This window comes from Tursiops truncatus, chromosome 9 (genome assembly GCF_011762595.2).
Source record: "Tursiops truncatus isolate mTurTru1 chromosome 9, mTurTru1.mat.Y, whole genome shotgun sequence".
NCBI lineage: Eukaryota > Metazoa > Chordata > Mammalia > Artiodactyla > Delphinidae > Tursiops > Tursiops truncatus.
This window is the reverse complement of record NC_047042.1, coordinates 15579979-15724157: the sequence shown is the minus strand read 5'-3', so window position 1 is coordinate 15724157 and position 144179 is coordinate 15579979. Positions and strand designations below refer to the sequence as shown.

Genomic DNA, 144179 nt, shown 5'->3' with positions numbered 1-144179 from the left:
CACTCTTGGTTTGAATTGACCAATCTGACCTTAGCTCAAGAACATCAAAGCCCTCCACCCTAATAACGACAAGAGCCCCAGGACACATCCTGCCTTGATCTCCCTGAGAGGCCCCTCAAGGTGTGCTGTGTTCCTCCCATAGGACCTGTGAGTAATAAACTTTTCTGTTTCACTTTCCCTTGCAGTATTTTGCATTGGGGCTCACCATCTGACATCCCAGGGTGCTACTTAACAAATGTCAATTAAGCAAAGTCACAGCATCTTCCTTCAACTCATCTCTCTCCTTTTGCATTTCACTGTAAGTGATCAGGAGAAACCAAGCTGCTCCTTGAACACTTTGTTTAGAAATCTCTTCAGCTGGGACTTCCCTGGTGATCCAGGAGTTAAGACTCCACAATTCCAGTGCAGGGGGTAAGGGTTTAATCCCTGGTTGAGGAACTAAGATCCTGCATGCTGTGCTGCCAAAAAGAAAAAAAAAAATCTCCTCAGGTAAATATCCCATTTCATCACTCACAAACTTCACTTTCTACAAAACAGTAGAACACATTTTAGCTAAGTTCTTTGCCACTTTATAAAAAGTATCACCTTTACTCCAGTTTCCAATAACATGTTCCTCATTTCCAGCTGAGATCTCACCAAAATTGCCTTTAACGTCTATATTTCTAGCACACACCTCAAAACTCTTCCAGCCTCTACCCATTGCCCAGTTCCAAAGCTGCTTCTGTATATTTAAATATTTATTACAGTAGCACCCCACTCTTGGTACCAAAATCTGTCTTAGTAGACCCTGCCAATAATAAAATACCATGGACTGGGTGGCTTAAACAATGGAAATTTGTTTTCTCATAGTTCGACAGACTAAAATCCAAGATCAAGTTTCCAGCATGGTTGGGTTCTGGTGAGAACTCTCTTCCTGCCTTGTGGATGGCCACCTTCTCTCTGTGTTCTCAAACAGTGGGGAGAGAGAGAAAGCTCTCTGGTATCTCTCCTTATAAGGGCACTAATCCTATGGGTGGGGGACCCCACCATCACAATTTCATCCAAAGCACCTCTTTAGAGTAGTGATCAAGGAAGTCTTCTCTAAAAGATAACACTTAGACTGAGCTCCATAGCATGAGAAAGAACCAGGATTTTCTTCTGATTTGTTTACTGTTGTAACCCTAGTCCCTAGAACAGTGCCTTGTACAAAGTTTGAATGTTTTATGAATGAATACAGGAATGAATGAATGAATAATGCAAGCAACCTGGGTAGAGCTGGGGAAGAGGAGTATTCCAGGCAGAAGGACCAAAAATGCAGAGATTGCACAGTAGAAAAGATCTTAGCCTGTTTGTGGATCAGAAAGGAGACCAGTGTGGCTGGGGAACACGGAACTGGAGAGTGATGAAATGACATAGGTATGGAGAGGTAGGCAGTATTATTAGATGTTGCTTGGTGATCTGTGCTTACATATAATGTGATATTAAGAGATGAACTCTGGAACCAGACTCTCTGGATTCAAATCCCTGCTCCATCGCTTACTATCTATGTGACCTCTGGCAAGTTAGCCAGCCTCTCTATATCTTTACTTCCTTGTCTATAAAATGGGAAAAATAACAGTTAAGACAAATAATTATAATAAGCATAAATAGTAAAAATAATAACATAAAGCAATTAGCTTATTTTGAGGATTAAGGGAGTTAATTTTAAAATGAGCTAAAAAGGTCCCAATCAATAACTTTGAATGGGTGGTGTGTTTCATAGGGTTTATAGTTTAGTAGTAGGTTCATGTGTTTTCTGACCATTTGTATCCTGAACTTTGTGAATTGCCTTTTTTGTTATTGTTATTATTCACCAATTTTTCTATTGGGATGTTCTGTTTTTAAAAATTGTTTTGTAAGTGTCCTTTGAATATTATAAATATTAAAAGTTTGTCATATGCATTGAGATATGTTTCCTAGCTTTCCATTTGCCTTTCAAGGATGCCTATGGCATTTACCCCATATAGAAATTTCAAAGGTTTATGTTTTCAATCTATTTTTGTGTGATTTGAGTTTTCTAGGCATGCAATACATAAGAATACCTTCATACATTACACCTATATATCTTCTAATACTTTTTACACTATTATATCTAAACCTTTGTTCCGCTGGAATTTTTTTTAAAAGAGTGATCTCGGAGTATTATCACTGTTAGCATTTTGGTAAATAACCTTCTAGATATCTTTCAGTGCATAAATATATATTTATAGTATAGGTATATAATTTTATATAAATGTGATCAGAGGCAGCCTAAGCAGTCCTATTGCCACGGATCACCACCCCTACACTACTCACCCTTTGAATAAGGAAAGGTCAGGGAAGGGGAGATGATTTGTAGGAGGGGAGGGTCAGAAGTTCTTAGCCTTGGGACTTCCCTGGAGGTCCAGTGGTTAAGATTCTGTGCTTCACTGCAAGGGGTGTGGGTACTATTTCTGGTCAGGGAAGTAAGATCCCACGTGCCACACAGCACGGCCAAAGAAAAAAAAGAGTTCTTAGCCTTGTTTGGAGAGTTTATCATTCTACCTGTTGGGAAGGTTCTTCCCCACCTCACCCGCAAGCAGAGTGCTGTGGGTCTCCAAGAGAATCACTCACAGAGACTGGAGGTCCCACAAGGTGGGGAGACCCGCTTCTTGATCCCTGGCTGGACACTAGCTGGGTCGCCAAGCATGCAGTCTGCTCTTGTGCTGCTATGGGTAGAGAATTAGCTGAGCCTTCTTAGGAGCATTTAATGAGTCCTCTGAGGGTGAAGGTTTTCCTGGCTCATGGAGACTGGAGTCTAATTCTTGTCTCAAGATATCCAGAGGCAGAGAGCATTTTAGTAGCCCTTTGGGCAGGGCAAGAAGGGACTAGTGTAGTGCAACTGGGAGGGAAAGGTTCAGGGGCATCCTCACCCCAACTTCCTGTCTTTCTTGGGGAGCACAGAAAAGGACTAACTATGATGTCTAAAACCACCCCCCTCCATCATATCTGCTCCCTCTCCCGTGCTTCCTTGTAGGTGAAAGGCGTTACCACAAACCATCAAGTGTTCCAAATCAGGAAACGGTGTCATGGTCATCTTTCTCTTTTTTATCAACCACTAGCTCTGTAGTTCTATATTCTTACTATTTTCTCAGTATCCTTTCTTCTCTCCACCTCAAGCGTTCATCACCTACTGCTTAGGTGACTTCAGGAGATCCTTCTTGTGGGGTGAGGAGAGCCCAGATGTTAAGGCTGCACTCCTGAGAGTGATGGGAGGAACCTCCCAGTTCCTGTTCACCCCAAAGCCAGAGAAAACAGACAGTGAGAATATTCCTGTTCTCTCCAAGTCGAAACACCCAAACGGACAGAAAACTCATTCTTCCTTTGAGTAGAACCTGACCTTTCTTTTTACCACAAAATGTCATGTTTACATTTTCTACCGCCATTGAGTTACCATCCAGTTTTCAATCCTTGAATTACGATTTCTACCTCTTTTCAACTGAAATTTGCTTTCAAAGATCACCAGTGCCAAATAAAAAGGTGTAGCAATTAGGAACCTTTCTGCTGCAAGTGATAGAAATTCCAACCCAAACTGGCTTAAGGCAAAAACAGCATGTACGAGCTCCTATAACTGAGGAGTCCAAAGGTAGAATTAAGTACAGGTGTGGTTTCATCCAGGACTCAAAAAATATCACTGAGATGTCATTTCTCTCCTTTTCTTGGCCCTAAGTCCTTGTTGTTTGCTCCATCCTAGGGCCAGGCATGGGAGCAAGACAGTTGCAACGGTTCCAGTTCCTGTATCCACTTAGATGGACATCTAGAGGGAACTAGAGTGTGTTCCACTTTTTGGTGACATCCTAAGTCTCTGAACCAATCAGTGTGGCCATGGGAATATGTTGCTCTGATTGGCCAGGCTTGAGTCACATGCTCAATTTCTAGCCTTTGGAACAGAGATGTCCCATAGAAATACAGTGGGAGCCATAAACGCGAGACACAGATGTAGGCCACATATGTAATTTTGAATGTTCTAGTAGCCACATTTAAAACCAGGAGAAATTAAATTTAATGATATATTTCATTTAACCCAGTATATCCAAACTATTATCATTTCAACATTAATATTAAAAACTACTAATGAAATACTTTAAACTCTTATACTGTCTTCAAAATCAACATTTTAACAAGGCTTCGAAGTGGTGATAACGTATGGCGAGGGATGTCTACGAAACATAATTTGAGAAAATGTCCTACAGGTTCCTTTCTGTTCCTCAGATCGTACTTGTAATGGTGGAAATACTGAGAGACCTGCTGAAATAATATATTTGAGCAATTGAGAATTGAAGGCAGGGTTGTTACCGGTTAGCTCAAGGATACTGAGTGACTCTTAATATTGCTTTCACGTTGCTGCCACCTGTTGGTTGTAACAGGTATTTCAGCCACATAAACACCAAACAGGTTTCGGTCGTTTGTGAGCTGAAACAAGTCTGGCAACATTCCTCAGCTACATCTTGAAATGACTTTCCTTTGGAATTCCCATTCATACCAGAACATGGAAAGTCTTAATAGTTTGTGTTATGGATTCTCAGACTTGTGTTTACCAGGCTGTTTTTTTTTCCTGTCTGCTGCAGCACACATAGATTTCTCCCTCCTTTAAACCCTTACCCGTCTAAGTCAGTAATGTAATGAGTCCTGCTTTCTCTTTCTGCAGGTTGTTTCTCTTGCTATTTTTTCTTGCACACCTTCTGAAGGCAGTGACCAGAGCACACTTCTTGCCATCTCTAAGCCTTAGTTCGTTCAGCTGTGAAATGTAGGATAATATTAGCTCCTCCACAGTGTCAGTATGAAGATAAAATTGCATACTGTTTGTAAAATGTTTGGGACAGTCACTGACATATAGGAAGTACTTTGGATACATTATGGTTCAAGATGACAACTCTTCATTGGAAATTTGAGCAGTGACTGGATAGTTGATGGTATGTTCTATTTTTTAAATTCTTATGTTAAAAAATCCTTACCTCTTAAATAGTTATGGATGACACAATGTGACTGCTGGAGTTTGCTTCAAAATGTAGGAGGGGGAGGGAAGTGGGCAGTGATATATGTGAAACAGTATTGGCCATGAATTGATCATTGATGAAGCTGGGATATGGATAGATGGTATTCATTACACCATTTTGTCTATTTTGTGTTTGAAATTTTGCATATAATTAAAAAAGAATAACAAGTTCTTATATTCCTGACAGCACTGTAAACAATGCTGGACATAATATGGGTACTACTTCTTACATAGTACTTTTGTATTTTTAAAGTTTATTTTATTGAAGTATAGTTGATTTACACTGTTGTGTGTTGATTTCTGCCGTGCAGCAAAGTGATTCAGTTATACACATATATATGGACACATATATATACACTTTTTCATACTATTTTCCATGATGGTTTCTCACAGGATATTGAATATAGTTCCCTGTGCTATACAACAGAGCCTTGTTGTTGATCAATTCTATATATAACAGTTTGCATCTGCTAATCCAAAACTCCCAATCCAACCCACCCCTACCACCCTCCTCCTTGGCAACCACAAGTCTGTTCTCTATGTCTATGAGTCTGTTTCTGTTTGGAAGATAACTTCATTTGTGTCATATTTTAGATTCTGCATATAAGTGATATCATATAGTATTTGTCTTTCTCTTTCTGACTCTAAATCCATCCATGTTGCTACTAGCGGTATTATTTCATTCCTTTTCATAGCTGAGGAATATTCCCTTGTATATCTGTACCACGTCTTCTTTATACATCCATCTGTCGCTGGACGTTTTGGTTGCTTCTATGACCTGGCTTTTGTAAATAGTGCTGCAATGAAGGTTGGGCTGCATTATGGCTTTCTCCCAATCTACACCCAGCAGTGGGATTGCCAGATCATACGGTAGCTCTATTTTTAGTTTCTTAATGAACCTCCATACTGTTCTCCATGGTGGCTGTATCCATTTACATTCTCACCAACAGGGTAGGAGGGTTCGCTTTCTCCACGCCCTCTCCAGCACTTATTGTTTGTACCCTTTTTTTTTTTTTTTTTTTTTTTTTTGCGGTACGCGGGCCTCTCACTGTTGTGGCCTCTCCCGTTGCGGAGCGCAGCCTCAGCGGCCATGGCTCACGGGCCCAGCCGCTCCGCGGCATGTAGGATCTTCCCGGACCGGGGCATGAACCCGCGTCCCCTGCATCGGCAGGCAGACTCTCAACCACTGCGCCACCAGGGAAGCCCCGTTTGTACACTTTTTGATTATGGCCATGCTGAGGGTTGTGAGGTGATACTTCCTTGTACTTTTGATTGACATTTCTCTACTACTACTAAGTGACCTTGAGCATCTTTTCAGGTGCTATTTTTTTTTAAGTGTGATTAAAACCTCTCTCTTGAAATGGGTTTCTTGAAAGTCTGCCCTTTTATGAATTCTGTTTGTATTACTTACCCCAGGACATTTGCGGAGGGCAGATATCATCTACAGCCCTGAAGGCCTTCGTGAAAGTTCTGTTCCTGGGTTGTAAATGAGAGTGGAATGTGCCAGGACAAACACTCAAGGGCTTGTGTCTCTTTACTTCTTCTCCTTTACCTTCAGCAGGAAAGATCTGCTGAGGGTGCTGTGGTATGTACGTGGGCGACTCTAAGAAAGGAGAATGCAGGTGCAGGCCAGCCCCAGGAGACGTGGAGACCAGGTGACTTTTCAAAACTCTTCCGGCCGAGAGGGTCCACCATTCTTAGGGTGTACTAAGCTTGGTTTAGCCATCTGAGATTTCCCCCCTGGGTCTGGTGATTATGGTCCCATCCAGAGGGGACCAGGCACTATACGTCCAAGAGAAACTCATTTTCCAGCACATCCTTCCAAGCTTCTTCAGCCCTATGACAGTCAACCCTTGGGACCCAAGGTTGCTCAGTCTCCAAAAATGTGAACCACACTAGCTCCCAAGACCAGAGTGGAACACAGTAGGCATTTCCTTTTCTTTTTTAATTTAATTTTTGGATTATATTGGAGTGTAGTTGATTGACATGTTGTGTTTGTAGGTGTACAGCACTTTGATTTAGATAGACATAGATGGAGAGCTACTCTTTTTCAGATTTTTTCCCCATATAGGTTATTAGAATGTTCAGTCGAGTTCCCTGTGCTATACACTAGGTCCCTGTTGCTTATATATTTTATAGGTATTAGGGTATATAAGTTAATCCCAACCTCCTACTTTATCCCTTGCTGCCCCCCCCAACTTTTCCCCTTTGGTGATTGTAAGTTTGTTTCCTAAGTCTGTGAGTCTGTTTCTGTTTTGTAAAGTAGTTCATTTGTGTCAATTTTTAATTTCCACCTCTAAGTGATGTCATATGGTATTTGTCTTTGTCTGACTTACTACACTTAGTATGAAAATCTGCAGGTCCATCCATGTTGCTGCAAATGGCATTATTTCATTCTTTTTTTATGGCTGAGTAATATTTCCTTGTATATATGTACGACATATTCTTAATCCATGCATCTGTCGATGGACATTTTGGGTGCTTCCATGTCATGGTTATTGCAAAGAGTGCTGCAGTGAGGGTTGGGGTGCATGTGTCTTTTCAAGTTATGGTTTTCTCCAGCTATACGTCTAGGTGTGGGATTGCTGGATCATATGGAAGCTCTGTTTTCAGTTTCTTAAGCCACCTCCCTACTCTTCTCCATAGTGGCTGTCACCAATTTACTTTCTTACCAACAGCGTGGGAGGGTTCCCTTTTCTCCACACCCTCTCCAGCATTTATTGTTATTACACTTTTTGATTAGTCCGGGACACGAAGGTTAAGGGCGGGGAGGACTGAGACACAAGCCCTAGGGTGTTTGCACAGGCACAAGCCATCTAATTTCCAAGCAGGGACAGGACTTTCCGAAAGGCCTTGGTCATTCCGATGGGTGCGAGGTGATACGTCGTTGTACTTTTGATTTGCATTTCTCTACTAATGAGCGACGTTGATCATCTTTTCATGTGTTATTAAAAAAAACACAACAGTGTGAGTAAAATTTATCTCTTGAATTTGGCTTTTTGAAAGTCTGCCCTTTTATGAATTCTCTTTGGATAACCTACCCCAAGACACTTGCTGAGGGCAGGTAGCATTTACAGCCCCGCAGACCTTGGCCTCGTAAGCCCGTTTTTTTAAGGTTGTAGTTATGGGAAATGGCCACAAGGTGGCAGGATTTCTTCATGCCCAGCTCTGGTTACTGGGGCAACCAGAACATTCATGAAAGTCCCATTCCCGGGTTGTAAATGAGAGTGGAATGTGCCAGAACAAATACCCAAGGTCTTCTGTCTCTCCACTTCTTCTCCCTTAACCTTCAACCCGGGGCAACTCCCAACCCCGGCAGAAGCTCTGCTGAGGGCGCTGTCATCCGTAGGTGGGGCGACCCTAAGGAAGGAGGCTGGAAGTGGGAGCCCAGCACCAGGAGACGTGGAGAGCAGATGACTTTTCAAAGCTCTTTCGACCCACAGGGTCCACCTGCCTTTGGGTGCCCTAGACTTCATTTAGATGTCGTAGGCCTCACATGGATCTGGAAATTGTGGTTTAATGCAGAGGGGACCAGGCATTACACATCCAAGAGAGCTCATTGGCTGTCACATTCCTCCCAGCTCCTTCAGCCCCAGGACAGTCCAGCCTTGGGATCCAGGGATGTGAACCAGGCCGGGTCCCCGAGGCTGGATTGGAATAGAGTAAGTAGTACCTTTCTTTTTTTTAAATTTAATTTTAGTTCATATTGGAGTATAGTTGATTTACAATGTTGTGTTTGTTTTAGGTGTACAATGGCTTGATTCGGTTATACATAGACAGAGATCTACTCATTTTCAGATTCTTTTCTCATGTAGGTTATTAGAATGTTGAGTTCCCTGTGCTATACAGTAGGTCCATGTTGCTGATCTGTTTTATAGGTATTAGTGTCAAGAAGTTAATCCCAAGCTCCTAATTTATCCCTCGCTGCCACCTTTCCCCTTAGGTCACCATAAGTTTGTTTTTTAAGTCTGTGAGTCTGTTTCTGTTTTGTAAAGTAGTTCATTTGTAAGGTATTACAGAAAAACCAGAACGCCCTATTTTGCACAACCCGATCATTGGCGATGTTGAGCAGCTTTTCATGTGCTTTAATGTGCCAGTAAAAGCTACCTCTTGATATGCATTTCCTGCAATTCTGCCTTGTTTTCACGTCCTTTTGGATCACCTACCCCAAGACATTGAGCGAGGGCAGGTGTCATTTACAGTCCTGCAGGCCCTGTGAATTGCGGTGCCCCTGAGCCCCGGTTTTCAGGTTGTTGTTACGGGAAGCGGCCACAAGGCGGCAGGATTTCTTTAAGCCCCACTTGGGGCCCTGCGGCAACCTGAGCCTTTCGGAAAGTCCTGTCCCTGCTTGGAAATTAGATGGCCTGTGCCTGTGCAAACACCCTAGGGCTTGTGTCTCAGTCCTCCCCCCCTTAACCTTCATCATGCCCCGGACTAATTCCCAGCCGTGCAAACCGGCTGTTGAGGTTGCTGTTTCCCGCAGGTGGCGCGACTCTTAAAAAAAAAAAAAAAAAAAAAAAAAAAGAAAAAAAATAAAAAGGCTATGGATGTGGGAATGCCAACACCGGGAGATGTGGAGACCAGGGAACTTTTCAAGTCTCCTCCAGCCCAGAGGGTCCACCTGCCTTTGGGTGTCCTAGGCATGATTTAGTTGTAGTGGGGCTCGCCTGGACCTGGAGATTTGGGATCCATGTAGTGCGGACCAGGCAGTTAAAGATCAAGGGGGCCACCTCTGCATCTCCAGCTCGCTGAGCCCCGTGACACTGCCGCCTGGGGACCCAAGCTAGCTCTGGCTCCTGGGTTGTGAGGCCAGGTTGGTCACTGTGCCTCAAGAGATTTAGTAACCTTTTCTCTTTTTGGAGTTTAATTTTATTCGTATAGAAGACTATAACTGATTTACAATGTTGTTTCTTTTGGGCAGGGAACAGCAACTTGAATCACTTACACAGAGACCTCTATTCTTTTTCAGATTCTTTTTCCTCTGAGGTCATTACAGTGCGTTGAGTCGAGTTCCGTCTCCTACACAGTAATTCCTTATTGATTATCCATTTTCTCTATATAAGGATATGTATGCCAATTAAACCTACTAAGTTATGCCTCCCCCCCTCCCACCTTTCCTGTTGGTAACCATAAATTTGTTTTCTAAGTCCGTGACTCTGTGTCTTTTATGGAAGTTTGTTCATTTGTAAAAATTTTTAGATTCCATCTATAAGTGATAGCACATATTTCTCTTTTTCTGACTTATGTCACTTAGTATGATCATATCTAGGTCCATTTGTGTTGCTGCAAATGGCCTTATTTCATTCATTTCATGGTTGAGTAACATTCCATTCTTTATATATACCACATCTTTATCCACTCACCCTTCAATGGACACTTTCGTTGCTTCCAAGTCGAGGTACTTGTAAAGAGTGCTACAGTGAAAGTTGGGGTGCATGTGTCCTGTCGATGCAACGTTTTTCCCGGATTGACACCCAGGAGTGGAACTGCCGCATCCTCTGGTAGCTCTAATTTTAGATTTTCAAGGAACCACATTACTGTTCTCCAGAGAGGCTATTAGCAATTTACATTCCAAGCAGCAGCGTAGCAGGGTTCCCCTTTTTCCACTCCCTCTCCAGCATTTCTTCCTTTTAAACTTTCTGATGACAGCCATTCTGACTCGTGAAAGGTGATGCCTCCTTGTAGTGTTGATTTGCACTTACCTCCTACTCTCCACTAATAAGCAGGTTTTCATGTGCTTTATGTTTTTCCAAACAGTGGGAGTAAAATTTACCACTTGAAATCCAGTTGCTGAAATTGTGCCTTGTTTAGAAGTCGTTTTATATGACTAGCCTCAAGACAAAGGTATCATTTACATAGTCCAGGGCCTTGGACTATGCAGTGCCCTTAAGCACCAGTTTTGAAATTGTTGTTTCGGAAACGGCCGCAAGGTGGCAGGATTTCTACATGAACCCCGGGCTAAATCGGGAAACCTGAGCCTTAGGGAGAATGCTGTTCCTGGTTGCAAATTGAAGGGCAATGTGCCAGTCCAAACACCAAATATTGTGTCTCATACCTTCTCCCCCAGTACCCATCATGCCCCGGACTAATTCTAAGCACTGCCAAACGGCCTGTGGAGGGTGGTGACTTCCACAGGTGGGGAGACTCAAAGAAAAAAAGGCGAGATGGGAGACCCCCAACCCCGGGAGATATGGAGACCTGGTGACTTTTTACATCTCTTCCAGCCCCGAGGGTCCACCATGCTATGGGTGTCCCATAGCATGTTTAGCTGGGGATTGGCTCTTCTGAACCTGGAGATTTAAGACCCATGGAGTGGGGATCAGGCAGCACATCTCCAAAGGGGTGCATTAGCTGGCACGTCCTCACCAGGTCCCTCAGCCCCACGAGAGTCCATCCATGGGACCCAAGCCACCTATGCCTTAAGACGATGGGACACCAGGTAGGTCACTGTCCCTTAAAGAAATTAGTTAACAATTTCTGTCTTGTTGGTTGTTGTTGTTGCTGTAATTGTAATTTAACATTATTTATATAATGGAGGATAGCCGATTTACACTGTCATGTTCATTCCTCATCAACAGCTACCTGATTCCCTTAGGCAGAGATATTTATATATTCTTCTTCGGATTCTCACCAGTCTTATATATTCTTTGGGGGCTATGACACTGTTGAGTCAACTTCTATATGCCATAAACTAGGTCGTTATTGATTGCCTATTTCTGTATGTAAGGGTATATTGCTAATTTAAACTTCCTTGTTAATGCCTCTCCCTCGACCTTTCCACTCTGGTAGCCATAAGCTTGCTTTCTAAATCTGTGACTGTGTATCTGTTATGGAAGATGGTTCATTTGTATCAATTCTTAGATTGTGCCTATAAGGGAAAGCGTATGATATTTCCGTTTCTTTGACGTTTGTCGCCCACTATGACTCTACCTAGGTCCATCCTAGTGCTGCAAATGGGCTCACTTCCTTCATTCCCTGGCTGAGTAATATTCCGTTGTTCACATGTAGCGCAACTTCTTTATCCATTCCTCTTTCCCAGGACAATCAGTTTGCTTGCAAGTCTACGCTCTTGAAAAGAGGGCTGCACTAAATATTGGGGTGCATGTGTCCTTCGATTACCGGCTTTCCCAGGGTATAAACCCCAGAGTGGCATTTCCGGATCCTCTGTAGCCCTAGATTTTAGATGTTTAGGGAGCTCCAAACTGTTCTCCAGAGTGGCTGTTAGCAGTTTACCTTCCCACCATCAGCTGGGCAGGGTTAGCTTTTTTCCACGCCTCCTCCAGCATTTCTTTCTGTTAGACTTGGTGATGAAGGTCATTCTGAATGCTGAGAGATGACTCCTCTCTGTCGAGTTGATTTGCATTGCCGGAATATTCGATTGCCAAAAAGGGCCTTCGGTGTTTTCCGTAATACACCGCGGAAAAATCCGAACGCCCCCTTGGTCCAACCGGGTCACTGGTGCGATTTAGCCGCTTTTTACGTGCTTTAATGTGCCAGGAAAACCTACCGGTTGTAATGCATTTGCTGCAGTTCCGCCTTGTTTTCACGTGTTTTTCGATCACCTGCCCCAAGACATTGAGCGAGGTCAGGTGTCATTTACAGCACGGCAGGCCATGTAATTTGCAGTGTCCCTGAAGGCCTGTTTTCAGGTTGTTGTTACGGGAAGCGGCCACAAGGCGGCAGGATTTCTTTAAGCCCCACTCGTGTACCTGGGGCAACCAGGCCCTCTGGGGAAGTCCTCTTCCTGCTTGGAAATTAGATGGCCTGTGCCTGTGCAAACACCCTAGGGCTTGTGTCTGGGTCCTACCCCGCTTAAGCTTCACGCAGCGGACAAATTCTAAGCCCTGCCAAACGGGATATGTGGGTGTTGTCTTCCCCCGGTGGGGAGACCTTAAGGAAAGAGGCTGCAGGTGGGAATCACAGCATCAGGAAATGTGGAGATTAGGTGACGTTTCAAACATCTTCCCGCCCAGAGGTTCCAGCATCCTTTGGGCGTCCCAGGCATGTTTAGTCGTAGGTTGGGTCCCCTGCCCCTGAAGATTTCGGCACCCGGAGTGGGGATCAGGCAGCACACCTCCAATGGGGCTGCATTAGGTGCTCATGCTCACCAGGCCCCTCAGCACCGTGAATGTCCAGCCTTGACACCCAAGCCTGCTCTGGCTGCAGGGATGTGACACCTGGTTGGGTCTCCGCCGCTGAACGAGTTCAGTAATAATTCCCACCCCCCCTTTCATTTTTGATTCTCATAATGGGATATAGCAGATCTGCACTATTGTTTTCCTTTCTGGTGAACTCGTACCTGCTTCCGTCATGCAGAGAAGTTTCTGTGTTTTCGGGTGGATTACTCCCAAGCTTACATATTCTTTTGCATCTATTACAGCGTGCTGAGTCAAGTTCTATGTGCTAAGAGCAGGTACTTGTTCATTAATGATTTTCTGTATGTAAGGATAGGCATGCCAATTTCCAACTCCACGTTGATGCCTCTCCCGCTGACTTTCCACTGTGGTAGCCATAAGTTTGCTTTCTAAATCCGTGACTGAGTTGCTGTTATGGAAGTTGGTTCCTATGGATTCATTTTTACGTTTTTCCTGTAAGTGAAAACGTATGGTATTTCCCTTTCTTTGACGTTTGTCGTCCACTACGACTCTACCTAGGTCCATCCTAGTGCTGCAAAAGGGCTCACTTCCTTCATTTCATGGCTGAGTAATATTCCGTTGTTCACATGTAGCGCAACTTCTTTATCCATTCTTCTTTCCCAAGACGATCGGTTTGCTTGCAAGTCTACGCTCTTGAAAAGAGGCCTGCACGAAAGTCGGGGTCGTGAGTCCGTCGATTACTGGCTTTCTCTGGATGCACGCCCCAGAATGGAGCTCTAGCTTTTAGATGTTTAGGGAGCTCCAAACTGTTCTCCAGAGTGGCTGTTAGCAAGTTACCTTCCCACCGTCAGCTGGGCAGGGTTGGCGTTTTTTCCCCACACCCCCTCCAGCATTTCTTGCTGTTACAGTTGGTGATGATGGTCATTCTGAATGGTGAGAGATGCTACCTCTCTATCGAGTTGATTTGTATTACTAGAATATTTGATTGGCCGAAAACGGCCTTCGGTGTTTTCCATAATGCATCAGGTGAAAACCCGAGCCCCCTTTTCTCCAACCCAGGCACTGGTGCTATTAGCAGCTTTTGATGTGCTTTAACGTGCCGGTAACTCATACCTGATGATATGCGTCTCCTGCAAGTCTGCCTTGTTTTCACATCCTTTTCCAAAACTTACCCCAAGATATTTAGCGAGGGCAGGTGTCCTTTACAGCCTCGCAGGCCCTGTGAATTGCAGTGCCCCCGGGCACCGCTTTTCAGGTTGTTGTTACGGGAAGCGGCCACAAGGCGGCAGCATTTCTTTAAGCCCCACTCGGGTCCCTGGGGCAACCTCGGCCTTTGCCAATGTCCTGTCCCTGCTTGGAAATTAGATGGCCTGTGCCTGTGCAAACACCCTAGGGCTTGTGTCTGAGTTCTCCCCCAGTCAACCTTCATCCAGGGAACAAATTCCAAGCTGTGCTAAACTGGGTTTTGAGGGTATTGTCTTCCCCAGGTGGGGAGAGCTTAAGGAAAGAGCCTCGAGGTGGGAACCACACCTCCGGTAAATGTGGAGATTAGGGGACTTTTCAAACATCTTCCCGCCCAGAGGGTCTACCATCCTTTGGGTGTCCCAGGCATGTTTACTTGTACGTTGGTTCCCCAGCCCCTGGAGACTTCGGCACCTGGAGTGGGGATCAGGCAGCACATCTCCAGTGGGGCTGCATTAGGTGAACATCCTCACCAGGTCCCTCAGGCCCCCGAAAGCCCAGCCTTGAGATCCAAGCCGGCTCGCGCTGCAGGGATGTGACACCTGGTTGGGTCTCCGCCGCTGAACAAAGTTAGTAACAATTCCCACCCCCCACCCACCCACCCCCTTTTGTTTTTTATTTTCATAATGGGATACAGCAGGTTTGCAAAGTTGTGTTCCTTTCTGGTGAACTCGTATTTGCTTCCCTTATGCAGAGACTTTTCTATACTTTTGTGCTGATTACTGCCAACCTTACATATTCTTTTTCATCTGTTACAGTGTGTTGGGTCAAGTTCCACGTGCTAAAAGTAGGTCTTTATTCATTAATCATTTTCTGTACGTAAGGGTATGTGCCAATCTCAAAGTGCAGATTGATGCCTCTCCCGCTGACTCTCCGCACTGGTAGCCATACGTTTGCTTTCCAAATCTTTGACTTTGTTTCTGTTATGGAAGTTGGTTCATATGTATTAATTTTTAGATTGTTCCTATAAGTGAAAGCGCATGGTATTTCCCTTTCTGTGACGTGTGTCGTCCACTATGACTCTACCTAGGTCCATCCTAGTGCTGCAGATGGGCTCACTTCCTTCGTTTCATGGTTGAGTAATATTCCGTTGTTCATATGTACCGCAACTTCTTTATCCATTCCTCTTTCCCAGGACAGTTTGCTTGCAAGTCTACGCTCTTGAAAAGAGGGCTGCACTAAATATCGGGGTGCATGTGTCCTTCGATTACTGGCTTTCCCAGGGTGTATGCCCCAGAGTGGCATTTCCGGATCCTCCGTAGCCCTAGATTTTCGATGTTTAGGAAGCTCCAAACTGTTCTCCAGAGTGGCTGTTAGCAGTTTACCTTCCCACCATCAGCTGGGCAGGGTTAGCTTTTTTCCACGCCTCCTCCAGCATTTCTTTCTGTTAGACTTGGTGATGAAGGTCATTCTGAATGCTGAGAGATGACTCCTCTCTGTCGAGTTGATTTGCATTGCCGGAATATTCGATTGCCAAAAAGGGCCTTCGGTGTTTTCCGCAATACACCGCGGAAAAATCCGAACGCCCCCTTGGTCCAACCGGGTCACTGGTGCGATTTAGCCGCTTTTTACGTGCTTTAATGTGCCAGGAAAACCTACCGGTTGTAATGCATTTGCTGCAGTTCCGCCTTGTTTTCACGTGTTTTTCGGTCACCTGCCCCAAGACATTGAGCGAGGTCAGGTGTCATTTACAGCACGGCAGGCCATGTAATTTGCAGTGTCCCTGAAGGCCTGTTTTCAGGTTGTTGTTACGGGAAGCGGCCACAAGGCGGCAGGATTTCTTTAAGCCCCACTCGTGTACCTGGGGCAACCAGGCCCTCTGGGGAAGTCCTCTTCCTGCTTGGAAATTAGATGGCCTGTGCCTGTGCAAACACCCTAGGGCTTGTGTCTGGGTCCTACCCCGCTTAAGCTTCACGCAGCGGACAAATTCTAAGCCCTGCCAAACGGGATATGTGGGTGTTGTCTTCCCCCGGTGGGGAGACCTTAAGGAAAGAGGCTGCAGGTGGGAATCACAGCATCAGGAAATGTGGAATTAGGTGACGTTTCAAACATCTTCCCGCCCAGAGGTTCCAGCATCCTTTGGGCGTCCCAGGCATGTTTAGTCGTAGGTTGGGTCCCCTGCCCCTGAAGATTTCGGCACCTGGAGTGGGGATCAGGCAGCACACCTCCAATGGGGCTGCATTAGGTGCACATGCTCACCAGGCCCCTCAGCACCGTGAATGTCCAGCCTTGACACCCAAGCCTGCTCTGGCTGCAGGGATGTGACACCTGGTTGGGTCTCCGCCGCTGAACGAATTCAGTAATAATTCCCACCCCCGCCCCCTTTCATTTTTGATCCTCATAATGGGATATAGCAGACCTGCACTATTGTTTTCCTTTCTGGTGAACTCGAATTTGCTTCCCTCATGCAGAGAAGTTTCTGTGTTTTCGGGTGGATTACTCCCAAGCTTCCATATTCTTTTGCATCTATTACAGCGTGCTGAGTCAAGTTCTATGTGCTAAAAGCAGGTACTTGTTCATTAATGATTTTCTGTATGTAAGGATAGGTATGCCAATTTCAAACTGCACGTTGATGCCTCTCCCGCTGACTTTCCACTGTGGTAGCCATAAGTTTGCTTTCTAAATCCGTGACTGAGTTGCTGTTATGGAAGTTGGTTCCTATGGATTCATTTTTACGTTTTTCCTGTAAGTGAAAACGTATGGTATTTCCCTTTCTTTGACGTTTGTCGTCCACTACGACTCTACCTAGGTCCATCCTAGTGCTGCAAAAGGGCTCACTTCCTTCATTTCATGGCTGAGTAATATTCCGTTGTTCACATGTAGCGCAACTTCTTTATCCATTCTTCTTTCCCAAGACAATCGGTTTGCTTGCAAGTCTACGCTCTTGAAAAGAGGCCTGCACGAAAGTCGGGGTCGTGAGTCCGTCGATTACTGGCTTTCTCTGGATGCACGCCCCAGAATGGAGCTTTAGATTTTAGATGTTTAGGGAGCTCCGAACTGTTCTCCAGAGTGGCTGTTAGCAATTTACCTTCCCACCGTCAGCTGGGCAGGGTTGGCGTTTTTTCCCACACCCCCTCCAGCATTTCTTGCTGTTACAGTCGGTGATGATGGTCATTCTGAATGGTGAGAGATGCTACCTCTCTATCGAGTTGATTTGTATTACTAGAATATTTGATTGGCCGAAAACGGCCTTCGGTGTTTTCCATAATACATCAGGTGAAAACCCGAGCCCCCTTTTCTCCAACCCAGGCACTGGTGCTATTAGCAGCTTTTGATGTGCTTTAACGTGCCGGTAACTCATACCTGATGATATGCGTTTCCTGCAAGTCTGCCTTGTTTTCACATCCTTTTCCAAAACTTACCCCAAGATATTTAGCGAGGGCAGGTGTCCTTTACAGCCTCGCAGGCCCTGTGAATTGCAGTGCCCCGGGCACCGCTTTTCAGGTTGTTGTTACGGGAAGCGGCCACAAGGCGGCAGCATTTCTTTAAGCCCCACTCGGGTCCCTGGGGCAACCTCGGCCTTTGCCAATGTCCTGTCCCTGCTTGGAAATTAGATGGCCTGTGCCTGTGCAAACACCCTAGGGCTTGTGTCTGAGTTCTCCCCCAGTCAACCTTCATCCAGGGAACAAATTCCAAGCTGTGGAAAACTGGGTTTTGAGGGTATTGTCTTCCCCAGGTGGGGAGAGCTTAAGGAAAGAGCCTCGAGGTGGGAACCACACCTCCGGTAAATGTGGAGATTAGGGGACTTTTCAAACATCTTCCCGCCCAGAGGGTCTACCATCCTTTGGGTGTCCCAGGCATGTTTACTTGTACGTTGGTTCCCCAGCCCCTGGAGACTTCGGCACCTGGAGTGGGGATCAGGCAGCACATCTCCAGTGGGGCTGCATTAGGTGAACATCCTCACCAGGTCCCTCAGGCCCCCGAAAGCCCAGCCTTGAGATCCAAGCCGGCTCGCGCTGCAGGGATGTGACACCTGGTTGGGTCTCCGCCGCTGAACAAAGTTAGTAACAATTCCCACCCCCCACCCACCCACCCCCTTTTGTTTTTTATTTTCATAATGGGATACAGCAGGTTTGCAAAGTTGTGTTCCTTTCTGGTGAACTCGTATTTGCTTCCCTTATGCAGAGACTTTTCTATACTTTTGTGCTGATTACTGCCAACCTTACATATTCTTTTTCATCTGTTACAGTGTGTTGGGTCAAGTTCTACGTGCTAAAAGTAGGTCTTTATTCATTAATCATTCTCTGTCGTAAGGGTATGTGCCAATCTCAAAGTGCAGATTGATGCCTCTCCCGCTGACTCTCCGCACTGGTAGCCATACGTTTGCTTTCCAAATCTTTGACTTTGTTTCTGTTATGGAAGTTGGTTCATATGTATTAATTTTTAGATTGTTCCTATAAGTGAAAGCGCATGGTATTTCCCTTTCTGTGACGTGTGTCGTCCACTATGACTCTACCTAGGTCCATCCTAGTGCTGCAAATGGGCTCACTTCCTTCGTTTCATGGTTGAGTAATATTCCGTTGTTCATATGTACCGCAACTTCTTTATCCATTCCTCTTTCCCAGGACAATCAGTTTGCTTGCAAGTCTACGCTCTTGAAAAGAGGGCTGCACTAAATATCGGGGTGCATGTGTCCTTCGATTACTGGCTATCCCGGGGTGTATGCCCCAGAGTGGCATTTCCGGATCCTCCGTAGCCCTAGATTTTCGATGTTTAGGAAGCTCCAAACTGTTCTCCAGAGTGGCTGTTAGCAGTTTACCTTCCCACCATCAGCTGGGCAGGGTTAGCTTTTTTCCACGCCTCCTCCAGCATTTCTTTCTGTTAGACTTGGTGATGAAGGTCATTCTGAATGCTGAGAGATGACTCCTCTCTGTCGAGTTGATTTGCATTGCCGGAATATTCGATTGCCAAAAAGGGCCTTCGGTGTTTTCCGTAATACACCGCGGAAAAATCCGAACGCCCCCTTGGTCCAACCGGGTCACTGGTGCGATTTAGCCGCTTTTTACGTGCTTTCATGTGCCAGGAAAACCTACCGGTTGTAATGCATTTGCTGCAGTTCCGCCTTGTTTTCACGTGTTTTTCGGTCACCTGCCCCAAGACATTGAGCGAGGTCAGGTGTCATTTACAGCACGGCAGGCCATGTAATTTGCAGTGTCCCTGAAGGCCGGTTTTCAGGTTGTTGTTACGGGAAGCGGCCACAAGGCGGCAGCATTTCTTTAAGCCCCACTCGTGTACCTGGGGCAACCAGGCCCTCTGGGGAAGTCCTCTTCCTGCTTGGAAATTAGATGGCCTGTGCCTGTGCAAACACCCTAGGGCTTGTGTCTGGGTCCTACCCCGCTTAAGCTTCACGCAGCGGACAAATTCTAGGCCGTGCCAAACGGGATATGTGGGTGTTGTCTTCCCCCGGTGGGGAGACCTTAAGGAAAGAGGCTGCAGGTGGGAATCACAGCATCAGGAAATGTGGAGATTAGGTGACGTTTCAAACATCTTCCCGCCCAGAGGTTCCACCATCCTTTGGGCGTCCCAGGCATGTTTAGTCGTAGGTTGGGTCCCCTGCCCCTGAAGATTTCGGCACCTGGAGTGGGGATCAGGCAGCACATCTCCAATGGGGCTGCATTAGGTGCTCATGCTCACCAGGCCCCTCAGCACCGTGAATGTCCAGCCTTGACACCCAAGCCTGCTCTGGCTGCAGGGATGTGACACCTGGTTGGGTCTCCGCCGCTGAACGAGTTCAGTAATAATTCCCACCCCCCCTTTCATTTTTGATTCTCATAATGGGATATAGCAGATCTGCGCTATTGTTTTCCTTTCTGGTGAACTCGAATTGGCTTCCCTCATGCAGAGAAGTTTCTGTGTTTTCGGGTGGATTACTCCCAAGCTTACATATTCTTTTGCATCTATTACAGCGTGCTGAGTCAAGTTCTATGTGCTAAGAGCAGGTACTTGTTCATTAATGATTTTCTGTATGTAAGGATAGGCATGCCAATTTCCAACTCCACGTTGATGCCTCTCCCGCTGACTTTCCACTGTGGTAGCCATAAGTTTGCTTTCTAAATCCGTGACTGAGTTGCTGTTATGGAAGTTGGTTCCTATGGATTCATTTTTACGTTTTTCCTGTAAGTGAAAACGTATGGTATTTCCCTTTCTTTGACGTTTGTCGTCCACTACGACTCTACCTAGGTCCATCCTAGTGCTGCAAAAGGGCTCACTTCCTTCATTTCATGGCTGAGTAATATTCCGTTGTTCACATGTAGCGCAACTTCTTTATCCATTCTTCTTTCCCAAGACAATCGGTTTGCTTGCAAGTCTACGCTCTTGAAAAGAGGCCTGCACGAAAGTCGGGGTCGTGAGTCCGTCGATTACTGGCTTTCTCTGGATGCACGCCCCAGAATGGAGCTCTAGATTTTAGATGTTTAGGGAGCTCCAAACTGTTCTCCAGAGTGGCTGTTAGCAATTTACCTTCCCACCGTCAGCTGGGCAGGGTTGGCGTTTTTTCCCACACCCCCTCCAGCATTTCTTGCTGTTACAGTCGGTGATGATGGTCATTCTGAATGGTGAGAGATGCTACCTCTCTATCGAGTTGATTTGTATTACTAGAATATTTGATTGGCCGAAAACGGCCTTCGGTGTTTTCCATAATACATCAGGTGAAAACCCGAGCCCCCTTTTCTCCAACCCAGGCACTGGTGCTATTAGCAGCTTTTGATGTGCTTTAACGTGCCGGTAACTCATACCTGATGATATGCGTTTCCTGCAATTCTGCCTTGTTTTCACATCCTTTTCCAAAACTTACCCCAAGATATTTAGCGAGGGCAGGTGTCCTTTACAGCCTCGCAGGCCCTGTGAATTGCAGTGCCCCTGGGCACCGCTTTTCAGGTTGTTGTTACGGGAAGCGGCCACAAGGCGGCAGCATTTCTTTAAGCCCCACTCGGGTCCCTGGGGCAACCTCGGCCTTTGCCAATGTCCTGTCCCTGCTTGGAAATTAGATGGCCTGTGCCTGTGCAAACACCCTAGGGCTTGTGTCTGAGTTCTCCCCCAGTCAACCTTCATCCAGGGAACAAATTCCAAGCTGTGCTAAACTGGGTTTTGAGGGTATTGTCTTCCCCAGGTGGGGAGAGCTTAAGGAAAGAGCCTCGAGGTGGGAACCACACCTCCGGTAAATGTGGAGATTAGGGGACTTCTCAAACATCTTCCCGCCCAGAGGGTCTACCATCCTTTGGGTGTCCCAGGCATGTTTACTTGTACGTTGGTTCCCCAGCCCCTGGAGACTTCGGCACCTGGAGTGGGGATCAGGCAGCACATCTCCAGTGGGGCTGCATTAGGTGAACATCCTCACCAGGTCCCTCAGGCCCCCGAAAGCCCAGCCTTGAGATCCAAGCCGGCTCGCGCTGCAGGGATGTGACACCTGGTTGGGTCTCCGCCGCTGAACAAAGTTAGTAACAATTCCCACCCCCCACCCACCCACCCCCTTTTGTTTTTTATTTTCATAATGGGATACAGCAGGTTTGCAAAGTTGTGTTCCTTTCTGGTGAACTCGTATTTGCTTCCCTTATGCAGAGACTTTTCTATACTTTTGTGCTGATTACTGCCAACCTTACATATTCTTTTTCATCTGTTACAGTGTGTTGGGTCAAGTTCTACGTGCTAAAAGTAGGTCTTTATTCATTAATCATTCTCTGTCGTAAGGGTATGTGCCAATCTCAAAGTGCAGATTGATGCCTCTCCCGCTGACTCTCCGCACTGGTAGCCATACGTTTGCTTTCCAAATCTTTGACTTTGTTTCTGTTATGGAAGTTGGTTCATATGTATTAATTTTTAGATTGTTCCTATAAGTGAAAGCGCATGGTATTTCCCTTTCTGTGACGTTTGTCGTCCACTATGACTCTACCTAGGTCCATCCTAGTGCTGCAAATGGGCTCACTTCCTTCATTCCCTGGCTGAGTAATATTCCGTTGTTCACATGTAGCGCAACTTCTTTATCCATTCCTCTTTCCCAGGACAATCAGTTTGCTTGCAAGTCTACGCTCTTGAAAAGAGGGCTGCACTAAATATCGGGGTGCATGTGTCCTTCGATTACTGGCTTTCCCGGGGTGTATGCCCCAGAGTGGCATTTCCGGATCCTCCGTAGCCCTAGATTTTCGATGTTTAGGAAGCTCCAAACTGTTCTCCAGAGTGGCTGTTAGCAGTTTACCTTCCCACCATCAGCTGGGCAGGGTTAGCTTTTTTCCACGCCTCCTCCAGCATTTCTTTCTGTTAGACTTGGTGATGAAGGTCATTCTGAATGCTGAGAGATGACTCCTCTCTGTCGAGTTGATTTGCATTGCCGGAATATTCGATTGCCAAAAAGGGCCTTCGGTGTTTTCCGTAATACACCGCGGAAAAATCCGAACGCCCCCTTGGTCCAACCGGGTCACTGGTGCGATTTAGCCGCTTTTTACGTGCTTTCATGTGCCAGGAAAACCTACCGGTTGTAATGCATTTGCTGCAGTTCCGCCTTGTTTTCACGTGTTTTTCGGTCACCTGCCCCAAGACATTGAGCGAGGTCAGGTGTCATTTACAGCACGGCAGGCCATGTAATTTGCAGTGTCCCTGAAGGCCGGTTTTCAGGTTGTTGTTACGGGAAGCGGCCACAAGGCGGCAGGATTTCTTTAAGCCCCACTCGTGTACCTGGGGCAACCAGGCCCTCTGGGGAAGTCCTCTTCCTGCTTGGAAATTAGATGGCCTGTGCCTGTGCAAACACCCTAGGGCTTGTGTCTGGGTCCTACCCCGCTTAAGCTTCACGCAGCGGACAAATTCTAGGCCGTGCCAAACGGGATATGTGGGTGTTGTCTTCCCCCGGTGGGGAGACCTTAAGGAAAGAGGCTGCAGGTGGGAATCACAGCATCAGGAAATGTGGAGATTAGGTGACGTTTCAAACATCTTCCCGCCCAGAGGTTCCACCATCCTTTGGGCGTCCCAGGCATGTTTAGTCGTAGGTTGGGTCCCCTGCCCCTGAAGATTTCGGCACCCGGAGTGGGGATCAGGCAGCACATCTCCAGTGGGGCTGCATTAGGTGCACATGCTCAACAGGTCCCTGAGTCCCATGAAAGTGCAGGTTTGAGACTGAAGCCCGCTCTGGCTGCAGGGATATGAGAGTATCTTGGGTCTCCGACACTGAACAAATTTCGTAACAATTCGCCGCACCTTTTTTTTTTTTTTAGTTCATTTTTGTAATGGAATAAAGCAGCTTTTCAATGTTGTGTTTCTTTCTGGTGAACTGCCACCTGATTCCTTTATGCAGAGACATTTATATATTCTTGTTGTGATTACTACCAATCTTACATATTCTTTTTCGTGTATTGCAGGGTATTGAGTTCTGTGTGCTATACAGTAGGTCCTTACTGAATACCTATTTTCTGTATGTAAGGGTGTTTATCATAATTTAAACTTCCTAATTTGTGTTTCCCACCCAACCTTTCACCTTGATAGCCATAAGTTTTTTCCCTAAATCTGTGACTCTGTTTCATGTTAATTTGCATCAATTTTTGATTCCACTTAGAAGTGACTTTATATTATATTTTCTGTGTGACTTATTTCACTTTTCATGATCGTTCTATGTTCATCCATGCTTTTGCAAATAGTGTCATTATAGTACACTTTTGAGTGTTTTTCTCAGTTTACTTAAATACTATAATGACACTGTAAGTAATTATTATCAACTCAATCAACCAAAGATGCTCAAATTAGCATTTTGGTATAGTTTTGTTGTTGTTTAAGCATCATCTAGGAAAATGAAAATTTTCAGGAACAAAGGAGACGATTAGGACATAAAGTACACTTATTCCCTCCGTAATGAGCAGGATTCTGTGAGGCTCCTAGGCACAAAAGTATTTCTGTGTCCCCTGTTTCTTGCTTGTAGGAAGTAGTTTTCATTCAGCCTCCATGACCTTCCCTGAGTTCCAAAGGCAGGTTCAAACAGTTGCTAATCAGACATGGAGACAAGGGAGGAGCAGTCAAGAAGCACTAGTGAAGGGCTTCCCTGGTGGCGCAGCGGTTGCGAGTCCGCCTGCGGATGCAGGGGACGCGGGTTCATGCCCCGGTCCGGGGAGATCCCACATGCCACGGAGCGGCTGGGCCCGTGAGCCATGGCCGCTGAGCCTGCGCGTCTGGAGCCTGTGCTCCGCAACGGGAGAGGCCACAGTAGTGAGAAGCCCGCCTACTGCAAAAAAATAAAAAGAAAAGAAAAGAACCTGCCTGCCAGTGCAGGGGACAGGGGTTCGAGCCCTGGTCCAGGAAGATCCCACATGTCGGGGAGCAACTAAGCTGGGGTGCCACAACTACTGAACCCTCGTACTGCAACTACTGAATCCCAGGCGCTTAGAGCCCGTGCGCCGCAGTAAGAGAAGCCACCGCAATGAGAAGCCCGCGCACCGTGATGATAGAGCAGCCCCTGCTCGCTGCAATTAGAGAAAGCTTGCGCTGCAGCAATGAAGACCCAACGCAGCCAAAAATAAATAAAATAAATAGCTTTTTTTTAAAGAAAGATACAATAGTGAAGCCTGTGGGCAGGGTCCTGGTTCCCCTCAAGGGATACGTATAATATCTTTGAGCTGTTTTGCAGATGCTAAAATCCGCACCAGGTGAAAGAAGTTGATTGCACGCTGCCCATAAGCACATTGACCCTAGACCGGTAGGAACCAGAAGGTTGATGATGTTGACTCCCAATTACCTCACCACCAACCAATCAGAAGAACGTCCACGTGTTGACCACGCCCTCCTCTTTGAAGCATTACTGTACAACTCCTCTCTATCCCCTCTGGGTAGGGACACACTGTGGTTTGGTTTGGTTTGGTTTTTTGCGGTACGTGGGCCTCTGACTGTTGCGGCCTCTCCCGTTGCGGAGCACAGGCTCCGGACGCGCAGGCTCAGCGGCCATGGCTCACGGGCCCAGCCGCTCCGCGGCATGTGGGATCTTCCCGGCCCGGGGCACGAACCCGTGTCTCATGCATCAGTAGGCGGACTCTCAACCGCTGCGCCACCAGAGAAGCCCCCGGCACACGCGCTTTTGAGGGCCTTAGCCTTCTGTGGCCCCCTTTACCTGGCAAGACAATAACTCTTTTCTTTTCTACTTCACACAAAACTCTGTCCCCGAGATTCAATTCGGTACTGATGTACAGAGGCGGAATTTTGGCTACAGTAAAACCACGAACTACCCAGGTGAGAGGGCTTTATGGGCAGTACACCTGAGACCATGTGGGCTGTTTGTTTCCTAATAGATGGAGAAATTCAACCCCACCAAACCTGAGTTAATCAATCAAGGCCGACCAGTGCCAGAGATGAGGACTTGCCCCACAAGAGAACAAGGTAGTAGAAAGAAAGCCAAGGAATTCTCTTCCTCACTGGTTAGTGCTGTGTCCAGCAGGAATAGGTGGGGCACAGAATTGTGCAAGAGGCAGGGGCACACTGTGGTTTGCTGCTGATTGAGTGCATGAGCTTAGGTGTGTTATTTAAACTCTCTGAGCCTGTTTACTTAAAAACCGGATTAATGATACCTATCTTGCAATCTTATGAGATTTCTTTAAAGTTCATTTAAGGTGTCTGGTACACAGCAGCTTTTTAATAAATGGTAGTGTACTAGTCGTGTTTCTGGATTGCAAGTAATCTCTGAGAAATCATCTCTGGTTCAGCTTGGCAAAAAGGAATTTATTGGCAAGCTGTCTGATAGCGAAAGAACCGATGTGAAGTTTCGAGAAGCAGGCAAGAAGATAGGCGGCCCCAGCTGAGATTTTCCACAGGTAGGGTTTGAATGGAACACTGCCATTGTCACCACTGGCCACCGAGCAGCTGCTAGTGGCATGAATTCTAAGCTGTCAGTTTCTTTGTGCCACTCCTGACTTTGGTCCTGGGAAGAGCATCTGATTGGCTTAGGTTCTGTGCCTGTTCTACCTCTTGGGAGTCAGGAGAGCCAGGGAGGGCCACCTGGGCTTCCTAGTGGAGTGTGATCTCACACTGTGACAGATCCGTCAAACATGGAGTGAGGTTTCCACTAGATGACAGCGCCAAAGTAACGAACCTCTACTACAGATGTGACTTATGTGGTTCTCTGGAAGCCAACTCTATACAACTCAGTGGAATAGCTTTATAGCTGAAAGGGAGCTTGTAGCCCCTCATTTGAAAATTTGGGCAACCAAGGTCCCAAGATACGACTTATACTAGATTACACAGAAAGTGAAGAGCATTCAGGCCTAGAACTTTGGTCTCCTAATTGTCATTCCAGTTCTCCTCACTGCATTCTTTCCCATCTGTAAAATGGGTATGATGATAATGCTTACTGCCTGGAGCCCTCCTACAAATTGCTTGGATTTTAGCTTGAGCATCGCTTTCTTAGGGGAGCCTTCTGTGTCCATCTTATCTTCTCCCCAAAGCTGTTCTTTCTCCTATTTCTGTATTGACTGCCTATTTCTGTATTGCTTTCACTACCCACCCGGCGTCTAAGGTAGAAAGTTTGGAGCCATCCTCATTGTTTCCTTCACTCTTATTCTCACTTTCAGAATTGGCAGAACTTGGTGATTGTTGCCAAACTTACTGGTGTCTCACCTGTATCCTTTTAGCACTCACTTTTTCTTTTCATGTTCACCCAAACCCTTCTTATTGGAAGCACCAGGGTCTCTTTGCCTGAAAGATTTCTCCTGCTGTTGGTGCTCACTCAGCCCACTTACAGGGCAGGCCAGATGTGCCAGGGAGTTAAAATCCCTACGAGCAGTCCTCAACCAAAGCCTGATGGAAGTTGATGGATATATTTTGGGTAGGACAACTCTGAAGCATGCTGTATGCTGTCTTCCAGAGATGTCCAATGAGTCTGAGACACAATTGCCCACAGTGATAATCTAGTCATTAATGTAACTGAAATCGTTTCCATCTCTTTTCCATCCCCTACTGATGCTTTCTTGGTTCATCTCTCCAACAGACTTGTTGCACTCAAATGCTTGTCTCCAGGTCTGCTTCTAGATATAGTCAAGTAAAACAGTGACTAATTAGATATTGGGATAAAGGGAAGAATTGAGAATGGCTACGATATTTTTTCCTATGGTTGACTGGCTATATGGAGGTATCATTAATTATAAATATAAAGGAGACAATATGTATTTAACATTTTAGATATTAGATAATTGCCATTGAGGTGCTGGCAGAACTGCCCAGTTGGATGTGTTCAGTAGACAGCTGAAAATATGGAATTGGAGTCCAGGAGAGAAGTAGAAACAGGAGCTAAGGATCTAGGAGTTATCATTATCAGTGTATGCAGGTGGGTGCTAAAGCCAGGAAAATGGTTAAGATGGCCAAAATGCTTACCTACAGAGGAAAGAAGAGGGAGAATGGATATTGAGTACAAAGTGGTAGCCTCTATAACAAACAGTAAATATCATTCATATCTTCTCTTCTGAAACAGCTTACCTCAGCAAGGAGTAATTTCTTTTTTTCTTTTCTTTTCTTTTTTCTTTTTTTGGCCATGCTGTGCGGCTTAGGCTTATGGGATCTCAGTTTCCCAACCAGGGATGAACCTGGGCCCTTGGCAGTGAGAATGTGGAGTCTTAACCACTGGACGGCCAGGGAACTCCCGTTAATTTCTAATTAGTATCTAAATCCACAGTGCGTGGGCAGTAAACTTTCAAGAAATGTAGAATTAAGTTTTATCCACGCTATACAGAGTTATTGCAAAGCAAGGATCAGACCTTAGATCTCCGTGCTCAGTTCTGAAGACAATGGTTTTCAGTGTCTCTTAAAAAAGTATGATATCAACCCCCACCCCCCACCCATTCTAATTTGCTTCAACAGGGAGGTGTGTTTCCCACCTGAGGAGATAGAAGATAGTGTGTTTTCTAAACATTGCCAGTTAGCTTAGTTACTTAGAGCAGGATGCCGGTGATACCACAGTCTTTGACCCCATCTCTTACACGGCATTTGAACTGAGGGAGAGATTATAAAGCAGTAATTAAGACTAAAGGCTTTGACTTCAGGGCTGCAGCTATCTGTCCTTGGTGAGACCTTGGGGGTGTTGTTTAATCTCTCAGGGCCTCATCCAAGAAGTAGAAATACTCAGAATCCTTCCTATAGTTAGGGATAAAGTGAGATAGTGCCCGGAAAGTGCTGAGATTCCTCAGCCTAGCAGCATCAAGAACTGGTGAAACTTTATTTTTTGTAGTGTGCTTTAAGCAAACGATAGCTTTACGATAGCAAACGCCTTTCAAGTATTCTATAAGATCACATTGCAACTCCCGACACTTTCATTCCCCTAGAACGGTCCCTCATTCCCCGCTGCCCCAAAGCACTCCGCTTCTTACGACAGTGTACGACGCCGAGCCTGTCTGGTCCGCACGGCGCGGGCCAATCGCGCGGCGCCCGACCGATGACGTAGGCCGCGCTCGTGCATGCGCAGCGCGGGGAGACCTTGGCGAGGCGGCGGAGACGCTTAGTGGAGGTGAAAGCTTTTGGCGGAAAGGAAAGTCCAGCGGCAAGATGCAGAGCTGGAGTCGTGTGTACTGTTCTTTGGCTAAGGTGAGGGCCGACTGGGTGGGGTCGTGCTGAGCCCGAGGCACAGAGAGGTCCGGTGACGGGGTCCGGGACGCGGCCTAAGTGGTGGGGGTGGGAGACGCCGGCAGCTAGGCCGGGACCAGCTGCGGCTCCACCCCTGAACCGGCTCAGACCCGGCAGCGGTTCGGAGGCAGAGGCCTGGGCGGTGCAGAGGCCCCGCCGGTTGTATGACGGCCAGCAGTCACACACAGTTCCCTCCCAAGCTAGGGCCGTGGGGCCTGGCCGTCGCACGTAGGCCTTGCCCCCTTGGCGGAGGAAGTATGAGTCTACCTTGCCCCATATGGTCGACTCTTTTTCATAACTTTTGCTCATCGGCGGCCCGGCCCTGAGTGGCTTTTCTGTAGTGGGCAGGTAACCTTGGGCCACCGCTTGAAAGACCCAGACCGAGTCAGCCCTAACACGTAGCCCTAGGAATTCCTCGAAGGTCCCTTCAGTGTTTGCAGTTTTAAGCTAGTGTGCATTGACTTCCCTCTTAGAAGCTCGTATTTTTAATTGTAACAGGTTATTCTCAGGAAAGCTTTCCTTTTTCATTTATGTACCGAATACAGCCAAAGTGTATATATGTGGGATGGTGCCTGGTTACAATATTGATGCAGACCTTAAAAATAATACAGTAGTCAGACTCCTTTGTTTCAAAGATGAGTAGCTTATGTTTTCCGAAGTTAATGTAACATGCTAGGAGTTGTACTTTTAGTGAAAGGCAGAGCTGGGACTAAAACTCAGGACTGATATTTATTCTGCTGTTCTTTGGACCGCTGTCCTGACCTCAGGTGCAAGAATTGCCTTGAAATAGACAACGTTACTAGCTCAGTGTAGGTTTTGTCACTGCTTCCCATTTGCCTTCTGTGATAGGAGCTATTTGCTTTATTCCTTTGTGTCTCACTGTTCTTAGGAAATAGTAGCCATCCACATTTAGAGGTTGTTGTGGAGATTATGATGCAGTTTGTAAAACCGTAGTAGCTCTTGAATATGAGTACATGGTGCATTTTTCTAAGGTATTTTGTCTCATTTTCTATTCCTGTTGGACGGTTCAGGTACATCTTCATAGGTTGTACATGGATCACGTGTAAAAGGATTGCATAATGAAATTATCCAAGTACTTAAGCTAGAACTTTGAACGCTTTAGTTATGACATTAAAATGATCCCTGGCACCAAAAGTTAGCCATGTTTCCTGAAAATTTAATAAAACTTAACACCATTGAGTAACATGTTTTAGTTAGGTTAAATGTGAAATGGGATGTTGACTGTTCATAATGAAAAGTGTGGTAAGCTGACTGTTTTTACAGAAGAGGAGAAATTGATGTGTAACCTCTGTGGCAATGGAAGATACATTAATAATCATTGCTTGATACATTTGCCTTAACTCATTGTTTTCAAGGACGTTCAGGAGTTCTATATTTTGAAATCATACTTTACATAATAGGAACATTTCTTTTCTTTGTTTCAGAGAGGCCATTTCAATCGAATATCTCATGGTCTGCAAGGAGTTTCTGCAGTGCCACTGAGAACTTATGCAGATCAACCAAGTAAGTACTTAGTAAAACAGGTTTTCCTTATATTAAGTCATATTTCCTTTGTGTTTAAATGTAAAAGCAAATGAATGGTAGAGTAACTAATAATAAAGTAATCGGTCATAGAATTCATTTGTTCATATGTTTATTCACTTAAATGTTTATTGAGCATCTAGTGTGTTCTGGGTGGTGAATGAGGCAAAGCCCTACTGTTATGGAACTTATAGTCTGGGGGTAAAAGACAAACAGTACACAAGTAACAGGGAAATATTTGGGGAGGTCTTTGAAAACGAAAGCTGGTAATTGGGAGGTAAGGAGGCTATTTTAGATAGGGCGTCAGGGCTGTTCTGTGTAAGGGTCTGAGTAAAGTGAGGGAGTGAGAAGTTTATTTCAGGCAGAGGGAAACAGCAGTGAGAAGGGTCTGAGGTGAGAATTCAGTTGTGAGGTTTAAGGAATTGCAAGAAGGCTGGTGTGGGTAGAGCAGAGACCCGTAGAGTATAAAATCAGAGAGTTAGGCAGGGATCAGATATGGAGGGTTTTATAAGGCTCGCCAGGATTTTACTCCCAAGTGTGAGGGGAAACCACTGAAGGGTGTTGGGCAGAGGAGCGATTTTATATGTTTACACTTAAAAAGTTAGGCACTTCCACTGCAGGGAGCATGGGTGTTGATCCCTGGTAGGGGAACTAAGATCCTGCCTGCTGTGCTGTGTGGTCAAAAAAAACCCCAAAAAACTTAATTCTGTCCACTGGGTAAGATTGAGTGTGTTAGTCGCTTAACACTGTTTAGAATTGTGAGAAATCTTTTTCCATGCTGAATGAAAATCTTGGTGGGCTTATCAAAAGCACGTTTTAAAGATTAGAAGAATGTACCCTGAAAGGAAGCTATGGACTATGAATACTTTTTTCTTTATACTTTTCTATATTTTTGAAGTTTCTGTAAAGGATATGTACTTTATCTTTTAAAGTATTTAAAACAGGGAGTTAATGGGTTTATAGTAAGATACTTTGGCCTCCCATTACCAAGACTGTGGAGTATTTGAAATTGTCTGTTTTTTTTTTTTTTTTTGCGGTACGCGGGCCTCTCACTGTTGTGACCTCTCCCGTTGCGGAGCACAGGCTCCGGACGCGCAGGCTCAGTGGCCATGGCTCACGGGCGCAGCCACTCCGCGGCATGTGGGATCTTCCCGGACCGGGGCACGAACCCGTGTCCCCTGCATCGGCAGGCAGACTCTCAACCACTGCGCCACCAGGGAAGCCCCTCTTTGTCTCTTTTGTTAAATGGGGTTATTACTTATTCTTCTCAGCTCAGCAGGAGAAATATTAGATTTTCTCTTCCAGAGCATGCAAGTAAGGACTTTTCATGGTTCATTCTGCACCTTTGGTATTACATATTCAAGGAGGATTTATTCAGTACCTTCTATTTGCCAGGCAGTCCCTGGGCAGGAACTTAGATTGTAATGTTACGGGGATAACTGAGCACTCATGAATCCAATAATTTAGTGATCCCTTGACATCGAGTAAATTATAAATCCCTTAGTACCCATGTAGATTCCGTGCATAAAGTCTTTGGTTGCATGAAGTAAGAAGTGTTTTATGTACGTACTTATATTTGTCTGAGGTGTTTATTTAATGTCTGTACTTTCCTCAAGAGTGCACACTTCATTAGGGCAAGGACTGATTTGTGACTGTTCGGCACCAAAAATGGTACAGTAGGTACTCAGTGCATATTTACTGAATAAACTCTGGGGCCATGTCTGTTTTAGTTATGCTCCATCACAAGCATCCAGTGTGATGCCTGGTACACAGTGAGTACCCAGCAGCAACAGTGATATTAACTGATGCATTGAGGGCTTACTCTGTCTCAGGCACAGTCTTTAATCCTTGTGGCTCTCCTACCAGGTGTGTGCTGCTATTTTCCCCATTTAGTGAATGCAGGAGCTGAGTCGAGAGAGCTTAGCTAGGAAATGACAGAGCTGGGAAAATTCTTCTGACTCTAGAGCTTACGCTCTTTATCCTTGTTTTGTTTGGCTTGCCTCGTTACATGAGTATTGCTTGACCAACTTGAGGAGTTCAAGCGTATTATGATATAGTCCCTGTTACAGCATCTGGGAGGTGTTTGAATATGAACCAAATTCATCAAGATTTGAAAAGTATTGTGTGTTGTTGTTGATATGACCTGTTTCGTGACAGGAATAGACTTACAGCCCTTCATCAGTCACATTTGCTATGTTAATTTATTCATTCGTTATTTCAACAGATATGGAGTATCTGCTGTGTGCTAGTTATTGGACTAGTTGCTGGGATACAACAGTGAACAGGACAGACAAGATGCAGCTGTATAGTTTACAGTCCACTGGGGCATATAAACATCCAACAAATAATTGTGATAAGGACTCCACTGAGTCCCAGTGCTCCCAACTGAGCATTGGGAGTTATGATATCTGTATATGGATCAGGAATGGCCACAGTTATTTTCTAAGGAAATGATGATATCTGAAAAGGGTTGGGGTGGGAGTGGGTATGGGAGGAGGTGTTCCAGGCAGAAAGACGTGTATGTGGGAATATTTCGATGCGAGAAGGAGCATAGTGCATTTGAGGAGCCCGAAAAGGACCAGTGTGGCTGAAATGTGTTGACGGTTGACTTCTCCAGGTTACAGAAGACCCTAACTCTTTATTTTAAGGGCAGTTGGAGGTCGTTGAAGTGTTTTAAGCAGGGACATGATATAATCAGAGTTGTTTTTAAAGCTCGTTTTGGTTGCAGATCAGAGTTTTTATTGTAATAACTTTTTCTCTCGTTAGACTGTAAGAACCAGGGCTCTGTCGTTCATTGGTAGTCCAAGAGCTTAGAATTGTGTCTGTAATGTGAAATACTTGCTGTCAGTATTTATTTCTAGGTAGATGGGCCAGAATGTATGTGGGTGGACCAGCCCAATTCTGTGCGTGTAAGGTACCAGTAATTCATTATTGCTGAAGCTTAAACTGCATGATATTGGTTGATAAGCAGAATGTGGTGGAAGATGAGGCTGGAGAAATAGCTATCTAAGAGATTTAGATGTGTATATAGGAACTTGGATTTTATCTACCAAGAGGCAGGGAAACCAACGAGGAGCAAGAGAATAAAGTCCTAGTTGGGTTTTGGCAGGAGGTAACATCGTGGTAGCTGAGGAGGGTGGGGATGGGGACTGGAGGCTGCAGGACCAAAATTGGGAGGAGGATCTGAGAAGAGAAGAAACATGTTGAGAAGAAACATGCCCAGTGTGCACCTGGCATTCTCCCAGGATCTTGACATACCTTATCTCTCACCTCTCTACCCGGGATGTAGATATTACTGTCACTGTTATGCCTATGTTGCATCGAAGCGCAGAGAGATTAAATAATTTTCCGAAGAATTTAAGAGATGGTAGAGCTCATATTTGAACTCAGGTTTTCTTCTTTTACTGTGTTTCTCTTTCGTTATGGACTAGAGGGTTGTAGGTTTATCATCAGAAAGTAAAAGTATTAGAATTCAAGATTTTCTTTGAAGCTGAACTGTTTAGGGTGATCACAGGTAGAGGATGTGACTATGGAAATAGACTGAAGATTAAGGCTATTGATTATTTTATTGTAGTTTTTGTTTTGTTTTTTGGGTGTGGTTTTTTTTTTTTTTTTTTTTGCTGCACCACGCAACATGTGGGATCTTAGTTCTCCCACCAGGGATTGAACCAGTGCCCCCTGCAGTGGAAATGCAGAGTCTTAACCACTGGACCGCCAGGGAAGTCCCAGGCTATTGATGATTTTAAAACAGGCCCCCCCACCCCCCATCAACAAAACAACAAATATACATTACATCAAGTAGCTCTTATACTCATTTAGTGAAATTGGTAATTAATAATTACTGCCTTATATTTCTTTTCCTATTCCTTTTTTTGTTTGTTTTAAAAATAATCTTGATTTATCTACATTTTGATATGTGCCTATTTCCCCTAACTATAACATAAAGTTTTTGAAGGTAGTGATGATTTCCTCATAGGGTAGGCATTCATGAAATTTGATTTCATTCTGATAATGAGGAGCTTCGTGTCATTTTAGTTGGAGTTCCTGATTGACCTGGAGATTATGGGATCATCTGAGTGTTTGAGAGGCATAATGGTGTAGGAGCATAGGCTTCAGAATCTAAAGAATATGGCTTGAATCCTGGCTGGATCAGTTACTAATTGTGCAACCTTATATAGGTTGTTTTGTTACCCTCAAGCCTTATTTTCTCCCTCTTAAATGGCAATAATAACTGTGTAACAGATATGTGCCGAGGCTTAAATAAGACAACAGGAAGCATTTAGCTCACTGCCTGGCCTGTAAATTATCCAAGTGGCAGATAATATTGCCGACTGACTTCCTAAAACATGTGTTGTAATTTGTTGATGATTACAGTTGGTTTGTAACTGGACACCTTTATTTCAGTGGTAGCCTTGATAATGTGGTATCCTTAGTTTCCTCATAATGATATAATAAGTAACATTTGTAGAGTAACTTGTAGAGCAGTTCTTCCTGCTTTTTCTTTCGGTTCATTTCATGGCTTTGACTAATTAAGTCAGTCACCTCTTATTGTACCCCAGTATTTCTTAAAGTATCAACCCGATAGCTTTCTCCTGGCATTTTACTGCCACCTGAAATGAAGATTGCTATCCAGCTGTCTTTTGCCATTTTGGCTTAGTCATCGTTCTCTTATGCTATCAATTTGTATATCCTTTTCAGTTTTTCTTTTTCACTTTTAAAGGCTGATGCTAGTTTTGTAAAATTATATATTAAGTGTTCCCTAAATTAATGTATTTGGTTTAACTACTTTTCTATACCCTGATTTTTAAAACTACTTTAAAATTGAGAAATGCTTCTTGACAAGGAGATGGTGAGTCAGAATCAGGTATTGTAAACTGTTACTTACAAGCAGCCTTTGGTAAAGGTGAAAGCTAGCTGGTTTGTTTTTCCAGTATTTTATTATGAAAAATTTCAAACATTTAGAAAAGTTGCAAGGATTTTACAGTGAATACCTATGGATTCTTCACATTTTACTATACTTACATTATCACATATCTGTTCATCCATATACGTATCCATTCATTCTTCTTACTTTTCTGATGCGTTTCAAGGTAAATTGCAGAGATTGGTGTACTTCCCCTAAATAATAGCTTATTTTTGAACCTTTGCATTGGATCATACCCTTCTATACTTCCAGTTGACAAATCTTCAGATGAAGACTTCCTTTTCTCTTCATCTTTGTGCTTCCTAGCACTTTAGTGGGATTCTGATGGAATGGTGCACTTAGTATCTTCAGTGCAAGGCGAACTATTTCTTGGTATTTTCTACGGTTTTTAAAAAGACCTAAGATGACACAGTAAATTGGGAAATAAAATGCAAGTATTTTGGCTTTTTTGTGTTTAATCAACAAACATGTATATTATAACCAAAAAAATGTTTAAAAAATCAGCAAAGAAACATGTTTTGGAGCTTGTATTTAGATTACTGTGAAATTAAAAATTAGGACCCAAACTAAGGGATATTGTTTAGGTCCTGATTTGGTTCAAGATTTGAAAATAGAAATACATTTTATTACATACTTAATTCTGAACGTGAATGAGTGAACCAAGCATTGTGGCCAAAAAGCATAAATGGATCAGTAGAAATTGAAGCAATACTTTTATCATGTATTGGACCAGCTATATTTTTTTCATGTATTGAGTAATCCTAATTATCATCTGACATAACCAAGGAGAATCAGTACTATGATTTATTCAGTAGGACGATCCTTAGATTTTGTGGATAACTGGGTTGGCTAACTTGTTAGTTGTCGTCCATCATAGAGGTTATTTGATTCTGTTCAGGCCAGCAAAGGTCTTTTGAATGATACTACACTCCCATCCCCTAGGAGGTGTGGGTTTTGTGGGGGAGGGATGATGATAAATTAAAATTGCTGTCTTTGTAGGTCAGAATATAGTTACTATACAGTGAATACTTACTATGTACGTTCCAGGTACTATGCTAAGCTATTTGCATACATTATTTATTCTGTATTACAGCCCTATGAGGTAGATTTTCTTGTACTGTTTATTTTGCAGATGAGTAAACTGAGGCTGAAGCAGGTTAAATTACTCATCTAAGGTCAGATAGCTAGTTATTATAAAGCTTGATTATTGCCCTTGGGGATGGGTGAAACGGAGGAATGGAGTAGTTTGAATAATGGAAATACCACTGGAAGGAGAGACAGAAAACTTAATTTTGTCTCTGCCACACGATTGCTAGATGACCTTGGGCAAGTTAATTGACCTCTCTGAACCTAGTGTTTTTTATCTGTGATATATCGGATATATGCCATCCTCACCTTCCTCCTAGGAAGTTCTGGGAAAAACATGATAATATATGTGAAAGTGTGTTAAAAACTGCTAAATGCTAGGTTGCAATGACAGTTGGGGGGGTGGAGAAGGGAGACTGTCTCTAACTCTTAACAGTTATTGTTGATTTATTTGATGTTGGATTGAGGCAAATGGGAATAATTGGACTTAATTTTATATTTGTATCATAATTATTATATTCCTCAGGCTGCTGATCAAAGTTAATTTTTAGTTTCTTATCTTTATATGATAAATGTCCAGAATAGTTCATTGAGTTCTGTTTAGCCTATTATCTTAAACTATACAAAATGTATCGTTATTCAAATAAAGTTCAAAACGTATTTGCCATGCATTATAGGGAAGCAGAGTTTTCCCCGATATCTTAGAAGTTAAGTACCTGAAAAGGATATAATCAGTCTTAAATTTATTGAGAGAACTAAAGTATTATACAAAATTATCTTATTTAATCCAAACATCAATCATTTAAGACAGTGTTATTGTTCCTATATGACAGAAAAATGAGGTCACTTAGTCACACAACTAATAAGTGACAGGAGCTGAGATTTGAAGCCAGCTATGTCAGAATCCAAAGCTCAGGCTCTTTCCTTCATACAGATGTGTTAGTAAATGCCTGTCTGTTATGAAACTATGGAATTTAGCAAGGTCAGTGGGTACAAAACTCAGTTATATTTTTGTATGCTGTAATGAATAAATAGAAAACAAAATTTAAAAATCTGTGCCATTTTCAGTTATGTCGAAGAACATCAGGTACCTAGGAATGAATAGTACTGTGTAGAAAATGCTGATTATTTGTACTTTCTTGGAGGTATAAAATGTAAGATTTTTTTTTAATGTACTGTTTTTGGTCAATATTAAGCAATTTATTGTTTTGTATCAATTTGCTTTTATTGTAGTTGATGCTGATGTAACAGTGATAGGTTCTGGTCCTGGAGGATATGTTGCTGCTATTAAAGCTGCCCAGTTAGGCTTCAAGGTAAGGTTTAGGCTCAGACTACGTGTTGATTCCTTTTCATTTGGCAAGAGTTGATCACATTCACAAAGTACTTTGCAGGTAATTAATAATGGTAAATACTTTCTTAATTCTATAAATTATATTTAGGCCTGAGACTAATGAAGAGAGAGAGTTTATTTGATTGTAGTATTTTCATGAAATGCAAAGTGAAGTCATTATTTTTCCCCTCCCCCCAATACTTTTTTGTTTTGGCTTCTAATCACACTTTGGAAGATACAGTAATAGAGCCAAAAACATGTATTTGGTTGTTAAACAAAAATATCTTTTAGAATAATTTGCTTCTGGGTTAGTATTATTCAAATAATAAATTATAAAGGAGTCTATTTCATTCTCACAAACACAGCTTCAGTAGCATGTTTTGTAGAAGAATTAAGACAGATACATTTGGAATTTTAGTGAACCGAAACATTGCAGGTTATGTGCAGTAAATAATGTTTTCTTTGGTTGTAGGCCGTCTGCGTTGAGAAAAATGAGACACTCGGTGGAACATGCTTGAACGTTGGTTGTATTCCTTCTAAGGTGAGCATATGTTTTGTGCAGTGCAGAAATTTTTTCATTAGCCACCAGCTAGAAGGATATATTGAGATTAGAATATTAAACTAATACAGTTATTAAAAAATAAACCAGGGATGATAAAAACACGTTTTTCCCTTGTTAAAACTTAAGAGTACTGTCGTCAGTCTGCCATACGTTCCTGAAATACCTTCCTTGTCTCAGAATGCCTAGCCTTTGAGCTAGGCTTTGATGACAGATTCTGATGTTCCACCTTTTTTCTTTTTAGCTTTCCTTTACAGTGAAACAGATAATAGGTAGTAAATTCTTCTTTTAGGCCCTTTATATATGAAAATATGACTGCTTTTTTAACCTGCCTTTCTGAAGTGTGTATTTAATTCATTGCTTTTAAAGAAAGTAGTTTTTTTCATTCTTGTTTGTTGAACGTTTAAGTCGTTATTGTTTGTCTTAGATTAATTATGTAAGAACAGAAACTGAATTGGTGTAGTCCTGTATGCTATTTCACGTAGAGAATGTCATTTTGTAAGTGGTTTTTGATTATATATAGTTTGTGAAATTTGATAATTGAGTCTATTTCCTTTAGGCTTTATTGAATAACTCTCATTATTACCATATGGCCCACGGAAAAGATTTTGCATCTAGAGGAATTGAAAGTATGTATACCTTTCATATTTAGCAATATTATCACTTAACTTGACTCTTCTGGCTTAACTTGACTTGTGTCTCATGAGTGTGTAATATATGTTCAGTGAGGGAAGAGTAAGAAAAAGATCTTAATGTGAGAAGATTTATTTAAGAAAGAAGGCTTAAATTCATATTCCTACTATGACATCTTGTGTTCCTTTGCTAACGTGTGTGTGTGTGTGTGTGTGTGTGTGTGTGTGTGTGAGAGAGAGAGAGAGAGAGAGAGAGAGAGAGAGAGAGAGAGAGAGAGAGAGAGAGAGAGGGAGGGAGGGAGGGAGGGAGGGAGAGAGGAGTCAGTTTTTATTTCCCTGAAACCTAGAGATCATTGGGAGGTGCTGGATTCCTGAGTGCCATGGGCAAATAATGGTGAAGGAAGCAAAGTCTCCTTAAGTTGTTGGTAGTGGAAAGAGATGCAGGGAGAGGGGGAAGGATGCAGCATAGTGGAAAAGAAGGACATTTCATAACGTTTTCATTTGTTATGTCATATCTCCTGCCATTCTTTTTGGACTGTTTTCATTTCATCCTTCTTCTCCAGTTATTGTTGTTTACAGATATATATAATATATAGATATAGATATAGAAATATATAGAGATATAGATATATCTTCCTTCTAGGAGGGGCCAAAACACACCTTGGTTGAAGGGGGAGTGTGTTAATTGATTTTCCTTCATTTATTTCTTTGTAGCGGTAGGTTTCTGAAAGATTGGGCTGTAGTGTAGGCAGGCAGGAAGGTATAGGAGTGATGTATATACATTAAAGCAAATATATTAAGCTAGATGAAAAGTAAAATCAAAACTCACTTTCTGTACCCACAAAGGAAAGAAGAGACAGGGTTAGTCAAAGACGTGCATTGTAGGTAAAGCTTCAGGTTCTAGCTCTGTGACTTTAGGTAAATCAAATCTCTCAGGGCCTCTCTTTCCTCATCTTTAAGATAATGTGTTGGTTGCATGAGCTGATTTCTGAGGTATTACATGTAATGTTCTGTTGAGTTTGAGTTTCTTTATCTTCTGAGTTGCTTCAGAGTTTTCTTCTGAATTAAATGAGTGAGTAAAATCTAGTTTATTAAATTCTTTTATATTAAGCTTCTGTATTTGAAGTTTTCAAATGTGTATTTTTAGTAGTTTCATGAAATTTACCCTTTTGTTTGCAATTTCCAGTGATGTTTTACTTTGTCATTTTTATCAATACTTAAATTTAAATCTCTTCCAGATTTATAGTTATCATAAGGTCTTTGGAGAATATATTGTCATAATGGGTATAATGTTTTATTTTGGACTTGGTTTTTCCTGAAGATGGACTCTTTACAGTGTGTAGTAGGTTCTGTTATTGTGATAGGATGCTGTTTGCCTTTTGCCAGCTACGATTATTGTATCAGTTATTAGATTAAATATTTTTAATACTGCCTTTTATACAGTTCTGTAAGTATTAGGCTGCAGTTTTTTAGACCTTGATTAGTGAAAAATATCACACATTGCTCCAGGAATTTAGCTATGGACTAAAGATTTATTTAACAAATTACAGTGTCTGAAGTTCGCTTGAATTTAGAGAAGATGATGGAGCAGAAGAGTAATGCAGTAAAAGCTTTAACGGGTGGAATTGCCCACTTATTCAAACAGAATAAGGTCAGTGTGTTTAATGTTCAAATTTTTGCTTTATTTTATATACACCTTAACATTGCTTTATGCTCACAGTGATGTTATTAGAACTTGGCTGCTGGAGAATATTTAATTTAAAACAGTATGTTAACCTGAAATAGATTTCCCTGATACATATAACAAAACGTTTGCTGTTCCATACGTAGCATTACTAAGTAGGGAAGTATTTTGTATTGGATAAATTATTTAATAGTTTTTTCTTATTAATCATATTTGTTACTCCAAAAAATTATTTTAAACTTTGTGAATTTATAAACATTATTTTATAAAGGTTGCTCATGTAAATGGATATGGAAAGATAACTGGGAAAAATCAGGTCACCGCTACGAAAGCCGATGGCAGCACTCAAGTTATTGATACAAAGAACATTCTTATAGCCACAGGTTCAGAAGTCACTCCTTTTCCTGGAATTACGGTATTTACATGTTTTACAACTGTCACAACCTTCCTACAGAAATATGTTTTATAAACGACTTTGTGCTCTTTATGAACTTTGAATGACAGGTCTCTGACTGAAGTACTATATGTTGACAGTCATTCAGCTTTGGAAAATTGCCTGTCTTTATTCTCCAGTGATCGTGACCAGAAATAGAACACTGTATATTAAGATATATTTCAATTCAATATGAAGTTGAAATTGACCATTTTGTTTTGAAATGCTGAATGATAAATTTTTAAGTGAGCATTTTTTTTAAGTGAGCATTTTTTTTTTTTTTTTTTTTTTTTTTTTTTTTTTTGCGTTACACGGGCCTCTCACTGTCGTGGCCTCTCCCACTGCAGAGCACAGGCTCCGGACGCACAGGCTCAGCGGCCATGGCTCACGGGCCCAGCCGCTCCGTGGCATGTGGGATCTTCCCGGATCGGGGCACGAACCCGTGTCCCCTGCATCGGCAGGCGGACTCTCAACCACTGCGCCACCAGGGAAGCCCTTAAGTGAGCATTTTTAATGGGTTTTGTTAAAATTGAGTCTATGGATAAAAGTTGTAAGTAGCTCAAAGCAAATAAATGACTTAGTATTTTTAGTGATTATACTGAGTGAGATCACAGTTTATAATCAGTAGGTTTTTCCAAATAATTTTGATTGTATCTTTTTTTAAAATTACAGATTGATGAAGATACAGTAGTGTCATCTACAGGTGCTTTGTCTTTAAAAAAAGTTCCAGAAAAGATGGTTGTCATTGGTGCAGGAGTAATAGGTGTAGAATTGGTGAGTGATGTTTATTTATTTATTTATTTTTTACATCTTTATTGGAGTATAATAGCTTTACAATGGTGTGTTAGTTTCTGCTTTATTACAAAGTGAATCAGTTATACATATACATATGTTCCCATATGTCTTCCCTCTTGCGTCTCCCTCCCACCCTCCCTATCCCACCCCTCCAGGCGGTCACAAAGCACCGAGCTGATCTCCCTGTGCTATGCGGCTGCTTCCCACTAGCTATCTACCTTACGTTTGGTAGTGTATATATGTCCATGCCTCTCTCTCGCTTTGTCACAGCTTACCCTTCCCGCTTCCCATATCCTCAAGTCCATTCTCTAGTAGGTCTGTGTCTTTATTCCTGTCTTACCCCTAGGTTCTTCATGACTTTTTTTTTTCTCTTAAATTCCATATATATGTGTTAGCATACGGTATTTGTCTTTCTCTTTCTGACTTACTTCACTCCGTATGACAGACTCTAGGTCTATCCACCTCAGTACAAATAGCTCAATATTGTTTCTTTTTATGGCTGAGTAATACTCCATTGTATATATGGCCACATCTTTATCCATTCATCCGTTGATAGACACTTAGGTTGTTTCCATCTCCGGGCTATTGTAAATAGAGCTGCAATGAACATTTTGGTACATGACTCTTTTTGAATTATGGTTTTCTCAGGGTATATGCCCAGTAGTGGGATTGCTGGGTCATATGGTAGTTCTATTTGTAGTTTTTTAAGGAACCTCCATACTGTTCTCCATAGTGGCTGTACCAATTCACATTCCCACCAGCAGTGCAAGAGTGTTCCCTTTTCTCCACACCCTCTCCAGCATTTATTGTTTCTAGATTTTTTGATGATGGCCATTCTGACTGGTGTGAGATGATATTTCATTGTAGTTTTGATTTGCATTACTCTAATGATTAATGATGTTGAGCATTCTTTCATCTGTTTGTTGGCAGTCTGTATATCTTCTTTGGAGAAATGTCTATTTAGGTCTTCTGCCCAGTTGGATTGGGTTGTTTGTTTTTTTGTTACTGAGGTGAGTGATGTTTTTTTCTGCCCCTTATTTCTTGGAGTTGGACAGGACTTAGTGGTGCTGTGTTTGATTCTTTGTATAACATCACAGGTAGATCAGCATTGAGGGTTTTTTTTTGTTTCTTTTTTAAATATTTATGTACGTCCATTAGTTTTTTATTTTTGTAATTTTTTTAGAAAAATTTTTGGCTGCTTTGGGTCTTCATAGTTGCATGCGGGCTTTCTCTAGATGTGGCGAGCAGGGGCTACTCTGTGGCAGTGCGCAGGCTTCTCATTACGGTGGCTTCTCTTCTTGCGGAGCACGGGCTCTAGGTGCGCGGGCTTCAGTAGTTGCGGCACGCGAGCTCAGTAGTTGTGGCTCACGGGCTCTAGAGCGCAGGCTCAGTAGTTGTGGTGCATGGACTTAGTTGCTCCCCGGCATGTGGGATCTTCTCGGACCAGGGATCAAACCCGTGTTCCCTGCATTGTCAGGAGGATTCTTAACCACTGCACCACCAAGGAAGTCCCAGCATGGAGTTTTGCTTAGACACTTATCTAGTAGTAAAGAATTTTCAAGGCAACCTATTTAAGTAATCATTAGGCATTAGGACATTCTCTTTTGTTTTGAAATCTGCTTCCCTGTATCTTTCACATTTCCTATTCCCTAGAACTGGACTAATTTTAAAAAATCTACCAGCCCTTCAGGTATTTAAATCTGCCAGCCCTTCGACCCTTCAGCAGACAGCTCTCATTCTTAGTGAATTACATTTCAGATAAAGACATGACTTATGTGACCTGACTCTTCCCTCCTCCTCCATCTTCATCTCGATCCCTCTTAACTCAGGTTTTAGAAATGTCAGACTACTTGAAGTTCTCTGAATACTGTGCTGTCTCCTACCTTTTCGCTGCCTGGTTCTCCCTTCTTGTCCATCTGGCAGATTTCATGTTTGTCCAGTGACCTCTCTGTATTTCAGGAGTCCTTTCCCAGGGCCGTTTTACCTTGTAATCGCCAAGAATGGCTCTACTTCTGAAATCACAAATCCAGACATTTTATTCTCTAACCATAAGCTCCTTTCCTCTTATTAAGTTATTCCTCAGGTAGACAGGTTCTGTAACTTAATCAAGTTTTCTAGTCCCTAGATCCCTCTTATGATTTTGCTCTCTGCCTTTTATCCCGTCTTGACTGCTTTCCCGAGCAGGTTAGATTCTATAATGTGTCTTTTGTCTTTCCACAGAATATTTTCTTTCCTCTTACCTCAGTTACACAAGGACTCATAAATATTTGCAGCCTAATCCTTTCTCCTTGCCTCTGAATTTTTATATCTGAATACTTACCAGCATCTCTGTTTGTAGGTCTCACAGGCACTCAGTTCAGTAAGTGCCTCTTAACCTTTCTCTCCCTCTTTCACTCCCCAAAATAAAACAAAGCCTGTTTCTTTTCTAACATTTCCTATTTCTGAGTGGTACTGCCATCTATGTGGAGGCCTAAAGAAGTTTGGAAACTATATGTGACCTCTCCCATGCGTTTGTGTCGCATATTGAGTCAGTCCCTGCATTGTAATGTGATACTACCTGTTAGGTGGCTCATGAATATATCCTCTTATTTTTTTTTATTTTTTTTTTTTGTGGTACGCGGGCCTCTCACTGTTGTGGCCTCTCCCGTTGTGGAGCACAGGCTCCGGATGCGCAGGCTCAGCAGCCATGGCTCATGGGCCCAGCCGCTCTGTGGCATGTGGGATCTTCCCGGACGAGGGCACGAACCCGTGTTCCCTGCATCGGCAGGTGCACTCGCAACCACTGTGCCACCAGGGAAGCCCCTTTTCTTTTCATGTATCTACTTAGATCCCAGTTCATGCCAAGATCATGTCTTACCCTGGGTTTCTCTTACTTCTTTAACTTTTTCTAATCTGTTTTCCCCAGAGTGGCTGAAGTGATTTTTCTCTAACACAAATGTAATTATGTCTCTTCCCTGCTGAAAACGCCTCAATGACTCATTATAGCTGTTAGGATAAGTACAAACTCTTAAATGTTGGTTGGTGCTGGCTGAGATCTCCAGCCTCATTTCTAACCACTTTCCCTCTCAAAGTATGTTCAAGGTATAGTGAAATATCAGTTCCTGAACAAGCTGCATTCTTTATCTGTAGGTAGACCTTCCTTCTGTTTGGAACATTTCATCCCTCTACGAGTTACTGCACTTTCTGAGCCCTTCCCTGCCTACCTAGATGGCCTTAGGTACTCTTGCTGAGTGTTCCATTGCAGCCTATACTTCTTGTTCTAGCTTTTATCTTGCTTTCTTGATGTTACTTGTTCACTTGTCTCTCTTTCATTAAATCATAAACTCCATGAGGGTAGAGATGCTGGCTGTTTCGTTTACTGTGTGTCTTTAGGATCTAGCATAGTGGCTGATCTGTAATAAGTACTCATGTATTAGCTTTTATTATTGCTCTATAAACATTTGTTGATATAATAAATACCTTTCAAATGTCACCTTAGAAGTTACGTTTTTAGTGGAGACTTCTGTTTAAGAAAGCTCAGGTCTTTCCTTCTTCGAGTCTTCAGTATAATGTGTCTGCATCTTTGCATCATCTACTAATAATAGTATATTGAATCTATTTGTTTATGTCTGTCTTTTTTATAGGACCATAAGCTCCTTAAAGGCAGAGATTGCGTTTTATTCATATTTAAATCTCCATTGCTTTTCTTTTTTTGTTGTTGTTTTTTGTTTTGTTTTGTTTTCTTGTCTGCACCACACCGCATGCAGGATCTTAGTTCCCCGACCAGGGATTGATCCCGTGCCCCCTAGAGTGGAAGCACGGAGTCTTAACCACTGGACCACCATGGAAGTCCCTGATACTACAGTCTTGAACCAGTTATAAACATAACTGAATACCTTGCTGATACGAAAATATGCTACATTAACCAGCCCAGAAAAACTTTTAGAAAATAAAGTGTGGGTTGTTTAAATGACCTGTTTGAAACACTTGTGGTAGTGTCTAATGATTGTCAAAGCAGCTGTTTAAAAATCTCTTCTAGTATTTAGCAGAGATTGACCTCTGCTCCACATTTCAGAGTCTATTCTTTTTTCTTTTATTTTTTAACTTTTTATTTTATATTAGAGTATAGTTGATTAACAATGTTGTGTTAGTTTCAGGTGTACAGCGTAGTGATTAAGTTATATGTATATATGTATTTATTCTTTTTCAAATTCTTCTCCATTTAGGTTGTTATTATATTGATATATATTGATCAGAGTTCCCTGTGCTATACAGTAGGTCCTTATTGGTTATCCATTTTAAATATACTAGTATGTACATATCAATCCCAAATTTCCTAACTTCATTTGTATATTTCTTTTTTCGACCTCACATATAAGCGATATCATATGATATTTGTCTTTCTCTGTCTGACTTCATTCAGTATGACAATCTCTAGGTCCATCCATGTTGCTGCAAATTGCATTATTTCATTCTTTTTATTGGCTGAGTAATAACACCTTTGTATATATGTACCACATGTTCTTTATCCATTCATCTGTCAGTGGACATTTAGGTTGCTTCCATGTCTTGGCTATTGTAAACAGTGCTGCAGTGAACATTGGGGTGCACGTATTCTTTTGGACCATGTTTTTCTCTGGATATATGCCCAGGAATGGGATTGCAGGATCATATGGTAGCTTTATTTTCAGTTTTTTAAGGAACCTCCATACTGTTCTCCACAGTGGCTATACCAATTTACATTCCCACCAACAGTGTAGGAGGGGTCCCTTCTCTACATGTCCTCTCCAGCATTTATTGTTTGTGGATTTTTTGATGATAGTCATTTTGACTGGTTTAAGGTGATATCTCATTGAGTTTTTTTTTTTTTAAGACTTTTTTTTTTTTTGATTTGGACCATTTAAAAATCTTTATTGAATTTGTTACAGTATTGCTTCTGTTTTATGTTTTGGTTTTTTTGGCTGCGAGGAGTGTGGGATCTTAGCTCCCCCACCAGGGATTGAACCTGTACCTCCTGCATTGGACTGCCAGGGAAGTCCCCTCATTGTAGTTTTGATTTGCATTTCTCTCATAATTAGCGATGTTGAGCATCTTTTCATGTGCCTCTTGGCCTTCTGTATATCTTCTTTGGAGAAATGTCTGTTTAGGTCTTCTGTCCATTTTTTGATTGGGTTGTTTGTTTTTATGATATTACGCCCTATGAGCTGTTTGTAAAGTTTGGAGACTAACCTCTTGTCGGTTGCATCATTTGTAAATATTTTCTCCCATTCTGTGGGTTGCCTTTTCATTTTGTTTGTGGTTTCCTTTGCTGTGCAAAAGCTTTTGAGTTTAATTAGGTCCCATTTGTTTTTGTTTTTATTTCAATTAGTCTGGGAGATGGATTGAGAAAGATACGACTGTGATTTATGTCAGGGAGTGTTCTGCCTATGTTTTCCTCTAAAAGTTTTATGGTGTTCAGTCTTATATTTAGGTCTTTAATCCATTTTGAGTTTATTTTCGTGTATGGTGTTAGAGTATTTTAATTTCATTTTCTTTTACATGTAGTTGTCCAGTTTTCCCAGCACCATTTATTGAAGAGACTGTCTTTCCTCCATCGTATAGTCTTGCCTCCTTTATTGTAGATTAATTGACCATAGGTGCATGGATTTATTTCTGGGCTTTCTATCCTGTTCCATTAATCTGTATGTCTGTTTTTGTGCCAGTACCATACTGTTTTGATAACTATAGCTTTGTAGTATAGTCTGAAGTCAGGGAGCCTGATTCCTCCAGCTCCATTTTTCTTTCTCAAGATTGCTTTGGCTATTTGGGGTCTTTTGTTTCTCCATACAAACTTTAAAATTTTTTGTTCTAGTTCTGTGAACAGTGCCGTTGGTACTTTGTTAGGGATTGCATTGAATCTGTAGATTGCCTTTGGTAGGATAGTCATTTTGACAATATTGATTCTATCCAAGAACATGGTATATCTCTCCATCTGTTGTGTTGTCTTCGATTTCTTTCATCAGTGTAGTATAGTTTTCAGAGTACAGGTGTTTTATCTCCTTAGGTAGGTTTATTCCTAGGTATTTTATTCTTTTTGCTGTGATGGTAAATGGGATTGTTTCTTTAATTTCTCTCTCTGATCTTTTGTTGTTAGTGTATAGAAATGCAACAGATTTCTGTGTATTAATTTTGTAACCTGCAACTTTACCGAATTCATGATTATGGGCTCTAGTAGTTTTCTGGTAGTCTTCAGCATTTTCTATGTATAGTATCATGTCATCTGCAGACAGTGACAGTTTAACTTCTTCTTTTCCAGTTTGGATTCCTTTTATTTCTTTTTTTTTTTTTCTTTGATTGCTGTAGCTAAGACTTCCAAAACTATGTTGAATAAAAGTGGTGAGAGTGGACATCTTGTTTTGTTGAGTATGATGTTAGCTGTACGTTTGTCATATATAGCCTTTATTATGTTGAGGTATGTTCCCTCTATGCCCACTCTCTGTAGAGTTTTTATCATAAATGGGTGTTGAATTTTGTCAAAAGCTTTTTCTCCATCTATTGAGATGATCACATGGTTTTTATTTCTCAGTTTGTTGATGTGGTGTATCACACTGATTGATTTGTGGATACTGAAAAATCCTTGCATCCCTGGGATAAATCCCCCTTGATTGTGGTGTATGATCCTTTTAATGTATCATTGGATTCAGATTTGCTAGTATTTTGTTGAGGATTTTTGCATCTATGTTCATCAGTGATATTGGCCTGTAATTTTCTTTTTTTGTGGTATCTTTGTCTGGTTTTGGTATAAGGGTCATCACCCTCATAGAATGAGTTTCAGAGTTTTCCTTCCTCTGCAGTTTTTTGGAACAGTTTCAGAAGTGTAGGTGTCACCTCTTCTCTAAATGTTTGATAGAATTTGTCTGTGAAGCCATCTGGTCCTGGATGTTTGTTTTTGGGTAGTTTTTAAGTCACAGTTTCAATTTCGGTGCTTGTGATTGGTCTGTTCATATTTTCTATTTCTTCCTGGTTCAGTCTTGGGAGATTGTACCTTTTGAAGAATTTGTCCATTTCTTCCACGTTGTCCATTTTACTGGCATATAGTTGCTTGTAGTAGTGTCTTATGATCCTTTGTATTTCTGTGGTATCAGTTGTAACTTCTCCAGTTTCATTTCAAATTTTATTGATTTGAGTCCTCTCCCTTTTTTTTCTTGACAAGTCTGGCTAAAGGTTTATCAGTTTTACCTTTTCAAAGAACCAGCTTTTAGTTTCATTGATCTTTGCTGTTGTCTCTATTTCATTCATTTCTGCTCTGATCTTTATTTCTTTCCTTCTACTAACTTTAGCTTTTGTTTGTTCTTTCTCTAGTTGCTTTAGGTGTAAAGTTAGGTTGTTTGGGATTTTTCTTACTTCCTGAGGTAAGATTGTATTGCTGTAAACTTCTGTCTTAGAACTGCTTTTGCTGCATCCCATAGGTTTTGGATTGTTGTGCTTTTGTTTTCATTTGTCTCTAGGTTTTGTTGTTATTTTGTTTTGTTTTGTTTTTGCCAAGCCGGGCGGCATGTGAGATCCTAGTTTCCTGACCAGGGATCCATCCATTGGTTGTTCAGTAGCATATTGTTTACCCTCCATGTGTTTGTGTTTTTTAGCTTTTTTCTTGTAGTTGATTTCTAATCTCATAGTGATGTGGTTGGAAAAGATGCTTGGTATGATTTCAGTTTTCTTAAATTTACCGAGGCTCATTTTGTGACCCAGCACATGGTCAGTTCTGGAGAATATTCCACGTGCCCTTGAGAAGAATGTGTATTCTGCTGCTTTTGCTTTTTTTTTTTTTAATAAATTTATTTATTTTTGGCTGTGTTAGATCTTCGTTGCTGCACATGGGCTTTCTCTAGTTGTGGCGAGTGGGGGCTACTCTTTGTTGCGGTGCACAGGCTTCTCATTGAGGTGGCTTCTCTTTATTGCGGAGCACGGGCTCTAGGCGCGCGGGCTTTGTAGTTGTGGCTCGCGGGCTTAGTTGCTCCGCGGCATGTGGGATCTTCCCGGACCAGGGCTTAAACCCATGTTCCCTGCATTGGCAGGTGATTCTCAACCACTGCACCACCAGGGAAGTCCCCTATTCTGCTGCTTTTGGATGGAATGCTCTCTAATTATCAATTAAGTCCATCCGGTCTAATGTGTCATTTAAGGCCTGTGTTTCTTTGCTGATTTTCTGTCTGGATGATCTGTCCATTATGAAAATGGGGTGTTAAAAGTCCTCCACTATTATTGTGTTAGTGTCGATTTCTCCCTTTATGGCTGTTAGTATTTGCTTTATGTATTGAGGTGCACCTATGTTAGGTGCATATATATTTACAATTGTTATATCTTTTTCTTGGACTGATCCCTTGATCATTATGTAGTGTCCTTCTTTGTCTCTTAAAACAGTCTTTATTTTAAGGTCTATTTTGTCTGATACAAGTATTGCTACCCCAGCTTTCTTTTGATTTCCATTTGTGTGGAATACCTTTTTCCATCCCCTCACTTTCAGTCTGTATGTGTCCCTAGGTCTGAAGTGGGTCTCTTATAGACAGCATATACACAGGTCTTGTTTTTGTATCCATTCAGCAAGCCTGTGTCTTTTGGTTGGAGCATTTAATCCATTTACGTTTAAGGTAATTACCGGTATGTATGTTCCTATTGCCATTTTCTTAATTGTTTTGGCTTTGTTTTTCTAGGTGTTTTTCTTCCCTTTCTCTTTTGTTTTCTTCTCTTGTGGTTTGATGACCATCTTTAGTGTTGTGTTTGGGTTGCTTTTTCTCTTTTGTGTTTGTACGTATTGTAGGTTTTGGGTTTGCTCTGCCCATAAGATTTTGATATAGCTGTCTATATATGTATAAGGTTGTTTTAAGTTACTGGTCTCTTTCTTGCCTAGAGAAGTTCCTTTAGGATTTTTTGGTAAGCTGGTCTGGTTTTGCTGAGTTCTAGCTTTTGTTTGTCTGTAAAGCTTTTGATTTCTCCATCAAATCTGAATGAGAGCCTTGCTGGGTAGCGTATTCTTGGTTGTAGGTTCTTCCCTATCATCACTTTAAATATATCGTGTGACTTTATTCTGGCCTGCAGAGTTTCTGCTGAGAAATCAGCTGATAACCTTATGGGAGTTCCCTTGTATTTGTCATTTTTCCCTTGTTGCTTTTAATATTTTTTCTTTGTGTTTAATTTTTGTCAGTTTGATTACTGTGTGTCTTGGCGTGTTCCTCCTTCAATTTATTCTGCCTGGGACTCCCTGCGCTTCCTGGACTTGGGTGACTGTTTCCTTTCCCATGTTAGGGAAGTTTTCAGCTATTATCTCTTCAAATATTTTCTCAGGTCCTTTCTGTCTCTCTTCTCCTTTTGGGACCCCTATAATGCGAATGTTGGTGCGTTTAATGATGTCCCAGAGGTCTCTTAGACTGTTTTCATTTCTTTTCATTCTTTTTTATTTATTCTGTTCACACTGTGATTTCCACCATTCTGTCTTCCAGGTCAGTTATCCGTTCTTCTGCCTCACTTATTCTGCTTTTGATTCCTTTTAGTGTATTTTTCATTTCAGTTATTGTTCATCTGTTTGTTCTTTAGTTTTCTAGGTCTTTGTTAAACATTTCTTGCATCTTCTTGATCCTTGCCTCCATTCTTTTTCTGAGATCTTAGATCGTCTTCACTATCATTATTCTGAATTATTTTTCTGGTAGGTTGGCTATCTCCACTTCTCTTCGTTGTTCTTCTGGGATTTCATCTTTTTCCTTCATCTGGGACAAATTCCTCTGCCATCTCCTTTTGACTGACTGTCTGTGATTGCAGTTTCCATTCCGTAGGGTACAGTATTGTGGTTCTTGTTTCTGTTGGCTGCCCTCTGGTGGATGAGGCTGTCTAAGAGGCTGGCAGGCTTCCTGATGGGTGGGGATGTGTTCCCGTCCTGTTGGTTATTTGGCCTGAGGTGACCCAGCACTGAAGCCTACAGGATGTTTGGTGGGGCTGATGGCTGCCTCCGGGAGGGCTCGTGCTGATGGGTACTCCCCAGAACTGTTGCTGCCAGTGTCCTTGTCCCTGCAGTGAGCCACAGCCACCCCCTGCCTCTGCAGGTGACCCTCCAATACTAGCAGGAAGGTCTGGCCCAGTCTCTTATGGAGTCACTGCTTTTTTCCCCTTGGTCCTGGTGTGCATGAGATTTTGTGTGTGCCCTCCAGGAGTGGAGTTTCTCTTTTCCCCAGTTCTGTGGAAGTCCTGTGATCAAACCCCACTGGCCCTCAAAGCCAGATTCTCAGGGGATGACTCCTCCCACTCCCGGACTCCCAGGCTGGGAAGCCTGTCATGGGGCTCAGAACTTTCGCTCCTGTGGGAGAACTTCTGTGGTATGATTGTTTTCCAGTTGTGGGTCACCCACCAGTGGGTATGGGATTTGATTTTATCTCGATTGTGCCCCTCCTACTGTCTTGTGGCTTCTTCGTCTTTTGATGTAGGGTATCCTTTTTGGTAGGTTCCAGCATTTTTTAGTTGATGGTCATTCAGCAATTAGTTGTGATTTTGGTGTTTCCATAAGAAGGGGGTGATCTCACGTCCTTCTACTCCACCATCTTGAGCTAATCTCCAGAATCTATTCTTCTTTAGAATCTATTCTTTTCCACCTTTGGCTGTACTCTTATGCTAATTAAGTTCCCAGAGTTTACGGATGGACTGTCTCTGTTATCCAAACTCTGTGATCTAATTTGTTTGATTAGGGAGTTAATTCATCCAAAATCATTTGTTGTTGTCTTGGGCTTCACTTCTCGCTTAATGATATTTCTTCAGTTCACTCCACTTTGAAAATTGTTCTCACAGATGGATAAGAAAAGCAAGAAAAAAGGAATAATAATAGATTTACTTTCTTTTGTTAAACAGTATAATAATATCCCAAGCAGTAATTCTATTTCCTCCATCTCTGCACTTTTGCTTTAGGTTTTTTACAAGCCTTGGGTCATTCCAGATATCTTGCCACAATGTTTTAGGTGTCTGTTACCATATTGAATTAGTTTTTACGTGTCATTTTGAAAATTTAGGCTTATCAGAGAATTTACTGTGTAGTCATACATATCTCTTTACTTCCTCATAAAGTTAGTCATATGACTTCTATTTTTTGTTTATACTTCTTGTTCCTTCTTCCATTACAGTTTAATGTAGTTCTTTCAAGAACATAGGTTTTGGAATCAGATATAAATTTGAATTTTAGCTTTGCCTCTTCCTTCTTAAATTTATAACCCTCTCTGAACTAGTTGATTCATCATAAAAAGGAGGAAAAGAATAATTGCCTTGTAAGATTTTGTTGGGATTTTATAAAGTTAATACTTTTAAGAAACTTAACATAGTGCCTGGCATTTAACAAGCTGTAAATAAATTGTAGCTCTTATTGGAGTTTTCCTGTCTCTAAGGATTTTGAAATCAGCTTTCCTAAAGAGTAGGGCACTTGGCTATGGTCATTGTTCCTTACTTTGAATTATAGACTTCGAGATGCTGCTTCTCATCGTTACTACTCTTACTATTTCGATTTAGGTTCAGAAGAGTGATTCCTTTCTTTTAAACATCTTTATTGAGATAAAATTCACATATATAGTTCCCCCATTTAAAGTGTACAATTCAGTGTTTTTTAGTATATGCACAGAGTTATGCATCTGTCATCAGTATCTAATTCCAGAACATTTTCATCACCCCAGAAAGAAACCCCGTGACTATTAGTAGTCATTCTATATTCCTCCCTTCTTCCAGCCCTTGGAAATCTAATCTACTTCCTGTGTCTATGGATTTGCCTATCCTGAACATTACATATAAATGGAATTCATGCAATATGTGGCATTTTGTGTCTGGCTTCTTTCACTTAGCATAATGTTCTCAATGTTCAGGTATACTTCATTTCTCCTTATGGCCAAATAATATTCCATTCTATGGATATAGCATATTTTTCAAATTAATTGATCAGTTGATGAACAAGTGGGTTGTTTCTACTTTGGGGCTAGTATGAATAATGCTGCTGTGAACATTTGTGTAGAAGTTTTTGTGTAGACATCTGTTTTCATTTATTTTGAGTATATACTTAGGAGTAATTCTGTTTTTAACCTTTCAAGGAACTGTACAGCAATTGGGAGATTGGGATTGACATATATACACTAATATGTATAAGGTAGATAACTAATAAGAAACTACTGTATAAAATAAATAATTAAATTAAATTTTTTTAAAAAAAGGAGTTGGGAGGCTAGAAGGAGGAGCTCTCTCGCCCTACTACTAGTAGTCAGTTGCAGATCTAACAGGAGGAGACATACCTTGCATCTCCAACAGGAAGAAGGTTACTACTGTACTACCGCAGCAGAAGGAAGGAAGAGTCTCCTTGCAATAACCTTGCCCATGGGAGACTGTCATTACTCAGCCAATAAAAAACCCCTACAACTTCCAATTTGCAGGACTCCAGTGGACTTTTTATTTGTAACAGCCTTCCCAACTCCACCTTCTCCTCTATAAGAGAAACATTCATCTTCTTTGTTCTCTGGACTTGCCTGTGGTTCACCATGGATTGTATGCCCCAAATTGCAATTCTTTGATATTCCCGAATAAACCAGTTTTACTGGTTTTTTTAAAAACAGGAACTGTACAGCAAAGTGAATCAGCTATATATATACATATAGCCCCTCTTTTTCAGATTTCCTTCCAGGTTCGTTTTTTTATTGAGTTTTGAGACTTCTTTATGTAATCTGGATTTAGATTCTTTATTTAAATCCTTTGTATGTTTTTTTTTTTATTTTATTTTTGCCTGCGTTGGGTCTTTGCTGCATGCAAGCTTTCTCTAGTTGCAGTGAGCTGGGGCTGCTCTTCATTGTGGTGTGTGGGCTTTTCATTGCTGTGGCTTCTCTTGTTGCAGAGCATGGGCTCTAGGCGTGTGGGCTTCAGTAGCTGTGGCACACGGGCTCAGTAGCTGTGGCTCGCGGGCTCTAGAGCGCAGGCTCAGCAGTTGTGGTGCACGGGCTTAGTTGCTCTGCCACATGTGGGATCTTCGTGGACCAGGGCTTGAACCTGTGTCCCCTGCCTTGGCAGGTGGATTCTTAACCACTGTGCCACCAGGGAAGCCCCCAGTAGATGGTTTGCAAACATTTCTTCACAGCCTGTGGTTTCTCTTTTTGGGTTCATGATACTATCTTTTGAAGAGAAGTTTTTACTTTTGTTGAAGTCTAATTTATCTTTTTTCTTTTATGGATTGTGCGTTTGGTATTGTAGCTAAGAAATCTTTGCCTACTCAAGGTCACAAAGATTCTCTCCTATATTTCCTTCTAGAAGTTTTATAGCCTTGGGTTTTACATTTAGGTCCATGATTTTGAGTTACCTTTTCATGTATGCTTGTTATTGGATTTTTAGTGTCATTGTATTGCCTCTAGTTAACTCAGCTCTCACCCCAAAAATTCATGAAATTTTAAAAATTAATACATGAACTTAATTTAGTTGGTAAGGTAAACTCTTAAGGTGAATTTTAAATTATGAGATGAATTTAATACAGATTCTTGCAAAGGATATATTCATAGCTTTTCATAGTTTATTTAATGCTGTAAAATTATCTTCATATTGCCAGTTTCATATATAAGTATTCACAAGTTATAACTGATAAAATGTTGTTAAAATATAAAGCCAGCATTTACTTTAAATTATAATTTGAATGAAAATATAAACATTTCTCTGTTGAGAAAATAGAATACGAAATCAGTTTAATATTTTGCAAGCATCAGTAATTAGCAATAAGAGGTTACTTCTTCCCTGTCAAGACCTTCCTTCCCACTGCTGTTCCTCTTTCTGGACCAGTTACCAGCGTATTTCATTCCTTCTCCAAGTCTTTGTGCAAATGGCACTCGCAATGAGGCCTTCCCCTGGCCACACTGTTTAAAATGACAGTCCCTCTCCTTTCAGTAGTCCTGGTTGTACTTCCTGCTTTATTTTTCTCATAGCTCTTTTACTGTCCTCTGCATGAATTTTACTTATTTGTCTCCCCTGTCGGAATTTAAGGTCCCTGAGGGCAGTGTTTTGTTCACTGACGTATGTCTATCACCTAAAATGGTGCCCTAGCATATAGTACGTGCTCAGTACATGTTGAGTTAGTGAATATTAAGTTATATATGTTTGTCACAGTGTTAATTTTGAACCTCAGAGTTTCTAATAGGAACATATTAACACAAGAAAATATCTTACAATAAACTGTTTAAGATCATTTTTTTAAACATTTGCTATAGAAGCCTTTATTTTTATGATTATTGTTTTTTTATTATGTGCAGGGCTCAGTTTGGCAAAGACTTGGTGCAGACGTGACAGCAGTTGAGTTTTTGGGTCATGTTGGTGGAATTGGAATTGATATGGAGATATCTAAAAACTTTCAGCGCATCCTTCAAAAACAAGGATTTAAATTTAAATTGAATACCAAAGTTACTGGTGCTACTAGGAAGCCAGATGGAAAAATTGATGTTTCGTAAGTATGCTACATTTGTTTTTGTTATGATACCCTTCTGTGCGTTTCTTTAAGAAAAACATTGTTTTTAGAATCAGATTCTTCTATAACTTAATACCATTTTACTGTGTAGTATAACTCAGTATTGCTTATCAAGTCAGTCCACTGAAATTCACGATTGCATTGATAGAAAAATGTAGCCAGTGTTCTCATTTGTAATGTACTTTTTCATAGTATACATTCAGAAAACTTTAAACTCTCAACGTTCAGTAAAATTAATTCAGTATTTTTAGACAGATACATGGGGAAATCAGTAATATTACTGATTCAGTTGCTTACTGTGTGCTTGGCATTCTGTTTGTTTAACACTGAAATAACTTGCCTAAGGTCACATAGCTGGTGGGGGCAGAAGCAGTGCTTGAACTTGGATCTGTCGGACTCTAAGACTTAATGTTCTTAAACTGTGTTATACAGCCTGTTGTTGCGAGGTTCTGATGATCGACCTCTAGAGGATATGTACATTTTTCTTTGCCTGACCCTTATGTTTACCTATAATAAAATAAACTTAGACTGTTAGAGGTGTCATTGATACTTGAAAATGTCTGGTCTTAAATTTCCAAGTCTATCAGCTATTCATGTAGATGCGTGTTTAACAGTTATACACTGTTCATTATCTAGTATTGAAGCTGCTTCTGGTGGTAAAGCTGAAGTTATCACTTGTGATGTACTCCTGGTTTGCATTGGCCGACGACCCTTTACTAAGAATTTGGGACTAGAGGAGCTTGGAATTGAGCTGGATCCTAGAGGTAGAATTCCAGTAAATACCAGATTCCAAACTAAAATTCCAAAGTAAGTTGGATACTTACTGCATTTTCAATAATTTTAAGCAACCACTATTTTGAAAATATGCTTTTGTCATGCTTAAAAAGTACCTTGGCTTTGGGGAAGAACAGTAAACTTATAACATGTAAAAGCAAAAGTAATTAATTGAATTTTTTCACTACCCAGAGATTAGAACCTGAACTCACAGATATTTGAAGAGCTGTATTTGATTTATTTTCTTGGTGACTTTATAACTAGAAACGTGTATTTTTGTTACCCTGGTATAACTGTAGATGAGTGTCTGTGATTTCAGAAGTTGACTGTTTCTTTTGATCTCCGTGGCAGTATCTATGCAATCGGCGATGTGGTTGCTGGTCCAATGCTGGCTCACAAAGCAGAGGATGAAGGCATTATCTGTGTTGAAGGGATGGCTGGTGGCGCTGTGCACATTGACTACAATTGTGTACCATCGGTGATTTACACACACCCTGAAGTTGCTTGGGTTGGCAAATCAGAAGAGCAGTTGAAAGAAGAGGTAATTCAGAGTAGTTTTCCTCTAATGTGTGATTTGAGTTGACACCAGTGGTTGAGAATCCTTTCATTATTGCATTAATGCATTTTAATAACTATGTAGAACATTATAGGTAAGTTTGTATAATTTTTACTTTGTGAGTATCTTAAAGGAGATCATTTGGTTGCCTCTATTCAAAAACTACTAATTCCAGAGCTCTTATATTTGGCTTTGAAATATATCCAGGTGGGCTGACATTTGCATTTGCTTGTGTTTGTACCCAAACGGTATTTCAGTAACAAGCCTTTTGGTCTTTCCTTCTATATGCTTTGTGAAGAATTGCCTTCTTGGGATTTATTTTCTGAAGAAATGGTAGACGCTTTCACCAAATGGGAATGAATTTTTTGATACCTTATGTACGTTCTCATTTTCTGCTTCTCACAGGGTATTGAGTACAAAGTTGGGAAATTCCCATTTGCTGCTAACAGCAGAGCTAAGACAAACGCTGACACAGATGGCGTGGTGAAGATACTTGGGCAGAAATCAACAGACAGAGTATTGGGAGCACATATTCTAGGACCAGTGAGTACTGTAAAACCAGAAATCCCACTAGCATTTCTAGAAAGCATTGTTATTTAGTAGATTAATTTAAGACCACCTGGTGTTTACATTCTGCGGTTATTATTTACTAGCCAAAGTTTGAATATGGCTTCTTCATGCATCGTTTCTAGCACTGACATTCTTGCCCATCATATCATCTGCATTCCATGCTGCAACTAAGTTTATCCCTTTAAAACATACACCAGGCCATTTGCCTGCTTAAAACTCTCTAGTGGTCCTTTCTGCTATAGACTTACATGAAAGGCCCCGCTGAATTTGGCCCTGGTTACTTTTCTGACCTCACCTCTTTCCACTCGTCCCCTTTGCTCATTAATTCCCTGTCTTATGGGCCTTCTCTCAATTTCTTCATAGGCTGAGCTTGTTCCCATTTTAAAGCCTTTGTTCTGGAATCCTCTGCCTTCATATCTTTGCATGACTGGCTTACTATTCAGGTCTTAGCTCAGATGTTACCTTCTAAGAGAAGCCTTTCCTGCCACTGCACATGAGGTATGCCCTCCCCTAGGTATCTGGTGCATCAGTAATGATACTAGAACATTTGAGTGCTTCCTCTGTAACAGTTTTTCCTAGATGCATGCATCAGCTTTAGTTTCCATGACCCTGTGAGGTAGGTGGTGGTGTTCCCATTTTTGAGGTGAATAAATGGGCCAAAGCACAGAGTCAGTGAGTGGTTAGGGCAGTAAGTGGTAGGAGTTGAATCCTGGCCATCTCGCTTCAGAGCCCAGGCTCTTAACTTCTGAACTGCTTTTTTTTCTGTTAAGGTTTTTCTGACTGGAGGCAATTAACTGTTCTAATCTCTCGTATTAGAAGGTAGTTGTTTTTGCCACAGAAACAAAATTACTTCTTGGTTTATTATTTTAAAGGGTGCTGGTGAAATGATAAATGAAGCTGCTCTTGCACTGGAATATGGAGCATCCTGTGAAGATATAGCTAGAGTCTGTCATGCACATCCGGTAACAGCATACGCAATTAATGGCTATCTCAAGTTTCTTCTGATTCACAAATACTTGGTTTTTAATTCTAAATTTCTTCCCTTTGCAGACCTTATCAGAAGCTTTTAGAGAAGCAAACCTGGCTGCATCATTTGGGAAATCGATCAACTTTTAAATTAGAAGATTATATTTTTCTGCAATTTCCTGGGAGCTTTTGTAGAGGTAACATTTCTGAACAGGAAATGCTCACAGCTCCAAGAATTTCTAGGACTGAATTATGAAACTTTTGGAAGGTATTTAATAGGTTTGGACAGAATGGAATAATCTCATATCTATATTTTGAATAAATTTAATATTTTACTTCACTGCGTTAATACTGCAGAAAAAAGCTACTTATAGTAGCATCCTGGAAAATTTTCTTCAACCCATATTTTCATGCTGTTTATGAAAGGCTCAACTTCACTGAATTTATGCTAAGTAGCTTTTATCTCGGATACAGGATTTACTTACATGGATGGAGCTGGAGTATGGTATGTGAACAGCTGTGTTTGAAACAAGGTGATCAAGTTATTTTAAACTTAGTTTTCACATTGGAAACAGTCATTAGAATAAGTTAAACATGTATAAACTGAACTGATGTAAATAAAAAATGATGGTCTATCAGGTATTTTAATCCCCAAAGTCTTGGCCGTTAGAGGTAGAATTTGTGTTTAGATTTTTAAGGTTCTAGTGAGGTCTGCAGTCTGAAGTATAGTTATATAGTTGACCAAAGTAAGGCAGTATATATACGAAATTCATATATTAAGTGGAGAAGCAATGTATTCCAGTGGGAAATTAAGATATGGAAATAAACATGTCTTAAATATTCATAGTGGTTATTCTGAGTGGATGTCAAGATGGTCCTAGATTTTTTATGACTACCTCTACCATACATTCTTGTTTATTACTCTTTATTACTGCTTTTATAGGCCTGGATAGATCTTTTTTTCCCACACTGTAGGACAGTATTAAGATATTTAAAAGGTCATTATCCTTTTATCTGTTCTAGTGATACCTACTAAATGTTTAGCATTTATTTTTAGAGAAACAACATAAGGGAATCTTTAATCTCTTGTCTTTTCTGAAGTGGATTGCCAGTGTATCCTGGCTGGGTAAAATCGACTGTTTCTTTAAAGAGTGCTATAAAATTATATTTATTGATAAATATTTAAAATGGCTGTTTCTTAAAACACTTAAATAACAAAGTGTTGAATACTAAATAGACTTTATTATAACTAAATTTAAGAATCATTTCAGATTCATTCATTGTATTTGATATAGCATAAATTTCTAAAGAAAGTAAATGAAGGAACTGAAATATGCAAACCAGATATTCACTTGATTGCAATTTAAAGGTTATATATCGTCTTAAGGAAAGTTTGGAGAATGTAATTTATGAGCAGAAAAGCTGTATGGAATAAGAAATCATCAGTTGATCCATAGATAAAAGGAAAATGTTTTGTAGCCTTCAGGTTTTTATTGATTTACATGTAGGTCACATTTTCCTTTTACTTCACACGTCCAGTGCTCTTGAATTGTATTATGGTCATTATAAATGGATACATTGTAAAGACTGGATTCTGTTACATACCTCTGAAAAATTCTGAATTTTTTAGTGGGCAGTTAACTTGGTTAAACTCCAAACTCTTGTCTTTGTGCGTGCGTGTGTGTGTAGGGGGAGGGCGGGTGGACAGCTGAAATCTCTACGCAGTTGTTTTAGCTTTACCTGGGCTATCTGAAGTTTGTGCCATGCACATAAACTTCACAGGTCAGCTAGAGATTGGACAAGGGATATGCAGAATTTATACCTCTTTTCTGGGGTTCCTCCCCTCATATTTCAGTTGCTCTTGGTTACCCCAAACTCTGTCCTCTGATTCCTTAACCAGTAAAACTCGGCTTCTCTTCAAGTTGCCACTTGGGACCTCCTCTCAGTGAAAAGCTATTAAAAATGGAAATCTCACGCAAGGCTGTTATTTGAGTGCAACGTGCACCCCCCTCTTCTGCCTACTTCTGGTTGTTGTCCAGTACCTTTACTTTTGAAAAATATATTTTATTCAGAGTTTTCAGTTGTTATCTGTAGGAGTGGTGGTCTGATATGTGCTATTTGCCATTATTGGTAATGAACTCGGCATCTTTTTAAAATCTGAAATCCCAATATTATGTGAAGTGCTAATTTATTTAAACCTCAAACATGTCCTCTACTCTAGGTACAAAGATTCTGATGAGGGAATAGTGAAATGTAATTTAATACAAAGTCCTAGCTATAGAGACACAAAAGAATAGTTAAGTGCAACTTTAAGGATTCCCTTTCACTGTGAGAATGGGAATATATGTGGTTGGGAATGAAGTCCTAGGTATAAGACAAATTTTTAATGTTCGCTTATTGTTATTAAGTTCTGAGTATTCCTTGGCTTGTGAAGGGTGGGGCTATTAGTTGTCCAATTCATTGAGCTGATTGAAATTACTAATTTTAAAGTGCGACTTTTAGTTGTTTAGCTGAAAAGCAATGAGGGGTAGTGAAGGTTTCTACCTCTGCTTAATTGTAAGTAAAATACTTATAATCAAGGGGAAAAAAAAAGACTTAGTTGCCCTGGTAGATGAGGAGGTACAGCCACCTTGCTAGCTATTAGAACTCCTGTCTAAATAAAAGTGACAACTGTGTGGAACCAGAGGGAAATTGCCTTATTATTGAGATTACAGCCATTAACATAACTTTTGTTCAGGCCCAGCTTCAAATGCAGCTGTGTTGTATGTGTGGGTTGTTGTTACATGGTACAGAGTAGCCTTTTCTCTAAGAAGAATGTGTGCAAAAACCACTTAAGACCTGGCCTGTTTCCAGCCAACTCAGCTATAAAGTCGACAAAGGCTTGGCAGTTGTATTCCAGCTATTTTCTTTATCCTGTGGAGTAACAGTTATCTGATTGTGAAATCAAATAAAATTCAGTGTAAAATCTGAGAAATTATAGCATCCTTCTGTACTTTGAGTAGCACTGCTCACTGTGCACAAGCAGTAATATCCCCAAACTTTGGCTTAACTTAATTTAAACGTTCCCCTCAGCAGCCCTAGCCCTGTTTTATGTGGCAATACTCGTATTTTTTTAAATTTTATTGGAATATAGTTGATACAGTGTTGTTAATTTCTTCTGTACAGCAAAGTGACTGAGTTCTACATATATATATATATTCCTTTTTTATATTCTTTTCCATTATGGTTTGTCACAGAATATTGAATATAGTTCCCTGTGCTACACAGTATGACCTTGTTAATCCATCCTGTATATAATAGTTTGCCTCTGCTAATCTCAGACTTCCATTCCTTCCCACCCATACGCCCCCTCCCCCTTGTAGTTGATCTGTGAGTCTGTTTATGTTTCAGCATAGGTTCCTGTGTCATATTTTAGATTCCACGTGTAAGTGGTATCATATGGTACTTGTCTTTCTGATTTATTTCAGTTAGTATGATAATCTTTAGGTCCATCCATGTTGCTACAAATGGCATTATTTCGTTATTATTTATGGCTGAGTAGTATTCCATTGTACATATGTACCACATCTTTATCCATTCATCTGTCAATGGATGTTTAGGTTGCTTCCATGTCTTGGCTATTATGAATAGTGCTGCTGTGAACATTGAGGTGCATGTATCTTTTCAAATTATAGTTTTGTCTGGGTATACCCAGGAGTGGGATTGCTGGATCACATGGTAATTCTATTTTTAGTTGTTTGAGGAACCTCCATACCGTTTTCCATAGTGGCTGCACCAGCTTACACTCCCACCAACGGTGTAAGAGGGTTCCCCTTTCTCCACAGTCTATCCAGAATTTGTTATTTATAAACTTTTTAATGATGGCCATTCTGACTGGTGTGAGGTGGGGTACCTCATTGTACTTTTGAGTTGCGTTTCTCTAATAATTAGTGATGTTGAGCATCTTTTCATTTGCCCATCGGCTATCTGTATGTCTTCTTTGGAGAAATGTCTGCTTAGGTCTTACCATTTTTCGATTGGGTTGTTTTTTGTCATTGAGTTATATGAGCTGTTTGTATATTTTGGAAATTAAGCCCTTGTCAGTCACATGGTTTGCAAGTATTTTCTCCTGTTCTGTAGCTTGTCTTTTCGTTTTGTTTATGGTTTCCTTTGCTGTGCAAAAGCTTGTAAGTTTGATTGGGTTCATTTGTTTTTGTTTTTATTTGTATTGGCTTGGGAGACTGACCTAAGAAAACATTGGTACGATTTACGTTTTGCCTCTGATCTCTTCTAGGAGTTTTATGGCATCTTATGTTTAAGTCCTTAAGCTATTTTGAGTTTATTTTTGTGCATAGTGTGAGGGCGTGTTCTAACTTCATTGATTTATATGCAGCTGTCCAGCTTTCCCAGCACCACTTGCTGAAGAGACTGTCTTCTTCCCATTTTACATTTTTGTCTCCTTTGTCAAAGATTAATTGACCATAGGTGTGTGGTTTTTTTTTCTGGGCTCTTTATTCTGTTCCATTGATCTGTATGTCTGTGTTTGTGGCGGGTTTTGCCTCCAGCTTTTTTCTTCAGGATTGCTTTGGCAATTCTGGGCCTTTTATGGTTCCACATAAATTTTAGGAGTATTTGTTCTAGGATCACACTAAATCTGTAGATTGCTTTGGGTAGTATTGCCATTTTAACAATATTCTTACAGTCCAAGAGCATGGGATATCTTTCCATTTCTTTGAATCATCTTTAATTTCCTTTATTAATGTTTTGTAGTTCTCAACATATGTCTTTTCACTTCCTTGGTGAGGTTTATTCCTAGGTGGGTTTTTTGTGGTTTTTTTTTTTTTGATGATTTTAAAAGGATAGTTTGTTTACATTCCTTTTCTGATATTTCATTGTTAGTGTAAAGAAATACAACTGATTTCTATATGTTAATCTTGTATCTGCCTACTTTACTGAATTCGTTTATCAGTTCTAGTAGTTTTTGTGTGAAGTCTTTATAGGGTTTTCTATTGGGTTGGCCAAAACGTTCGTTTGGGTTTTTCTGTAAGATCTTACGGAAAACCTGTACAAATGTTTTGGCCAACCCAATATATATAGTATCATGTCACCTGCATATAAAACAATTTTACCTCTTCCCTACCAATTTGGATACTTTTTATTTTTTTCTTGTCTGATTGATGTGGCTAGGATTTCAATACTATGTTGAAGAAAATTGGTAAGAGTGGGCATCCTTGTCTTGTTCCAGATTTCAGTCGGAAACCTTTCAGCTTTTCACAGTTGAGTATTATATTGGCTGTGGGTTTGTCATCAATAGCTTTTATTATGTTGAGATATGTTCCCTCTGTGCCCAGTTTTATAAGGGTTTTTTAATCATGAATGGATGTTGAATTTTATGAAGTGCTTTTTCTGAACCTATTGAATGATCATGTGGTTTTTGACCTTTCTTTTGTTGATGTGGTGTCACACTGATTGATTTGCATATGTTTAACCATCCTTGTGACCCTGTGAATCCAACTTGGTTGTGTTGTATGACCTTTTTGTGTGTTGTTGGATTTGGTTTGCTAATATTTGGTTGAGGATTTTGATGTCATAATCAAAGATACTGGCCTGTAACTTTATTTTTTGGTAGTTTCTTTGGTTTTGGTATCAGGGTGATGGTGGCTTCATAGCAAGTCTTTAAGAGTGTTCCTTCCTCTTCAGTCGTTTTGGAAGTGTTTGAGAAGGATCAGTATAAGTTCTTCTTTGTATGTTTGGTAGAATTTCCCAGTGAAGCCATCTGCTCCTGGACTTTTGTTTGTAGGGAGGTTTTTTTTTGAAAAAATTACAGATTCTACTTCGTTTCCAGTGATTGGTCTTTTTTTTTTTTTGGTGTATGTTGACTTACAGTGTTGTTAGTTTCTGCTGTACAGCAAAGTGAATCAGTTACACATATATCCACTCTATTTTAGATTCTTTTCCCATATAGGTCATTACGGAGTATTAGGTAGAGTTCCCTGTGCTATACAGTAGGTCCTTATTAGTTATCTATCTCATATATAGTAATGTGTATATGTCAATCCCAGTCTCCCAATTTATCCTCCCCCCATCCCCCCTAGTAACCATAAATTTGTTTTTTATATCTGTGACTGTTTCTGTTTTGTAGATAAGTTCATTTGTACCTTTTTTGTTAGATTCCCCATATAAGTGATATCATATGATATTTTTCTCTAACTTACTTCCCTCAGTATGACAATCTGGTCCATCCATGTTACTGCAGATATCATTATTTCATATTTTATGGCTGAGTAATATTCCATTGTATGTACCACATCTTCTTTATCCATTCCTCTGTCAGTGGGCATTTAGGTTGCTTCCATGCTCTGCAGTGAACACTGGGGTGCATATATCTTTTCTAAGTATGGTTTTGTCCTCTATTCCTTCTTGATTCAGTTTTGGTGGGCTGTTTCTAGAAGTCCATTTCTCTAGGTTGTCAAATTTGTTGGCATATAATTGTTCATAGTATTCTCTTATGGTTTTTTGTGGTATCAGTTGTGATTTCGCCTCTTTCATTTCTTATTATTTCTTGTGTCTTTTCTTCTTGGTTGTGATTTCTCCTCTTTCATTTCTTATTATTTCTTGTGTCTTTTCTTCTTGGTGAGCCTGGCCAGAGGTTTGTCAATTTTGTTTAATTACCCTTTCCAAGAACCTGCTCTTGGTTTTATTGATTTTTTTTTTCTTTTAATCTCTGTTTCCTTCCTGGTCTTCATTATCTCCTTCCTTCTGCTGACTTTGGTTGTTCTTCTCTTCCTAATTGTTTTAGGTGGTGGGTTAGGTTGAGTTTTGTTTCTTAGATAGAAAGGCCTGGGTTGCTATGAACTTCCCTATAAGAACTGCCTTTGGTGCATCCCATAGATTTTGTATGGTTGTTTTCTCATTGTCATTTGCCATGAGGTATTTTTCAATTTCTTCTTTGATTTTATTGTTGACCCATTGGTTTGTCAGTAGCAAGGTGCTTAATCTCCCTGTAATTTTTTTTTCTGTGGTTGATTTCGAGTTTCATGCCAGTGTGGTCAGAAAAGATACTTGAAATAATTTCTATACTCTTAAATTTGTTGAGGCTTGTTTTGTGCCCTAGTACGTGGTCAATCATAGAGAATGTTCCATGTGCACTTGAATGTGTAGTTTGCTTTTTGGGGGGATGTAATGTCCTGAAGATATCAATTAAGTCTAACTGTTCTCTTGTTAGGTAGCAATAGGTAGTCACAATGCCCTAAAAGTTGCTTTTGTTGTTCTCTTGCCTAGAGCAAGGAATACTTAGAGGAGTTTTTGGAGATTGGAGCAACTGAGCAGTCAGGGAAATGGTGAACGTAGCTCAGGCTACTTCCTTCCTCTTTAATCTCCACCTGGGAATCCAACTGGAAGGTGATTTTAGGGGTGAATTTGTAGAGGATATTGACCCAAACAGATGACTGATATTTGTTTATAGACATAAGAAAAATTAGCATCTCTATGAAGGCAATCAGCTTGCTTTTAAATCCATCTTTACAATGAAAATACATTCTTTGTTAAAGGGATTCATGAATGCTTAAATCAGGAAAAGTAACAATGAGTTTAAGAATTATTCCGAATATATATTTATATAAAAGCACTGTACTTTATTTAGCTCCATACAAAAAATGTGGTGATTAAAAACATTAAGAGTCAGTTTTTACCATGTAGTGATTTTGCTTTGGTCACACACCATAGCCATCTTTTACTTATAGCTCCTCCTCCTCTGTTACAAGCAGGTGCTGTAAACAGCCACTTTCTGGCTTATATCTTTTAGGAGTGAACGGACTTCTCCTTCCAGTCTTACTAATTCTTGAGCTTTGTCTTCTAGATATTTTTGATTGTCCTCATATTTTCTTTCTAGATCTGTGGGAGATGAAAAGGTCTGAGCAGTTACACTACTATGATGATCTCAAAATCAAATACTGATCCTTTTTGCCTAAAGGCTCTATTTAAGTACCTAAGACAGAATGAATAGATGTTTACCATTTAAATAAACTAAAAAATCATGAGTCTTAAGTGAAAGAAAAAAAAATCTATACCTTTCAGGAGTTGCAGCTTGCTGTTTGCTTGAGCCAAAAGTGTTTTTGCTTCGTTTTGTAGCAGTTCAGCTTTCCTTCTGGCATCAGCTGACTCTTCAGTTTTTTGGGCAATTATATTTTCCACTTTCTTGTACTTTTCATCAAGTTCACCGTCCAGAGTCTGCAGTTCCACATTTCAGCACAAAGAGGTAATAGCATCAGCAGTTATATTTAAGACTGGTAAACGGTGGCAAGCTTGGATGAGATTAACTTGCATGGCAAGCAGTCTGAATTAAAGGCCATGACCAAGGGTACTCAGGCTTCAAGCTCCCCAGTAGTAAATAACTGAAAACATTAACTTGAAACAGTGGAATTAGATACAACGTTGACATGAGTTTTTTAAATGAAAGATCTTAAAGACATGTTGTGGTAGGTCTTTGCAGATTAGTACTTTTCTGTGGAGATGTCGTAGGAGAATGCATGGAGGGAGAGTTTGAGAAATAGGGTTTCTCAGAGGTAGGTTTGCCGAGATCCAAATTTAGAGATCAAAAGAAGCCAAAAAAAAAAAAAAAATGGTAAGACCATCTTGATTGTGACTAATTTAGGGTTGATAGAGACATGCTATCAGGAAAATCAGAGGGAAAAGGCAGATTTAAAAAGGGAGGGAGGGCAAGATTGTAGCACAAGTGGGGTTAATGGGGGGTTGCAAAGATGGTTGTGAGGAATTTCATGTCAAGGGGTTTTCTTATTTCTAGTGAAATTTAATATTGATGCAAAGTGTTCTATAAGAAGACTACTTGGGAGATTTACGCTCTCAGACCTGTAGGAACCTAGACCAGAATGAAAAAAGACAGATAGGGCAGTAAACTTACTTGTTCTCTTCCCCAAACCACAGGTGTAGGGAAGTCACCTGTATGTAATGCCTAAAAGCTAGTCGCTTCTAGGAAAATCTCGACTTCATGTCAATTATAGCACCCTACTATTCGTTTCAACACTGCTCTGAAAAGTTTAAAAAGGTTTCTTTAAATATTTGCTTACAGAAATTTAGAAATGTGTCTCAATGATTACTTGGCTTGTAGTGAGAAATTTAAGCTTGAGACTTTCCTCTGCAAAATATAGTATCGTCCACTGAGAAGAGGTGGTTAATTCCCGATGAGCACAGAAGAAGTGAGGTAAGGGTTCCCTACTGGCTGTTGTCTGTTAGGAATTCTTTAAGCAGTTCTACGCTGCTTTGAAAGATTTCTCAAAGGGCCAGGTAATTTACTGTTTGCCATAAAGGTCTTCCACAAGCTCAATAATAACCCTTATCCAAGTTTGGATTTGAGGGCCTACACGTGTATGGATACATTTATATATCTGAAGACTGCTCTTTCAAAACAGGTCACTTGGAGGAGACTAGTTGCTCCTTTATCCACATAGCTGTGAAGTTCCAAAGATTTACTTACCTTCTTAACATCTTCTGCGCTTTGTTTCACAGTATATACTACTTTTTCAATATATTCTGCCTCCCCAGAGTTCTGGGCAGCTTTCCGCTTAAGTTCTTCCACGTTTCTCTCTAGCTCGCTGAGGCGCTGGGAGGCATTGAACAAGGTTTCCTCGGAAGCTGCTGTTTCAGACTCGATCTAAAAGCGTCATCATTCAGCAAGCCATTAATTCAAGAAGTGATAGCAAGTGCTATGACTACAGTGTAGAGGAAGATTTAAAAAGCTGCTATGACATTGCTCTAGAACAAAAGAAATTTCAAGAAAGCTTATATAAAGTGCCCAAGTTTAAAATAGTCTCTGTTCTTTCACTACTTCTGCTGGTCTAGGCCGAAATTTTTGTAAAATTTTTCGTTACTGAACCACCTCCAGGCAGCTTGATGTGTTGAGAAAGCACTTTAAGAACTTGCCTAGTGTTCACAAAGCAGCGGATGTGAGTAGAGGGATATCCACACAACTTTCTGAAGTATTATGGGTGGAAAAATTGTAACTTCCAGTCAATTTTAATTTTTTTCTATCAACTGTAAATGTTAAACTCTAGTAGCATAATACTTCAGAAACGACATGGAAATCAGGAATGTTAAAACTCTGAAAAGTTACTATAGGATTGTGAGATGGCATAGGTCTGGGAATGTTATAACTGGAAGCTATAAGTGCTCAAAGTTTTAACTGGACGCTATAAGTGCTCAAAATTATTTAGGGAAAAAGTATCTTATCTGTGCAACTGGTGAGGGTCCACGTTGGCTCTCATTTCAAAGTAATTAGTAACCGTTGTTTTTAAAGCTAGCCAAAGTAAGCCTGAACCATAACAGAAGAACCAGTTTCACTGAGCACCTAATTTTTCTGAAAAATGATCTTCAAGGCTGGGTCTATTCCACAGAATTACTCTGAATAACAATGTCGTAACTAATGGGTCAGTATATGCATATTAGTTAACTTAGAAAACAATTCTTAGGGACTATTCTTACAAGATAACCCTTACAGTTTTAAGTAGGCGAATAGTTCGTGACAAGCTTTCGTTAGTGTGGTTTAGGTAAAGGCTCTATTTTTTTTTACTGTTAACCTGAAACACTTCTGCCCACCATTATTAACAACAAGCCAGGTATCACACCTACAGTTTGATTAATAGTTTCCATTTTGCTTTTCAAAACAGTCATTTTTTTAAAAAGTCACTTATTAACATGTTAACAACACACTGACAAATTTGAAACTCCTACAGGTAGAAAAAACAGTAATTGAAAGGGTTAGAATGTAGTCTGGTGGGAAAACATAATTTTTCTAAACTTGAACACGTAGCCTGAAGAAAGGGCCTTAAATTGCTCATAATGTAAGAAAGTGGCTTGGGAACGGTCCGGCTTCATTCTACTGAGAGTAAGGGAATACGGGAAGATGGGCTTTTATCAACTACTGGTAGGGAAAGCAGGCTGAAAAGGCATTTCCCAAGATTTTAAACATTAGGGGTCGTTGGCTTGAGAAGGGGGATAGCAGCAAGTAATAAGAGCATCTAACTTCAAAGTGTATTCTGAGAACATAAGGAGGAGTTAAACGAGTCATCCGTTTTCTTTACCCTGAACTTTCCTAAGATTGGAAGGAAAAATTTGCCTCTAGAACTGATTTTTGAAAAATGAAAGAATAAAACAATTAGTTTGCATTACTTTTAAGAGAGAAGTGTTTAGAATAAAGCACTAAATCCATGTGAAAAGTTCTTAGTGTCTCTAGGGTATTTTGCTTATAGATTTCCCATGCATTCTGAACAAAACAGATTGTTTAGCTGTAAGAGCTCTATTAGGTTCCTCTAAAACTGGGTGTTAGCAGCAGACATTTTGTGAATGATCACCTCATAAATCTTGAGGCACCGGTCTTACATGCAGTTGCTTTTGGGCTGCAAAACCTTGCTCTGTTCGTCCTCTCTCTCCAGCCAGAGATGGTCTAAAACTGGATAAGAGTAAGAGTGTGCTTCATACTAAATAAAATCTGTGTGATTCCTTGAAGGAACAGGAAACTCTTTTATCTTTCTTAGGCTTTCTGTGGGCATGAAAATGAGAGGGGGTTTAATGTTTCTCTTTAGAGTCCTTTTTCTTCCTTGAAAATGACACTTTAGCACCTTGTGCGATGGGAGTAGTTTAGATTTACTGAAAGGACTCCTTTAGTGTTCAATTGTAAGAATTTCCATAGATAACTGTCAAATGCGCTTCTTTTCTGATAAGAGTATATGCGCCTGTATTTTCTCCCACACGTAATAATGATTGCAATGTCTTACTGAAGTTAGCAGGTTCTGGGTTCCTTGGATGTCTTCATCTGCTTGTTTAATTGCCTTCTCTGCTGCAATCTGGGCCTTTTCTGCTTCTTCCAGAGCTTCCTTTACCATGTCTGCAGTGACTTTAACATCTGTTGCACTGTTGCTGAGTAAAAGAATGAGACAATGTATTATATGTGAACATGAAAAAAGTACTTCCTCGCAGAAGAGAGCATTTCTTTTAAAGAAAAGCCTTCCTGAAATGACCCTGAGAGACTCACGTGGAGAAATACTTTATTCAATGCTAGATATACAAAGCCCCCCCTAAATGCCATAATACTGTCTTCAGATACCTGGCTCTTTGAGCTTCTTCTAACAACATCTCAGCTCTGGCAATGTCAGCAGCACTCTGCTGTAGAATAACCTCTACTTGAGAAAGGCTTTCAACTCGTTCACGAATATCTTCTGTCAAGTTCTGTAACTGCTGTGGGGTGCTAGGCATTTCCATTTTCAGTACTTCATTAGCAACTGCTTCAATGCTGTCCAGGTCAGCACTATCCTCTGTTAAAAGCAAAGATATTCCCGTGAGGAGGTGAAAATCATACATGGTTCACTCATTCAACCACTTACTGGTCATCTACTATGTGATCAGCATGGTGGGGTTACACCAAGACAAAGGTACTTCCTATCTAAGAGTTTTTTTAATCTAGGTTGGGGAGATGAGACCTACACACAGGAACAGTATTGCAGACAGTGCGTACTACTGGAGTTGGTTGTAGGCTGGGGTCATTGGGTAAAACTGTGGAGGGTGAGGAACTGATCAGGTTTTGAAGGATAACAGGATTTGAGAGAAGAAAGAACATCTCTGGCTGGAGAGGCAGGATGGGCAGAGCAAGTTATGTGGAAGTTGAGTGAAGCGACTGGTTTCCGATTGTAGAAAACGATACAGGCCAGGGTAAAAAAGCTGGGTCTTGATCCTAAAGGGCAATGAACTTTCAGTTGAGGTTGAAAAATTAGGTAGGAAACTACTGTGAATGCAGATGTAAGTGTTGAAATTCCTAATAAATTATCGGGATTCAGGAAACGACAGAAAGGGAGAAAATCCCATCAGAAGCAAGAGAATCAGGATAGTTGCCTTATCAAAGAAGGCCAGGGAGTTTCAAATGTCAAATGTAAAAAAGAGGTCAAAAAAATACTGGAGTTTAAACTTTAAATATGTCATTGATATTTAAGGCTTTTTTTCCCTTCTTATAAACTGTGAAAGAACAGAACATAAAAATGGAGCCTAAGGGTTTAAGCACAGGATAATATGTGAATATTCCATAAGATATCCTTAGCAAACTGAGAACAAAGCTGAGATGCTTAAAATGACAGTACAGAAAGATGAGAAGTGCATGGATCCTAGAACGATGGAGCTATTCTACTATTGAACTTACTGTGTGTTATAATATACATCCCTTTTTTGATTAAGTCCATTTCAGTTGAGAGTTTTCTTTAACTTGCAGCCAAAACTATCCTGAGTGGTAACACTCAAACTGTGACCTGCAACATTTGTGAGCTGGACCACAAATCCCAGAGATTTTCTATTTCTGTACAGAACACTTAAGGTATAGAGCTCTGTAACTATAATATCCTATAAATAATAGGATTACAAAGCTTTAGGGACAATGTCAACAAAGCTCTACTTTGAATTAAGGTTCTTATGACACATTATATGTAATCTCTAACACAAATTTCAACACAAATTTCAAATTTAGTTCTCATAGTGTATGTTTGACTTCTTGATTTGTTACGTGGGTATCACATCAGGTGTGTTCTGTTTCAGCATAAGTTAGAGGTTATTTACATATACATTTAAAAATTTGGAAGTATTTTATTCCCTGCAAGAATTTTTTATCTACAAGGCAGATTTGAATTATGGCCTCTCAAACACTCTTAAAAAATTGTTGGACAGAAAGAAATGTCTAAAAGTAGAATGAAAAAGTTCCTTACGGGTCAAAAAGTTCCTGATTTGCTTGATCAGATTTCTCAGATCCTCATTGCTCTTGTCCACTTTTTCTTTGGTAGCGTTGGTTTTCAACAGAACAGCTTGAGCATTCTGTTTTGCCTCATCTGCCCTCAGTTTTGCTTCAGAGACCTATGTATGGGGAATAAAATACATGGTCCAGAAATGATGTCGAAAAACTTTTTAGAAACAAACATCTCCCCTTCAACCATATTATATTCTTGTATAGACAAAGTATTCACTATACCAGTTCCTATACAACAGTCTTAAATAGCTAGGGCTAGCATATAAAATTTTTTTCTAGTTGTTTTTAATTCCTCCAAAACATTTGGTGGTGTAGATGTTCGTTAGTCTTGTTCTCAGGTACCAGCCTACATACTTCAGTTAACAGGAAGTTAATACTTCATGTCACTTCGGAAGAATAAAGGCTCAATTGAAATAACAGCTGGAGGTATTCATAACCCTGGACCCATAGTTAATACATGGTTATTTCAATTTATTGTGAGAAGCAAGTAGATTCTTAAACCATCCATGAATAAAAACTTCCTCCTCTCTTTCCCTGACCTCACAAAAACTTAGGCCTTTTCGTTTTAGTCAGCATTTGGAATTGACTTGGCCCATTCAGATCCTCCAGTCCATAACGGAAAGGAAACAAACAAAAACAGCCCATCCGTTGAATTACCATCTTGGAGAGCCGTTCCACCTCAGCCAGGGCACTCAGGACATCTCGGTCAAAGTCCATGGCTTTCTGCCAGGCGCCGTGTGCGACAGCGACCAGCCCGCCACAGCCGGGCCCCCCACACTGCTTCTGTCCTTCGTCAGTTCTGCAGTTTGGGCTGCCACATTCGGTCTCGGAACAGGAAGCTCCCGGAGGTGTTCCACACGTCTGCAGCGAGCCAAGGAACAAGCACGGGGTGCAGTGAGTCCGCTGCAGCCAACAGCTGTGCAGAGCCTGGGTGGCCCCAGAGAGCGTGTAGGTGGTCCTCAGCGAGGGTGCTTGAAAACAGTATTCAGGATAGAGCGGAGCAAAGAGCTCAGGGCTGAGCTAACCTGCTTAGTTCCAAGGAAACGATGATTTACAGCCCTGCATCAGTACCTTCTGCCCTAATGAACTGCAATGCTATATGGGTTCTGTGCAGGGTGCAAATGTTATCTGCTCCATCAGGCTGCAGCCAGCCCATATGAAAGTCAAAGAATGTGTCCCGTCCCCTTTCTCCTAACTGGTAGGATTTACCAAAAAAAAAAAAAAAGAGTATTGAGAACCTTCTTTAGACTTAGCACCCTGTTAACTGTTCTGGTGAAAAGGGTGATATAAAAGGCCCATTATCGGGCCTTTTAGTAATTTCCCATCTAGTAAGGAAGACAGATCTTTCTAGGTAAAACGGCCAAGAACAGGTCAGATGCTGCAAGTGCGAAGGAAAGCAGGCAAAGCAGAGACCACTGAGTATTACTGTAGTTTGGGAAGGAGTATTGGCTGGTGGGATCTGTGCAGGGGAAGTGGGGGAACATTCCACAGGGGAGAGGAACAGAGAAGACAAAGGTACGGGTGTAACTTTCCAAATAACCTCCCAACGGCCCTGCCAGACTCCTCCTTTCTTATCTACCAGAAACTTCCAAAGACCAGGGCTTGGTTGTAGAATATACACAGCAAATTACAAGATTGCTATATGATGGAAAAGGCTGAGCAGGAAGAAAAATTACATTTAGAGCTATCTATCCTTTTGTGGAAAATGGTCACATTGAAAAGAGGCAAAAGCTATATATACTACAGTGAAAAACAGTTAACAGGATACTCCCAAACAAGTACTCCTTTTAATAAGTAAAAGAGTAGTTTTTGAATAAATACAGTCAACTGTTTAACCTAATAGTTTTGTAATAATTATAATCCCATTATATCTCAAAATAATAAATAGTCATTAATGTGTCTGGTTTACAGCACATAAAAAGCTTCAGAAAATAACATTTATTCCGCATGCTGTACAAGAACATGAGCCTTAATCAAGAAGAGATGCTTTCTAAAAACTATCTGGCAGCACACTAGAAGATCTGTTTTGTTTTAGCAGCCTGGCAGGCTTAAAAAAAAAACCAGCATGGGTCTTCTAACTAAATATACACAAAGACAAGAACCAAAGGTACTTGAAAAACACAAAGGAGCAAAAATTTTTCTACACGATAAGTGGTGGTATGGACTCTATAAAGGGAACTCTCGCAGGATCATTAACACACGAACAGAGTGGGAGATGGAAGGAGCGTAGGCTGTTCCTAGGCCAGGCCCCTGACGGAAAGCAGGCCCAGGGCAGGGCTCCTGCTCCTGTGGCCAGAGGCATCTGCTGCAGCCCCCCCTCCCCCCAGACACCCTCTGCCGCAGAGCAAACATCCTTTAGCATGCTTGTCTGCTTTTCATTTTAGTTTGGAGAGATTCTGTTTGTGATGACTAGTTTTTAATTAGAATTTATATGGAAAGAGCCAATATACCGAAGGAAGGAAGGAAGATTTGGCATTTCACGCTCGCCTGTGATGGCTTTGTCTCAGGTGCGATTACACATTGATCTAGGCCTCTTTCTCTATTAGAGAAATGGTGACAGGAGATCTCCTAACTCCCTATTTCCATTAGATGCCATCAAGTTTCCTAAGATAATGAAAATATAACCTTGTAGGCATTAATTAGAAAGCACAGTGTGTTTTTGTCTATTTCGGAGAGGGGGTGGGGGGGGGGGAGAAGGCTGAGAGGGCGGGGGACTGTTACTAAGACAAAATTGTAGCGAAGCCTGAACTCAGCTTCCTAGGAACCCACCTTCCCCCTTGTACTGACCCTCTGTTCTAAGGTAAGAGAGCAGAAGCCTTATAAAATAAAGGTACAGTATATAAAAACATCCTCCAGAGTCTCTCGGACGGGTGCTCTTCCATGAAAAACAATAGGGGAGCAAGAGGAAGAAACAGGCTTAGTTTGGCTTTTGTTTTTGGCTTTCTGCCTGATTTTCATTGAACTCGCTACTCAGTTTCATTTGGCTTCAGAATTACTTTTTAAAAGCTTCCGGGAAATGAATCCACTTCCTAGGCTGGTCTTCACTAGGTGAAGTTACTGGCACAAGGGAGCATTTTAACACCCACCCACCCATGAAAAAAAATTCTTTAGCGCCCTTTAATTTTTTTAAGAAGTCTCTCCCAGAATGATTCTCGATTGCTCCCCTGAGATGAAGTTTGCACTTCAAATCAGAACAAAGTAAAAAATGTCCACAGTATAAAAAGGATCCAGTTTAGATAAGGCAGTGACTCAATTCAGCAGCCTGGGGATAGTAGTCCTGATTCTTGGTTGTACCACAGAGAAACCTCTAGGAGAGAGGAAGGTTGGAAACCCACACACTGTTGTGTTTAATCTGGCTTGGTCACTGGATACCCCAGACTGTGGGCCAGAGACTGAGCCGCGGGGTTTCCCTCCTGCTGACTCATTTGCAAAGTGGACAATGTTAAAGACAAAGCAGGGTGTTTTTTCTCCTGAAGCATGGCAGCCTTGAGGCCAAACCCTCAAACCTTACCATTTCGGCAGCAGCTGAAAGGTCAAGACTTTGTAGTTTGCCTGCCAGTTCATCCAGAAGGCGGGCCTGCTCCTCCTGTTTTTCCCTGAACTGGGACTCTCGCTCCAACATCAAGTCTTCCACTCTGTCCCGAGTGCGGGCCGACTGCTCCACGGGGCCACTGGAATCTGTGGTGGAGGCGTTCACACGCTCCTCTGCCTCGAGAGACATCTGGAAATACTTGGTGATGCTGTCCAAGGCGCCTAGGGCATGAAATGAAATTGCCCATAGTTAATCCCCTTGTACTCCATCTCCCCGTCAAGCAACGGCTGTATTTCGTGTCTAAACTGACCTTATGTGGTTTTGTTTTAAAATTCAAGGAATAAAATCTTTATGAAGAAATGTAACTTTCCTCTCATGATCAATGAATACACTTTGTCCCGTTAGCACCTAACTCTGGCTCTGGAGGATGCCAAACATCTGGATTAGAAAATTAAGTCGATCATGCAGATGTTGTTCCTACACACAGGCAAGCGTCCAGTTCTCTCTAAATAGCTGGTGTCAGGCAGCCTGTAGATTACATGTCCAGATGATTTTTCCCTTTTCTCACTTAACTATTTAGACCCACTCAAATGGCTAATATTATATACATAAAACAGCTTGATGTGTTTTGGCTTTAAGGATCTAGCCAAAAAAATAAGCAATCACGCATAAAGCAGGATGGATAGGGTGATCTGACACATTTTTAACTTTCTTTTGCTTTGGGGAGGGAAGGTCCTATAATACGGCCTTCGATACCAATAAACGATTTGAAAATGTGATTTCCTGACCAAGTAACATTCTTGAATATAAAACGATATGCAGAAGTATCAACTTAATTTCTTAACTTTTTACAAGAGCCCGTTTCCAAGAGAAGCCAAGGAGGTAAACCACTAACTGGAGAAAAAATTTAAAAATCAGAAAACGCATGCCATTCTAATGCAACAACCACTGCTCGCTCCGTGCAACCCCTTCTGTGCCCCATGTCCCATGTTTGTAAAATGGGGACTTTAATCCTCATTTGTGCCAGAGTCTCAATGTGAAAAAGCTTAAAACTGATTACAAAGCACTTAATTTTCTTCTGAAAGTGCTCTATTAAAAGGTTAGACAGGTGGTAAAATCCATTGCCCAGGATTAAGTATTTGCACAAAAAAGTGCTCACCCCGAATATCTGAATTTTTGATAAATTCCAGTTGTTCAGCAAGCTCTTTCACTGTGTTATCCAGGTTTTCTGCTTCTGTCTGTAGAGCATCTAGTTCTCTGGCCGTGCTGTTGTTTTGCGAAGCTGTGTCGGATAAATTTACTTCTACTTGAGCCATCTTTTCTGTAACATCTTTGGTTAGTTTCCTGTAAGGAGGAGGACACATTTACCGAAGGAAAATAAACCAAAGGGAAAACTCGAAGGCTCAATTTTACATTTTCTACTAATACTTTATCTATTACTCTGTAATTTCAGACCGATTCAGTAGTCTGTAGTTATCTTTAAGTACTGATTTTATTCTTATCATTAAGAGAGACTGTTAAATCTAATAATTTTTCTTTCTTCAAGACTTTGAAGAAAAACACAGCAGCACCACTCAGCTGTGTTGTGGCGGATGGACTACAGGAGTGATTCCGAATGTCTGATGTAACATGAGCACAGTTCCAGAGCGTGGAGTACCAGCTCTGTACATAAGCAGCTTCAAGCCCATACAATCCCACAAACTCGAAAGATGTAAGTGATTCCAGTGTACAATTATGCCTCCCAGCCACCCACCAAAAATGCTCTCATGTGAACCTCAGGGATCTCCTTCAAGATGGGACATTCAGAAAGCAAGCCCCACCGCCACCAGGAAGACAGTGGGAGCAACCCAAAGGAGCTTTTCATACCCGACCCCCTTCAAGCCACGTCTCATCAAAGGAGCCTCCTCCTTCCACCAACAAAGCAACCCTTTCGTTTTTCCTGAGAAAGAAGGTAGTACCAGTAAGAATGGAATATTTCATTTAGAATCTAAACCCAACTGCATTTTGTTCTGTATCTTCCTGTCTCCAAAGCTGTACTTTAGGCATCTCTTTGTAAATTACTCGTATATACAGTGGGCATGTGTGTATGTATCTCAAAGAAAGGAATATTTGAGAAGACCTTACCCCTGGGTATCACCTAACTCAGTATTATTGTCTTCTCAGGAATATAATTGTACAAAAAACGGGGAAAATGCAGAGATGCTGAAAGGTTGGGGGCCAGTCGAAAAATGATGTTTAAGGCTGAGAGAATACCATGACCCAACTCAAAGAAAAGGTGCTTAAAAGGATTTGCGGGTTAAATTACATTTAGTAAACCTGATGGCTCTTTTCCTGAGGCTAGTTTCTTTTTTTTCAGTGCTTTGCTTTTATTAATCGGTTGATTGACAGAAGGCTTTCATTTTTCCTCAGGTCTTGTACAATGTCATACTTTTACAAAGTCAAATCTCACATTGTATATTTGTAAATGATGCCCCTTTGGATCCTAGACCATGCGTCCTTGGATACTGTGTTGAAAAAAGATTGATGAAATTGGTGTTCCTGAGGTGATTACAATCTGTCTGATTAGGTGAAGAGTGAAGGTAGGACCAGGGCTGTCTGAGGAGTGTAGTCGCTCTTGTTTTCCCTTAAGGTGCATGGCACCCAGGTCAAGACATCATTTCCTAAATGGGCTTGCACTCAGACCAGGGCCTTCCACAGGGCCTTCCACAGCTCATTATCGCTACACGTAAGAAGGCTGAGTTGTACCACAGTCTTTTTAATGAGGTTGGGTTCCTCACTAAGTGCATTATGGCCCCACATCAGACATCGCCTAACACCCTGGTCAACCGCATGATCTTGGCCATGAGATCTGAGGCTTGAAATCCAGGGACTAGTTACTTTAAATCTAGGTCTAGGAAGGTACTTGAGCTAATGTCAGTGGTTAGCTTCCTGCTTCTCATACACAGTGCTGAGACGAAAAGGCCATCTCACTTCTTAGAGATGCTGATTAAAAGTCCCATCACACAAAAATGTTACCGTAGTTCTGTCACGATATAATATCGCCTTAATGTATAGGACTTAGCCATGAAACAACCCCCTTGCTCATGCCAAATGGTGAGTCTACAATAAAAACCCATAGCATTTGGGGAAACACAAATGCTTCATACCCTTTCCTGTTTTGTCCTTTAGCCTAGACCTTATGCTGTTTTGGGTCGGGGCCGGGGCGGGGAGTCCTTTTTGGCAAAGGGAATTGGAATGTTTGAGAGCAGGAAAGATGACTGGCTGGGAAAAATGGGAGAAAAAAATGGGAGAAAGTTCAGCATCACTTTGCTCAATTCTCTCTGCTTCCACTGGCAAAATACACACTTTCCAATTAGAGAGATGATTACCCAGAGAAGGGCTAAGAAGAGGAATTTTCATCACAGAGAACTTGTTATAATTGGATGAATGAAGCACTGCTCTAGTGGACCAACAGCTGAGCAGTGGAAATAACCTAGAAATAGGAGTCTTATTTGTGGTAATGGCCTTTTCCTGGTAGTAGCAAAACATATAATAACAATTCATACTGTTTTCTGCAATTACCTTACCATTTCATAGATCAGTCCTTTGTCACTCTGTCAGGGAAAGGTAAATACTATCCTCCCCTCCTCCGCAGGAGAGAATAGAGAGGCTTAGAAATGAGTGAGTCATTCAAGTTCACAAGCCTAGCAAGTAACCCAGCTGTGACTCCGTTACGGATCCTTTGTCTCTGAATCCAGCATCCTTACCATTCTACTGCCCGAGAATACTGTTTGCAGAGAAGAGTGCTGAATATAACGTTCACACATTTTGCACTGCAACTCTGGTCCCCAACAATGAGCCATCGTCCACTCACCCCCATGCCCAGAGCAGCGACTGCTGGGAAAACAAATGGCCCAGTTACCTGTTTTCACTCACAGCACTAACCACGCCTCCTGGTGGAAGGGCCACGCTGTGGATTCATCGAGTGGAAACAGCATCGTGAGCTGTTACTCTGGTCCATCAGCTACTTACTCTGCTTCCTCAAAGAGGTTCCCGACGTTCTTCAGCGGCTCGGCGGCTGGGCTCTGGGCCAGGATGTCTCTGATCTCGTTGACTTTCTTTTCCACCGAGTCCACAGTCTCCCTGTAAGGCCCAATCACGCCACTGATCTTCAAGGCCTTGGCTTTCTCCAGGAACTTCCGGGTCCTGTTGGTCAGCTCGGCGATGATCACGTCCCAAAGGGCAAAGCACTGGTGGCAGGGCATGCAGTCGGGGAAGACGCCCGAGTACCCCCGAGTGCACTTGTCACAGCGTGGACCCTCCACACCCTCGACGCAGACACACTGGCCGGTGGACTGGTCACACTGCGGTGTCTCGATGCCCCTGGGGTCGCAGTCACAGGCTAGAAGGGAGATGGCAGTGCTGGCTGAGCTACTAGAGCCCCAACCTCAGCGACTTGGCAGTTAGAATCCTCAGTCACCGTTAAAATGGGAAGGTTTGTAAATGGTCCACGACAGTTTACCAACGGTTTGCAAAGAGACTGCAGCTGCTTCCTCCAGAACACACGTTATCTCAACCCTGGCTAATCACGTCTTAACTATAATAGTGATGATAGTTTTTTTTTTTTAAGTGAACACCACTGTACACCATTGTGCCTGCCATTGTACAGATGGTTTACATGCATCAGCTCATTTAATCCTTAACATAACCCTGCAGGAACCAGGTGTTACAATCATCAGTTTTATGGATGTGGAAACTGAGGTTTAGAGAGGTTACATGACTGCCAAGTCTTCCAGCAAGGAAATGGCCAAGCCAGGATTCTATCTCAGCACTTGGCAGGCTCCAGAGCCTGTGCTCTTAAGCTCTGTCCTGCCTTTGCCTCCCTCTTTTTCTGACCCATCTGTAGATCCTCCCAGGACAGACAGTTCAAGTGATGGCCTGGTGACATGAGGCCTCTGGCTTGAGATACAGCAGTAATGAGCAACACACCAACATCCCTCTACCTGGTCACAAAGCACAACAGTGAATGCTTGATGAAATGCAATAAAGTTGATAAAAAGAAAACGAAATCAGGCAGAAGTCTCAGGAATTCCAAGTATCCGATTTAAAAGGCTTTCAACTCAGTATCCTCTAACTCGTGGGTGGGTGTCTGCCATTGTGATAACCACCCCTAGCCCTAAGAGCAGAGGCTCATAAAACATCTGAAGTGATAGGAAAGGCCTTGGGAGCCATTCAGTCCCAACCTCTCACTGGCCCAACAGGGTGGGCACCTTAGGCAGAACCAAATGGTACAGGGTGAAATCTGCGTTCTTGGCCAACGGCCTGTGGCTGAGATTACCCATCACGATGCCTATGCCTTTGAACCCTGGCTCAGAGTCCCAAAGCTCAGGTGACTAACTTGGTTTTATATCAACACTTGACATTTCACAGTATCTGTACAGTGTCTGAATAACAAAAGGCCTGTACACACATCTTATTGCTGGCCTTAAATCCTTTCTGGGAGAAGGTAGGGATAAAAACAAAAACAAAAAGATCCTATTTCCCTAACTAGATTGTGGACTCCAAGGGCAAAGGTACACCTGTAACCATTTCTCCATTCTCAGCTCTGAGTACAAGGTCAACTTGCAAACTGGAGTTCAACCGTCTTTGCCAAACGAGCCTTTAACCTCGCTTTTGATACAGGTATGCAAGAGACATCCATACACCCCTACAAAAGAAAATAATCCTCCTAAGTCGCAATGTCAACTGTGGCAAAGCATAACAGAATCATCCTCTCTGAGGTAGCTTTGCACCCCAGTGCTCACAGCAGCACTATTTACAATAGCCAAGACACGGAAGCAACCTAGTGTCCATCAGCAGAGGAATGGATAAAGATATGGTGTAACACACACACACACACACACACACACACACACACACACACACTCTCTCTCTCTCTCTCTCTCTCTCTCTCTCTCTCTTACCCGCACAACATGGATGGACCTAGAGATTATCATTCTAAGTGACGGAAGTCAAAGACAAATATATGATATTGCTTATATGTGGAATCCAAAAAAAAAAAAGATACAGATGAACTTACTTACAGAACACATAAACCCTAAGACGTAGAAAACAAACTTACGGTCACCAAAGGAGAAAGGTGAGGGAAGGGAGGGATAACTTAGGAGTTTGGGGTTAACATATATACACTACTATGTATAAAATAGATAAACAACAAGGACCTACTGTGCAGCACAGGGAACTATACAATATTTTGTAATAACCTATAGGGGGAAAGAATCTGAAAAAGAATATATAATAACTGTGCTGTACATCTAAAGCACAACATTGTAATTCAAAAACAAATTAAAAACAAACAAAAAACCCCTTCTTGAGTCAATAGGTATGATTGCCTCTGAAAGACTTTCTAATAAAACATCTTCTAGAACCAGTTTCACCGATGGTCCTGAGAAACAAAACGCCTCTATCCTCCAAAGCCAGAAAGACGTGTTTGTGGCTTGGACCGTTCACCTGAACATCCTCACACCTTGCCTTGTATTGTTTAGCTTTTCCTGGCCTTTGCCAACTACACTCCACGATCTCAAGCGGCAAGTTTGAGTAGCACAGCGTTGTAATAAGAGCACAGGCTGCCTGGTGGTGAATCCTGCCTTCCCCACACCCAGCTATGCGGCCCTGGGGAGGACAGAAACTGAGTCATAGCTTTCCGCATAAAAGGGGTAATGATTATACCTAGCTCCTAGGACTGCTTTCAGGATGAAATAACTTAACTCTAAAATATTCAGAGAAGTGTCTGGTCCAGAGTAAGCACTCAATAAATGTTTTTATTCTTATCATTCTATGTCCAAGTGTCTGGTGGTTCCTGCCCAGAGTGTTGTTTGATCATATTTCCATGGGAAAAAAGCTGTCATGGCCTTACGTTTGTCTTTGCATATTTGCCATAGCATGATTATTAAACAATTTGAAGTTTAGAATACTCCAGTCTTTAACCTTTAGAATTTAAAATCTATAGCATTTTCCTGGTACCTTAGGTTTTCAAAACAAAACTTCTTTTTCCTTAAGCATTTTGTTTCTTTCGAGGCATGTTTCATTTTCCTGTGTTCTCTGGGGCATTCTCATGAATCGGGAAGCAGCTTAGGTGAGCTGTGGATAACTGTCTTCCCTAGACCATTAATTAGTTCTAGGAGATGTTCCCAGAAATGACAGTTCCATGATCAAGCAGTTTCGGGAAATTCTACATCCTCCTCTTGAAGGTTCAAAACAAACAGCGTATTAAACTCATAGGAGTTCTGCAGGAAAAACCCTGTTTCACATTTTTTTTTTTTTTTTTTTTTTTTTTACCCAGTCATATCCCAGACTCATTGGACTGTGGGATCTTTCTCTAGTGGAATACCTAATGACACCCCAGAAAAAGAATGGGAAAAGCTTGGGGAAACCACGGCCTTCATCAGTTTCTACAATCAGGAGGATGGGAAGAACTTCAGACTTTAGGAATGAATTTCCATATCTTATAAAATTTAGTCATCTTCCAAAAAGCTGTGAGTTACCTGGGTCATCTAGGTCCTAGCCTCTCAAACTCCGGCACGCATCAGAATCACGTGCAGGACTCATTTAACACATTTCCACCCCACCCCCAGATCTGGAACCAGTGAGGTCTGAGAATTTGTATTTCTAGCAGTTGCCAGGAGATGCTGATGCTGAGGGCTGCTACACCCCATTTTGGGGAGTACTGACTGTTATCTTCCCAGCTGTTCTCCTCCCTTTTGCCTGTTAAGTGTGTATGTGTGTGTGGAGTGGAGCAGTCATGAGCCTCAAGTCAAGCCATGTAAGTTGATGCACAGACCTCAGGACCTGTGCGAGTGGGGGGCCTTCATGATGCCACGTTAAATGAATCAGACTGTCAGTCGCTCCTGTCCCGCAGGCCCCAGCAGGTAGCCCTGTTTGGGGCCTCAGTGGCCCAGCAGATCTGTCCTATTTTACCATCCCCCTTAGGCTTGGGACAACGGTAGCAGATGCTGCACATGCTTAGAAAGCCTTTCTTTCCCCTAGATAATACAAAGGCATGGTGCAGTTCAGTCCTAAAGAGGTTTTCACTAGATGCATGCTGGGGGCAAGGGCTGTGTGCATATGTTAAATTTAATTTCTCTAACAATTTTTATTTAGGTCATTGGTAAAGACATGTCTTGCTCTCATTCTGTCATGGGAATATTTGAGGGGGAAAATACTGGCCCCAAACTGGGATTTAGAAGGCAAGTGCCCTCCCATTAAGGCTTTCCTTGTTTGTCTTTCACACAGCTACATTTTTTATCCGTAAGGAGAATACTTAGCTATGACTCAAGTCTTTCCAGAAGCATATAGGTGGTCCCAGAAAGTCTAAACCTGTGCCCTCCAACAAACCACTTCAACTGAAAGATTAGCAATGGAAAACATATTTGGCAATTAATTACATAATTTGAGAAGAACGGTCATGTTCTTTTCCCATAGTCCACCTAATTCTCGTCCCAGCTGATCTCTGGACCCTTACCCTCAAGACCAGCATCACAGAGGCGGGGCAGAGCTTCGGCGCCCTCCAGAGACCAGGACCCACTCAGCTGACAACATTCCTCCATTTGAAAAGTAGAGTCAAATTTCATAGATGGCTGGATTGCAGTTTCATCACTGAAAAAGTCAATCCTGACCTTTCTCTGGAAGGGTACCAAATGACTACCTAAAACGCGTCAGGTTTTCATTTCAAACTGAAGCTGGGAAACTGCTGAAGTGCCAGTGGGCACGTGCTTCTTTCCCTCATTGAGTTTGCAGAACTGCTTCTCTAATGGGGTCACCTGGGAGGCAAGAACTAGAAGGCCCACACTTAGGACCTTGTAAAAAGACCTCCCCTAAGAGTAAAGGTTGGTTCTCACCTGACAATTTAAAACTTCAAGGACACTAAAATTGTGAAGGAGACTCTCCAATCAATCATCTCTCACATTCACTGTGATGGGAAAAATTATCAGCTAACTGTGCAGGCTGTCTCTGACGGAGGCCAGTGGGTTTTCTCCTCTCTTCAGAGAAAGGCATAGGTCCCGGGGGACCTGGAACTCAGTGTGGCTTTAAGGAATGGGATTATCTGGCAGAGGATCAAAAACTTTCTCTTGGGAAGAAGAGTGTATATAGCAAAAGTTGTTCCCTGATTTTTAAGCTGAACAAATTGTGAAGATGACGAACAGCATTCTAAAAATGAGACAGTCATCATTTTAACGAGCCATGAGAATTCTACCTTCACCTATAAATATATTCTTGGTTATGTGGGCAGTGGGTTCTGTCAATTTTTACTACGTTTTCTCATCATTTAAAACAAGAGGTACGAATTATTAGGTATAAAATAAGCTACAAGGATATCTTGTACAACACAGGGAATATAGCCAATACTTTATAATAACTATAAATGGAGTATAACCTTTAAAAATTGTGAATCGTTATATTGGACACCTCTAACATATAATATCGTACAGCAACGATACTTTAATTAAAAAAATAAGTAAATAAAACATGTTCTCTAAGAGGTAGGCAGATGAAAAATATTGTACCCATTTTAGAGATATTGAGATCTAGAGGAAAGCGTTAGCAAGTGAATGCCAGAATGGGAAACGTCAGCCCGTGTGCCTCTTTATCAGCAGGTATAACTTTTCTGCTCTCTTTGTATCCTCCCTTCCCTGTTTGCAGACCTCCCCTGCCCACTGAAGAAAATCCATCCCCAATGGTGAAACCAAAGCTCCTCGTTAGTCTCCACGAAGACAGTTTCCATGACACCTGCCAAGTGACTCCAGTTCCTACCGGGCTTCCCTCCTCTGATGCTGCAAAGGACAGCACCACTTACCTCCAGCCATCCTGCTACTTTATCTACCCTTTCCCACAGCCTACAAGCTCCGCCCCCCCAGCCCCCCTCTCAGGGAGTGGCTCTCCTCTGCTGCATCCACTCCCCACTGGGCACCAGTGGGCAGTCACTCAGGGTTGTGTTGGTCCCCCCTCTTCCCTTTTGAAACTTGAACCTGCCTGGGGAGCGAGAGAGTGCTATATCCTAAAATCAGGTGACTGGGTTTATTGGCTTTTGCCGTGGACCTTGCCTCACAGCAATAAGGGACCCCAGGATGTGCTATCATGCCCAAAGCTTTACTCTTACTTTACTTAGGCTTTTCTATTTTACTTTAATGCGGGAAATTTAAATGCTTTTTCATCTCTGAAATGCGATTTTCTTTTCCTTTAAATTCTCTACCTCCTCCAGCCCCACCTTTTTTTTTTTTTTTTTGGCCTCAGTACTGTAACTTCAGTTTTGAAATGAAAGTTGGGGGAATGACTATGACTTCACCGGCAGAAATGAGCTGGCTGTCTGGCCCAGGAGTTGGCAAACGTTTGCTATAAAAGATAGTGCGGGGGAACTTCCCTGGTGCCGCAGTGGTTGAGAGTCCGCCTGCCGATGCAGGTGACACGGGTTCGTGCCCGGGTCCGGGAAGATCCCACATGCCGCGGAGCGGCTGGGCCCGTGAGCCATGGCCGCTGAGCCTGCGCGTCCGGAGCCTGTGCTCCGCAACGGGAGAGGCCACAGCAGTGAGAGGACCGCGTACCGCAAAAAAAAAAAAAAAAAAAAAGAGTGCGTATTTAGGCTTTGCAGGCCCTATGGGCTCTGTCACAACCGCTCAACTCGGGCACTGCAGCACGAAGGCAGCCCCAGACAATATGTAAACAAATGGGCATGGCTGTGTTCCATTAAAACTTTATTCACCAGCCCAGGCTATGAGCTGGATTTGGCACATGGCCGTAGACAAGCCTTCCCTCTACTAACAAAAGTATCTGTGGTTCTCTAAAGAATCAAATTAAATCTGATTTCCTGAGCCACCCTGGAAATAAAAAAGTGGGTGATTGTAAATGAATCCTAGCCTGAGAAAAGATGACAAGCATTAAAAAAAAAAAAAATTATGTCTGACAAAAAATGTACTTCGATTTTCTACAAAAAACAGTTTGAAATGAGAAACAAGCAGGATGAAAAAAAATGGCCACTCCCCAGAGCCTCTCACCTATGGCCCACATTTCCAATCAGCCTGGGTTTAAGAAACACTGGCCTTTTCCAAGAGCCAGGATCCCTGCTTCCGCTATCCACCAGTCAACAGGAAGATTCCTCCTGTGACCCCTTCAGTCCTCAGGGCACAAGGCAGGGCTCCGGGCCGAGGCTTTCTCGTGCACGTTCAGGACTGGGTAGGCTAGATCCTCTCCATCCAGCACAGTGATGGGCTTGTTCGGACTTGGCACCATCGGCCAAGAGCCCCAACCCACCAGGACAATGGGAACATTCAACAATTCATGAGCTGGAGGCTCAACTCGTTTGTCCTTGACATAACTCCATTTTTTTCCATAAGAAGACTACTTAGCTATGACCTACGCCTTTCTATAAGCATATTGTTAGCAAGGTGGCCCCAGAAAGTCTAAACTTGTGCCCTGTTCAACTAAATGATTTGAATCTGAAGACTCTTGGGCAGTGAATGATGTAATTTGAGAAAAGTGGTCACATTTTTCCCCCCATAGTTCCGCCTAATTTCAGATGACACCTATTCTTGTCCCTGCTGGTCGCTGAACCCTGTCCCTTCAAGTTTTTATCCTCCCGTTTTCACTGGTGCCTCTGTTCCACTCCTGAATTTTTGTCCCTGCCCTCATCATATTATACTGGTCCTGCTTCGACTGCCATCCTGTGTGCACAAGGCCCACAGCTGGCCAGGGCTCCCCCATCGTTAACTCAGTTCTCACCCTCTCTGGGTGCCTTGTCAGTTACGAGCTGCCTCCACAGGGTGTCGAAAACATTTGGGTCCCCACAGTTTCTTATGTAACAGGCTGACCTTTCTTCTAAATGAAACGAACAGAGAAGTTGGCGAACACGGATGCCGTGGATCTCTCTCTTTGCAAACTTTCTAAAACATGATCTAACTTTTGACCTGAACAAGTTGATACTGTTCCTATAAGCCACAATGTCTCTGGCAGATTTAGAGGCGAAAGTTTAAAGATTAAAGGGTAAGGGGTAAAGTTCTGAGTATTAAATGAACAATCCTCTGATTGACTCTGACTCCAGAAAACAGGTTTTTCATGCTAATAAAGCTTAGATGGAGCAAAAGGTCAGAAAGCTCTGGCAGCCAAAGCTATTTTGCCAATGACACATGCTGACAGAATCAGGCTATAAGCAATGATAGAACTATTATCTGGAGAAAATCAAGCCCTTGGGGCAGTACAAGATTGAGGAATTTAACAGAATTGTGGTTAGAGCTCTGGAGAAGCCAGATTTTAAGCAGGATCTTACTTGCAGGAGACATCTCGAATCAAGTGGTCCACTGAATGTCACGGACCTTCTAAAGGAAGTGAGAAAATCAGATCCTGTTAAGAACCAACGTCGGGACTGAAGGATGATGAATTAAAGCACGCTTATCAACACAGCCTTCATACCTCCTCTGCGGAGCAAACCTTCATCTCATCTAAGATGTTAGTACAGACCCTTCTGGCTACACATCGAATGAAAAAAAAAAAATCATATGCCATTGGGTCTGGTCGTGTCCACTGTCTGAAGTCTTCTGGCTGTTAAGGAACAGATGAGTTGACTCTGAAAGAACACGTAGTATCTAGGTTTGGGACTTTCGACAGAATATTCTCAATGAACCGCTAACGTGCAGATCTGTATTATTTCTCACTACAGTTGTATCCAAAAAAGAAAAAGATGTATTTTTTTTTAATGTAGAGTCCAACAGGGACCTAGAATTTCAGATGTGTAACGAAGAAAATGGATCAAAGAGCAAATAAGAAACTACAGAAGATGTTTATCCATTGTTGTAAACTTAAAACACAGGGAAGAAAACCTAAGTAGGAAAGAAAGAAGAGGAATACAGAATGGCAATAGTCTATTAAAATCTTTCCCATAAATGCTTTTACTTGAAGACCTTAAAAATAACCTGGCAGGTCAAAAAAAAACTGCAACAGCCTAAAAAAATAAGCAATCCTTCTGATTCACATGATTGTAACAAGTTTTGTTCTTAAGAAAACATCGTTTTCCCTCACAGTCCTAGTTAATCATGAGCCTAAGTGGGACGTGGCGCTCCTGTCACCTGTTCCTTTGTTGTCCCCGCTGATGAGGACAGTACGCTCCTGCCGAGGGCTTTAACTGTCAGCACCACCTGCTTGTTACACTGGGATCAAACAATCTTACCAGAACATTTAGCTCTGCTTGTGCAGACAAGAAAGCTGGCCCCAAAATACTGTTCAGAGGGGGAGAAAGTCAATTTGCAGAACTCGATGGTGAATATGAGCACATTTTGGTTGAATGCATTTTTAAAAGCCATTCTGGTTACTCAACCATAAAAAAGAATGAAATAATGCCATTTGCAGCAACATGGATGGACCTAGAGATGATTATACTAAGTGAAGGAAGTCAGATAGAAAAAGACAAATATCATATGATATCCCTTTATAGGTGGAATCTAAAAAATAGTACAAATGAACTTATTTATGAAACAGAAACAGACTTGCAGACATAGAAAACAAACTTGTGGTTACCAAGGGGGGAAAGAGTGGGGGAGGGATAAATTAGGAGGTTGGGATTCACATTTATATACACTACTATATGTAAAATAGATAACCAACAAGGACCTACTGTATAGCACGGGGAACTCTACTCAATATCTTGTCATAACGTATAACGAAAAGAATCTGAAAAAGTATGTTTATATACACACACACACACATATATATAACTGAATCACTCTGATGTACACCTGATGCACTGTAAATCAAGTATACTTCCACTTAAAAAATAATAAAAAAAATAAAGCCATTCTGTGTGTATTTCGGGTACGTATGTACGCTTGTCTGTGCTGAGACAAACCTCACCCCTGGGGAACAGAGCTGGAAGCCAGCAGGTCCACTTTTTACCACTTACATGCCTCCAGGATTTTTTGTGTTTAAACCATGAGCATGCATTTCTTTCGTAATCAAACCTCGTTTTTATAGACAAGTTCATTTGTGCTGTACTGGACAGAAGGCTCCCTCAGACACCCGGCCCCCCCACTCCACCCGAGAGCCCGGTGCCCGCGCCTCACCTCGGCACTCCACGCTGGGGTCCCCCCAGAAAAGCTCCTGGCACTCGCTGCACGTGCGGCCTCCGAAGCCAGGCATGCACTGGCACTGCCCCGTGAACTGCGGCCAGAAGACAGAGCCGGGTCAGACAGGCTGCCGGGCCCAGGCCAGACTGCACTGCCTTTGCCGGCTGCCAGTTACGGGAAGGGGGACCCATCTGTCTGCCTGAGAAGGCCTCACACCTGACCAGGAACAGGGCATCTTACACTGATCCCAGGTGCTGAGGGCCCCAGGCCGGGGTCTCCTAACTGCTCTTCTGCAACTGGGGCTCGGAAGGCCCAGGGCACGTCTCCCTTTACTGACATGTTTCCTCATATCGCTCACAAGCCTGGACCACCTGTGACTCACTCACCATTCTGTGTGTGTCAGGGAACAGGAGAACTTTCTACAATGTTGGGTATGACTATGTGGCTCATTTCAGGCTGTGTGGTTAAGGAAAAAAAAGCCTGATTCGGCAGCCAGGTATTGAAAAAAAACGGCCCCCGTCGTCCATTCTAAAGCGAGTCTGTACCCCTTCAGCTGGGGCACTAGGCTGCGGTGCTACAGGTGCATCCGATGGGGCCTCTGGGCACAGTTACACAGCCCCAGCCAAGGGGGACCGGGGATGGTGGATATCCAGTCTGTGCCGTGTTTGCCAAGCTGTGTGCCCTGGTGCAAGGCTGTGACGAGGAGGGGTGCCTTTCTCTAACTGGGGCCCGGCCACCAAATAGCTGTCACCAGGACTCAAAGTCATCTTTCCATATGCCATGACGGCCTCCGCTGGCCACAACACCTCACCTCGTTACAAGACGGCCCAAAGGAATGAGCAGCGTCGCAGTTGCACGGGTCACACCCTGTCCCGCTGGCCAGCTGCCAGGTGTTGGGTGCACAGCGGTCACAGTTCTGGCCCATCACATTAGGGAGACACAAGCACTGCCCGGTGATTTTGTCGCACTGGCAGTCAGAGCCGTTACAGCGCTCCTGCACGGTGCCCAGGTAATTGCAGACACACTCTGAAAAAAGAACCACCGGTCAGATGTACTTACAGAGTCACACTCGGAAAACATACAGATCACGCAAAAGTCAGCTACGTCAAATGACTACCATCTTCCCTCTCCAGATTTTGATTTGGAAATGCAAACAGTACAGAAAGGAACAGAGGGGATTAAAAAAAATCTAAAACTGTGGTCTTCATCTTCTTATGATGTTCCATGCAGTTCTGACATTTCCCAGGCAGACCTGCAAAGTGACACATTCTGCCCGGCGGTATTTTCACAACGCTTGATTGAATAAGCGGCTGGTGACTCACTGTAAAGTTGAAGATTTAACTGGAAATGAAACCTATGCTGTGGGAACGGAGATACCTAATGATTTCAAACTCTTGGCAGGGAAGAACAGTCATGGCTGTGTGAGCCGTGGCAGGGACAAGCCCTTTAAGCTAGGAAGGCTTAAAGCAATCAGGTCCTGCTGGTCCTCAACATTCCGCACGTGTTTGTATCAACAAAGACAGGGGCCTGGGGCCCTGCAGACACAGCAGGAAATGCTGGCTGATCTTGTGATGAGAGAGAAATAATGTGTTCCAAAACAGAGACTTCAGAGATGTTACTTCTTTCTTTTCCTTAAGCTGGAAGGCTCTATCCATCAATGACGTAAGAAAAGGTACAGACCAAAGTGCGTATTTAGGACGCAGAAGTCCCAGCCCATCAACAAGTTCATGGGCAGAACATAAACATCAATATACTCTATGGGATGGCATTTATCATGGGGACAGTGACACAGCTTTTGGTTCCCTTTCAGGCACTGAGCCACAGCTCGACACTTCAGCTCTGCCAGGAAATGAGGATGTAAAGAAAAAAAAAATCATCCTCATCTTTCTTTTGTCACCAGTGAAATCTTACCCCTCTGAACAAGCATTTTCCCGGATGAGACAAACCCCTGAAGAATAAAATCCCCCAAGGAGGAGGAAGAGGAAGAGAGTGGAAGTCATCCAAAAGAGCGGGCAAAGGGAACAGGCATCTTACTGCGACAATCCTGCTGGAGGGCGTCGCCATAGTAACCGAAGCGGCAGAGCTGGCAGTGCTCGCCCTCCGTGTGGTACAGGCACTTGAGGCACCTCCCGGTCTCCTTGTCACAGGCTTCTGGGTCCGTCGTGTCGATGTTGTGGTGACACCGGCAAGGCTGACACGTGCCCCCCACGTCCGAGGGATTGCCAAAGAAGCCCGAGGCACAGTCGTCGCATCTGGAGCCTGTTGTCCAATAAAACCGGCATGGGACCTTCGGCTTGCCCCCTGAAAGGTCTGGTCCCCGACATTCCCGCCAACCAGAGGGGCCACCCAGGCAGCGCCTGGGCCCCCAGTGTGCTAGCTACCGAGCCGGGTGACTGAGCCTTCAGGGGAAATGGGCCGTTAGTCGTGAGGGGAAGCAGCGTCTTTGCAGCGATGCTGCTGCAGCCTGGCTCCGCGGCCACGGCGGGGAGGGGCAGGGAGAGTTTGGAGGTTCCAGCACACAGGAGGTTAGCTCCTCATTACACAGGGATGGACACATCAGGAGTGAAACAGTGGTCTCACAGCGGAAAGCTTAGCTTGATGTTACATCCTAACCCAAGGCGTATGTTCACTGAAAAATCCCTGCTCCTCCATGAGCAACCGAAAAATGGGGCCCCTCGGGATGACCGATTTCCCTTCTTAAGGAATCCCGAAGGATGAACAAGGTCCTACTGTACAGCACAGGGAACAATATTCAGTATCCTGGGATAAACCATAACGGAAAAGAATATGAAAAAGCATGTGTGTGTATATATATATATATATATATGTATAATTGAATCCTTTGCTGTACAGAATTTAAAACATTGTAAGTCAACTATACTTCAGTAAAATAAATTATTTGAGAAAATCCTGAAACATGCAAATTGGCTGAGCCATGGATAAGCATAACGAGTATTTGAAACGGCGGCATCAAGGATGAAATAATGTTTGTATGCACAACTAGCCACACTCAGAGTGTTGACAGATAATGTGAGTATAGTAAACAATGAAGAATATCTCTAGCTTTGACTGGTTCTGTTGTCTGGGGCTCCCAGATGATATTCTTTTCTTCCTTCTGCCCCCTATTTGGCCAGTTCACTACTCTGAGACTCTTCCACTAGGAGTTGGAAAAGGAAACGAAAAAGTAAAATGTAAATTAACTTTTCTACTGGTTAAGACCAGAAAAGTGTCAGCAGGGACTTACGGATTAAATGAGCTTGCTATTGTGCCCTGTATTGTAACATGATTATCAGAGACACAAAAATTGACTCTACCCCATATGCCAAACAGGAAAAGAACATCTTCTACATTTCAGATTCCCTTCACTTTTTTTTTTTTGCGGTACGCGGGCCTCTCACTGTTGTGGCCTCTCCCGTTGCGGAGCACAGGCTCCGGACGCGCAGGCTCCGCGGCCATGGCTCACGGGCCCAGCCGCTTCGCGGCATGTGGGATCTTCCCGGACCGGGGCACGAACCCACGTCCCCTGCATCGGCAGGCGGACTCTCAACCACTGCGCCACCAGGGAAGCCCTCCCTTCACTTTTAATTAAGGATTGTAAAAAAAAAAAAAAAAAAAAAAAGCAACTAAATTGGCTCACTCTTCATCATTTTTCTTCCTTAACAACTAACCTCATGAAGACGCATCTTTTCCTCCGAAAGTCTGCAAATCACTTACCGATGTATCCAGGATTACAGACACAGGCAAGCTGTGAAGTAACAGGGTCTTGATAACAGCTACTGGCAAACTGGCGTCCGCTGTCGGGACCATCTGGACACGGACAAGGACGGCAGTGATCTCCTGACCCAATGATGGCGTCTCCATAGTAACCAGCCGAGCACCTATTATCAGTTGCCGAAGAGAGAAGGTCATGAACCACAGTTATATGAAATCTGTTACAAGAAGGAGTCTAAGAAACCACGTTCTCCGTTTAGGAACATCATTCCTCATTCCTCACGTTTCCACACGAAGCACTTTCCAGTAGAGCAGTGGCTCAAACACTAGTTCTAATCAGAAATCCCTGGAGGGCTTTTGAAACACAGATTGCTGGGCTCCCTCTCCCCGTTTCTGATTTAGGGGCTGATGCTGCTCCTAGCCTGAGGATCCCATGGCAGGACCCCTGCATTAGGGTGACACCTGTGGCCTCACCCGGACCCTCGTTCACTCCTCCCCAGAGGAAGAGGTACATCTCCCCAAGTGCACCCTACTGCCTGCCCTGAGCATTCTGGTAGCTCCCCTCCTTGCATTAAGGAGTCTGGGGGCGGGGTCTGGGGGGAAGAGGGCCCGTGGTTGTCAGTCTCTGCCTATGCCTGGGAGGGACGTTGCGTCAGCAAGCCCGTGGTGCCTTGTTCTGCAATCCAGCCTTTACCAGTAATAAAGCCAATAGGGATGCTCTCCAGATGCCTGACCCTTGTGTCTGCCTCTCAAGGATGAGAGATGTTATTTATCAGTTCTCAAACCCAACAGGTTCCATCTCCTCTCCTTACAGGTAAGGCAGCCATGGAGCTTAAACGACTGGCAAGGCTTACACAACTAGTGAATAAATGAGCCATGATTTGAATTCTGCCTCCTGACTTTTAGCAAGGAATTCTTTTAGTATGTCATGCTGCTTTTCAACACGACTGGTAATTAGGTTACTTTTTTACTTCCTATAACATGAGAGCTTGAAGGAAGTTTGGATATCATCTAATCCAACATATTCTACTATCAGAAAGTTGGATACTTGGAGAGGTGAGCTAACTCACCCAAGATAAGCTGGTTACAAGCACAACTGGGCCTGGAACTTCTAATTCAGGTGGTTGTTTTTTTTCTTTTTTGAGGCAGAGGTAATTTTTTTAAAATGGGGAGCGGGGAAGGATGAAGAAATAGAAGGGGAAAGTTGTTCAGAGGACATTAACCTTCTATTTAATTAGACATAGACACAATACAAGAACATGTGCCCCAATTATGTGCTGGGAAAATCAGCAGTGATGAAGCAATTTTGTGCAACAGTTTGTGAGAAAGTTTTCTATGAGGCTTTTCTAGGTGAAGTAAGTCCAAATACATCATGGTAAGAACTGAGTGTTCATTTCCTGTCTCCTCCCTTCTCTAACCCCTTCGGCAATCATCTGAGCCTAGAGCTTCTTTTTAAATTCACAGGATTGAAAATTGATCATCTCGGAAAGAGGAAAAGAATGAGAAATCAGCTCAAACTAGACAGCAGCATCTGAAATACTTTAATGCACTTTTGTCATCCAAACTAGGGCTGAAAATCTTTTCTCTTCCTATACCCTTTTGAGTTCTGCAAGAAATCAAAATGCTTTACAAATAAAATTCACAGTGGGCCTGATTTCAGGTTGGTCTTGTGGACAACCACCACTATTGACCTGTGTTCCCCACCCATCTCTTGCCCTTTTTCATCTGATGTTATCTGTTTGTCTCTCTCTCTCGAATATATTCTCCATCTCTCAACGAAAGAACAGTAATGGAAAACTTAAGGGAGGAAACAAAAGATGACGCTAATATATTAATTTCTTCCTTTTAATCTTGTGTAACTGTTTCCTTGTTATCTTTTCACAACACCATTTGTGGTTGGAAGGACTGACTTTTACTCCAAGGAGTAGTCACTGAAATCGCTGAATTCTTGACTACTATCCAGCAGTATTTGCTGCCTTGCGTATCTTCAAGCCCTAAGGTAATCACAAATGCAGTTTTCACTAACAGCTTCTTTCATCTGATGAGCAACTTTTGCACTGACTGAAGCACTTGCTGAAATTTTTTTGACAACAAAAATCCCATATAATGTGGATGGATACTAGAAGAGAGAAGATTTATTGACTTGAAAGGTAGAGACTAGTAATCCAAAAAAAGCAGGTTCTAAGAGCACGTCTGCCTTTCTTAATTAGTAATGAACGCTGTAGGTCAGGATGTCATTTTTTCATAAGGACTGTTCCTCATCTACTGAGCCGGGCTGTAATGTTGTTAGAGGCACATTTTATGTCCAATTTTTACTATCCCTTAGTGCAGTGCACTACATCCATAATAATTATGCAATTAACATCTGCTAACTGGAGAAAGATCTGCTTGTGCACATTTTATGTGGGCTGTAGCTGCATAACATGTTTCCAAAGAACAAAACCATCTAAAATGACTAATCCTCATTTGCATTTGGTTTCTACTTTGACCTAAATTAGGCATTAACATTTCACAACTCTCATCCTAGGCCAGGATCTGCTGAGACAGAGAGATGATTTCTGTACAGCCTTAAGGTGACCTCTAGAAAGACTCTCCAAAGAGGGCAGAGTCACATCAGTTCTGTTCTCTGCTGTATCCAGCCCCCCGAGCCCTTGAACAATGCCCGGCATGCAGAGGGTGCAAGCTAAATCTGTTCTGTATAAATGAACGAGTTCCTAGAAAATAAATACCGAGGTGATCGGAAATGAAAGAGCCATCTGGAGACTGGTAGAGACTCATTCTGTGGTTTGTCTAAGATGCTGTTTGCTCAGCCAGAAACAATCTCATTCTCTTTACTTTCAAAAGGCTGCGTGTACCTTTCACAGTTATGCCCCGTGGTGTAGTCCTGGCAGCTCAGGCATTCCCCTGTCACTGAGTCGCAGTCATCTGCATGGCCGTTGCACTGGCAGGGCTGGCAGCTTGGAAAGCCCCAGTACCCGGGTAAGCAGCGGTCACACTGCCGCGTGTACACCCCCTGGAAACAGTGGCACTGGCCAGTGATGGGGTCACAGAAAGCATTGACAGATCCTTGCAGGTGGCACTCACAAGCTGAGGAAATAGGCAACCAAGGGACCAGCTGAAAAACGCATTAAATGCAAACACACCCCTTACACAGGCCAGTCCCCCCCTGCCCAGTGCAGAATGCTCATGGGCCCCTGTGGTCAATTTCCAGAGTGCAGCATGCCTTCTGAAGCTATGGAACCCATGCTAGTACGACTCATGATCTGAAAGAATACGTTACAATTCTGATCAACTTACATTTGCACCCGCTGGGGCCAAAGCCAAAGGTGCCGGGCGCACATCTGTCACACCTTCTTCCAACCATGTTTGGCCGGCACTGACACTGGCCTCCGCTGGGGTCGCAGACGGAACTTAAGGAGCCCTGAGGGTCACACTCACAAGCTGCAGAGGAGAGAGGCAAGAGCCCATGACCCTATATACAACAGAATATTACTCAGCCATAAAAAGGAACAAAATGATGCCATTTGCGGCAACATGGATGGACCTAGAGATTGTCATACTGGGTGAAGTTAAGCCAGACACAGAAATACAAATATCATATGGTATCACTTATAGGTGGAATCTAAAAAAAAGGTACAAATGAACTTATTTACAAAACAGAAGTAGAGTCACAGATGTGACTCTGGTTACAAACAAATTTCTGGTTACCAGGGGATAGCGGGGGAGGGATAAACTGGGAGGTTGGGATTGACATATACACACTACTAAATATAAAATAGATAACTAATAAGGACCTACTGTATAGCACAGGGAACGCTACTCAACACTCTGCAATGGCCTATATGGGAAAAGAATCTTAAAAAAATAAAAGAGTGGATATGTATAACTGATTCACTTTGCTGTACACTAATGTTGTATTAGTTTCAACTATACTCCAATAAAAATTTTTTAAAAATTAAAAAAAAAAAAAAAAGCCTGTGACCCAGGGTGGCCGTGCTCCCCACAGCGATGAGCCCAGTGAGGACCACTTGGCTCTGCACTGGTCTGTCCTTTTGCTGGGGTCCTTCCCAATCCTCCCCCCAAGAGCACCTTAGCTTGTTCGGAATTCCCATTTAAAGCGGTATCCTCCCTCGGCTGGGTGCCAGGGAAGTGGCAGGAGCCGGAGTTGACAGATAAAAGCGGTTTTTCTAGGAAGGAGGTCATTAAGGTTTTCTCTCCTTGCCTTCAAAGCTCAAATATCACAAGACCTTCAACAAAAGCCCAGTGACCTTTCAAAGAGCAAAATATCAATTTCAGTTACGGGGTGCTGTCATTCCATCCCAACTCCCCACCCTGCGTATGGAAAGTCTCCGGGACCTTTCCCTAGTCCCCTATTCTTTTGTGTGTTACTTGATGACTGAGTCCATTGTCAGTGGTGCTCTATCACTAACATGCTCTTAAAGAAACAAACACCAACTGTAGTTGAGACACTATTTCCTTTGGGCTGACTGCCTAACACAGAACTATAGGACATGCCTGCCAACGTACCTCGTGATGTCAAGCGTCCTCACGCCTCTTGAGAAAGAAGGGGCAGAAGCAGCAGCAGTAATACCTACCCAGGCCTGTCTGGTGTAACAGGGCGGAAATGCTAAAGATGATGTTTCTGCAAACATCGGTCATCGGAGTCTTCACGACGCTTCTGCTGTTCTCCAGACATCGGTATCTCTGAAAGGTTTCCCAGGCACTGTTGGTGACGACCCCATCTCCTGAGCCTCCCACAGTGAAGATGTCCAGCGACTTACAGAATGGCATGAGAACAAGCTAGGAAGAAAACAGAACAATACACTGTTCTTACGGGGGTTGTCCCAGGTCATCAATTAACGCAAGCAAACACATAAAAAACCCCAAGTGCTTCTTTGACTCTTGAAAAAAAAAAAAAAACAGACTCATGGAGTCAAGTGAAAACCTTTTCATTCTTAAATATTCTTGCCAACAAAAGTTTAGAGACCTCTTACAAAGTTTGATGGGTTTTGAAATGTCATCGTTAAGACACTTCCTATTTTCAGGAAGGATCGTCTTGAGTAGATCCTTTCCAGAGGGTGGAGTTTTATTAAAATAAATAAGCAAAGTGGCCTCGGAGGCAGAAAGAATGACTCTGCCTCACCTCTCAGCATTACCCTCCACAAAACCCTCTGGGGAAGGTGATGCACGCTTACTGCCCAGTCCTCCCTGCTCGTCAGAAACGACCTCCACTTACAGAATCGATCAGCGTGTAGGGGCTGTCCACATTGCTGTCCGAGGAGGTATACTGGGGCAGCTCTAACCTCACTGTGTAATTCACACCCTTCTCCAAGCACACGGGGCGGGGGAGGACCACATACCTGCCCCGAAACAAAAGAGAAAAATAACAACCAAAGGTGCGCCTTTAAGTATCTAAGCCATCAAAAGCTCCACGTAGATCATCCCAAAGGAAGGAACAGTCCATGTTTGGCTCATGGCCCCAAAATGGTAACTGTGCAACTCACCAGGCGAGACATGAGAAAAAGAATTAATTTGCATGCGGGTTCTGTTGAGCTGCAAACCACTGTCACACTGACCTGGAGCCAGGCGATAGGGACACCACCTGGTTGTCATCATCAGGAACAGTGTTTCCACATCGGCTGCTGGATGGAATCTTCCCAGGTCGCTGCACTGTGATGACAGCTTTCTCCCAGTGGTCGGGGAGCTACAGTAAGAAACAGATGATCGGAAAGACCAACCGAGCTGGCCCACTGCTGCCTGTCTGTTTGGATGGATCCAACCATCCATCCATCTTTTGCCAAGTTTAAATGGGAAACACTCGCTTGCGTTTCCCTTCCCTCTTGACCATTCCCTCGGCTATTACCGCAGTTCCAGCCCGAGCCCCTTCCCACGTGGACACTCCAACAGCCTCCCACTGCTCTCCCTGCCTCTCCCAACGTCCCTTTTCATCCACCTTAAAACACAGCTTATTATTATTATCTTTTATTGGAGTAGAGTTAACTTACAACGTTGTGTTAGTTTCAGGTGTACAGCAAAGTGATTCAGTTATACATATGTATCTATCTATTCTTCAGATTCTTTTCCGTTATAGGTTATTACAAGATACTGAATATAGTTCCCTGCGCTATACAGGAGGTCCTTGTTGGTTATCTATTTTATATACAGTAGAGTGCATCCATTAATCCCAAACTCCTAATGCATCCCTCCCCCACTTTCCCTTTAGTAACCGTAAATTTGTTTTCTATGTCTGTGAGTCTACTTCTGTTTTGTAGATAAGTTCATTTCTATCGTATTTTAGATTCCACATGTAAGTGATATATATTCGTCTTTCTCTGACTTAAAAGCAAAAAAGAAGATAAAAAAAGAAAAACCCAAAGCCCCACAGCTTAGATAATGACAATCCCTTGCCCAAAACCCTTGGACAGCTTCCTGTTAGTATAGAGTCCAAGTTCATTTACTGATCCCAGCATTTCTCCTAACAGCATCTCCAACCATATCCCTTACCTGGCTATGTGGAAGGATGCTCAAAACACCCCCTTCTCCACTGCTTATACTATTCCTTACTTCCTCTTGGGGCAAAATTCCACCTCTGTTTTAAGGCCTCCAACTGACTCTGTAGTAAACATTTCGGCAGCCCCTGGCCAGTCCGGCTGGTATGAACCTCTCATCTTGCAGCACTGTTTGTGTCTCTGCTCTTAGCCTTCCCACCTTTGATAGCAGTTAGGGACATGTGTCCATCCCTGGGCAGGGCCGGCCATCGAGGCAAGGAGAGAACCTGGCACATTCTCATCACCACCTCAGTTCTCAGCAAGGCTAAGTGCCTAACAAGGAGATCACTACATGTTTGTGAAACTGAAGAAAAATGTACATTTTTACTTCCAAGGAGCAGAGAAAGTCAGAGAGAGTTCCCTCTGTTACAACGCGCCCTCCACAATTCACAAACACATAGTGTCCATTAGAAGAAAGATTCTTCTACCAATAACCCCCCCGCATTAGTCTACCAAGGGGTTACCTGTGGCTCATAGCGAATTAGGATGTCATACTCCATAGAATATGGTATGTTGTCGATGAAGAACTCCAAATAAGCCCCTTCAGGCACTCGGACGAAGCCTGCTCCAGTCCAGGAAGGAATACGGTCCTGGATATACTGCCGCTCCACTATGCTGACCCCCTGAGGACAAGGGGACAGGACTGTTGCTTTACTTGAGATGGAATTCAAGGTAACAGTCAAAGAAATCTGGAGTCACCCAAAGGTCCAAAACTGTAGATACTAAACCCATTTTCTGCAGTCAAATTTTCCAGTAGACTGTATCATTTTTCGCTTTATAAACAGGTAATTGGTTTCTTTTCAGTTTTTAGGTTGAGGTAGTCTTGGGACATTGGAGATGGGCTTAAGGCTTAGGATATATCTTCTATGATATAACCAGGAAAATGAGCACGACGGAAGGAAAGAGAACATCCCAAATGCTGTTACTAGCAAGCCTAAGAGTGACCAGGTATGTCCCAGATTTCCACAAGGCTAGCCCGATATCTAGAGGATGTATTTCTGTCATTCTCAATGGTATTTGTTTCAGGCGCCACGTACAAGTGAGGAAACTTGTTACAACCACGAATGTTCACTACCGATGAGTGAATTCTGATTGTAAGGCTGACAATGGATCAGTTTGAGTTGCTTAACTCGTGCATTTGAGTTTGTTCACAGGATTACACACAGTAACCGTGATCAGCTACTTCCAGAGATGAAGTCCTTCATTCCCTGTAATGCATGTGTGTGCGGCCTTACCCATCATGAGGTGGGACCTATGTTCCCCTGCCCTCGAATCTGGTCGGGCCTTGTGCCTTGTGACCAGCGAAGTGTGAGAAAACGACATTCTGGTACTTCTCAGCCCAGACCTTGAGAGACCTGGCAGTTTGTTTCCTCCTCCAGATGCCAGGTAAGAATTCTCACTGTCCAGACACCTCCATGCTGTGAGGAAGCTCAAGACAGCTGCTTGGAGAACAGCACCCAGCTGGCCTCCAGCTGTTTCCGCCGTCCCAGCTGACGTGCCAGACATGTATCTGAAGCCGCTAACTTCTGGCACGGCTTGTTACACAGCATTAGGAACCTGAAGCAATATCCTCTCTGAATATTTACTATACCAGCTAACTCTGGCGCTAACCCGTAGAGAAAAGAATGGAAAAAGAAAAAAAAAAAACAACAACCCACCTGCCTAAAAACACCAAAAGCCTTACTAGTGAATATTCCAAAGTCTCCTTCTGCGTTACGGATTTACTTACACTTTAAATACGACTGTTCTCAAGAAGGCCTGCTCCTGGCCCTTATTTTGTGCTCACGGACGAGATGCTTCTTACTTGGTCTCTTTATAAAATGTGTATTGTCATTACTGCCCGCCCCCCATACTCTGCTTTACCCACCTGGTCAGCACCCCCCTACTTACAGGCCCCAAGTTGGCTTCTTCTGCTTCGTAGAGGTAGTGATCCAAGGTGGGGAAGTAGTAACCAGATTCCACTCCGTTGCACTGGCGTCCGATCATGTGGGGTTTGCAGACGCACTGGCCTGACTCTGCAGAGCAACTGGAAAGGAAGGAGAGCTGGTCAGTTGTGCTCACCACATTCATAGTGAACCCACTGGAAGCAGATCCACGTTTGCCATTAAATAGTAAGTGGGGTGAAACATTCAGGTAGGGTTTTCTTACTTCCTTCAAAAAATAAGTACATGGAAGGAAACACTGCCTACCAATTAATCCCAGTCTCCTGAGGTTGAAAGCTCTCAGTGGCCTGGTCTTTCGGTTTTATCTCCCTTGCTCTCTTGACTATGCCCCATCTGTGCCACGTTAAGGTTTTCTGTAGTTATCACATAGGTTCTTGCGTTGATATATCTTTTGCAAATGTAACCCCTTTTCCTGGGCCTCACATCTAAATACCCAGCTCCCAGAAGGACAGCTCCAACTTAGCTGTCCCAGAGGCTCATCAGAGATCCCAGAAAGCAGCACCCAGTCCCTCCCACATTCTCTGCTGGGAGAAGACTCCACCACCCAGAGTCGACCACATCAGAACCCAGAGGTTCTTCTCTAGCTCCCTTCTGCATAGTCCATCAGGAACCAAATTTGGTTATTTCCCCTCCTAGCATCTTTTTTTTTTTTTTTTGCGGTACGCAGGCCTCTCATTGTTGTGGCCTCTCCTGTTGCGGAGCACAGGCTCCGGACGCGCAGGCTCAGCAGCCACGGCTCATGGGCCCAGCCGCTCCGTGGCATGTGGGATCTTCCCAGACCGGGGCATGAACCCGTGTCCCCTGCATCGGCAGGCGGACTCTCAACCACTGCGCCACCAGGGAAGCCCCCTCCTAGCATCTTGTGTATCCTCTCCCCGCTTTGCACTGACTAGGCTATGCCTTTCTTCTCTCTCTCGCTCACAGTAAAAGCAGTTACAGTCCTCTAATTGGTATCCTTATTGCCAATCTTCCAACTTCTCAACCTGAACTTCCACCTCCCCCAGAGCTACCTGAGTGACGCTTGTGAGATGCATTAACCACATCACTTCCAGGCACGATGGCCTTGGGGAGGCACACCAGGCCCCCACCAGCTTCCCTACCTTCCTAGCCTCGCCTCTGCCCTCGCCTCTCCAACCACACTGAGCTACTTAAGAGTTTTTCCAATGCACTGGGGGACTCATGACCCCTTGCCTTTGCTTGTGTTGTTCCTGCAGCCTGGAACGCCCTGATCCCTTATTTACCCAGCAAAGATCTACCCACTGTTCTTTCAAGATTCAGCTCACAAATCCCTCCCGCTGTGGTGTTTCCTGACCATCACTCCCCAACCCATAGGAGGAACCGCCTTCTCCGTCGTGCCACCGCCTCCTTGCAAGAGAAATGATGTACGCGACACATCAACAACTAAGCTGATCACAAGGTAGGTGTTCATTAAAGTTGACGCGCTGTGTCTTCAAATCCTCCTGATTTTTCAACTGTCATCCCTTCGTGAAGGCTTGTGTGGTTCCCTCCCTCTCCTCCTCTCAAATGGTGCCTTCTGAGGCCTCAGTTGTTTGCTATCTTTATTGTTAAGACATTGATCACTTCCTCTCTTGTTGGACAATTATTGACAACTTTGCTCTATACCTGAAACATTGTAAATCAACTATACTTCAACAACAAAAAAGAAAAAGCCCTGAATTACATGCATCCATTTTGACTTCATTAAAGTCAAGATGTGATTTGGAATTGTTACTTTAAACCTATTCCCAGAGTTCTTTTTTTTTTTCTCATCCCAAAGTTCATTTTAAACCAAATATCTAAGGCAAGTTACAACTCACAGGAAGACTGAACACTCAGAGCTTTATTAAAAACACCCCAAACAGCCCTGTCACGGTCCAGCTGAAGTCTTCCTTTATGTCATGTAAATAGTTTTTATCCTACAGGGGTAAGAACACACTCGACATCCTGTAGACAATTCCCAGAGGAGGCAAGCTTGTTCCAATTAGGACCTAGACCTCTTTCGAGCTAATCCACCAAAAGCCATTTCCCAAAATTCAGGCGTCACACATGACATCACAGGGACAAAGGAAAATCCCTTTCCTCCCCAGCAGATGTTTACTGAGGGAACAGATGTCTCAAACGTGAGCCACCAAGGAAGAAAACACCCAGATTCTTCCCGATGCCATCCAATACTAGAGAACAAGCCAAGGAAGGCAAGGATAGAGGCAGCGGGCAGACTCCCAAGAGGCTTTTACCCGCAGCACAGTTGGAAAGAAGAAACAACTCACGAGGACCTGACCCTGTGCGGGGAATTCCCCTCATGTCAGCTCCACAGCCACACGCCTAGTGTCCACACACTTGAACACCTGTCACCCGTAGGCGTGGCCCCCACTCAACACCTGCTCCCCTTTGGTGAACTCGTTCTTGGGGCTTTACCTGCCTCCATGCAGGTGGCCCTCACCTACAGCTCTCACTTCTGACTCACAACTGTGCTCTGGTTGGACCCCTCCAGCCGTGAATGGGACGTTTCCATGGTTTGCCCAGCCATCACCTCTAATTCATCCTGTCCCAAACTGTTCGCCACCTCACACAGACTTATCTTCAGCTCTGCTATTTCCGTCAGCAGATTTAAAATTACTCTGATGTAGAACAGACTTGTGCTTGCCAAGGGGGAGAGGGGGAAGGGATGGATTGGGAGGTTGGCATTAGCAGATGCAAACTATTATACAGAGAATGGATAAACAACAGGTCCTGCTGTAGAGCACAGGGAACTCTATGCAATCTCCTGTGATAAACCATGACAGAAAAGAATATAAAAAAGAATGTGTGTGTGTGAGTGTATATAAAACACATTGTAAATCAACTATACTTCAATTAAAAAATATTCCTCTGATGTAGGTGAGACGTTATCTTCCCTTTATCCTCAATATAACACGTGTTATTTCAAGACGGTTCTCGACCCGGCTTTTTCCTCTCATTGTCACTGCGGCTACCCTAGTCCCACGTGTCATCGTTCTACACCTCCCGAGCTGATCTCTCCAGTTCCTCTCTCTCCCCGCTGCCCAGATCATCCAGCTACACGGCCAAACCAACCTTCCCAAAGCCCCGCCTTCCCCCAAACCCACAGCTGTTTCTTCTTCTATCAAGTCACGAAGCCTCTGCCTGGTTTCCCGCAGCCTCTAGAGCCCCTCCTCTGAAAACAACTGCTTCTCTTTCGGGCGTCCACCCTTGGCTTTAGCTGAGCCACACTCATACTCTTCCACAAATATTTACTGAGCAGATATTAGCCTTGACAGCCGTGCTTCCTGGCGTCCAGACTCTCCCATTTCAGTCACCTCAGCTCTTTATTTCTTTTTTAGGCTGCACCTCGCGGCATGCAGGATCTTAGTTCCCCAACCAGGGATCCAACCTGTGACCCCGGCAGTGGAAGTGCAGAGTTTTAACCCCTGGACTGCCAGGGAAGTCCCTGTCAACTCTCTTCTGAACCAATCCTACCTTCCTTGTTAAGTCCAATATTTCCAGTGAAATGATATGGAGAAAGAAAAATGGGAGAAAAATATAGTTCCTGCCCTAAAGCACTTCCAGTCTAACCAAGGGGGATAAACAGTAAAGCAACTGACCAGTACAACCAATCAAAATGCAGGCAGTGCCCACACAGAGCTAAGAGCAAAGAACGGCAGGTGAGAGGAAGACACTGCTCACCTGAGGAGATGAGGGGACACCAGATAGAAATGGTACATCTGACGATGCTGTATGTTCCCCCCCCCAATTTCCCTGTAACTAGATACAGATGCAATTCATTGGATCAGTTAGGTAGAATAAAGACATAAAACACAATATATCAGGGCCCGTGGCAGGCAGCATAATGACTCCCAAAGATGTCCACATCCTCAGCCCTGGAATCTGTGGATATGTTACCTCATGTGGCACAAAGGCCTTTCCTAATGAGATCAAGGTTAAGGACCTTGAGATGGGGGATTATCCTGGGTTACCCGGGTGGGCCCAAGCGAATCACATGAATCTTCAGAAGCAGCAGAGGAAAGCAGAGGAGTGGTTGAGAGCTGTGGCACGAGGATGATCTGACCCACTGCTGTTGGTTGTGAAGGTGAAAGAAAGAGGCAAGGAACGTGGGCAGTTTCTAGAAGCTGGGAACAGCCCCCAGCTGACAGCCAGCAGGAAGACAGGAACTGCATCCTACAACCAAACTGAAAAAGTCCCCAGAACCTTCAGGTGGAAACGTGGCCCTACCGACACCTTGATTTTAGTCCCCGAGATGGTGTCTGACATACAGGACTGTTAAGATAATAAATTTATGTTGCTTTAGGCCACTAAGTGGTGATAATTTGTTATGGCAGCAACAGAAACCTAACACAGGCCCTATTTTTTTCCTCAAAGGGTAAAGGCCAAGATTATTTCTCAAAAGGGACCCCTCCTACACTGTTGGTGGGAATGTAAGTTGGTGCAGCCACTGTGGAGAAAAGTATGGAGGTTCCTTAAAAAACTAAAAATAGAGTTGCTATATGATCAAGCAATCCCACTCCTGGGCATATATCCAGAGAAAACCATAATTCGAAAAGATACATGCGGACTTCCCTGGTGATGCAGTGGTAAAGAATCCGCCTGCCAATGCAGGAAACACGAGTTCGATCCCTGGTCCGGGAAGATTCCACATGCCGTGGAGCAGCTAAGCCTGTGCACCACAACTACTGAGCCTGCGCTCTAGAGCCCGCGAGCCACAACTACTGAAGCCCGCACGCCTAGAGCCCGTGCTCCGCAACAAGAGAAGCCACCACAGTGAGAAGCCCGCGCACCACAACAAAGAGTAGCCCCTGCTCGTCACAACTAGAGAAAGCCCGCGTGCAGCAACACAGACCCAACGCAGCCAAAAAATAAAATTGATTCTTAAAAAGAAAAAAAAAGAAAAGATACATGCACCCCCACGTTCATAGCAGCACTATTTACAATAGCCAAAACATGGAAACAACCTAAATGTCCATTGGCAGATGAATGAATAAAGAAGATGTGGTACATGTATACACAATGGAATACTACTCAGCCATAAAAAAAGAATGAAATAATGCCATATACAGCAACATGGATGGACCTAGAGATTATCATACTAAGTGAAGTAAGTCAGACAAAGACAAAAATCTCATGATGTCACTTATCTGTGGAATCTAAAATATTACACAAATGAACTTATCCACAAAACAGAAACAGACACACAGACAGAGAACAGACTTGTGGTTGCCGGGGGCGGGGAGGGGGAGTGATGGATTAGAAGTTTAGGTTGAGCAGATGCAAACTATTATGTATAGGATGGATAAACAACGTTTTACTGTATAGCACAGGGAATTATATTCAATCTACTGTGATAAAACATAATGGAAAACAACATGAATGTATAGAAATGTATAACTCAATCACTTTGCTGTACGTCAGAAATACAACATTGTAAATCAACTACATGTCAATAAAACAAATTTTATAAAAAGATTGTTTCTCAAAAGCACAGATTTCTCATAAATGTAGCAACTGGCAACTCTTGGAAGGAAAACCCTTTCATTTAAACAGTGATGAGCAGGGAGAATACTGTACAATCTCAACTTTACTACTAAGAAATAAAGCAAAAGAAAAACATTAAAGGATAAAAATCATCATTCATAAGGACCACTACTCTGTTCAACGCTGAAATCTCCTCCAAAATACTGATTACAAATAAGAGCTGGTTCCCCAGTGATGAGCAGTCAGCACCCTCCCTTCTATCCAGAGCAGCTTTCCCACCACCCCTCTACCCAACCCCCACCGCCAATTCCCCTACAACTAGAATAGGTTCTTAAAGGGTAGGAGCTATGTTCGATAATCTCTTTATGTCCAGCTGCCACAGCAATTAACAAAGAGTTCGATACACCACAGTTATCCCATACATTGATGAAAATATCTACTAAGTTCTGCTCTGGTTTCGAAGTACAATAAATTTCAGCTCATTTACTGAGCACCTATCAATGGGCTGGGGACAAAAGAATATGCAAAAACAGCTAAGACAAAATCCCTGTCCAAAGAGACCTTTCAAAGACAAACAGCTATAACACAAAGCAGAATGAGTGCTAACAAAGATGCAGAAGTAATGTGTTTTCACATTTAAGGGAGGATTGGGGCGAAAGAAGAGATCTTCAGAAGAAAGTGATGAGCTTCAAGCCAGATAGCAAAGTCTCAGAAGAAAGTGGTGGGCTTCAAGCCAGATAGCAAAGTCCTAAATTTAACTGATGAAATAATTTTGAAGGATGCTGTAAGACTGCTTCTATTTTTCAACGTTTTAAACAGTTGCAAGCAGCATTTACTTAGCAACCACTCTTATTCATTAAAGCAGGTTAGGGGACTTCCCCACTGGTCCAGCGGTAAACGCCTTGCAATGCAGGGGATGCGGGTTTGATCCCTGGTCGGAGAACTAAGATCCCACATGCCATGACCACAACTACTGAGCTCGCACACCTGAACTAGAGAGCCTGCGTGCCGCACACTACAGAGCCTAAGCATTCTGGAACCCTCGTGCCACAACCAGAGAAGAGAAAACCCGCACGCCACAACTAGAGAGAAGCCCGCGCGCCTCAACAAAAGATCCCGCCTGCCTCAACGAAGATCTCGCATGCCGCAACTAAGACCCGATGAGCCAAAATAAATAATTAAAAAAAAAAAAAGCAGGTTATCTACCAGGCCAAACGTTATTAACCTGGTTTGAGTCACATTATTTAAATCAATTAGTTCTTACTTTAAAATATTCCGAAGTTCAGACTAGCTGTCAATATAACAGGCATGGATTACACACTTTAATTGTTCTACCAAAAGCCACTCAGCTCATTAAACAAAACATTTAAAAACTTTTTCCACTTAATGACTTTACACTTAATCTAGCCCTAGCCAAGGTAAATAAGGAATGTTTTGGGATTGATTTAGAGATTGCCTCTCCCGAGGGGGGATGTTTAATTTTTGTATCATAAAAATCTTTTTTTTGTCAAATTCTTTTACTCAGTCAACATTTATTCAACATGTGTCTGAGGCAAAGCAAAGTACAATAATACTGTCAGGTGGAAGATATTTATGACTGTGCAACAAATCAGTCATTCAGCAAGGACGATCCTGAGCATCTGCCTTGCACCGAGCATTCTAGAAGAACTGGTGCTTTAGAAGACACAGCCTCTGTCACCTCTGTGGGACTCTTAAAGTCCTGTGGGGAAAAACAACCTTGAAAAGGATGACTATAAAACACCGAAGGTTCACAAGACTAGAGGCATCTTGAAAGTTTCTTTTCTTCCCCCACCAATGATGCCAAAAGATAAGGCATCTATTTCATCCATCATGCTAGAAAGAACAAATTACCCACTTTAAAATCTTCACTAAAGGATATACGTATACATGTATAACTGATTCACTTTGCTGTACAGCAGAAACTAACAAAACATTGTAAAGCAGCTCTACTCCAATCAAAATTGAAAAAAAAAAGCTTCACTAAAATGTTTTGTTTCACAAACTCTCTTGACTAGCACATTCTGGTTTTTGCACATTTTTTGCAGGAGAGATTAGGGGCAGGCCAGGGGCTGTGCGTGGGTGCATTTAGAGACAGGAAGCACGTGTGGACGAGCGAGAGAGAGTAAGGGAGTGTAAGCAACAAAAAAACCGTTTAGTGTAAAGGAACACAGGACATTCCTGAGTTTAGGACATAATTTGGAGAGTTACGTATGCCACTTTCCTCTAACCGAGAAGCATTTTCGGAGTGCCCAGAGCTTTGAATTGAGGAATCAGTTACTAAAGGAATCATCAGCGTGTGTTCTGGGGGTCACCAAGGGAAGTCAGGGAAGTGATTTCATCAGCAGAGAGAGCAGTTGGTCTTGCTTTCCTCCTTTATGGAACTATCCTTGCGTCCTCCCCTCTGGAGGTTTTCTAAGAACAAGCATTCACCCTGGAGTTCCGGAGGCGACATGCTGTCCCAAGTTCACTGCACGATCTGGAACAGAACAAACCCAAATACGGAGGCCAAAAAGAACATGTTCTTGCTGCCTAAAATCTCATTCCTGCCCAAGCAGACTACTACAGTGTTGGGAAGTCTTCCTGTAAGAGAGTCAGTTTTTGAACCCATGAGGCTTACTCAATGAACTCAGCACGTTCTCCCGGGGAAGATCCTGGGCCACAAGGAAACATCTGTCTACCCTCCCAACAGTCACTTATGCTATTTTTACCAGATGTTCTGAATCTCATCCAGTAACACACAGAGACGACTCAAAGGTAATTAATCCAACTCCCACAAACTGAACATCTTGCCGAAATGTGTACTTTGATCATTTTGAGGAGAGGGTCATGTCTCACCAATTCAAGGAATACCAACATATTTAATTAAGTCACTAAAATTATTGTATGTAATTTTCATTAATGTATCCGCAAGCTGGAAAAAAGGAAATAGTGAAGAATAAAGTGAAGAGCCTTTACACAAATGAAAATGGGACTGCATTTTCCATCTTTTAAACTGGTGAAAATAAAAGTTTTGATGATACCAGCTGCTGGTGGGGGGTTGGGGAAGAAGGTATTTGTAACTGGTTGGGAGGAAAATAGACTAGCACCATATGTCTGGAGAACACTCTGACATTCTCTAGTAAAATAGAAAATGCACATGTACTTTGACTTGGCACTTCCATCGCTGGGAACCCAATCTATAGATATGTCTACAAACATTCATCGAGGTTACCAACAAGGATATTCACTGCAACATTTTTGAAAAGAAAAAAACCCAAACAACGGAAATCAATAAATCACGGCACTATCACATGATGGAACACACAAAAAGAGGTAGATGAATAGATGCTGATATAAAAAACAAACTCTAGATTAAAAAAACCAGTTTCAGAGTAATGTACATACATACATTACTTTGATTTATAAAAAATGTCTGTTAAGCTAAGTAGGAAATCATGGACTATATTCCTTTGTACTTGTCTTGTTTAAAAAGTAACACCTAAGATGATTTCAAAAGAAATGAGAGGAAGAAAAAAACTGTCATTTTTACAGGTATTTTGAGCACTATTATTAATTTCTAGAGAGACACAAGAAACTTAACGGTGGTACTTCAAGGCAATGGAACTTGGTGGGGAAAAAAGGCAGGATACCTGTCTGAACTGTTTGAATTTTTTTTTAAAACCACAGGCATACACTGTTTCCATAATTTAAAAAATACTGAAAAGTAAAATACAAAACAAATAACACTATTAAAAACCAAGAAACAATAACCAACAAGGACCAACTATATAACACATGGAACTATACTCAATATTTTATAATAAACTATAAGAGAAGAGAATCTGAAGAACATATATATACAACTGAATATACACATATATAACTGAATATATACATATATAACTGAAACATTGTGCTGAACACCTGAAAATAACACAGTATTGTAACTCAACTATACTTCAATTAAAAAAAAAGACAAAAACTAAAGCAACATGAAAAAGCAAAATAAAAAACCCAAGAAACATAAAGACTAGAGAAGGCTTCAAAGCTAACTCTTGGAATGAACAAACCTTTGAAAACTGTGAGAGCGCAGGTAAAAGTGATTATCGGGCATTCAAAGCAAAGGTGAATGCACTCTGCCTATCTTCTTAGGAGACACCGAAAGTCACCCTCGTCCTAGAGGTCGCAAGGACCCTAGGGGTGACTGAGCGCAAGAGTGTCAGAGCAGCTCCACTCACCTATTGTTTAAGGCTCCCCCAAGGTCACAGTCACAAGGTCGACATCCATCCAAGTCATTGCTTAAGCCCCAGTGCTCTGGCTGCAGAACAAAAGATTAAACATCTAAAGGGGGGTTCCTGTAATTACACAGTAGACTCAGCAAGAGACAAGTTATGGCGTGTTTTGGACGTTCCACCAAACGTTTATCTGCACCGTGGAAGGAGAAAGCCTACAATAGGTGTGAGTAGGAGTATTCTAGCATAAAGAACCCAAGCTGTGGGTCACTGGGGTCAGAGAGGTTTGCACATACCCACATGGTAACCCCAGATCACAGCAGTTTCTTTGCCCTGCAAATAGCCTTCATCCAAGAATTAACATGAGCTAGCAGCAAACATGCCAATTTTCTTCACTGGAATTACTCTGGCAGTGAGACAGTAATATGAAAGCAATCACAAAAATGTTTTAAAAGATATTAAAATACAATTTTTAAAAATTACACTCATAATTACTCTACCCATAATCACTACAGGCAACTTTTTGGTCTATTTCCTTCCAGATTTTGTTTTTCTTGATGAACTTTTTCCCTAGTCAAGAAACTACTCACATCCTGTGTTCTTTTATATACTTTTTTTTACACCAGCATAAGCATTTCCTCATGTTATCATCATTTTCAATGGCAACCAAATATCACACTGCATAGCAACACTCAAATTTATTTAACTATTTTCCCTACTGTTGCTTCCAAGTTATTTTTGTTATGATTAATAAAAGATGCGATGAGTCTTCTGGTGAATACATCTTTGTCCAACTTTCTGATTATTTCATTAGGATAGATTCCCAGAAGTGGGATTACTGGGTCAAAGGGGATGCACATTTCTACAGCCTATGGATACACATCTGCAAAACACTTTTCACAAAGTATGAACTAGTCTGTATTTCCATCGGTAGCACACGAGTACCCGGCCCTCACTATGTCCTCACTTAACAGTCAGCATTCCTATTTTTTAAAAAAACTTTTGTTAATTTTGTCTGTAAAGATGGTACTTCACTGTGGTTGTATTCTGCAACTCTAACAGCGATGGTGAATATCTTGTCAAAATTAGTAATTCCTCTTTTGTGAATGGTCTACTTGTGTCTTTTAATATTAATATTTACATAAAAGCGTGATGGTAGAACCTACAACTGTGAAAATCGTTCTCTATTGAAATGTCATATTCACAAACCACCCATCCCATGTAATTACGATTTACCTACCAGACACTGGTCACAATGCTGTCCTGTCACCAGACGCTTACAGTAGCAGTAACCAGTCTCAGAATCACAAGGATTCCTGCCAGGAATCGTTCCCAGAGGACTGCAAGTACAAGCTTCATTAAAGATAAAATGAAGTAAAGAAACACAAACCAAGTGAGTCTGTAGTAGTCGAATGGATTAAGAATTGCAAAGTAAAATGGGAATTACGTGCACATGAGAACTCCCAAACTTTTTGAACACATATACTTACATTTACAACCAAATGGATCTTCAGTGCTTAAACCATAGAAGCCTTCTTTGCAGGTATCACAATGTTCTCCTTCCACATGTAATTTACACCGACACTGACCAGCAATGAGACCGGCAGAAAAATCCGTGTAACTGTCACAGACTCCCTTGTTCTGAGAACCAGCTGGGTCACAGGTACATTCTAAGGAGAATCAGAAGCATGAGGTAACACAATGTGTGTGTTTATGTAGAAATACACGTATTCCCTTCATCCCTCCAAACGTCACAAAAATAGACTCAAAAAGGCTGGACTACTAAGTAAATTCTACCCCCGGCATCCTATACAGCAGCTAAAATAAGGCTGGGTCTGAGTCCCAAGAGAAGGACTGTGACCACCAGACTATTCAAGCTGAAAGCTGACCTAAACAGGTCCCCCCTCGTGACCTCTCCCCACATACGTTCACAGAGATTAGGATCCCGGATGTCTCTCTCTGGGTGCTGGTAGTAAAACGGTTTGCACTGCTCGCAGTTGCGCCCCATCGTGTTGTGCTGACACTCATCACACACCCCTCCGCTGACGTTGCCAGTGGCCAGGTAGACCGCCATGTCGAAGTGGCAAGAGCTGGAATGTTGGTTGCAGTTACATTCTGCAAGACAAGACCGACGGCAGGAAAGGCCTTTTCAATCTACTTACCGGGGGAGGATGGGGTTGGTGGGAAGGAAGCTCATTTTGGAAACTGGGGACGAAGTTCAGGTGAAATGGCAATTAACAAGAAGGTGCTGGCGGTGAAAAGGACACATCTGCTTATGACATCAGTTTAAATCCTAAGCCATGCTGGAAACCTTCCGAGTGTGACCTTTATGAAATAACCTCACTTGCCCTCTTTGGAAAAGAATGGGCTATAAAAAGTTGAAAAGTGCTGGGGGAAGTCCCCTTGGAGGCTCACTCACAGGAAGGCCGCACTGCGTGGAAAAGCGCTTGGGCCATGCTCAGGGTGGGAAGGGAATACGTCCCTCCAGAGGGTTTTCTAGGCGGTATGTTCCTGGGGAAGACTGTCTGGGCTGCCGGCTTTGAGGAACATGGTATGAAGGCCGGATTCCCTTGCTCGTCATTCCCACCACCACACTGGGCCAGGTTCTGTTAATCAGACCCTTAACAGCCATCCAGCCGGCCTTCTCGGGTCATTCTGTCCCTCCTCTAGCCCATTCGGCGGAGTTCTCTTGGTCCAACCCAGCTTTAACCATCGCTCTCTCACGCTCAACAACCCCCATCGACGACTCTTGTCTTCTCACAGTGAAGCTTCTGTCACTGGGGCCCTCACGGGGCTCTACACGCTGGCCTGATCCGTCCTGTAGGGAGGGACTGTGTCATTGTGCCCTGGATACGTTGGTTTAATTAAAGCCCAGAATCATGAATTAAACCCTGGTGTCGTGAGAATGCCCTTAGAGCCTTGTGTTTTGTGTTCTCCTCATCTGAACTCCCTTCCACCTCCCCCCTCCCCACCCCCTGCACTTTCTTCTCTTTACCTAAACAATCCTAACTATTTGTTAAGGGCCAGCTGGTCGTCCTTACTAACAAAACCTTGACCACTCCAGCCCTCGCTGTTTTCTGAGCTCCTAGAACAGTCCTCAGTGGGGGCAGAGACAGCACGCCTGGCAGGGATGATAAGTCTATCAGAATCACCGTGGGGGGGGGCAGGGTGGTGGTGTTTCAAACTACCCCTCTGCCCAGAGAATAGCACCGGGAGGGATGGGTGGATGGAAAGATGCCACAGGCTGCAGCTGGGCTGGCACAGAAACAAGGCTGACAAATACTCCATCTCTTTTAGACCTTACTGATCCACCACACGACTGTTTTCATTCACTGTTCGCTCATGGTCATCTTGCCTTAAAAACAGGTACAGTGTCAGGGATGGCATCTGTCTTCTACTAAATCTGCCAAACACACAGGTGCTGCTCAAATACTAATTGATGAATTTAACAGACTGGATAGTGGCTTCCTGGGATTATCAGGGTGAGGCTGAGAAAAGGGTAGTAACTTTTCTTCCTTTTGCGGACCAGTGTACTGTTACAGCATCTCTACTCCAAAAATGGACACCGGGCTCTGAACTGATTCAGAACGTACGCCTGAGACTTACTTTTACAGGCATTGCTGTTTCGACCTTCGGCGGGTCTCCAAGGTAAATCATGGTAGAAATCCATGCACTGTTCACAGTTTAAGCCCTTGGTGTTATGCCTGCACATGCAGTGTCCGTGAACCTTGAAAGTTACAAAAACAGAAAAAAGCGAAGGAAGAGATATACTAACGGCCAGACCTTTCCCACAATCAATGGAAAATATCAACCCCTTCGGATACTAATCCTCATCTGTAGCGCACCACAATGAGGCCTTCTTTGTTTTTATTTTGCCCCTTCCCCCCGGTGAGTCCTGTCTTATTGATGGCCGTAATTCCCAACTCTAGGAACAGTTCCTGCTATATAATGGGTACTCGATAAATATTCTTATTGAAGTATTGATGAGAAAAAACACAGAAGAACAAAATTAGTCACTTAAAAATTTTTTAAAAAAACAAACTAGTTACTTAACAGTTTAAAAAAATCTATAATAATAGAAACCAACAAAAGTTATAATGGAGAACTAAATGTGTACACACCACCGGGAACCAACTCAATTTACTGCAAGCTTTACCCCATGCCATACAAAAGACAGGTTTTCTCTGCTTGCTTTGTCTGGCTTTTGACTTCCGGCTCAGCACTTAAAAATGTTTTTTCAACCCAAAATGAAATTTTAAGAATTAATCAGTTACCACATTTACATTTTTAAGGAAAGAAATATAAAATGCCAGAAAAAGATACAGATTATTTCGCTTCAGGAAGGGACCACGATGTGCTCTCTTACACCACACCACCAGTCACACTGGAGCCCCTGAGGCACATAAATGATAAATCAATTCTTTCCGTCGAGCAAATATGCACGTTCACGGATCCCTCACCGTAACACTAGTTTCTACAGGATGGAATTCAGAAACAGGACAGACAGGTCCACCCTGAACCCACCTTGACAAGAGTGCAGTTAGCAGAAGACTAAATTCCTCCCATTATAAGGTGGTTTTCATAGACTTAAACCAGTCCCAAAGCCCATACCACAGGACCCTATGGCATCCGAATCAACAGTACAACACACTGTGAGACGCATGGTAGTGACGTGACTACATGAGGTTAGCTACACGCAGGATCTGTTACTCTGAGAAGTAAATATCATCTACCTGGCACTCTCTGAAAGACGGAGCAAAAAGATTAGAAGGACATATTCTCCCTTCAGGCTCTGTTAAAAATTCAACTTTATCTGTGCAATAAAGGTTCTAAATAGAGTAAAGGGAAGGCAGAAGTTTTAGACTGTTGAATACAAGTCAGACCTGCCCCTTCACCTTCTTAGATGAGGACTAACAATTTTTGAAAAGGCCAACATCAACTAAGCAAGGCACACCTTTCGTCAAGAAGCAAGGCCCACAGCCCAGTGGAGGCCCCAGTGCAGAGTCAAGTGGGATTTATCCCAGGGATGCAAGGATTCATCAATATATGCAAATCAATCAATGTGATACACCATATTAACAAATTGAAGAATAAAAACCACACGATCATCTCAATAGATGCAGAAAAAGCTTCTGACAAAATTCAACACCCATTTATGATAAAAACTCTCCAGAAAGTGGGCATAGAGGGTACCTACCTCAACATAATAAAGGCCATATACGACAAACCCATAGCAAACATCATTCTCAATGGTGAAAAACTGAAAGCGTTTCTTCTAAGATCAAGAACAAGACAAGGATGTCCACTCTCACCACTATTATTCAACATAGTTTTGGAAGTCCTAGCCACGGCAATCAGAGAAGAAAAATAAAAGGAATACAAATGGAAAAGAAGAAGTAAAATTGTCACTGTTTGCACATGACATGATACTATACACAGAGAATCCTAAAGATGCTACCAGAAAACTACTAGAGCTAATCAATGAATTTGGTAAAGTTGCAGGTTAAAAAATTAATGCACAGAAATCTCTTGCATTCCTATATACTAATGATGAAAAATCTGAAACAGAAATTAAGGAAACACTGCCATTTACCACTGCAACAAAAAGAATAAAATACCTAGGAATAAACCTACCTAGGGAGACAAAAGACCTATATGCAGAAAACTGTAAGACACTGATGAAAGAAATTAAAGACAATACCAACAGATAGAGAGATACACCATGTTCTTGGATTGGAAGAATCAATATTGTGAAAATGACTATTACCCAAGGCAATCTACAGATTCAATGCAATCCCTATCAAATTACCAATGGCATTTTTTAAGGAACTAGAACAAAAAATCTTAAAATTTGTATGGAGACACAAAAGACACTGAATAGCCAAAGCAGTCTTGAGGGAAAAAAAGGGAGCTGTAGGAATCAGGCTCTCTGACTTCAGACTATACTACAAAGCTACAGTAATCAAGACAATATGGTACTGGCACAAAAACAGAAATACAGATCAATGGAACAGGATAGAGAGCCCAGAAATAAACCCACGTACCTATGGTCAATTAATCTATGACAAAGGAGGCAAGGATATACGATGGAGAAAAGACAGCCTCTTCAATAGTGGTGCTGGGAAAACTGGACAGCTACATGTAAAAGAATGAAATTAGAATACTCCCTAACATCATACACAAAAATAAAGCTCAAAATGGATTACAGACCTAAATGTAACACTGGACACTCTAAAACTCTTAGAGGAAAACAGGACTAACACTCTTTGACATAAATCACACCAAGATCTTTTTTGATCCACCTCTTAGAGTAATCGAAATAAAAACAAATAAACAAATGGGACCTAATGAAACTTAAAAGCTTTTGCAAAGCAAAGGAAACTACAAACAAGACGAAAAGACAACCCTCAGAATGGGAGAAAACATTTGCAAGTGAATCAACGGACAAAGGATTAATCTCCAAAATATATAAACAGCTCATGCAGCTCAATATTAAAAAACAAGCCAATCAAGCAATGGGCAGAAGACCTAAATAGACAGTTCTCCAAAGCATACAAATGGCCAAGAAGCACATGAAAAGCTGCTCAACATCACTAATTATTAGAGAAATGCAAATCAAAACTACAATGAGGTATCACCTCACACCAGTTAGAATGGGCATCATCAGAAAATCTACAAACAACAAATGATGGAGAGGGTGTGGAGGAAAGGGAACCCTCTTGCACTGTTTGTGGGAATGTAAATGGATACAGCCACTAGGGAGAACAGTATGGAGGTTCCTTAAAAAACTAAAAATAGAATTACCATATGACCCAGCAATCCCATGACTGGGCATATACCCAGAGAAAACCATAATTCAAAAAGACACATGCACCCCAATGTTCATTGCAGCACTATTTACAATAGCCAGTCATGGAAGCAACCTAAATGCCCATCGACAGACGAATGGATAAAGAAGATGTGGTACATACATACAACGGAATATTACTCAGCCATAAAAAGGAACGAAACTGAGTCATTTGTAGAGACATGGATGGATCTAGAGACTGTCATACAGAGCGAAGTAAATCAGAAAGAGAAAAACAAATATCGTATATTAACGCATATATGTGGAACCTAGAAAAATGGTACAGACGAACCGGTTTGCAGGGCAGAAAGAGACACAGATGTAGAGAACAAATGTATGGACACCAAGGGGAGAAAGTGGCAGGGGGGTGAGCTGGTGGTGGGATGAATTGGGAGATTGAGATTGACATGTATACACTAATATGTATAAAATGGATAACTAATAAGAACCTGCTGTATAAAAAAATAAACACAATAAAATTCAAAAAAAATAAATAAAAATATTTATTTAATTAAAAAAAAAGGAAGCGAGGCCCACAGTCCAGTGGAGGCCCTGGTGCAGTCAGGAGAGCAAGATTTCAACTCACATCTGCCATGTACTTACATAAGGCCCTTTGGCAAATTACTTAAACTCTGGTCTCTTCTAACAAGAATCAACAATTCACTTAGAAACTGGTAAAATATCCTAACATTACCCATTTGGCAAGTTACCCAAGTCCCCTAGTTTTAAAATTACATAATTTGAAAATACAGCATAAAAGTAGGAAAAGAATAAAACTAGAAGATCAAGAAACAAAGTCCATTTGACTCCTAAAGGGTGTCCGTGGTTCCAGGTTCAAATTTCCAGGTTCTCTGGGCTGAGGTCAATTTATGCCTTCTGGCATGCAGGCTAGAATGCTTGTGGTTTTTAATATTCCCTCAAGTAAAGGAAGATGTGACTGTCACGTAGAAAACTTTTTAATCCTTACTGACTAAAATATCTACTGTGGCAGCAGCCCACAGGGACAATTTCCAAAAATTCAGTGTCTATGAAATGAGTATTCTTTATATTCTCGTAGTCCAAGAAAATCAGCAAACAGAAAAGGAAAAAAAAAAAACAAACAACCACTGGAATGGTACAAAGGACTAAATAGCGGTCTGGAAAAATAAGACCCCAAATAAAAAGGTAATACTAGCTTTCATCTGCTTTTTAGAATCACCCGTACGAAGGAGGAAGCTGCCTGGAACGTGTACTTACCATTCCTTCTCCTTCTGTGTGGAATCCATCCACCGGGGCACACTCGCTGGCGTGGCCATAGCAGAAGCAGTTTCCTCGAATCACCATATCGTAAACCGCGTAATAGTACTTTTCTCTGATTTCCATTCTGGAATCCAAAAGGTTATCTCCCAAAGTATGTAGTTTCACAAACTTGATCCTCAAGTTGGTGATTTTTAAGAGATCTACGAAGGTCACCAAGAATATGAAAAGTGTGATCAAAGAAGCAAGGCTTCCTTTGCAATTAGACAACTTGTTTTTTTCCTCTTTATAGAAAGGCATGACAAATAAAAATGGCTTAAGCTTACCCCCGCTGCATGATCTAGATGCACGTAATAATAAAGGTTAACATAATGTGACAGTCTCTCGAAGAAAGGTTATTCCCTTCTCATCAGTTTAACAAGAACATCTGTTTTGTGATGGATTTGTTGGCAGATTGATGTCTCAGGAAGAAGTGTGGAGGCGGAGAAATTTAAAAATGCGGTTGCATGATTGCCGGAAGCCACTGAACACACAGTAATCTAAACTATTGCAATACCATCTGGTTCCCACAGCAATTAGTCTCAAAATCAGAAAATTCCATTCAGGTGGGAAAGAGCTTATCAAAGCACTCCAATTCTCATTATCATTGTAAGACAATTAGAGACATGTGTTTATCTTTGGAGAGGAAAATGCTATCTGAAATTTCCCACCATTTAGGTGAAATCCAAGTTACTAAAATCGATTTAACATGATAGAATAACCACAATCCAGGGCCTGACTTTTCAACCAAGTTTGGAAGCACAGTTACAATCTACAACTTTCTGGGTCTTAGTTTTACAGTTTACCAATATAATTACCAATATAATACAGTGGCGTGAAGATAAAGGAGCTTAGTATTGGGATGCTGAGGCAAATTATTCTTTCCTAAATAGAAGTTACTTCTAGACCAATGTCTCTTATTTGATCTTTTCTTCCTTTTTCTGGGTCTATAGGCCTATGCTTATTACAGAAGCGGAGCTGTCAATTACATTCTCTAATAACTTGATAAACCAAGAGTCATTCAATCTTCTCTATCAGTGTTTTCATTAATCACTAAGTGGGCTCTTGCTGAAGTGGACCCCAAAAGATTCATTAGTCCACCTGTCCTCCCCTTTTAGCTCTGTAGCCTAAAATGGCTCCTAAGCTTTACTTTCATTTCTGCTGATAGATTCTTAAAATTTACAACACGGGACAACGGGGCATTGGCCCAATGCATCAGATACTTGCAAAGCCCAGATACAATTTTAAATACTTATAATATATGCATAGCTTACAATGAAGACTACAGAAATAGCTGTGGGTTGAAAGAGAAAGCCCATGAGTCCATGCATTCAACTTAGGCTCTTTGTAAAATCAAAAACCGAACAGAGAAACTGTGGTACTACTTCACCGAACGGAACTTCTGAATGCCAACATTTCCTCCTGCACAATACGAGCACAAGCGCCTATTGACAAGAGGCCAAACAACAAACGTGAAGAGCAGCTGGAGTATTTAGAAGCCCTTGAGTGATCTCTGTGGAAGCCCTCAGCAGAGCAAATAAGCTCCCTCGCTCTCTCCTGCCATATTTAACAACAGCTAAGCCTCGTATTTACTGCTGTTATAAGAGGCACAATCACTTCCGAAGTGAGTTTCGGAGGCCTCAACAATAGGGACAACTAAAGAGATATTGTTCCCTTGATTACAAAGTAAATCCAAAGCACGATCTGTTACAGTGGATGCTTCTTTAATATAGGAATAGGTTTTCTGATGCCATTTAACAGCCGAAGACAACAGAATTATAGTGGCAGCACATTCTCCAAGTCCCACAAATTTCCCCCTAAAGGAACAGACCGTGAGTCCTTTTACGGACCCAGGAGGTGCTGGTCATGGAGCCTGTGTGGACATTTCTCGCAACTGGATTTTGAGAGCGGGGAGGGCAGGCCTCCCAGAGCTCACTCAGAAATGGCACAGGGCTGCATGTACCATTAAATATTTGTTTGATAGAACACTAAGTGAAGGAAGTCAGACAGAGAAAGGCAAATGTCATGATATCGCTTATATGTGGGATCTAATTTTAAAAAATGATACAGATGAACTTATTTACAAAACAGAAAGACTTACAGATAACCAAAACAAACTTATGCTCATCAAAGGGGAAACATGGTGGCGGGTGGGGGAGGGATAAATCAGGAGCTTGGGATGAACACACACACATTACTATAGGCAAGACAGATAACCAGCAAGGACCTACTGGATAGCACGGGGAACTCTACTCAATATTCTGGGATAACCTATATGAGAAAACAGTCTGAAAAATAACAAATATATGTACATGTGCAACTGAATCACTTGCTGTACACCTAAAAGTAACACAACACTGTAAATCAACTATACTCCAAAAAAATTAAATAAATAAAAACTTTAAAATAAATATTTGTTTGACAATAGAATGTACATTCTATGCATTTAATAAATTACAGACCAGACACGGTCTGGGCCATATGTAAAATTAAGTGGGGAAACAGCACTTTTCTGGCAATATTCCCTGGACTCCTTCCATTCTACTCTCCCCTGCTGTGAGCCAGGAAGCGCCACGGGGCTTTGGGTCAAAGGAGGGCCATGCTCCACTGAGAAAAACCAGCAAGACCTCACCCCACCTCTGCTCAACTGACTGCACCTCAGTAGCTGGAGAGGGGGCCTTATCCTCACTCTGAGGTGCAGGACCGGGTCTACAGAAGGCCTGAGTGACAGCTGATGGCAGGGACGACACCAACAGTGGCAGCAGCTTCACGGGCCCAACGTTTTCTATGCGTTGGGCACCTTGGTGAGTCATCTATATACATTACTCATTTTCCGTCCACAACAACCAGAGGTCAATATGACTCTCCATTTACAGATGAAAAAGTAGAAGCTAAAAAAAAGTGTAAGTAAATGACTTGCCCAAGGTCACAGAGCTCTAATATGCTGGAGCTGGGACTTAAACCCAGCTGTGGCAGCCTCCAAAGCCCATTCTGCCTACCAAGATCAAAATGTATTTCTGTCAAGACGTGAGCCTGGTTGCTGGATGCTGGAAAGCACGCTGCTCTAAGAATCGTAACACATGCGTTCAGGATCTCTCATTAAATAGCCACGTCACTTTATACGTGTGAGTCCAACTCTGAGCCTCAGTTGACTCATCTGTGAACTGCAACTGCAACCCTCATCTTAATGAGCACATTGAATATGGCTGAGACCTCCAATTTTCCCCCAGGATTCTTTCTTCTCTTCTTCTTTTGACAATAAGAGCTCTAGCCAAGAGTTTGAGAGCGCACACAGCCACTAGCTAGAGCATCTCACATCTCCTGCAGTGTAGCCAGGGGACTAATTTTGGCCAATGGGGTGTGAACGGATGTGATGTTCGGCTTCAGGTCGCTTGCCCTTTACTTGTCCCCTCCCACAGGTTGGGACAAGGACAGGGTGGGGTTGATGCAGGTCTAACCATGTGGATACAGACTACAAGACAGAGGGAACCTGGGAACCTGGGTGACCTAATGGCTACAGTTGCCAGATTTGGCAATAATAATACAAGGTGCTCAGTAAATTTGAATTTCAGATAAACAATCATTGCAGTAGCAATATGTCCCAAATATCACATGGTTATACTAACCACAAATATTGCATGAAATAGGCTCGTACCAGTCACAAATATCACATGGGATATAGTTATCCTAAAAAAATGACTTGTTATTTATCTGAAAGTTCATACTGAACCGGGTACCATCCTGTATTTTAACTGGTAAGCCTGCTTGCGGCAAGCGAATGGTACTTTATCTGTAAATCTCCCTCGGTGATTTCGTAAGAGAGAAGTCAACTTTTTTGAGACACTGCATTTTTGGGGACACCTTGTTACAATGGCCTAATCTGTACCTGTATATACATAATTATATATATGTATGCATTATATGATATATATCATATACGCGATATATATATATACACACACACGTCATATATACATGATACTGAGCAATAAATAAGGTATTATGACCAGCATAATGGTTTGGGGTCTTATGACACAAACCTGTTACTCTTATCAAAACGTGTTCCCCTTCAGTGAGGACTGATAACTGCCAATTTCAAGAGCATTGCAAAGAAAGAAGGAAATGGAGAGGGTGGAATTAGCACTTCATATTTAGATTCAGGGTAGCAGTGCTCTGGGTAAGCATTCTCCCATGATTGCTGTTCTTCATTAAAGCTTTTATTTGAAAACAAGCTTACTCTGTATCCTTGGACTGTAAGGATCTTCTATTCTGAAAGCAGGATCTAAAGCACGAAAAATCACCTAAAAATAGATATAAGAGTAATTGGTATTTTTGCAATGATCAAAAACCAGATTTGTAAGTAGAATGGAAAACAAAAAGAACAAACAAACCTCTCCTTCCGTTGAGGGTTCAATGTCAGAATATCGGGAATCACAAATTATATCATCGACTTTTTTCATGGGGCCGGTGGAAATGCCGGGAAACGAGCTCTCACAATCATAGGCAAAGTATCTGTATACACCCCAGGTTTTTCCAAAGTCGGACGATCGTTCTATCAGCATAGCGGCTGGTCGGAATGTCTAAAGGCAGGGTGGAAGAGGCTCATTGGACGCTTTTATTGGTAATCTGTATTTTAAAATCTCAGAGGAAAATGTCATTCAATTGTGTGCCACAAACCCTGACTGCATGTGGTTGGTATTTCAGACTGTGGCTGGATTTCAAATATTTCCAGCTGTTCCATGGAGCCTCTTTTCACAGCAAAGTGTCTCGCCTCTAAATTTTGCGCTTCCTCCCACCCTACCGGAGACTAGCAAGCTGCTCCTCTTTATTTACTTATTTATTTATAAGCTGCTCCTCTTTATAAGCTGATTATAAACAGGCCTTAATAGCATACAAGTTTTGGTGCATTTAGCCACCATTCCCATGACATGACTGCTATAGCTTGAGTGTTCCTTCTTTCATTCATTTGTTTAATCATTCAGTAGATGTGTAATGACAGCTACTCGGTACCAGACAAGGGGTCTACATGCTGTAACTAATGCTGTCCAGTGAGGTACAGGAAGGGGCAGAAATTATTTACAAAACAATTCGTCAAACACTATAATAGAGTCACATGTGGTGTGCTTTGGGAAAACAAGAGGAAGGAATTACTAACTCAAGAAGCTAGAGAATCCTGCAATTCCAGCTACACACCCCAAAGAACTGAAAACAGGGACTCAGATGGAGACTTGCACATGAACAGTCAGAGCAGCATCACTCACAATCGCCAACAAGCGGAAACCACTCAAGTGTCCATCAGTGGATAAACAGACACACAAAAGGTGATATACACATGCAATGGACTATTATTCGGCAATAAAAAAGAATGAAATTCTGATACTTCCTACAACATGGATGAACCTCAGAAACATTACTCTAAGTGCAATAAGCCAGACACAGAAGAATAACGTGTGATTCCACTTATATGAAACATATGGAATAGGCAAGTACATAGAGACAGAAAGTAGGTTAGATGTTAAGAGAGGCTGGGAAGGGGCTTCCCTGGCACAGTGGTTGAGTCCGCCTGCCGATGCAGGGGACACAGGTTCGTGCCCCGGTCCGGGAAGATCCCACATGCCGCGGAGCGGCTGGGCCCGTGAGCCATGGCCGCTGAGCCTGCGCGTCCGGAGCCTGTGCTCCACAACGGGAGAGGCCACAGCAGTGAGAGGCCAGCGTACCGCAAAAAAAAAAAAAAAAAAAAAAAAGAGGGGCTGGGAAGAGGGAGTGATGAGGAGCTATTGCTTAATGGGTACAGGGTGTCTACCTGGGGTGATGAAAAAGTGCTGCAGACAGTGGTGTTGGTCACACAACATTGTGAATATACCTACGGCCATCAGAACTGCACATTTAAAAATCGTTAAAAAAGCAAATTCTGTGCTACATATATTTTAGCATGCGCGCACACGCACGCATACACACACACACACACACACACACAACTAGGGAATGCTTCAGAGAGAAGATGGCATCAAACTTATCTTAAAACGGTAACTGGGTGTTTTCCAGACAGTGGGTAGAGATGGTTACAGGTGGCAGGAGGGGTTGGTTGGGAAGGAATTTGTTGCCATGCTAAGGGGTTTACTTTATCTTTATGCAATGAAGGGGAATACTGAAACATTTAAGTGAACAGAATGAAATGCTTAGATTGCACTTCAGAAAAACAACTCCGGCAGTTACTGGACATGGACAAAACAAGAGACAAGGGAACCAAGTGAACAGAAAAAAGATGAAGGTCTTAACTCAAGCATTACAGTGTGGACTGCGATAAAGGGATGGGATTGACTGCTCTGAAAATTTACTGGAAGTAAAATATGCTGAATTGCACTTGGTGATCAGTTTGATTCCAGTGGAAAGGGAGGGAGAAAAAGAAACAGGAACCCCTGAGCTTAAGTAGGTGGGCGTGTGTGCTACTACTAACAAAGATACAGAAGAGAAGCAAAGGCATGTAGTTTGGGTCTAGTTACGTGCAAGGTCTCAAAATAGAGACGCCCACTGGACAACTGGAAACAGTGGTCTTGGACTCAGCTATGAGAATGGAACTTGAAACATGGATTTGGGAGGCACTGTATACATAATTTGAAACCTCCAAATATTTAATTTCCTCTCAAAAAGAAAAGGACAAGATAAAAGAGAGCCAAGTCAGTGCTCCAACATCAACAAAGCGCTAACAGAAGACAAGAGAGGGGTGCTGGGAACTTTAATCACATTATTTCATTTAACCTTTCATTACGGGCTGAACTGTGTCCTTCCCAAATTCTGATGTTCAAGACCTAATCCCTAGTACCTCAGACTATAACTGTATTTGGAGATAGGGTCTTTAAAAGGGTAATTAAAGTAAAGTGAGGCCACTGGAGTGGACCCTAATCACATATGACTGGTGTCCTTCTGAGAAGAAGACATCAGGACACAGACAGGTCCAGACAGAAGACCAGGTGAAGACACAAGGAGAAGACAGTCATCTAAAAGTCAAGGAGAGAAAGAGACCACAGAAGAAACCAACTCTGCCGACACCTTGATCTCAAACTTTGTCCCTTGAGAACCCTAGAAAATACATTTCTGTTGTTCAAGCCACCCAGTCTGTGCTACTGTGTTATGGCAGCCCTGGCAAACTAATATACCTTAACAACACATCTGTCCTACAGATAAGGAAATCGAGGCTCAGGGACATTAGTTAACTCGCCAGGTATTGGCAGAGAGATTTCAGTCCAGATTGGATGAAGACCTTTCAAATCCAGGCTGAATGAAGACCTTTTCTGCCTCACTGGCTAATGGTGTAATAGAAGCCTGAAAAATGGATGTCAGAGAGGAAGGAGGAAAAAGACAAGAATTCTGGAAACTGAGGCAGGATGGAGCTTTAGGAGGGTGTGGTGAACAGGGGCAATGGGGAAAAAGAGATGAAGCAGAATGAGCACTAAAAATAGGCAAAAGCTTCAACAGTGATGAACAGGGTAAGTGCCTTTCGGGAAGTGGCAGTCAGATGACGATGGAGGAAGATCAAGAAAGTTAAGGCAACTCAGCAAACGGAAGCTCAACAGAGACACTCACTTCTGAATTCAAACCAGTGCTTGACTCACAAATACAGAGAACAAACTAGTGGTTACCAGTGGGGGGCGGGGGAGGGGCGATGGAGGGGTGGGGAAGTGGGAGGCACAAGCTACTTCGTAGAAGACAGGTTCCAGGATGTTTTGTGTTGTACAACACAGGGAGTACGGCCAATATTTTCTAATAACTGTAAATGGAAAGTAACCTTTAAAAATACATAAAAATAGGGCTTCCCTGGTGGCGCAGTGGTTGGGAGTCCGCCTGCCGATGCAGGGGACACGGGTTCGTGCCCCGGTCCGGGAAGATCCCACATGCCGTGGAGTGGCTGGGCCCGTGAGCCATGGCCGCTGAGCCTGCGCGTCCAGAGCCTGTGCTCCGCAACAGGAGAGGCCACAACAGTGAGAGGCCCACGTACCTCAAAAATAAATAAATAAATAAATAAAAATTAAAAAAATTTTTAAAGAGAGTAAATGTTGGGGGCCAAGACGACCAATACAAGAACTTCAACAGGACCATAAAAAAAAATAAAACAAATGCTTGACAGAAATCTGGGTGACAACTAAGGGTGAAAACTAGTACCTGCCCAGCTCTCCTTGCACCATCCTTCATAATCCTGATGGCATTTCTCACGGATAAAAGGAGACAAGGGTAAGGAAATGGAAAGCCACATTTCGACAGATTCCTTGACTTATACATTTACTAGTTGCTCAGGTTTTTTTTTTGAACCTATTCAGAAATATGAGAAAATGATACTTTATTAAACCCAAGAGAGTATTAGACTAAAAATTTTAAACAAAGGGGGGAAAACCCAATAACTGAACCAAGGCAAACTCCCCAGGGGATCTGCCTCATGGGTGGCAACACTTTGGAGAGAGACTACCTTGATGTCTCTGTGGCACAAGACAGCAGAGAGGAAAAGCCTTATAGCCAGTCCTGGTTATGCTTCCTTCTCTCTCCCTTCTGGAACCTTCTGAGTCCCAAAAGGCCATTGACAAATTATCCAATTTTCTGTGAAGTTAGGAAACTGCTGGAAACTGGGACAACACATTTTACCTACAGAAGGGAAGCCTTTCCATGTTCATTGCTGAGTCACTGACCTTCTCAGGCCTCACACTGCTGCATAGCTGCCTCTGAATTTATACTAAACAAAAGGGCTGTGAGTTTGGAAACCTTTGGCTATGAACAAAAACAGACTGTGGATATGCTAACTGGGTTTTGCTACCCTAAGAAAATCGAATCCACTTAGTAAACAGCCATGTCCACGCAAACACGAGTTAGAACAAACACACTCTCAATGATCCAGCAATCCCACTCCTGGGCATACACCCAGACAAAACTGTAATTCAAAGATACACGCACCCCTGTGTTCATAACAGCACTATTCACAAAAGCCAAGACGTGGAAGCAACCTCAACGTCCATCAACAAATGAATGGATAAAGAAGATGTGGTATATATACACAATGGAATACTACTCAGCCATAAAAATGAATGAAATAATGCCATTTGCAACAGCACAAATGGACCTAGAGATTATCACACTAAGTCAGAAACAAAAAGACAAATACCATATACTATCACCTATTATGTGGAATCTAAAATATGACTCAAATGAACTTATATCTATGAAACAGACTCACAGACGTAGAGAACAGACTTGTGACTGCCAAGGGGGAGGGGGTTGGGATGGACTGCGAGTTTGGGATTAGTAGATGCAAACTATTATATACAGAACGGATAAACAACAAGGTCCTACTGTATAGCACAGGGAAGTATATTCAATATCCTGTGATAAACCATAATGGAAAAGAATACATATATACATTTCGTTTTCATAATGGAATCACTTTGCTATACAGCAGAACTTAACAGAACATTGTAAACCAACTATACTTCAATAAAATAAATTTTAAAAAAAAGGAATAATCACACTCTTCATCCTCGACCCCTACCTGTCCTCACCACTCAATGGTATCACCACCCTCCTAGTTCCCCAGCTTGGACATCTCAGTAATTTTTGATTCATCCCTGCCTTCTGCTGTCTGCTTCTACTCCTTCTCCAATTCATGGCTGAGTCTTTGATTCTAAAGGGTCCGACTGACTCCCTTAGAAAACAAGGGCTCTCCTCTCGGCAATGACTCTCCAAGGCAACAGTAGCAGAGGGTAGCAGAGAGGGTAGCAAGGGGCGACGTGGGACTGGGAAAAGCTCTCCAAGTCACACTGTCAGGACTCCGGGTTGCAGCAGGAGGCTTCCTCCTACTTGACAGCCACAGGCAGCCTTTGCGTTAACACCACCCCTGCCTAAGTCAGTTCCAGCTCCCCCTTACCGCTGACCTTGAGAGCCCCCTGCCTCTGTGCCCTCTCATCTCCATGCCCCAGGCCCTCCTCTGTATTTCCTCTTGGCTCCCTTCCTGAAAGGCAGGTCTCATTTCCTGTCGATGGCTCCCCATTTTCTATAAAGTTCACACCCCTCAGCAAGGAAGCAAAGTCCTTCTGGCTGTAACCTTACTTCCCGCTCCTCCCTTCACTAGCCCAAGTTCAAGGTACATCTACATAGTACGTGTTGAACAAACTCTGCCCGAACTGTCCCACCACTAGAGCTTTGCTCTCACACTGCCAAGAAGGGTTTTTCTTCTACCTGCTCTCCCTAAAGTCATGCTCACTCTTCCTGGCCCAGGTCAAGTGCAATCTCAGTCCCCTCTTCGTAAAGCTTTCTCCTTTATCCCAGGCAAAAATGAATCTCACCCTCCTCCCTGCCCACGTACTTTATCCGAACTTCTGCTATAGCAGTGAGCACATCCTACCTTGTATTGTAAGTTATTTGCAAGTACGTATTTCTCCCCTAGAAGACTGGAGCTTCCGGACAGCGCAGAGCAGGAACATGCTATCTTTAAAATCTAAGGCAGTTTCTTACAAACAGAAGATGACTGAATTCATTTATCCACTTATTTAGGCCGTATTTGTAAAGCAATTACTACATGCCAAGCATCAGCATATATAAAAGCATTCAGGCTCCCACTATATGCCAGGGTGGTAAGAGCGTCCCTATAATGCAGGCGTTATTTTTCTTCCCATTTTACCAAAGAGGAAGGAGAAGCTCTGGCCACACACGCCAGTAAGGGACAGAATGGGGAGTCACACCCAAATCTGTGCAATCCTGTAGATGTTGCTTTTCACACGTGAACTAGGGGCCCAAAGGATGAGTTGTGCCAACTTGTACCCATTCTTTAGGTCTCAGTTTAATCACCACCTCCTCTGTCTGACTTTCAGCACTTCTGCACAGAATTTCATCTTTGGCCCATTGTACTCACTTGAATGAGTATTCAACTACAGGATATGTGCCCACCCGACTTTTGGATATAAACGAACTACCCATAAAAGGTAGTTTTACCTTTTAAAAGGAGAAAACGAACAAAGTAAAAGACAGGACCATAAACATTCATAAAGACGATTTTGAGTATTTTTAGGTGTCCCATAACGTGGAGGCAACATCCGAAGCTGAGTCTCACTTCTAACTGCCAGGTTGAGCACGTGGCCAATGAAGGGACAAGGCGTGGTTTAGGAAAAGTCCTCCCTAATCCCTCGCGGGACCAGGTGCCACCGTGTAAACCTTCCCCCCGCCCACCCCAGCCAGCAACAGCAGGTTCCCGTGGAGGAGCAAGGGGATGAAGAGCTCAGGCCTGGGGACCAGCAGCCCAGCAACCTTCCTAGTCACGCTGTGACTTCCACGCCCACCCCTGGCCCTTGGCCGCCCAGGCTTAGGCAGAGGACACAAGCAAGACTTTCATGGCTACCCGCCCACACTGTAAACCTACCCCTGGCACCTTTTCCAAACCTGAGAAGGTGTAGATAAGGCCCCCAACTGAAAACGATTCAAAAGTGATTTTAATCTGAGAAGCAATAAGTAAATTATAGGTTTTGTGTGCACCAACATGTACTTTAAGCCATGTGAAGCCTGTCATTTCCAGGCAGCTGCTTAAGAAGAAACAAAGGGACTTTGTACACAGACATTCCCTAGTCCTGGAGTCATTTTACATCTCTCAAAGAAAAAAGATGGGAAAAATCCACGTTGAAGAAGGCAAGCACATTTCTTAAGGAACTCAAAAACCGTTCCCACATATTTTGAAAAACCTTGAAAACTAAAGATAATACACTTCCTTTTCAGTTACCAAAGTCAGCATTAAAACATCAACCCAAGGGAGCAGGGACTGATTCTCCAGATGTCTTACTATGATTTGGGAGCAGGTCAAAGCTGCCTGTCTCCATGGGGAAATAAACAGATATCTAATTAAAAGTTTACAGTCGAATCATCTTAGAACAGTGACTCTCTCTACTTACGGCCATGAAGAGAGAGTATCTGTTAGGCATAGTTCTTCATGCCCATGTTGAAAAGCTGTTCAATTATCCCAATTTATAGCAATAATAATGTTTAGGTTCCCACTGAGGCCAAGCCGCAACAGCCATCCATTTTGAAAGGGGAATTTGTGAGAAAGTTAGACCTTACCTTGAAGGTCATGATGAGATGAGTGAAATGGAATTCTGCTTCCAAATCCAGTTGGATGGTTACATTTTCCACACCTATAGGAGATTTTTTTGAAAAGACAAAAGGAAACAGCAAGGTAAACGGGAAATCTGTGAACAACTGAGACAATTCTCTTCAAGTATCCTTAGGCTCCGCATAGGAGTTCTCTCTGCGGTCCATCTTAAGCTGAAGGTAAGATAAATAATGATAAAACCCTGGCTTGATTCAGGCGATGGAGCACATCTCAGAATGATTCTTCAGTTGTTCATCAATCATTCTGGAGTTCAACGTATTGAATGTATTCCCTGGAACAAGACATCTGGCAGAATGTCAGAATGACAGCCTTTAGTTGCTGTCAAGAAAGACATCTTTTGCTTAGGAAAAAAATGAAAAGTCTTCCCAACCCACTTAGCCAAGGGACTTTCTCAAAGGCGAAACAAGAGGGGGCACTTCCTGTGCACAGTAGGGGTTCAGCTTTGCTGTCTGAAGCCCAGGAACACAATCCTCTTCCAGTCGACACAAACATATTCCTTTTGTTCTGTGCAGCAGCAAAGAAAACAAATAAGAGTCCACCATGTTTTGTGAGTTACACTCCAATTTAGAAAAACCTATCCCTGAGGGAGAAGGCTTTGGGTGCATTTCCACAACCCAGAAACAATGCCAAAGAGACAAAGAATGGGTCAAATAAATAAACTGGCCCAGAACAAATACTAACATCTTCCCTTTCAGGGGAAAGCCTGAACAAACAAATGAGCCTCTGCACTATGCCCTGGGGGTCAATCCACTGGAATTCCAGGGAGGGAAAGCACCTCCTCCCCAATCTCTTGGGCCCTCAAGCCTGCCTGTTTAGCGAAGGAGACCTTTCCACATTTCCTGTGCTCGAGAGAGCTTTTGGGGGTCCATCTTCTGAAGCAAAAGAAGTCTTAAATGCAGGAAGACAGGAATGTGTCGGGATGAATGATGTCACAGGCTGGTGTATTTTCAGGAAATCAGTAGGACTTTTGAAATAAACTCTCCCACTGGACAACTGCCAAGTCAATTGGGGATGGGGGTGGGGGGGAAGTGGTCACTGGAACGGATATGAGTTAGTTGGAATGTTAAAGAAAAACATAGCCGTGCTAACTAACCTTATCTAACTTATTAGAAAGAAACTGTACTACAAACCTACTCTCCACAACAAGGTTAGCTAAGCAACTATCTGTCTCTCCTTTCCCAGGCTTTTAAAAACCTGCACTATTTGTTTAAAATGAAGAGATAACGAAATAGCGTAAAGTACAAGAAAGACTAGGACCAGTTCTGTAACATAAGAACATATCCGGCAATGTGGGCTTGAAAAGCGCATTCCATTTTAGATTCCTAACCTGATAAAGCACTGCAGGTTTTTTTCTGTTTTTGTTTTTTTTTAAATATGGGAAGAAAAATCTACGGAGAAAAGAAATGAGATCATTCTTCTATGGTGTACTTGATTTCTGTCGGACCTAGTAGTAAAGCATCAGGAGGGGTAAGTTAAAAGTAGGTGCACATTCCAAGACTGTTTCTGGGCCTGAGCACTGATAATTTAACACGTCACATCACGTAAAGCTCATCTTGGACAAAACATAAATAGATAAAATCACATTCCTAAACAAAGTCTTCACTTGTGACCTATCAGACAGCAGAGAGATGAGAGGGGACAGTAACATTCAGTCTGACTTTCTAAAACTAAGTTCCATCCATCTAATCTCATCTGATCTCTTGTGACAGAGTGACAGCGCCCTCAAACCCCTCTATTTGAAAATCCCTTCTTTCTGGCATTTGGCCTCTTTTGTCCCACAAACTCAAAGTTGTAGAGACTGATTAAGTCCTGATGTAACCAAGAAAAACCCTCCTCTAGAACAATAGCACGTGATGAACTATTTTACTGTCTATCAACTTGATACTGATGTTGAGGCATCCTTCTTCTAATTGTCTTTCGGTCTCACTGGAAAAAGGTGGACAGTCAGAGACATCCCACATTTGTCATAAGCTCTATGTGGTTCAGAAGTCCCAGGCTTTCTCTGCCCAGGCTTAGAATCACTTCTTTGAGAGTCCTTTCTCATAAATGTTTTGTAAAAAAGATCTAGTGGTCGGGACTTCCCTGGTGGCGCAGTGGTTAAGAATCCGCCTGCAAATGCACGGGACATGGGTTCGATCCCTGACCTGGGAAGATCCCACATGCCGTGAAGCAACTAAGCCCGTATGCCACAACTACTGAGCCTGCGCTCTAGAGCCCTCGAGCCACAACTACTGAGCCCTCGAGCCACAACTACTGAGCCCACATGCCGCAAGTACTGAGGCCCGCACGCCTAGAGCCCGTGCTCCACAAAAAGAGAAGCCACCGCAATGAGAAGCCTGCACACCGCAATGAAGAGTAACCCCTGCTCGTTGCAACTAGAGAAAGGTCACGCGCACCGACATAGACCCAACGCAGCCAAAAATAAATTAATCAAAAACAAAAGCTCTAATGGTAACACTGTTAATGACAAACACATTAACTCTACCTTTAATCCTCAAATTTCAGAATTCAAGTTTGAAACAAATGCAAAACTAATTTGGGCTTAGTTGTACCGCAACAGTATCATATTTGATGAATTTATTAAACCAAGACCCAAGAGGCAAAGAAAGGAAAAACGGTGGGATTCACACACTCACTGGAAAAGCTGACTTGGGGTCATTATCCACGTTGAGTCTGAAAAACTACATCTAATGTATACTCAGAGTACTATGATTAAATGTTCTCTAGATGGAAAGAAGATGGTGGGCGTTGATTCTGCCCTTTCCTTTGGGGTTGATGAAAATGAAAGATGCTGTTTTGTGGAGGAATAAGGGCCTGAGATGATACAGGGCCTTCCCACGCCCTCCCCAGACTGCCCCCGGCCCATGCCCACGCTCCCCAAGGCCCCCTCAGTATGAAGACTATGAAATACTCCTTTGGTCTCGCATGAAAGACCTCTTTCTTATAGGAAGTGCATACTTCAGGAAGAAAGATCGGATTTTATCAAGAGAAGTTAGTGCTTCAGGCAGTAAATCTGTCAAAGGCCATAATTCCAGGATAGAGAAACCAATCGTAATTACAAACACCCAGTAGCCCGTAAACCCCTTCCAGGTGACCCATCACACTCTTTGGAACTTATCCCCATACCAACCACATACCATTTTCGGATTGCCACCAGATCTTAAGACGGTTTGGAGCAAATGTCGTGACCACATTTTCAATGAGATGACTGTCAGGGTTCAGGGTTTCATGATAAGGATCTTGTGAATTGCATATGAAGCATTTTTTGTCCTCCTGAAAGCAAAGTCAGTTCTATGAGTCTAGGAAGCAATCGCGCGTGCACACACACCAAAATCAAGCGCACGATACAAAAACCCAACCTACTTGCTTCAAGAAAAATGCATGTGCCAAAATTACTTAAATGACCTGTCATACGTCTTTCACTTTTTAACTTAACTGAGTATGAAATACTCCTGAAATTTTCCTCTTCTCTTGCAACTTCAAGGTCAAAAGTAGAAGGCGGCATTGTTTCCACAAGCTATTAATTTAATCAAAATGAAAGTTCTAGGCTTAAGTCTTAATCTCAGTGAATAACTGGAGAAGTTTACTCTTGAAGCAAACTGCTGAGGAGCTTTTTAGAGAATTTTTGCTGACATAAAGGAAACTGAAAATAAAAAGAGAACAGTTCACTTGGCCTGATTTTCAAAAACCTATATAAAGCAGAAACCAGTTATTAGGCAGACGTATTTAAGCAGCTTTGGGAACTACAGATAAAGATTTCTTAGCATCTCCTCTGCCCCAGCAGTGAATTCGCAGTGGCAGCGAGCAGGCTAGCCTACAAACTGCTCAGAATATCCAGGAAGAGGACACCAGACTCTCATGTTGGGAGCACTGAAAACTGGGACCAATTCAAAGAACGCCAAATTGGACCCGAACTAAAAATATACTTTAGGTTTTAGAGTAGCTTTGAACTTCTCTCTTCTCACTTTCCTTTTCCTTAAAATGAGGGTCACAGCCAAAAGAGCCCTCATTGCACTGCATCACTGTGAATTATAAACAGCATCACTTAAAGTTTCCTTTTCCACATAAGGCTCTGCTCTCTAAGATTTTCTGAAATGCATATTACTCTTAGGTCTGAAAGTGACACTGAGATGGAAATCTATAGAGACCCACACACATCTTACAAACAACATTTAAGCAAGGGTGGTAATCTTATAAGGACAGTATCAACTGACTGTACTTTTTATGTTTGTATCTATTTAGCTAGCTATTACTTATCACCCTCCTCCCAAAAGGATTTAGAGACTGGCAAGATGTACCAACTACAAGTCAGGAATACAATGGGACCCTGGACAAAATACTTACGCTTCCTGCCTCAATTTTTCACCTGTTCAACGTCTGAGAGAAGTACACACCCAGTGCCTTTCTTTAGGCTCTAATATCTGTGAAGAGTCCTCCACAATTTCATGGCTAATCACATAAACCAGAGAGTCTGGCTCTACTTGCTTTTAAGGCAAATAATCCAATTCTCATTCTGGTCAAAGCTGGTTTCAGGATCTGCTGATTCATTTACAGGATGCCCTGGCCTCGGAGGTAAATGTTAACATAATATTTTGGGTAAAATTTACATGCTAATATTAGAAAAGGTAACATCAACTGCCTTCAGTAACTTGTAGCCAAGGAAACTAATACTGGAGAACAATTACCAGAACTTAAAAAAAGTTTAATTACAGCCTCCCTTCTAATCAGGAGGAAGCAGTCTAGACATCTCCGTATAAACCTGGAAGCAAGTAAGTGGAATCCACTTTACCACATTCCTTTGGTTTAATTTATCAGGTCTCCAGAATGGGCTCTCCTCCTGCTTTGTAAACGTGACTCCATTTGAAGGCATCTGCCTGCAAACCACACGGTATTCTGTCCCACTCCTGAAGGGCAGATCTGCAGGTGGGTGCAGTGACCAAGTTTCGAGCAAGTGGCTTGGCACTTGCCCTGCGCAGGAGATTAAGCCCTTATGCTGGCTTTAGAGGCCAGAAATACCTGCCTCCCTTTTCAAAATCAAGGAAAGGTATTTTGATTCTCGGTGGTTTATGCTTTGAGCCTTCTTTTAAAATTACATTTTACTAAAAACGTGACCTTTGGGGCTTCCCTGGGGGCGCAGTGGTTGAGAGTCCGCCTGCCGATGCAGGGTACACGGGTTCGCGCCCCGGTCCGGGAAGATCCCACATGCCGCAGAGCGGCTGGGGCCGTGAGCCATGGCCGCTGAGCCTGCGCTCCGCAATGGGAGAGGCCACGACAGTGAGAGGCCGGTGTACCGCCAAAAAAACAAAACAACAACAAAAAACGTGACCTTTGAAAGCTAGGATCTGGGTCTACTTTTAGAAACAGATAACACTCGGAAATTTCATTTTGGTCCTCCTCTATCGGGTACCATGGCAACCAGGGCATTCTGAAAAAGCAAGCATCTGATTCTGCTATCTAATAGAAGTAGATGGGAACAGCACCAAATGAGGAGACAAAAACATTGGAGTGTTTTTCTCCATGACGGGAGTGACCTTGCAAGGTGTCTGTCAGTGCTGGAATACTCTTTATCCAAGTGAAAGATTTGGGAAAAGGCCAAGATCACCACTCAGTATATAAAAAAGAAGAGGTTAAACCACCTTTTATATACATTTCCAGAGAGAAAAGGATTAAAAAACAAACCAAACCAACCAACAAAAAAAAAGACACGGGTCTTTTAGACGCCCGGGTCTTTTAGAGGTCAGGGCTTGGGGGCAGGGCCACCAGATCTGTCTGCAGCCCTGCCTTTCCACACTGACTGTGGCCGCGGCAGGAAATGTTTGGCGGATGCAACTGTGCAAACTGTGAGCCACCACAGTGCAAAAGGGTGAGAGCTACCAGCCTAATCCCGGGACTCCCTGGCTGCGGCGCTTCCTATCTGGATCGCTGGCAGGATGCGGAGTCCCCTGGGCCTTCCCCTTCGGTCTGGACTGGAGGAGGCTCGCGCGCGCAAAGCCTGGAGCCACCTCTCCCCTCACCTGGAGGTGGCTGACGATACAGTAAGGCTCGGGTTTGTACAGCCCACAGGTCGAGGTCACCGAGAGCTTCTGGGCTCGGCCGATGAGAAGGTCACCGGTGGCCGGGTAGCAGCTGCCCTCCGCGCAGCCGTAGCTGAACTCGGGTTCTTGAGCACTCACTTGGGCTCCGCACAGGGCTGTGGAAGGGTCAGGCGACAGGGTAGGGCACAAGCAGGGAGCGGGCCCCAGCAAAGGGAATAAGCAGGGGCGGGGAGAGAGTAGATTCAGAAGAAAAGCAGGATACACAGAAAAGAGACACAATGGGGAGATGATCGAGGCCGGGAAGGCAGGACGCGGAGAGGAGGATTCAGACAGAAACAGAGACGTCAAGTTTGTCCAGCAGCCAAGAGCATCACTCCCAGGAAACCCACCTACACTCGCGCCCACCCTAATGTGCCCGGGAAGCAGCTCCGGGCACTTCGACACGCCTGGATCTGGGCGCAGGGAGGCAGGTGGCCAAACGCCGCACACCCGTACTCGCGCACGTGTGTGTCTGTGAACCCGCGCGCACGCGGCAGCCTGTATATCCTCGGCGTGACAGCGCGTGTGTGTGCGCGGAAATCTGTGAGCGTGCGGGCGCGTGAGTGTGTGTGCATGCACGCTCGGAGGACGCGGGCGCTTCGCCCGGCGACGGGGGATGGTGGGGCTCGCGGGGGACGCCACTCTCCCGAGCGAGGGGCCGGTGGACAGTCCCTGCGGCTTTGGATTGGCTTCAACAATTCGTCATTCCGGGGACGCTCCCGGTCCAGCTGTTTCTGGCGCCATCCGGGGGCAAACATTGATGCTTAATTAAAGCCACATGGCCCCAATCTGTTCCCAGGACGAAGCCTGCGCTCAGCTCGGGGCACTTTCCCGGAAAATGGGCTCCTGGCGAGCCCTCCACCCCATGAAGCCTGACCCCAGCGACGGAAAGACCCACCGAGAAAGGGCCGAAGATGCCAAGCCCAGAGAGGCAGCCGCGGGAGCACCCGGGGCTCTGGCACAGCCCCCCGCGATGCGGTCGCCTGCGATCCCCGCACACCGTCCCTGGCTACCACCCAGGGCGCTGGCGTTTAATCCCAGCGCAGAATTTCCACCGGGCCCCTCTCCCGATTCCCCCTCCCGATCCCCCAGGCTCCCCCGAAGCTGGGACCAACAGCTTGGTTTATTCTTTCCCCACGTCCAAGCCCACGCCCTTCCCCCACCGTTTCCTCGGAATTACCTAAGAAACTGAACGCGAACATCTGGAGCCGCCCCATGGCCAGTCCCTGCAGCCGAGGGGACACAGCAGAGGAGGGGAGAACACGGCCGCCGAGCCGCCGGCTCTTTTCCGCCGTCTTCCTTTCTGGAGAGGGGGAGAAAAAAAAAGGCAAATATTCAGGGAGAAGAGAGGGGCCCTCGCATTTCCTGCCGCTCCCACGGAAGCGGGGGGATGGGGAGGGAAAAATCGCGCCGCCACTTTGTTCTCCTCACCCGGCGGGGCGAGCGCTCTCCCGGCTCCTGGCAGCCCCGGAGCCCAAAGAAGGGAATTAGAAAGTTTCGCCCTGGGAGGAACCGAGGGTGGCGCCTCTGCTCATGCGCACACGGGGAGCCGGGGCGGAGGGGGCGGGCGGCCCCGACTTGGCGGGGAGGGGGTGAGGGCCAGGTCCAACCCTCCCCCGGCGCCTCTTTTGTTTTAAGGCCGCATCTGTGGACGCGGCGGGGCTGTGGCTCTTAACGTTCCCTGCGCAGAGCTGCGGGGCGGCCTCAGGGTGCGCGTCCCCAGCGGTGCGCAGGGCAGGGGCAAGGAGGTGCTCGGATCGCAGGCGAGGAGGCGGGTCGGGACCTACGGGCGCACTGGCTCGTGCATTTACATTTGTAAGGAGTGAGTCATGAAGAGGTGCCCAAGGCTATAAACTCTGGCACCCAGCGCTCCGGGAGGGCTGGTTAAACCCTTTAGAAAGAGGGTCGACCTGGCAGGTTTGCTCCTGAGAAAGCAGGGAAGCCCCCATGTATTGCTGAGCCCGGGCTGGGCGCCACCTCTGATGTCTTCATTCGAACGAAGGAAAGTGCTCTTCGCTCCGCTGCCTTTGCGGACCTGCCTGGAGTCCCTGCTACCCAGGTGGCCACAGCATTGAATTACCCATCTAATTCTGTTTTTTGTTTTTCAATCTACTTTTTACCTAAATCCAGACGTATGGCTCGAATTCAGGTAACTTCTCGAACGCCGCTCTTGGTAGTGACGCTTTTTTCCCATCTTACCGTGAAAGGGTCGACTCAGCCACGAAGCTGGAAGTCTCTCATGAGACACACTTGTCCACAACCTCCACAAAGCACAACCTCGCAAATTCTAGACAGGAATTCCATGGTGTACAAATGGTGAGACGTGCGAGCAAGCCTCTAACGTCGGGTCTCCAGCAGCATTGCGTGTGACCTGTCTGGTTAAATAAGGGGTAAATACACGCTCACCCTTCTAGGGGTTGGAGAGGGAAGAGAGGCTGGTGGTGTGACTCTGCCACCCCTTCTGTGAATTAACCCAATTCTGCTGCCTTAGCAATGGCTGGAATCAGAGCTTGAGCTTTCTTTAGTCCTCTGGGCAGAAGTGCTCCCTGGAATGAGGGGAGTAGAGTTAGTTGTTAGTCCAGTCAGGAGATTTGGTTTCCCAATTAATCACCCCAGGGAGAAGCGGTTAAGTTGCCAGTTGGTCAGCTTTTAACTTAGTTGCAATGAAATAGGGGCCCAGGGAAGTTTAATCATTAGACCATAGAGTAAGCTGCTTTGTGAGTTTATCTACATCCTTTCCACGGAGGGAGGCCTTAGGTCTCGTCTCGGTGATACATTAATTATTCACCGAATCAAGACTTGCCCTGCTGCAGCCTCTGGAGATTTCTGCCTCTACCCAATGCTCAGGATCCTTGGTGCTATCTGGGCAGCCCTGAACACCGAGAGAGCGGGTGCCCTTGCGACGGTCTTAATATTGTGATGGAGGGTCTTCAGAACTTAAAAAAGATTCACAAGCAAATGTCTTCTCCCTTTGTGGAACTTCTGATACCCTGGGCCGAAGCTGATTACAGTTTTTCATCCATACAAATTGCAGGCAGCGTTCGGTTCTGCCTCTTTGGGGGAAACCGGCCTCTGCTCTCACAGCAGCTGAACCCTCCCTGCTACTCGGCAGTTCTGTCTGTCGCAGGTCAGTGTCCTTTCCCAGAGGGCAAGCACCTTCAACACTCTCTGAAAGTCCCCTGTGTGCCTTAACACTTCACCTACAGTGGTAAACTTACCATTACTGAAAGAATTAGATTTGTTGGTTTTTGCATGCATCTATTCTGACCACTCCATCTATGAATGTGTCCGTCTCCATTCCCACCTTTATCTTTTGTACTTCTGCCCTGGAAAGTGTGCCCTCATCTCATCTCCTGAGAGCAATGCTCTCACACGCACAAACCTGCTCGATGCCCCCGTGTTAAGAGGAAAAAAAAAAAAATCAAAAAGCTTTATTCTCCACACCCCTCTACTCCTTTCCTCCCTTTGACTTCACAGCCCAGGTTCTTAAAAGGATAGTCTGCACTCACTTTTGTTTCCTCCTGGTTTCTCCTCCATCCCATTGGAATGTGGCTTCCATCTCCACCACTGGTCTCTGTAATGACCACCAACCCTCTAATTGCCAAACGCAATGGACAGTGTCCCTATTTGATAATTCTGTGGCATGTGTTCCTCACGATTCTTCCCTTCTTAAGACTTTTCCTTGGCTTCCAGGACACAGTTCCCTCTAAAAATTTCCCAAAGGACTGACTCCGCCCCCCACCCCCATTTTCTCTCTCCCTGTCTGATCCCTTACACATTAATGCTCCCGAAGGTTCCGTTTCCAGCTTCTTTCTCCTCTACACCCTTTCATCCACATCCCAGGGCTCTACCACCTTGGCCTTGGTACGCCCCACATGGATGACTCTAGCATGTACCTGGCTTGCGATTTACATCGAATTTCTAACAGCCTATTGACCATCACTACTTTGATGACCCATAGGCACATGGGCTGCAAAACTGAACTCATCACTCCACCCATCTCTTCTGCTTCCAGTTGCAGTTGCTAGTACCATGATCCCCCCACCCTTAGCTGAACGCAGAAACCTGGGAACAGGACAGACCATACGATTCACAGGACCCAGTACAAAAGGAAAATGAGCACGTGGGGCCCCTCATTCAAAAATTATCAGTGATTTCAGGATGGTGCCAGTAGGGACTCTTCTGAGTGGGAGGCCCTGTGAGGCTGCACGGATCACATACCCTGGAAGCCAGCTCAGCCTGGGAATCACACTGGACATTTCTGTCTCCTTCACCTCCTCCCTTCATCAGGTCCCGTCACTTCTACACTAGTGGCAACTAGCCATCCTGCCCCCATCACTCCAACCTCATCACGCTGCCTTAGTTCAGTCTCTGCTCACATCTGGTCTGAAAGCCAGCAGGAGCCTCCTGGCTCGTGTTCCTACTGCTAAACTCTTCCCTTGTCCAGCCTCACCCTCTACAACATTGCCGGAAGGATTTTCCAGAGGCACAACTTTGATCACATCACTCCTTCGTTCAAAAGCTTTCAATGGTTTCCCCCTGCCTACGTTAGCCTCCTGAAGTTCCCTAGACATACTCCTCATATTATACCTTCATTTCTCTGCTACATGGACCCTCCTTGACCTTATCAACTTAGTGAGCTACCTCACATCTTCAACGCTTCTACTTAAACATGACTTTCTCTCCTCCCTCTTCTCCACTCCCAGCTCTGTCTACCAACACCTTGTAAAAGCCTGTTACAGCATACATGACATAATCTTGTAACTATTTGTTGATGCCTTTATCTCCCCCAATAGACAGTGAGACAAATACCATCATCGTGTAACATTCCTTTGTGCATAAACATTGTCTCATGTGACATGGGGCACATCTTAGGTGCTCAATAAATGCTTTTGGAAACAACGTAAATCAAGACTTGTCTCCATGTTTTAAAAACCTTCTTAAATCTTAAATATCTACTTTCGCCTAACAAATTTCCAGTCCAAGACAAAAGACTATCACCACCGGACTTGAGTTCACTTTAGGAATGCTTCCCAATTTCACTCCTGAACAAATTCTTTCTTTCTGTTATATTTCATTCAACTTCCTCTGATTTCTGAAGATGTTACAGTTTAGGAGGAATGAATCCCTTTTGCTAGTGAAGCCTAACAATGCTTCACTCCTGCTGACAGGGGCCTCTTGTCCCTGAACTTACTTACTTGGCACCACATGCTTCAGCGTAAGGCAGTCTTCACTGGAGAGTTCTACAGCAGTTCTGAATGGCAGATGGGATTGCCAGCTGTT

General features: G+C 42.8%; 2 protein-coding genes across 7 annotated transcripts; one reads left to right on the top strand and one right to left on the bottom strand.

The window, feature by feature from the left end:
* Positions 1–28752: 28752 nt before the first annotated feature.
* DLD (dihydrolipoamide dehydrogenase) lies at positions 28753–78898 on the top strand. 6 transcript variants are annotated; one of them, XR_012333881.1, is made up of 16 exons: positions 28754–28902; positions 30387–30465; positions 37727–37806; positions 38296–38364; positions 38942–39011; positions 40565–40665; positions 40970–41113; positions 41804–41905; positions 56179–56369; positions 57027–57197; positions 57516–57705; positions 58126–58263; positions 59163–59252; positions 59341–72607; positions 78109–78513; positions 78726–78898. XR_012333881.1 is itself a non-coding variant. In XM_019940636.3 (15 exons), the coding sequence occupies exons 1-14, from the start codon at positions 28864–28866 to the stop codon at positions 59404–59406; spliced, it is 1530 nt and encodes a 509-aa protein (XP_019796195.2). In that variant the 5' UTR covers positions 28754–28863; the 3' UTR covers positions 59407–59453; positions 78109–78898. The 6 variants fall into 6 exon arrangements, 1 of the variants encoding a protein (XP_019796195.2); XR_012333883.1 differs by having other exon boundaries at positions 28753–28902; positions 78109–78898; XR_012333880.1 differs by having other exon boundaries at positions 59341–59524; positions 78109–78898.
* On the bottom strand, positions 66845–140481 carry LAMB1 (laminin subunit beta 1). The gene is made up of 34 exons (XM_033862883.2): positions 140328–140481; positions 140077–140199; positions 138837–139012; positions 135960–136095; positions 132771–132844; positions 125078–125266; positions 124924–124987; positions 120648–120850; positions 116171–116291; positions 114491–114679; positions 114055–114234; positions 113805–113917; positions 112571–112650; positions 102796–102931; positions 101370–101528; positions 99934–100061; positions 99594–99717; positions 98953–99157; positions 97655–97798; positions 97213–97444; positions 94361–94524; positions 92681–92905; positions 91458–91672; positions 90644–90740; positions 80574–80943; positions 77722–77906; positions 76542–76783; positions 73688–73891; positions 72993–73137; positions 71354–71561; positions 71025–71166; positions 68729–68905; positions 67305–67464; positions 66845–67128 (listed from the first exon to the last, which is right to left on the bottom strand). The coding sequence occupies exons 2-34, from the start codon at positions 140111–140113 to the stop codon at positions 66992–66994; spliced, it is 5361 nt and encodes a 1786-aa protein (XP_033718774.1). The 5' UTR covers positions 140114–140199; positions 140328–140481; the 3' UTR covers positions 66845–66991.
* Between the last annotated feature and the right edge of the window lie 3698 nt (positions 140482–144179).

Excerpts from the sequence above, each read along its gene's own strand:
- LAMB1 (XM_033862883.2), bottom strand. The coding sequence starts at position 140,113 with ATGGGGCGGCTCCAGATGTTCGCGTTCAGTTTCTTAG. Across the intron at positions 113,918-114,054 it reads AGATCCATTTGGTTGTAAAT|CTTGTACTTGCAGTCCTCTG; the intron begins GTAAGTATATGT and ends TCTTTAATGAAG. Across the intron at positions 97,445-97,654 it reads TGGCCCCAGCGGGTGCAAAT|CTTGTGAGTGCCACCTGCAA; the intron begins GTAAGTTGATCA and ends CTATTTCCTCAG.
- DLD (XM_019940636.3), top strand. The coding sequence starts at position 28,864 with ATGCAGAGCTGGAGTCGTGTGTACTGTTCTTTGGCTAAG. Across the intron at positions 37,807-38,295 it reads CTGCCCAGTTAGGCTTCAAG|GCCGTCTGCGTTGAGAAAAA; the intron begins GTAAGGTTTAGG and ends CTTTGGTTGTAG. Across the intron at positions 41,906-56,178 it reads GAGTAATAGGTGTAGAATTG|GGCTCAGTTTGGCAAAGACT; the intron begins GTGAGTGATGTT and ends TATTATGTGCAG.